Genomic DNA, 131,157 nt, shown 5'->3' with positions numbered 1-131,157 from the left:
CGTATGGTTTGCTAATTGTCTCTGGGTGTCCCTAGTTCAGATACAAGGTGGCACTGCCATTCCCAACCTCCTTGTAGTTGGATGGGGTCATGCAAGTTGTTCTGCCATGAGGACCAGCAATTTAAAATGGTAGCCACTCCATCCTGACTTCCTTGTAACAAGTATGGGGCCTGTTGACCTCTGATGGACATGAGTAAAAGGTGACGATTATTTCTAGTTGCTAAAATTTGTGGGCTATTTGTTACTTCAGCCATAACTTAGCCTCTGCTGATAGATACAAGGTCCAAGGCTCTTGGAAGATGACATAGATAGTTATACATCTTTCTAACTTTGAAACCCTCACAAATCGTTTTCAAATTTTTTTAGCATTCATGGACTTTCTAGCTCTCCCAAGTCCATGTTTCAAAAACCACACTCACATTTATCTAAGGTGTGGCATTTTCAAAACTTGTATTAAAGGGTTCTTGTAACACAGAAAGAGGCACTCATTTTCAATCCCAGAGATCCCTCATCCTCATTTTGCTTCCTGGGTCTTCTTTTGCTCCGGATCTTCTAAGGAAAGAAATCTGAGAATCCCCTTTGGGGCCAAAACCCACTCAAGTTCCACCAGCGGATGGAAAAACTCAGTATTTTCATTGTATATGTACCATACACCCAGGCGTCCCCTATATTAGTGGATATATGTAAATTATGTAAATTTCACAGCTGACCTCTCAGAGCTCACCGTCTTTTTGGGAAAAAGAAGAAACATAGATGTGAGACTTCCCTGGTCATCCAGTGGCTAAGAATCCACTTGCCAATGCAGGTTCAATCCATAGTTGGGGAACTAGATCCCACATACCTTGGAGCAACTAAGGCTGTGTGCCACAGCTACTGAGCCCGAGTGCCCTAGAGCTGTGCTCCACAGCAAGAGAAGCCACTGCAATGAGAAGCCTGTGCCCCGAAACTAGGGAGTAGCACCTGCTCGCCACAACTAGAGAAAGCAACTAGAGAAAGCAACTAAGCACAGCAACTAAGACCCAGCACCTTAATCAGTCAATCAGTAAGAGAAACATAAACATGGAAAACGAGTAAGACCAAAGCAAGGATGGGTTGATGAAGGCTGGTCCAGGGTCACGTGATGCAGCCTGCAGGCCTGGAAGGGCACCTCCAGGTTATAGTGATGGCAAAGTCGTGGCAACAGGAGAAACTGAGGCTCATAGTTCATATGCTGGCTTAACTTTTCTTGAGCATCTACTAGAGACACAGAATATGAAAGACAGAGGTGTTCTTGGGGATCATCCAAGCCCAACCTCACACTGCCCACAGGAGAAAATCAGTTCATTTATTTTTACCAGGGACTCTCAACTTTGGAAAAGGCGAGTCTTGGCCTAAATTAAGTACAGCAGAGCTCATCAGCATGGCTTGAATCTCATCACCAGTTTCTCTCTGACTCATTCATGGCACACTGGTTGAAGCTTTTCATCATGTTGTTCCCAATCTCCAAAACCCACTGTCTCTTTCTTGAGGAAGTCTCCACAGCTTGAAGTGAAACTGAGTGCCCTCCTTTTGCATATAATTACCTTATCCTGACTTTTGTAATGTTGGAATTGGAATCTTCCCATCTGAAGTCATCTTCACCAGGGTTGCGACCTAACCTGTCTTGTTCGTTTCACTCTTGCTTACAAACTGGGTCGCATTCCTTTTCCTTTCCATTGGCCTCTCCTGCCACCTGAAAGGCCTCCACCCATCTCCACCCAGAGTGATGGCCTCCACCCATCTCCACTCATTCTTGTCCTCAAGTGTCTACTCTGCTTTTGGAGCACCCACCAGGAACTAACGTGGCCCAGGTCCCCCTCTGCACCACCGAGATATGTGGTACACAAGATTGGCACCACTTCATCATTTAGGTTTTGGCTCAAATGTCATTTCAGAGAGGCATCCTCTGATTTGGTAGCCATTTATTTACCTAGCCAAGGTCATTCTGTCTTCTTGCCAAAAATCTAGACTTGATGACTCATCATTATTTTGAACCAACGATGACAATGCAAGTCCTCTTACTGATCACTGAATTAGATGTAGATGGATGGCCATTTGTATTCAATGAGGTTTAGTGGGAAGTCTGCTGGGGGATAAGGGAACTTCTAGGAAGGCTTTCTCCTGATAAAATGAGGGAGCTACACCAGGGGGAAAAATTTATCTTGCCCCTCTTCATCTCCCCTGTTCTCCCTTCTGCTTTTGGCAGCTGTAAGAGGATGTAACATCTGCAGCTATAGAAGTCATCTTGCAACTGCAAGGAAAATGTCAATGTATTGAAGATGGGGAAACAGATTGAAAAATTCTTGGTCCTTAATGATACCACTAACTTACTGAACCCACCCTGGGATCGATAACTTCTGGACTTTTTTTGATAAATAATTAGTGCTCCTAGGATTGATATGATCATAAGATTTTCTATTATATGTAGTCAGAGTAGCTTGACTGATACTCTAGTGCCCTCTCCAAAGTAGCACCCGTCATTATCTATGATATTCCATGTATTTTCTTCATACATATCACCACTGCAAATTATCATACTTATTGAAATATTATTGGTTGGTTTTCTTTCCTCACTAGAAAGTAAACACCATGGAGATAGAAACCTGTCCAATTTTATCACCGCTGTATTTTCAGCACATAGAACAGTAGCTGGTGTCTTGTAGGAGCTCGATAAATGTGTGTTATTCAAGTGATTGGATGAATAAATACCTCTGGTGACAACTCTTTGATACTTAACTATCTCTTATGGCAGATTGTGAGTTCCATTAGATGAGAGACCTAGATTTAATTATTTTTATCCCCCACCCCCAAACTAACAGACTGCTTGGCATACAGTAGGTAATTAATAAATAGTTGATGGATGGAGACATATGCTCTCTGGGCCCTTCCTTCAATAACCATGCCTCCATTTAGGACACAGCTCCTGAGAATCTCATATTGGACACCTTGGTGAAGGAATTCTGAACTGTCATCTCAGGACAGTTTCGCTTACAAGAGAATTTTATGAGAGTCTTAACCTGGCATAAAATCCTTGAGATTGGACTCACAGACCAAACTTCTGATGAAGTACTTCCAGTAATCAAGAGCTGATCCCATCAGAAGGCAGTGCTTACAATCCCATCGCAATTATGGGATATCGCAATTATCCCTGAGTGGACTCATATAGGTCTCTTTGTGACTGACAACGATTGCCTTGTCTTTGAAACCCTGAACACCTGCATGCAAGCAGCTGAACCTGGCAGGAATGAAATTACATATTTCACTGACTCTAAGATGCTATTGATTGAAAGATGTGGTGACTTTATGGATAGCTCGGAAATAACACAGGTAACTAAACTCTGAATCAGTGCCAGGAAACCATGGAACAGTACCAGAGGGTACTTCAATTTCAGAAGTGCATCTTAGAATTGGTAAAATACAAAATGTATTTGTCACTTTAGAGTAACATATGCAGAATTCCACAGCCCCTCCAGAGGTTGATCAATTTTTCTATGATTCCTCCTGAAACTTAATGATATATATTTGTTCTCTTCAAACCACAGAAGTAACTTCCCCCTAGTCCTCACATTACCAACCTCATCTCACATTTTAAAGAGAAAATAAAACCAGGAGATGAGACTCCATACGCCTCTCACCTGCAAACCCACAAGCCCACCGTCGCGCACCCCCAGCTGCTCTTCCTTGCCTCCTGTCCTGTTAGAGGAAGCCCCTGTCTTCCTGTCAACACTTGTCTCTTCCCAGGAGCTCTGTCCTGTCTCTTCAGCTCTTCTCCAGGGTGACATTCTGTTAGATTTCCTATTTCCTGCCTCATCAAGCTCTCCCTCTGTGATGGATCATCCCATTAACCTTCACATATAACAAGTCTCTTCTTTCCTAAAAAAACAAAAACTAGTTCCCATTCTCCTACTCATTCCGCCCCACCACTTCCTCCTCAGCCAAGCTTCTCCTGCGAACTTTCCACACTGGCTGTGTCTCCTTCCTCACACTCAGTTCTCTTTCAGTCCTGTTTGCTCCTTCAGGCCACTGCAGCCAGCTGTACACAAGCCACCAGTGTGTGCTCTCCACCTTTGTGAACCTGCGTGTTAACTCTCTGCTCTCTTCTCACTTGCTCTCTTGCTGCTGCTGCTGCTGCTAAGTCGCTTCAGTCGTGTCCAACTCTGTGCGACCCCATAGACGGTAGCCCACGAGGCTCCCCTGTCCCTGGGATTCTCCAGGCAAGAACACTGGAGTGGGTTGCCATTTCCTCCTCCAATGCATGAAAGTGAAAAGTCAAAGTGAAGTCACTCAGTCGTGTCCGACTCTTAGCGACCCCATGGACTGCAGCCTACCAGGCTCCTCCGTCCATGGGATTTTCCAGGCAAGAGTACTGGAGTGGGGTGCCATTGCCTTCTCCTGCTTGCTCTCTTGGTAGCTCTCAACTCAGGGGACCACTTCTCCCTTGATAGAAACACCATTATTTTTTCTCCTCTTTCTTTTTTATTTTTTAAATTTTGAAAGTATTTTAACACATTTACAAGAGACTTGGAAAACACAGAACAGATTTACATATAGTTCTACTATATTTTACACCTTTTTAAGCAAATAAATGAAGATTTTTAGTTGGAGTTTCAATATCAAACTCTCAAAAACCAATAGAATGAATATCAGAAAAGTAGAAGGAAATAGTCGACCTGAACAGTATCATGAACCAATTCAACATAATTAAGATTTACACAACTTTCACACAACAGTAGGGTACAAATTATATTCATGTTCCCATAGACTGTAAACTAGGAGACACTGGAAAATATCCAGGGACATAAAACAAGGCACAAAAATTTCATGATCTAAAGGTATTGAAATCATGTAGGGTGTGTTCTCTTATCACTGTAGAATTGTTTAGAAATCAAAATCAAAAAATATTTGAAAATAAGCCACATATTTTTAAGTGCAATGAAACACCATTATTTTTGTTTTGTAGCTAATCTTTATTTTATTTTATTTGAGTATAGTTGGCATAATGTGTTAGATTCTGGTGCACAGCCAAGTGATTCAGTTATTCATGTCTTTGACCATTCTCTCCAAATATGTCCCTTCATCCTTCCACCTACCAACCCTTTAATCTTAAATTGTTGCGCCTTTATTCTTTCTCATGGTTCATATGTTCCAGTGTATAATTATCTGCATGCATGCATGCTGTGTGCTCAGTCGTATTAGGTTCTTCGTGACCCCATAGACTGTAGCCTGCCAGGCTCCTCTGTCCATGGAATTTTCCAGGAATGAATACCGGTCTGGGTAGCCATTTCCTACTCCAGGGGATCTTCCCAACTCAAGGATTGAACTCACATCTCTTTCATCTTCTGGATTGGCAGGCAGATTCTTTACCTGCGTCACCTAGGAAGTCGCATAATTATCTACATATTTATTTAATTGGAAGTTGTTTGTCTTTCCCTCGTCCTCAGGAAAACCAGAGCTGGGCACACACAGTAAGTGTTTGGTTTTGAATACATTTGATAGCCACAGTTACTTCAACCATCCTTGAAAGTAGAGGGTTTCACATTCATATCAATCCCTGGTCAGCTTCCTCTCCCTTCTGGGGGTGGAGGGAGAGGGAAGAAGGAAGGGGGATAAGAGTTGCCACAGGACTGATACTTGAAGTAAAGCTTCTGAAATGTTTGATTTTTCAAAATGAAAAAAATTCAAGCATTACTAGATTCAAGATTCTTGGAAAGATAGAAATCTTGACAATTAACCCAATATAAAAAATGTAAAGGTAAATTGGTATGGAAAAGTGGCCTCATTTCTGATATGTTACAATAAAACTTTTGTTTCATAGCTTAGAGCAACATTTCACTTTTGACAAGTGCTCAAAACACCACTAGAAAAATCCATTGATCAAGCAACTCTAAGTTCATTATACCTTTTACACATAGTAAGAGCACACCACCGTGATGGCCCTCATAAGGTTCACAAGAAAGAAATCAGGGGAGAATATGTAAAGGGTTGTTAGGTGATTGAAAACACTGGGGAACTGGTGGGACTGGGCAGAGTTTGTGTCCAATGGCTTGGCTAGGTGTTTAAGACCAAGATCTTCAGTAAGTCTCAAAGAGCAAGAGGTTACTGTTGATAATAAGTTCTTTTACATAGTCCAGAGCTTTTTTTCTAAGTCACTTCAGTCGTGTCTGACTCTGTGTGACCCCATAGACAGCAGCCCACCAGGCTCCCCCGTCCCTGGGATTCTCCAGGCAAGAACACTGGAGTGGGTTGCCATTTCCTTCTCCAATGCATGAAAGAAAAAGTGAAAGTGAAGTTGCTCAGTCGTGTCCGACTTTTAGGGACCCCATGGACTGCAGCCCACCAGGCTCCTCCGTCCATGCAATTTTCCAGGCAAGAGTACTGGAGTGGGGTGCCATTGCCTTCTCCAAGTCCAGAGCTTATCTTCCAAGAATTAACATTTCCTGGAGACCAAGGTCTCAATCTATTTTTGCATATTTTCTGAGTTATTTCACACTGGGACAGGAAAGAATGCTCAGTTCCAGTATTGTTTAACACAGGAAAATACACTGAATTCTCAGCCATCATAAAATCTTAATTGTAAATTTCTAAAACCTAACCTCCCAGTTTTCACTGACAAGCCCTCTTCTTTGCCCACCCCTCATCTTTCCTCAACTCCATTATTTAAGTAGTCAATATTCTCATTTCCGATCTTAATCACTAAATAGGCCTTTAGGCTCAAATTTGATCGGCAGGCGACCTTGTTATCTTGCTCTTCCAGTGTTATTCACTATCCCAGAATTAGCCAGCTGGATAACTCTAAGAGTCTCATTGCTGGAACAGACTGTGATGTTGAATGTCTCCCGGGGGCAAAGTGTTTCCTTTTCACTGTATTCATCTATTTACCTCAAGCCACTTCCCTGCTTTCTATTTTGAAGGACTGGTCCTTTCAGCTGTGTTCCTGTCTTTGACAAAAATAATAAACAATCTATAATAGGAATAGAAAAGAATTTTATTTGAGCCAAACTGAAGACTATAGTCCAGGAGACACAGATTCAAGAGGCACTTGAATTGTGTTCCAAAAAAGGTAGCGATGGGAATAGGAGGTATGCATAGGCAAAAAACCCTCAAAGTTATATAAACAGTTTGTCAAGAATTAGGATTGGAGCCAGCTTGTTAAGTAAGGGTTGTTGATGTCCAGAATGGTTGCACAGTTACAAGAGAAGACCTTGAGACCATGAGGCTTCCCTGGTAACTCTGTTGGTAAAGAATCCGCCTGCAATGCAGGAGAGCCGGTTTGATTCCTGGGTTAGGAAAATCCACTGGAGAAGGGAGAGGCTACCCACTCCAGTATTCTTGGGCTTCCCTGGTGGTTCAGCTGGTAAAGAATCCACCTGCAAAGCGGGAGACCTAGGTTCGATCCCTGGGTTGGGAAGATACCCCAGAGAAGGGAACGGCTACCCACTCCGGTATTCTGGCCTGGAGAATTCCATGGACTGTATAGTCCATGGGGTTGTAAAGAGTCAGACACAACTGAGCAAGTTTCACTTTCACTTCACCTTGAGACCACAAGTTTGCAACTGCCAGCTGCCAGCAGACATTGTTTTGAGAACGGCTGATGGTGTCCTTGAGTCTGATACAGTTCAGAAAATTTAAGTTCTTGGCGACGCAGGAATGTGTCTGAAATCACATGCACAATGGCCATGCGGCTCCATTTTGCCTGAACCAGTTAGTCCGTTTTGAGTTTTCAATGTGTTCTCTTCTTGACTAGTTAAAGTTGATGTACAATGCGTATCTGACAGGCTGTGTGACAGGCTGTTCTACTTAACATAAAATTCAAGTCAAATCATGGCTGAGCCAGAGTGACTTCCGCATACCTCCATATGTGAATATTTCTTTCATCTTGTGTGGCTTAATATTTACTGGTCACTCCAATTCCATTTCCCTTCCAGATGCAGACCCCAGCACTCTTACTCAGTGTGATGCTGTTGTTCTGCTGGGGTTCTGTGGGTTTCCATCTCAGGTGAAAACCCCTAGACACACCTAATTCCTTGCTTTACAGGAGTCGGTGACCTTGCGGGTGGACACCATTGACTGTGGAAGTCTTCTCCAAGATTAGACAACAGTAACCCTCTAAAGAGGAGAAACCACCATCTGTTCATGTACATAGCACCAAGGACAGGAAGGGATAACACCAAACACACGTTAGAACAGCTCTTAAAATTCAAGTTCTTAATTTTTTGTTAAAAAAATAGATCCAAAGATGTGATGACATCTATTCAACTTCCTTGAGATGGAGAATGCAAGCCCAGATTAGACTCCAAATTTCAACTCCTATCTCTACATTCAAGAATGGGGGTGGGGGTGGGGTAGGGAGGAATTGGGGAGGAACTATTCAGTAGTGAATAAAAACACTGAAATGCAACTTTTCCTTTGCCCTTTGCTTTGCCTGTAGATGCTTGCTTGCAAAACTTTAACAAGAAAAAGAAGACAGTTCTTACTAAATTTTGTGCCATCGAAGCCCTCAGAAGGCTGTTTTTCTCATTCTTTGGGACCTTTGTTTCCATTAAGAATCATAATCACTAGTTCTTACTTGCTCAAAATAAGCCCTGAGCCTTTCCCAGCTGATACCAGCCCACGTGGAAGGCTTTGCTTCTCCCCAGAGTGCACTGTGGGGCTTCCCTGGAGGTTCAGTGGTAAATAATCTGCTTGCCAATTCAGGAGACGCAGGTTCGATCCCTGGGTGGGTAAGATCCCCTCAGTTCAGTTCAGTCGCTCAGTCGTGTCCAACTCTTTGCGACCCTAAGAATTGCAGCATTCCAGGCCTCCCTGTCCATCACCAACTCCCGGAGTCTACTCAAACTCATCGAGTTGGTGATGCCATCCAGCCATCTCATCCTCTGTTGTCCCCTTCTCTTCCTGCCCCCAATCCCTCCCAGCATCATAGTCTTTTCCAATGAGTCAACTCTTCGCATGAGGTGGCCAAAGTACTGGAGTTTCAGCTTCAGCATCATTCCCTCCAAAGAAATCCCAGGGCTGATCTCCTTCAGAATGGACTGGTTGGATCTCCTTGCAGTCCAAGGGACTCTCAAGAGTCTTCTCCAACACCACAGTTCAAAAGCAGCAATTTTTCGGCACTCAGCTTTCTTCACAGTCCAACTTTCACATCCATACATGACTACTGGAAAAACCATAGCCTTGACTAGATGGACCTATGTTGGTAAAGTAATATCTCTGCTTTTGAATATGCTATCTAGGTTGGTCATAACTTTCCTTTCAAGGAGTAAGTGTCTTTTAATTTCATGGCTGCAATCACCATCTGCAGTGATTTTGGAGCCCAAAAAATAAAGTCTGACACTGTTTCCACTGTTTCCCCATCTATTTCCCATGAAGTGATGGGACCAGATGCCATGATCTTCGTTTTCTAAATGTTGAGCTTTAAGCCAACTTTTTCACTCTCCTCTTTAACTTTCATCAAGAGGCTTTTTAGTTCTTCTTCACTTTCTGCCATACGGGTGGTGTCATCTGCATATCTGAGGTTATTGATATTTCTCCCGGCAATCTTGATTCCAGCTTGTGCTTCTTCCAGCCAAGCATTTCTCATGATGTACTCTGCATATAAGTTAAATAAGCAGGGTGACAATATACAGCCTTGACATACTCCTTTTCCTATTTGGAACCAGTCTGTTGTTCCATGTCCAGTTCTAACTGTTGCTTCCTGACCTGCATACAAATTTCTCAAGAGGCAGGTCAGGTGGTCTGGTATTCCCATCTCTTTCAGAATTTTCCACACTTTATTGTGAGCTACACAGTCAAAGGCTTTGGCATAGTCAATAAAGCAGAAATAGATGTTTTTCTGGAACTCTCTTGCTTTTTCGATGATCCACCGGATGTTGGCAATTTGATCTCTGGTTCCTCTGCCTTTTCTAAAACCAGCTTGAACATCTGGATGTTCACGGCTCACATACTGCTGAAGCCTGGCTTAGAGCATTTTGAGCATTCCTTTACTAGTGTGTGAGATGAGTGCAATTGTGTGGTAGTTTGAGCATTCTTTGGCATTGCCTTTGGGATTGGAATGAAAACTGACCTTTGCCAGTCCTGTGGCCACTGCTGAGTTTTCCAAATTTACTGGCATATTGAGTGCAGCACTTTCACAGCATCATCTTTCAGGCTTTGAAACAGCTCAACTGGAATTCCATCACCTCCACTAGCTTGGTTCGTAGTGGTGCTTTCTAAGGCCCACTTGACTTCACATTCCAGGATGTCTGGCTCTAGATGAGTGATCACACCATTGTGATTATCGTGGCTGTGAAGATCTTTTTTGTACAGTTCTTCTGTGTATTCTTGCCACCTCTTCTGAATATCTTCTGCTTCTGTTAGGTCCATACCATTTCTGTCCTTTATCGAGCCCATCTTTGCATGAAGAAATGGAAACTCACTCCAGTATTCTTGCCTGGAAATATCCCATGGACAGAGGAGCCTGGCAGGCTACAGTCTAGGATCACAAAGGGTTGGACACTAGTGAGCGTGCACACACACACAAAGTGCACTGCAGGGAGCCCGCCCTTGTGTGGCTGGTTGGTGGGAAGAGCTGTGTGATCTCCAGTTCCCTCCTCCTACAATGCGTGTTCCCCAGCTTCAAGTCCCTCGGATGATCATATTCTTTCTGGGGTAGCATGGTTCTCTGCTTTTGTGATCCTGTAGGCATGTCACCAATCACAAGGTGGACATTTTAACCCCCTTGTGGAGAGAAAAGTCATTTTCTGCTTAGAATTCGAGCAGAGTCTGGATTTGTCTTTTCAGGCATGGTTATGGCACCAAGGACTGCCCACTGACCACCTGCTCTAGAGTCAGACCCCAACTGTATGTGAATTGTACAAAACATTTGCAGAGAAGACAGGTGGCAAAATGAGAGATATTTATGAAGCCCACCACACAAGCTCACTACTGTGTGAGCTTGTTATTTACATAAGTGACCATGGAAGGATTTGATCTGGTTGATACAGGTACACGTTGCAGGGGAGAAAATGGAGCAATTCCCAGAGAACCGAGGCCAGGAAATGGCAAATCAGCTTCGATGAAGGGCCGAGGACACTGCAACCACCTGGGGTCAAAGGAATGACCAACAGACCAGAATGGTTTTGTTGCTGCTGTTGCGATGTGACTATTCTGAGAGCAGTATATGGAAGTATGAAGGGCCCTTTTCCTCGCTCTTCTCTGAGTAAATGATCACAGGGAAAGCCTTTTTTTTTTATTGAGAATTTTTGATTAGTTTCAGGTGTACGACATAGTGATTCAATATTTTTATAGATTATACTCCACTTAAAGTTATAAAATATAGGCTTTTTGTCCTATGCTGTACCATATATCCTCACAGCTTATTTTTTTTTAATTTAAGCTAATTTTTTAAATTTATTTAATTGAAGGATAACTGCTTTACAATATTGTGTTGGTTTCTGCCATATGTCAACATGAACCAGCCATATTTATATGTATATCCCCTCCTTCTTTATGTTTTTAAATATTTATTTACTTATTTAATTACTTCATCGGGTCTTAGTTGTGGCATGTGGGATTTTTTTGTTGCAGCACCCAGACTCAGTTGCTCTGTGGCATGTGGGATCTTAACTGAACCCACATCCCCTGCATTGCAAGGCAGATTCTTAACCACTGAACCACCAGGGAAGTCCCAAGGGAAAGGCTTTAAATTGTAGCAATGATTTTTTTTTCCCTAGATCTCTTTTGAATCAGGGAAGTGACAAGGTTTGAGCGACCTGCCAAGTTCACATGGCTACTACTTTTTAGAGCCAGTTTTCAAAGCCAGATCGATAGGATTCCAAAACCTCAACTCTTTGCAGTCGTCTCTCATGTGGAACTTAGCAAGGAGGAGGGCAGGCTAGGAGACTGTAGTGGCTGTGTCCTAGCTCTGGGGGAATTCAGTTGGTTGGAGAAGTCTGTAATATTTACAGTTTTCAGCTGTGTTTGTGGTTTTAAGCAAGGCGCCCTTGAGAAGCTGGGCTTTCTTTGACTGCCATCTAGTGGTCATTTAATCTCTGTAGGGAAGCTAAGCACTGCAGTTTTTGTTTTTCATGTCTTTGCTGAAAAGCCAATAAAATAATTTAAGTTTACAAAAATGTATATCTAGAAACAAAGAATGTTTCCCCAAATCTTAACTTACGTGAGACCATGTTACACGGAGAAATCTAAGCAGAATATGAGATCACTAAATATGGACTTTGTAAATAATTTTCTTACGGATAGGAAAATTTGATACTCAGAGAAATATAAAAGGTTACAAAGAATGTTCTTTACACAGTACTTAGAGTGAGCATATAATCAAGAGCACAGGCTTCAAAATTAGCTTGCCTAGTTTTAGCTCTATCCTTCTATGCCTTGGCCAAATTGCATAACCTCTCTGAGCCTGTTTCCTCAGATGTAAAAGTGTGACAGAAAACAACCTCATATGTGAAAGTGCAACAGAAGAGGTGGCAAGAATACACAGAAGAGCTATATAAAAAAGATCTTAATGACCCGGATAACCATGATGGTGTGATCACTCACCTACAGCCAGACATCCTGGAGTGCAAAGTCAACTGCGCCTTAGGAAGCATCACAATGAACAAGGCTAGTGGAGGTGATGGAATTCCAGCTGAGCTATTTAAAATCCTAAAAGATGATGCTGTTAAAAGTGCCACACTCAATATGCCAGCAAATTTGGAAAACAGCAGTGGCCACAGGACTGGAAAAGGTCACTTTTCATCCCGACCCCAAAGGGCAATGCCAAAGAATGCTCAAACTACCGCACAATTGCACTCATCTCACACGCTAGCAAGTAATCATCAAAACCCCTCAAGCCGGGCTTCAACAGTATGTGAACTGAGAACTTCCAGATATACAAGCTGGATTTAGAAAAAGTAGAGGAACTAGAGATTAAACTGCCGACATCCCCTGGATCATAGAAAAAGCAAGAGAATTCCAGAAAAAACATTTTCTGCTTCATTGACCATGCTAAAGCCTTTGACGATGTGGATCACAACAAACTGGGTAAATTCTTAAAGAAATGGGAATACCAGACCACCTTACCTGCCTCCTGAGAAACCTGTATGCAGGTCAAGCAACAGTTAGAACCGGACATGGAACAACAGAATGGTTCCAAATTGGGAAAGGAGTATTTCAAGGCTGTATATTGGCACCCTGTTTATTTAACTTATATGCAGAGTACATCATGTGAAATGCCGGGCTGGATGAAGAAGCATAAGCTGGAACCAAGACTGCCACAAGTATCAGTAATCTCAGATATGCAGATGACACCACCCTAATGGCAGAAAGCAAAGGGGAACTAAAGAGCCTCTTGATGAAAGTGAAAGAGGAGAGTGAAAAAGTTGGCTTAAAACTCAACATTCAAAAAACTAAGATCATGGCATATGATCCCATCACTTCATAGCAAATAAAGGGGAAGAAGTGGAAGCAGTGACAGACTTTATTTTTTGGACTCCAAAATCGCTGCAGATGGTGACTGCAGCCATGAAATTAAAACACGCTGGCTCCTTGGAAGAAAAGCTTTGACAAACCTAGACAGCATATTAAAAAGCAGAGACATTATTTTGCTGACAAAGGTTCATATAATTGAAGCTACGATTTTTCCATATCACATCCAGCTATGTATGGATGTGAGAGTTGGACCATGAAGAAGGCTGAGTGCTGAATTGATGCTTTTGAACTGTGGTGTTGGAGAAGACTCTTGAGAGTCCCTTGTACTGCAAGATCAAACCAGTCAATCCTAAAGGAAATCAACCCTGAATATTCATTGGAAGGACTGATGCTGAAGCTGAAGCTCCAATACTTTGGCCACCTGATGCAAAGAGCTGACTCATTGAAAAAGACCCTCATGCTGGAAAAGAGTGAAGTCAGGAGAAGGGGATGACAGAGAATGAAATGGTTGGATGCAATCACTGGACTCAATGGACATGAGTATGAGCAAACTCCAGGGGATACCTGGTGTGTTGCAGTCCATGCGGTTGCAGTCAGAAACCCTTCTAGCTCCAATCTTTGAACTCTGTTGCCTGTGCTTAATCATGTTGGCTTTGCACCTTTTCTAAGAGAATACTGCCTGTAGTCTGAATATACAGGATAGCCTATTCTCAAGGCTCTGACCTTTACACTTTTCCATTAAAAGTTGTAGAACAGAGAATAACATTTGTCTCGGAGGTTTATAGGCTGATTGCTCACCTTTGAATCGGCCTGTTATTAGCCAATTAGCAGAGAAGAGCAGCAGGAGATAACTGTACTTTTATACGTTTTCTAAAACACTCCATCATCAAACCTGCTGTCTTTCCTGGGAGCCCCTAGGTTTTCTGCCTTCAGTTAGTAGGGCCTACAGTGGTTGGCTGCTTTTTCAGTTTCAAGCCACTGCCATCTGGCCAGAGAGGATTCGCATCTAAGACCATCTGATGGTCATTTTGTTACAAATCTCAAAGCACTTGGGAGGTATTTTTACTATAAAATTGTCGTGGTTGTTTATTTGGGAAGGATGTTTTTACCTTAAGTCTCTTTCAATCTATGAAGTCGATTTTTCATTCATTCTTTTATTGTTTTTGGTCAGTTTCAAGGGAGAGGATAAGAGTGAAACATGTTTTTATTCTATCATGTCAGACTATATTTGCATCCTGTTAACATTTAGTAATATTTCTAAAAATACACAAGAAATATTAACAAGTGATTTCCCTTATTAAAGAACTAAGTTACTCAATGCACTTAAAATATAGCTTTACTTTTCCTAGCATTATTTACACAATTTTCTAGGAATTGACATATAGCTATTAAAAACCACTTATAAAATGATATGAAAAAATACCACCCAATAGCTGCAAAATGAAAAACCACACCTGTGATAAAAACTGACTCTATACGAAAAATATTGATACTTATTTCTAAATTTATTTTCCTTTTATGTAAGCATATTCACAATAAAGTTGTTAAGTGGTAAAAATAAAGGCAATAATTGTTAGGGTTCAGAAAAAAAATTTCACACTCCACCACCACCTAGTCTCTTAAACCTTGATTGGCAAATAAAGTCAAATAGACCCATTTGAGTTAAGCTGCTGCCAGCTTCTACTTCCTAAAATAGGGCTAAATTTGAAAACTTTTCCTTCAACCATCTGCACAGTTGTTAGACAATGTCTAATGTCCTTTCAAACATTGTAACTATAATCCAAAATTTTACCATCATTTCCACCTGCAGGGCTTAATTTATCCCGTGTTTATAAAGCCCAACAAAAAGCAAAAACTATCAAACTAAAAATTTTAAAATGACTTGCTACACTTATTTTCCATATTGCTTCATAGTAGTGTCTTAATCCTTTTCTGATTCAGATCTTTCGGATTTCCACAGTCTGGAGTCATAGATGTGCTCAGCAAGAGTAAATGGGCCTTCATGTCTTCTGGACAGTAGTGCCCCCTTATCTGTGGTTTTGCTCTGTAAAGTTTCAGTTACCTGCAGTCAATTGCAGTCCAAAAACCATGAAAATTTCCAGAAAGAATTCATAACCTTTAAAGTGCATGTTGTTTGGAATAGCATGACAAATCCTGCAACATCCTGGTCTGGACATTAGTCACTTCGGAGACACAGGGATGCAGTGCTTACATTAACTAACTCTTTGCTTTAATAATGTCCCCAGAGCCTAAGAGTAGTGATGCCGGCAATTTAGAAATGACAAACAGTGCTTCCTTTAAGTGAAACAATGACAGCTCTTGAGAAGGAAAAAAAAAAAAATCATCTGCTGATGCTGCCAAGATCTATGGCAAAAAAGAATCTTCTATCCATAAAACTGTGAAGAAAGCAAATTCCTGCTAGTTTTGCTGTCCCACTTCAAGCTGCAAAAGTTAGGCCCAGCCACGATGTGTGGTAAGTTCCTAGTTAAGATGAAAAAGGCATTGTATTTGTAAAGTATCATGAGAGAGAAACCATATTCATATGACTTTCATTAGACTATATTGTTATAATCGTTCCATTATTAGTTGTTAATCTCTTAACTGTGCCTCATTTATAAACTAAACTTCATCACAGGTGCGTATGTATAGGAGAAAACACAGTATAATGTAAGGTTCAACACTGTTTGTGGCTCTAGGCTGCCTCTGGGGGGGTCTTAGAACGTACCTGCTACGGATAAGGACACATGACTGTATTTTCTCTTATTTACCAGGACATCCAGTTCTAAGTTCAGAAACCCAAAAAGTTTATGTTCAAGTTTATACTTAAGCCACCAAGCAATGGGTGGGTAGTTGGGGCTTGGGAAAACTCTAGTCAGTTTTTAAAATCCTCCTGTATTCTATTCTCATATCTTTATATATACTCTACTTTGCTCTTTCAAATCAGCTTTTTCCAGATGACAGAAAAATTTAACTGTGGAGAGCTTCCATGCTGAGACTAGCTCTTTGTTTCAAATGTTTAAAATCTCAATCTCTGAGTCAATAAGAGACTTCAATTTGGGCAAAGCACTCTCAGCTCCATTTTGAACAGAAGACAAATGAAAGGCATATTTCCTCCGAGGAAAGGGATGCTGCATTCAAAAACAAGGGGAGAGGATGTCCGTGCCTTTTCATCTGCCTAACCCATATCATCTCCATCACTGCCAGATGTTTTTGAGAAGAGTAAATTAACCTCTCCTATTTTAAAAAATCTACCCCATGGCAAACACTCCATGAGGTACTTCATATAAATCATTTCAAATTCTCCCAGCACTATGAGGTAGGAATTATCTCACAGTTCCAACTGAAATAAAAGACTCACAAAGGTTCAGGAAACATCATACAAGCCTAGAACTTTTGATGCCTTTATATCTTCCTGCTTGCACTGCTGTATTTGGATCACAAAGAGCTGGACATGACTGAGCGACTAAAACTGTTTTAATTGGAAAACTCAAAGTAATATAAAATAATCTTCGTCATACTTTGCAATAAGCATAAGCTGAAGTTAATGAAAAAATAATAAAGACCAACACAACTGGCAATACTATTCTTTATTTTCTTTTTGAAGGAGAAGCATGCTTTTTTACAGCACCTGTAAACAAGTCAGTGAAGTATACTGTTCTGAGTTTCCCCATAAATATATATTATTATTTTTTTTTTTTGGAATGTTAGAATACCACAACACCAACTGCATTACATAATAGTTACTGAAGGCAAGTTAGGCTATAACAAGGGTAAAATTTTATGGCTAAAAATATTCATAGCAGCAACTTTTAAAAAGATGATTTTATTAAATCAAGTCATTGCACTTGGTCATTTTATTGCTACAGCAATACAAGGCCATTAAATTTTAACACTTCTCATTGCTGATTTGAACTGATTGTCTCATTCTATTCATACACTTCAAGTTTAAATGCAAGCGTAAAATGTTTACCAACATCGAGAGAGCACTTGGGTTGTTGTTGTTTTCTGTGATCACGGTAAGAAGCATAAAAAGAGAATCCTCTGTTACACCAGGCCCATTCTCTCTTCCTATCTTCAGACTTAGATTTTGTAGAGAGGTAACAGCTTTATAGAATGACCGAAGCCTAGTGGTCGCATACATACACACAGTACATCTAACATTAAAATATAACTCCCCAAATTAGTAATATGACGTGTTTCAGAGAATAGCAAACCTGAACAACACATTCACTAACAATTTGGCAATGACAGATGCCAAGCAGTTCACCTCCACTCTGTCATTTATACTCACTCATTATTAAAAAAAAGAGAAAAAGATTTATCCCCAAGTAAAAGCTATTATTATTACACAGCATCTTGTGATATGAACTTTACAGGAATTAATAAAATTCCTATTTCAAGAGCAAATACTGGTGAATTGCTAATCGTTTTTCCCTTTGAATTTGTTGGGTTTTCTTTACTATTTGGTCAAGGACAGGAAAACAGATATGCTACTTTATTATTTTTCAATTCTAACTGAGGCAAACACTTGATTAAATGCCTTTCTGCACTCATGACCATCTTGATCTTATGCACTGGTGAGAAAATGATCAACAAAAACTTTAAGAACAGCCTCAAATCCTCTGGAAACTTCCCCTACCCTATTATTAGAGTGGGGAAGAGTCCTTTCATAAGACTTTACAGTCATCAAGCTGAAGGATGATTTCCAGAATACACTGTTTTTATTTCTACCTAAGGACTTTCATATTAAAAGAAAATTAGATGCAATTTATTTAAGTAAAAAGAAATCATTCATTTGACAAGTCATTTAAAAACATTAGATGAGGAATAAACAATTTTGTTCAGTAGTGACCTCATCAGAAGAGCCCAAGGACTTTAAAAAGTTAAAATGTATTCACTCAACACACAATCAGATTTCCCCCAAAGCACTAACGTAGTGGATCTAACATCAAGTAATTATGTATTGAAGTGTCTATTATTTTCTATTTCACTCTTCTTTTATTAGAGACAACATGACAAAATTTCATTAACACAAGATTTCAGTATTTTAAGACTAAAACTTAAAGGAAAAATATCGGTTTGGGGGTTTAAACAATACATAACAGAAGCATGATAGATGGTACTTAAAATCTGGAAGTCATTTGCTATAATAAAGCTTAAAGTCTAATCTTTTTGCAAAAAAAAAAAAAATCAAATTTTTACTTTTAATATAAACTCACATATGTTGAGACATTATTATCTGTAGATAACATTTTAAAATGCACAAGTGTTCATAAGTGACTCTGAAGAATCTGCTCTTCATCCATTTTGTGAAAATGCATTTTGAAAATGGACAAGTATATTTGGTTTTAAATAAGCCTTATGATCTACTAGACACTCTTTTTAAAGTTGGTACCTAAACGATAGCCCCAAACATCTGCACCAGCTAGTTTAGTCCAGCAGGTGAATCACGCAAGGGAAAACCTGAGTATACACACAATGACAGCGCGTCCAAGTAGGAAACTGCACACTGAAGTTCTGAAACTTCCGGAGTTTCGTTTTCTACACTTCCGTTCTTAAAAATCAGAGGCAGGGGCACAAAGAATTAAATCACAAGATCATGAAATGAGTTAATATTTGAGCCCGTAAAATAAGCAGAGAAGTACAGCAATAAGGCTGGTGTCTGCATATTATATGTGCTGTTGTTTGTAGGCACAACAAGTTAAGGGTTAAATTGACATTTTTAGTTCCTTAGACCTCATATGAGCTTAAAAGATAGCTCACATTTTCCCCAATATATTTAACAATCTGATACATTTTAACTAAATTCCTTTTATGAATCCTATAGTGCAAGCAATATAAAATATTCCCAAAGTTGAAGAAGTTATTTTGATTATTTCATTAGTTATTACTATATGCATGGGTGAGTAATCTGGTTCATAGCTAGGAAACTATTTCATCACCCAGAGTACAAACAGCACTGCAAACAAACAGGCACAACAGTGTAATCCTGGGTTAAGAAGCTAAACATAAAAATATATATATATACAAAGTTTATATCCCTTATGTTTTATGGGAAAGGTAGTGGCTACAGTTACTATAAAGCTAAACTGTCCCTCTCAAATGATATATTTTACAGATTATTTGAAAAGATATCACCATATTTATAGTATAGATCTCTTTAAAAATAATACTACAATTTTGATAAAAAAAAAAAAAAACTATTGTGAACTTTCCTTTTTATACAGATTCAGTAGTATTTTAAAGCAAACTCAACAAAAAAGTTTGCAATCCCAGCACATAAGAAATAAGGCCTCTTTTTTTTTTCGTATTGGCAAAACAAAATATATAAAAAAAATTTACCCTCCCACCTACAACTTTTATATAGATATAGTATACTATATTCATATAGTATATGAGTTCATATACTCATACTCTTTATCACAACATCAGCGTTTGTTATTTCAGTTGAAGTCCATAGTGTTGCTTCTGCATCCCTGGAACACTGAGAACACTGGGTGCCCGTCACCTCAGGAAGACAGGAATGCTTTCTTCAGCTTCTCTATTTCCACCTAAAATACAAGACATAAATTGAGCAACAGATAAAAATCTTTACTTTAGTAAGGTGTGTTTATTTTCATCATAAGTCAAGAAGATCTGATCATAATTTCAAGCCTCCAGATTTTGGTTTCCAATCTAAAATCTAATTTCCAATGGTGTGATAAATACTTAAAAGGTTCAACAGAAGAAAATGCCACAATGCAAGTTCCTTAGTGGTAGGTAACAACAACAAAAAGAGCAGCTACAGCTGCTTTCGTAGAGAACAATGTTAAATAATGTCATTGAAGATCGGTAAGAAAATCTTTAGCCCTGCAAAGAACAAGAGCATCCTTGAAACCAAGTTAAGAAATATACTCATACCTATAATTACACAAAGTGGGCAGTTCAGAATATTTTTTCCCAAAAAGTAGGACCAATTTAGTTCTACGTTTTTTACTTACTGCTTAGATAATATTGGTAAATCACTTAACCTCACTTGGTCTCAACTTCCTCAAGTGTAAACTAGTATGTTCTAGATTAAGTTGCCTTTGAAGCCCAAGAATATATATAAAACTCAGTCAGTGGGTTATAAATATGTCCACCATTAGGTAGAAGACATTCTTCACTTAACAGAAATTCATGATTTAAGACACGAAGAAGAAAGTTAGAAAAATTCACAAAATTTTCACAGTAACTCTAGAGTTGTTTTTAATTTTGACATAATACAAATAACTAGGTTGAGGCTAAGAGATTCAATACCACACTTGTGACTCCATGCAGAACTTGTACTGGTAAAGTCTAAGGCTTTAAAAGCCACAGTTTTTGTACTCTCTTCCCAATTATATCCCTTTCATGGATCACAGCCTTGTCATGGAGAAGGGACTTTTATAACTCAATGAAGCTATGAGCCATGCCATGCAGGGACACCCAGGACAGACAGGTCACAGTGGAGACATTTTGATCATCTTTGACCATTCACTGCATGTAGAAACATTTAGAGTTTACCTTCTCCTTACAGCATCATCCTTCTCTCCCATCATCCCTTTCCCCAATAAGGCATAAAAATAATGCATGTTATGGCTAACTTCTGACAAACAGTTCATTACTAAACGATGAGCATTTTGCAACTGTCGGAAAGTATAATTTCAATAAGCTCACCATCTCCTAATGGATCCTAACCATTCAAGAACGGTTTGCTTATTCCAGGATATTTCCTGGTATTATTCTTTGACTAAGACCATCATGCACTGGAGAAGGAAATGGCAACCCACTCCAGTGTTCTTGCCTGGAGAATCCCAGGGATGGGGGAGCCTGGTGGGCCGCCATCTATGGGGTCGCACAGAGTCGGACATGACTGAAATGACTTAGCAGCAGCAGGAGCAAGACGATTATTAGCCAAACATGTTAGCAGAATTGGATTGAGACAAAATACCCTCAATCTTCAGCTAGAGTTTCTCTTTTACTATGTTTATGTCCATTGTTCATCACTAGCTTTTCGTATAACTCCACAGTATAATTTAATACTATCTGATGTTAATGTTAGGGCTTCCCTGGTAGCTCAGTGGTAAACAATCTGCCTGCCTATCTATGCAGGAGATGTGGGTTCAATCCTTGGGTCTGGAAGATCCCCTGGAGAAGGAAATGGCAACCCAGTCCAGTATTCTTGCCTGGGAAATCCCACCGAGAGAGGAGCCTGGCAGGCTACAGTCCATGGGGTCACAAAAAAATCAGACATAACTTAGCAACTGGACAACAACAACAAATGTTCATGCTACAGTAATTCAAAGTGTTATTTTTAATTTGGAGGAAAATATAGTTTCTCCTTTAAAACTATGATCCTAAAACTCTACTGCTTTATTAAGTACACTTTTGCAAATACAAGGGTCAAATTTTTCCCAATTAAAAAAATAACACAGGTCACTAAGAAGCTAAATAACAGCCGATTTTGCTGGGAAACAAAAATTAGATGAAATTCTTCAAAATAAGAGACAAATAATTCATTTGACTTTTCATAATTTTTATGACAAACTAAATCATATATACAAATTTAGCATTATTAGTTCCTCTTGCTAACATTAATACCTTATTTCCATGTATGAATATTGTTATGTATAAAAATATAAGGAACAACATTCAAGAAACATTAAAAAAAATTTTTTCAATGTCTACCATGCTTTACACTGGAATTTAACATACATTTAGAAGATGTTATGTATCTCCTACCATTTATTAGTGTGACAGAAATTTGTCAGCAATCTAATATGTATACAGCACTGTACTAAGAGCTATGGGCAAAGATGAAACAGAAAAAGATCCCACCTTCAACGTACAGAAGTGGGCAAAATAAGTATATAACGTAAATAGCGATGGTAGAAAATTATTACGTATTCATCTCCTATAAGACTAAACAACATGAATTTGAAATAAGAAAAACTGCCTTTAATCAGAAGTCTGGTGGCCAACTCAATGAATGTCATTGTTTGAGCAGGGCCTTGAGAATCTACAGAACTTGGGGATGAGAAGACGAGACAAAAGGGACACCCATGAAAATACAGTAGGAGCAAAAATTCAGACCAAGGACTTTCCTGGTAGTCCAGTGGTTAAGACTCTGCATTTCCACTGCAGAGAAGCAAGGGTTCAATCCCTGGTCAGGGAACTAAGATCCCACACACTGCACAGCACGGCCAACGATGACAATAATAATAATCCAGGCAAATCAACTGTAAGGGACAATTGGGGATAAGAAGCAAGTGAGCACAGAAAGATAAACTAGGATTAGGACATAAAAGACTTCATATACCACGTCAATAAGCTTGAACTTCATTCAGCAAGTAAAAAGAAGTTCTCAAAAACACTGAGTGAGGAAAGACAAGAATGAGAGAAACAAACTAAACAGAAGACAAGAGCATGAGAAATGGACAGAAATAGTGGGAATAAGGAAGACGTTTCGGGAGTAAAGCCAGACCTGAAAAGTGAGTGGAATTAGAAAAGATGGAAGTCCCACATCTGCATGACTAGAAGGGCAACAAACTTTCAACACAAACAGAAAATCCGAATCTGAATAGAAGGTATTAAGGGTAACAGGGGACATGCTAGGTGGAACATTCAGGAAGACTACTAGCTGGAAACACAAGAGAGAAGCTGGGAAAAGAAGAACTAGACTTCAGTGGAAGATGCACCACACTAATCGCCATACTCCTGGGCACAGGTGAGCACCGTGGATACAGAGAGGAGGGCTGAGGATGGCACTGCAGGAGCACCTCACTTAGGTGAGGAGGGACGAGAAGTCAGAAGAATGCAGGGTCACAGAACCCAGAACACACTTTGAAAAGTAGAAACGTGAAGCGCTGGAGAAACTGAAGAGACACAGGAGTTGCCTTCAGAAACCCAAGATGCAAAGGGTTAAGGACTGAATTAAAAGCGAAGAATCACTGACTACAAATATATGCTTTTCTTGTGCTTTTGCTGGTTTTGCAACAAATGAAAAGAGAAAACTACAGATCAAGAGGGTAGCAAGACCTCAGGGGGGCTTTTTATTTTTTTAATAAAGAGGAAAATTGAGTATTTTCAGGCAAAGAAAGGAGAGTACCAATAAAGGGTACATGTCAGATAAAAAGAGTAAAAATGGAGTTTTGATAATCTGCCAAATACCTTCACATATAGTATCTCAACAAGTAAAGCTAAACTAGGTAAGTGACTTCCTCATTAAAGCTATGTAATTTAATACCTAAGAGCAAAGGTTCTGAAGTCTGGCTGCTTCTGTTAAAAAATGTTAGCTCCACTGCTGACTTAATCATTCTAAACCCTAGTTTCCTCATTCTTAAAATAGGAACAATGATGCCTACAAGTTGTTATGTGTCCAATGAGACAATGTTCAGGAAGTGCTGAGTCTGACATATGCACAGTTCTGAACTGAAAGTCACAAGGCTACGTCAGAAGAGGAGCTCAAGTTTGTTTGTTTGTGTTTTTAAGAAGTTCCATGTTTGCTGTTCCACAGTGAGAACAAAAAGACACAGGGTAAATAAGAAGGTAAGGTAAAATAGGGAGGAGTATATCAGACTTAAATACAAAATGGGAAGAGCCTCTTAAGAAGAGGAAACACTGAGATATGCAGGAAAAAAAACACAAAAAAATACAAATGAAGACAGAAGTCAGTGAGGATGGAAAAAAAGGAAGATAAATAAGTGAAACTGTCAGTCATCAGCAGATTGAAGATGATGACATTAGCTATAAAGTAAAATTAATTCAGTGAGAAATAGAAGTCAGCAAATCTAAAACCATTTCATTGCCATTACCACTACCCCTGCCCCCAAGCAAAAAATGGAAAAAAAGTTTAACTGTGAAGAAAACTACAGGTCAAGAGAGAAACAGAGTGCAAAAGATCTCGAACTAGACACTTTTAAGAGACAAGAACGATGTCTGCTTTATTTAAGAGTGCATCCCGTGTGCCTCATGCCTACAAGAACGAACGCTCAAAAACATTTGCTGAATGAATGAATGGAATGTGGCAGGGAGTCAGCAAGAGATTAATTAAATGGTGACCCATGGTAGGGAGTGTCCAACCAAAGCAGGATAGCATAATTTGTGGTGGAACCAATTGCCCAGTTGGGTTGGAAAAAACATGTCTAGTTTATGCTGACTACAATCTCAATGCTGGAAGAAGTGAATTACCTCTAGATTACTTCTCATTTCCTTCTCTTCTTCCAAATCTTTTCGTAGTTTATCCAGTTCTTTCCTAAAAACAAAGTTATTTATTGCTGTTAAGTCTTTCAATTAATAAATGTATTTGAGTAAGGTGAACAAATCTGTTGGCTGATATCCCAGAACATTAGGAAAAATTTTACAAAGGAAACAACCACGTTGATTAGAAAAACTTCAAATTCTCTAGCTGAAACAATTCAAAATGACAGTTAAAAGCAAAGCAAAAGCAGGGCAAATCTGAAAGAATGAAATTTTTAAGTGAATACAGGTAATTTTCCATATTCAGTTATCATCCATTTCAAGGCAGGACACACAGCTCAAATAAGGTGATAAAATGAATGTGACAGTATGTCACAGGGCAAAACAAATTATAGTTTTTAATAGAATAAACTTGAACTTTACATATATCTTTCTCTCTCTTTTTTAAACTTAAATATTACATTAAACTCCAAAATCCAAACCAATAACAAAAAACTTCAGCCAGCAATTCTTCTCCTATAACTCATGTTTTCATTTTTCTAGGCTTCTTTCTATCTTTTTATATCGTCATTTTGCCTTCTATTTGATTTTCCAGGAGGAATTCAAGACTTTTAAAATAGTCTTTGGAAAGACTTCTAAAAGATCTGATACATATGCTTTAAAATATAGGTCATTAATATTTTTATTCATTCAACAGCTTATTTAAGAGCATCTACGGGTAATCTGTATATGTATTTCTTAGTTCTTAACAGCACACTTGGCATCAAAAATGTAAGATGTCCCAACCCATTTATTTTATAAATGCCCAACTCAACCCTAGCAAAAAGTGATTCAAATCCTCTGAGAAGAAAAACAAATATACATGCAGACATATCCCAGATCCAAAATAAGGTGAATCTTATTTGCCAGTACTTTTAAGACTAATTAACCCCTATGTTTGACATTTCTAGCCTCAAATTACATTTTTCAGGCCTATCTATGCTATAACAGGCATTACCAGCTCACTTCTTTTCTGGCTGTAGTCAGGCACTCCACGGTACGCATGCACCACACCTTGCTTCTCATTCATCAACTGATGGACATTTAGGTTGTCTGCACTTTTTGGCTGTTATGAAGAACACTACCTATGATTTTTGTACAAGTTTTTGTTTGAACATTTGTCTTCAATTCTCTTGGACAGCATTATACCTTGGAGAGGAATTGCTGGATCCTATGGGAACACGACAGTTAACTTTCTGAGTAACTGTCAGGCTGTTTTCCAGATTGGCTGTACCATTTTACATGCCCACTCTCTCAATGCATGAGGATTCCAATTTCTCACTTCCTTGCAAACACTTGTGATCGCTCAGTTTTTATTATAGCCATCTGAGTGGGCATGAAATAGTATCTCACTATTTTGATTTTGATTTGCGTGTGCTAATGACCAATGGTGCTGAACATCTTTTCATGTGGCTATTGGCCATTTTTCTATAATCAAACTGCTGGAACCTAGTCTATAATTGAGCTACTACTTTCTGTTTTCACTGATTTGCCTTTTTCATAATCAGGCTAGGTTTCCTTATTCAAGCTTTCCAATTCCTAATTGGAATAATCAGAATTAATAACTGAGTTTCTAATTATTCTGTTTTCTAATTCAAGCTTTTTGCCAAGAGGAGACACTATTAAAAAATTTCTTTGAAAACAAACTTGCTCATACTAGAAACGTCTTTACTTGATGTATGTAATTTGGAAGAACTCTTTACACATGTGTTAAGTAGTACTCAAAGAACACAAGGGCTACTTACCCATGGTCCTTTTTCAGTGCTTCCACAACACACAGCAATTCAACAATCTGAGCTTTAAGTTCATCCAAGGAATTTTCTGCTTCTACCTTAGCTTTGATTTCTAATGGAGTTAGAAAAGAAGCTGTATTTGGTTTAGAAGTACTTGAAGGTGTTGGAAGGTGCACAGGTGGCTGAAAACATAATAAACAAAATTTTTATTTTATTTGTATTTATATTTAATAAGTTCAAAGGATTTTTTTTTTACCACAAGGAGATAAAATAACTGAAGTAATACTTTCAAGATAAATGATAAACTTGAAAATCAAAAAAAGCAGCTTGATGTTCACAACTGGAAAAAAACCACTAAAAGACCAAAGAATAAACCTGTAATTACTAAGGGTTTTTCTTAGAAATGTCAAAGGTTTCATTTAAGAAAAAAATCCATTATATTTATCTTATGGCTGCCTATTGGACCATCTAGAAGCAAGAATATAAAAGCATTATTAAGGTACTACTTTGATCCTTCATATTAAATAGTTACTGTTTAGAATATCCAAAGAGCTCCAATGAAAAGCAACTATAAAGAATGCAGTAAGTCCAAAGAGGCATTAAAATGAATCCATGGCCTGATACCCTTTTCCTATTTCACTTGGGCACAGCAGGTATTGATAAAATTTCAACAGACTGCTGTCAGCTGAGAGAATCAGATTAAGTGTATCTGATAATCTGAATGGCAGTCAGATGCCCTGCAATGAATCTGAGGAGCAGGAATAATCTTCTCAAACATAAGATGTGTGTCAGTTGTTGTAATACTATCTTAAATTAAATGGCAAGGGTCTAGAAAAGGCCCTCAACACCATGTAACAGATGGAAGAATCGAAATCATTCCTGTGTGCATTCAGTGCTTATTATGGTGTCAAGCTCACTATGATGTAAGGAGTAAAGAACTGTTGGCTTCTGCAAAACAGCCCGTGTTTTAATGGGAAATGAAACAAATGTATAGATCTATGCCTTAAAAATTATGAAACAGGTAGCATTTGTGCTACTCATTTAAAATAATGTAACCCTCCTAAAAAGAGATCTACAGAGAATAATGCAACTTCAATTTAACAGTAATCATTTTATTTAGTTTTAGTAGGCATTATTTCTTGGCTTAAGAAATAATCCTTCCTGACAGACACTTTTAAACCTCGTAATTCTGATGTTCACAAAGAACGCTACAAATCATACAAATCTTAGACCATGATGCACCTCACCTTTGGAGAGTAGCATGAATCCTTCTTGTGTTCAAATGGCTTTAGGTTGGCACTGTCATCTTCTTTTGGTAACTTCAAGGTTTTTTCTGGGCTTTGAGTTGGCTAAATGATTTTATTTTTTAAATCAAGAAACAGAAAACACCAAAGAAAGAAAAGGTAGTAAGCATCTGGATAATAAACTAAGCAACTTTTATCACTGTTTTCAGCAGCTACTGTTCCAGATATCCCGTTGTTGTTAACAGCATATTACATAATTTCATGCAGTAAGCATGGAAAAACAGCTTGTCTATTAGCAACAAAAATTTTCTCTACTTACATTAACTTAAAAGCATAATAGTGCTTAAGAGGTAATATATTAATACTTCAAGTACTACCAGTATCCCAGGCGATGCACAGAAAGCATAAAAAGAAGTTATAAGGGGGTGGGGAATGCTCTCACTTTTTCCTGAAGTGAACAGGTACCACTCAATTCTAATTATTGTTGTTGGACAAGGAGATTACACAGGTCCCCTGTCTCCTTTCGACACTGTGCTCTATGGTTATGGTCTTGGGACAACTCCATTTCTGATTCTGTAATCTTCCATTCCACATTCTGCGGAAATGAACAGGTCTCTTTCCCCATGTCTCTTAAATACAACCCTTGGCCACTTATGTATAGCTGTCTTTCTGATTTTTTAAACTTCAGTGGAACTCTAAATCCGCCCCCCTTTCTTATCTTTGGAAGGACTCTGGCTTTGCTAAATGGTCTTGCTTCACAGCAGCAAATGTAACTCACAGAATGTGCACCATTGAAGCGGCCAGGCAGTCTTCTTCCAGGCATCTTCGGTCTATTTGCAGTGAGATGTAGTAAGTTTTCTGAGGAAGCGATGTCATCAAAATTTACAAGATCTGGAGAATAAAAATAAACATATCTATTAAGAGATAACTGCACATTTTAAAAGGTAAAAAAGAATGTCTCTGTATTTTCAACAAACTATAAAATTAGAAAGAGTACCACTAAGACTCACAAGTTGACCTGTGCTTTTCATATGCATTTGGAAAACAACACTCACCCTCAAACACTAACATTCTCTTTACCTGATACATTTTATATATCAACAATATAATGTTCATATCTTCAATAGAAACTTAGACCTCAACAAAGTTCTTATTGAAAAATATAAATCTGTATCATAAGCTGTGTGTGTGTTAGTTGCTCAGTCGTGTCTGACTCTTTGCGACCCTGTGGACTGCAGCCTGGCAGGCTCCTCAGTCCACGGAATTTTCCAGGCAAGAATACTGGAGAGGGTTGCCATTTCATACTCCAGGGGATCTTCCTGACCCAGGGGCTGAATCCAGGTCTCCTGCATTGCCAGCAGGTTCTTTACCGTCTGAACCACCAGGGAAACCAGTAGTATGAAAAAGCCAATCTTCCTAAGTTCTTACTTACAAAAAAAAAAAATCTGCTTCAACTCAGAATTAATTACAACATATCACAAAATTAACTCATGGAATGTGTATTAAAGTTCAAGTAATATCCTAATATTAAAATGTTAAAAACTCAATTTTTTATCTGGAACCCTGCTGCTTTCCAACCACATTTCTTAAGGTAAAGATGAAGTGTAATTTAATGTCTTTATACATGTATGTGCATAGTATACTGTAGCTGGGCCTGGACCTATTCATATACTTCACTGCACTTCTGTTCAGACAGCATCCATGTGTACGAATCAGATGACAGTCATAAATCTAAGGCAGGTTCAGACAGCAAGGGAAAATGCTACATACATCATCCATGTGCTTTCCCATCACCAAAGGCTGGTTGACCTTTCATTCAGTATCTTGAGTTTAAGAACAAATCTAGGTTAATTTGCATCTCTGAAACAATGGTATATAATACCTTCCCTTTTGCTAGATGGTCCAGAAAACCTTCCTGAAGGAGCTGATCTTTAATTTTGAAGCCCAGATATCTATAAGTGGTATAAGAACCCTATAATTCCAGACACTTCCACTATTATTAAAATCTCCCTCTGGCCCAGATTCCAAACAAAGAACATTAATCACAGCAAATATGCCATCACTCATTTCGGCAGCAAGGCATCTTTCGCCTTGTCTTCCAAGTATGGAATCATTCTTCACGCTGCCATTGCCTAGAAGTTTAAAATGCTTCCTGTCAAATATTTACATGCACAGATTCAAAGAACTGCTATTTCTTAAAAGAAGTCCAAAGACAGTTATCATTATTGCCTTTAAAACTTAATCAATTTTCATATTCTAAATAATTTAGAGAATTTTTTTTAAAGGGCTGGAAGACACAAAGGTAAAACAGGCAGAGGTTACTACTACTTGGCAATATGCACTCTGTAATAACTGTATTTGTTGACCTCTGTTGATTCTTTTCCATACTCATGTTCTGGGGTTGCTTTATTCTATCTTGGATCTAGTCACTAGGCTAATATATCACAACAGGCAATCTAATATGCTTGGTTTGATTTCTGTCTTGAATTGTTTGGTAAGTGTACACAAATAATTATAATATACACCAAAGCATAATAAGAAACACAGCGGCTTTAATGGAAAATGCATTATATAATGTGAGAGATCTTGAGTTTAAATATATATCTAAATATCTCATTTGTTAATTACTGCATAAATGAAGATAACAGTCTTTAAAAGGTGTTAAAAATATGCTATAGTTTGAAAGGTTAGAAACTGCTTTTTACACTGATACATACATACTGACAACCTACAAAAAAAATCTTGAAAAGCACAATCCAGTAATTTTTGCCTATGGAGATTATTTTCAAATGCATATTTAAGCAACATGCAAAAAGAAAAAGAAATAAAAACACAAGAAGAGATGAAGCTAAATGAAATTTAAAAGGTAAATGAAAGGAAGATTTACAAAATTATATATCATGCTCATGTAAAATGCCTTCTATATGTCCAGTTTTGGCCCACAACACCAAGACAAGTAATTTCACTATTCTAATACTCTCTCAGGTCCTCCATTTAAGTCACTGGGTTAGTAAAATGAAATAGTGCACGTTTCTGACTCATGATATGTTTGAATGTTTTTAATTTTACCTAAGAGTGGTATCAGTGAATCTATATTTTACACATGGCATGAAAGGCATGAGAGGCACTTAACTCTTGCCGTCACACAGCCACTCTGCTTGCCGTGTACACTGCTACACACTGCCGAATACGTGGGATTTTTAAAAATCAAAATGAAATATAAAATTTGGGGGAGAAAATAAACTGACTTTCATGGTTGTTAATTAAAAAAAAAACTTTTATCAAAAGAATATTTTAAACTAACTAATCAAGAAAAAATTTCCAATATGAATTTCATTTTATTTTAAAATGGAAAACCAAAAGGGTTAGAATAGACAGACAAACATGTACACTTTAGTAAAATCACAAAGAAAACTCAATGTGCACCACCTATTTATACTGAATATATTATTTTGATTTCTTTTATAAATTGTCATCTTACCAAAATGGAGAAAGGTAGGATAATTTCCTGACACGTAAGAAGGGAAACATGGCAAACAGGCTAGGAAACAAAATCTGGAAAGAAAAGTCAAGGATAGGAATGTCTAGAAAAGACTAAACCAAAAGAATTATTTTACAAAGCAGGAAAAAGGAACAGTCGTAAATGAATAGAACCATTTCATGTTTAGCAGATATTGCAGTTTATCTAAACTTACATTAAGATGTGTATTAGATTTTAGATTTATTCTTTTGTGTTTCATAAGGAAAAACTATGATTAGTATTAATTTCAACATACATTAAACTAGAAAGAAGCCTTTTTAAAAATTACTCACTTAACACCACGACAATTTCTAAAAGGATGCTTTAGTACTTACTGAAACTAGAGGTCAGAGTAATAAATCAACATATTAACAACTCATTGATATATTTGCAACTGAAATTAAACCACCTTATAGTCAAGTTTTAGTCCTCAGCAGATGATAGTAGTTACAATAAGACAGGCAATTTTAATTCTGGTATAATAGGAAAAAAAAAGTGCCAAATATTATTTTTAAGTATCTCACCATAAAAATACAACTCAATATAACACTTAAAATCTCCCACAGAAACAAATGAAAATTCAACTGTGCCTTATGTGAAACTCTCTATAATGATATTATCAAGCAAATTATTATTAGAAAATAAAAAAGTTTAATTACTGCCCTTATTTCCCAGGTAAATTCTATATTTTGGGGTACAGTGTTTTCTTTTGGTTTGAATCCTAGCTTAGATGCAAGTTCACTTTTTAAAGCGTCTACCACTCAACAGGCAGACATCATATTTGAAAAATCTCACCATAAGTTGAATAAATATTGAGAAATTAATTTAAACAAAACAGATCAATTATTAAATAGAACTGAAGAGAAAGAAAACCATTCTACTTAACAATGATGACTTTCAGATCAAATAATGTATATATTTCTACTATTTCTTTTAATGTAAGAAGAATTATCACAGAAAGATAATCAAACAGGATAAAATACTACACTCTATAAGAATACTTCATCAATTGTCCTTTCTCAATGAAATAGCTGTTTCCACTAAATTTTCTAGCTGGAGGTTTAAAACTACTTACAAACCAATTTTACTTTCTGGAAAACTTACTATTTTAGAAATATTTAGACTATGTGAACTTTATACTTAACCTGTAGTAGCAGTAAGGTTATCCTAAACCTATTTTTGATGAAGTGTTGGAAAAAGAGAAAAGAAAAGAAAAAAAAGAAAGCATGCTTTGACAGCTCTGCAATGTACAATGCTATCTTGTATCATACGAGAATATTTATGAAGAAACGTTTTAACAAACTGAAACAAATTAAGTATTCTAGGAATTTTTCTTATATGAACAAAAGTCAGACTCAATATTTATATACATATGTTTATATATGGCTTTATATATAAGGAAATCAAATCAGAGAGTAGGGAAAGGAATTTATATTCTTAACAGACAAGAGTAGGTACATCAGAGATTTAAGGGATCATTCAATTGTTAGATAAGTGAGAAAACTGAAGAAACACGTCAATTACCTACCAACTAATAATTTAAAACCCACATTTTTTAACAGCAAATTCTACTATATCATTTCACCTCAAATTATTATTTTACAAAATAAATTCTAAGGAGACTTTCATGTATGTTTTAAACTTTCTGGAATTTATGTTAAAGGGCTAGTTTCATGTTATTTAAAAAATTTTAAACCTCACACTGACCCATGTATGTAAATTAAATCATACCTCAACGCAAGGCCAAATTTGAGGCTGTATCTGGTAACAAGCACAGTTCTGTTTATTTTTTTAAGGTGCCAACATCTCGAAGAAGAGGTAAAACAAGTACCAGGTACATTTTATACTACAAGTACTAAGAACATAATATTCTAATTAAAAAAAAAAAAAAGGAAATAAAAAGCCTCTGATGTGAGGCTTGAAACACAAGCTACTTGCTGTCAGCAGCAATGTCTTTTATCTTAGCATCCTACTTGTGCCCAAAACACTACTGTGAATACACACCTGCTCAGTAAGTATTTGCTACTTAATATGAACTCAATTTCCAAAATCTATATTTTCTGAACTTCACAGTGAGTAACTGCAATACATCAAAGGCAGTGTGACAGTGGAAGATACAAAGACTGCAGCTTGGAAGTTAACTGTTAGTTTTTTGACCATGTATAGTCTTAGCACCTCTAAATTATTCATTTCAACAAAAAAGCTAACTAGAAATCAGAACATTTCAAACCCTGTTCCACAAAGCCTCTAATTTTTAATGAAGAATAAATGGTTATGGATATAAGACAAGAAATGGGACCAAGAAACAAAGGAAAAAAACAGAACTTTTCAATCACCAGTAGTCACACATGTCAAGGAAATAAAGCTTGCTAGTAATCATATATAGATGAGGTTTGGGGGGAAAAGTGAAAAATTTGTTTTAATCTACAAAAATTTTTGATAATTTCCAAGACTATGAGGAAACTAAATACAGCAAATGTTAAAGAATGATACAAGTAACAAAAAATACAGGCAGGGGAAAAAAAACCCAAAAAACTCTAAATATTACACTTTCAGCTACCAAAGAGACTTTTTAATCAAAATCCAGAACTTCTGTGATAAAAGACTGCAGAAAACTGTGGAAATTCAAAAGATAATACCAATGGATTTTTGATATCCAGAGTCTGTGTTTAATTTTTTCTTTACTATTGAAAACATATTTCTAGCTACATTTAAAATCAAACAGAAAATAGTAAGAACTAATAGAATTATATTTTTTACTACTAACCTCAATTTTTTTTAAATTAAAGGATTTTTTTTAAAAAACAGAAAGATGATTTTTGTTTTTATTTAACTACCAGTAAATAAGAACAATTTTTTACCAAAAATATACTGAATATATTTGAGTGAATGTCTCTAAAATACAATCAACCTCTCAATTTCCAGAAATTATTGATAAATATGACTTCATCCAGATCAGGCAGGATCTAAATATATGATGAAACACCTATAAAACATTCCAATTAAAAAACTATAGGCGGCTATGCTAAAGTCAGAGCTTTTGTACTCCCAAACTAAAAAGAAGGAAGAAAAATACAATCACCTTAAAAATAAGAAAGGAAGCACATTTTACAATAGTGATAAAAAAAATTTTAGTGTAACTGGCCTTCAAGTTTAACTGTAAAGAAATGTTAACTTGAAGCTAAAAAATACATTAAGACATTAAAAAAAAAAATTTTTTTTAGGAAATACCAGAGAACTTAAAGGGGATTTAAAGAGTTCTCTTCTGGTTTATGTGATCTTGAACATTTGCTGTAACTGTAACTTACTTTGTTTAGATGCAAAATAGGGAAAAATGGTCTCTGCCTCTTAAAGTCAGTGTTAACATAAGAATATGTATGAGAAAATGTGTTTAAAATGTTAAAAAACTAAAGAACAAATGCAAACTGCTAGAAAACAACCATTACCACAAAGTAAGGACTGTGTGATGCTTTTCCTAACAGGGAGACCTTTATCTAGACTTTATCTAGACTTCTCTGATGCAAAAAGAAAAAGGAAAATGACCTCTCAGTATTTCATTTTATAACCAAGAAGTATAAAACACCAGGAGACAAAGAAGATTAATGGGCTAAAAAATTAGTGATAAAACTGAAGGAATAATATTTAGCTAAAGATGTAAACCTTGCTATGTATATATACAGAGAGAGAGTCATGAAAAGTCTTATTTTTCAGAACTGGAAACAACAGTATTTGGAGATTTCAGTAGGAACAGAAAAATATTCTTCTTAAATATAATCTAGCATGGCACTGAAACTCCAGTTCATTCATATCTGCCCAAGTTAGGTGGTATGGTCGTTCCACTAGAGGGACAGAACGATAAATGGCTGATCTTTTAATATCCATCTCAGTTCTCTGACCAGTGACAAAGCTTATGTGAACCAGAAATATTTTGTCCATTTATATTCTTTCAGTTTCATTTTCTTTTTGGCTTGAGAGATTTTAAACAAGTTTTAATTAATTTCCATTATATCCACACACAAATCTTATTTTCAGTAGTTTCTGAAAACTGTATTTGCACTTTTATTTTTTATACACCATCTTTCCACATGTTAACTTACCTGTTTCTTTAGAGCTTCTAACTGTAAATGAATCTAGGTCTACTGATTTTGGTCTAAGTGGTAACTGTTCAGAATCTAGCTTTGGTTTTGATACTGGCTCAGCTTCAAATTTTGATGAGCTGGTAGAAACATCTCCATTAATCCTGAAATGAGAAAAATCAAACACATGCAAAAATCATTTGTATCTGAAGCATGACCATCTTTTTAACATTGTGATTTAATGACACTAAAGATGTTACAGTATAACACTGATTTTTCTTATTCGTCTATAAAATTATTTCCATAAACATAAATCTCTACCCTAAGACCTATCCTAATAAAATAAGAAATGTAAATAAAACAGTTTAAATAAGTGTATCTGCCTAGAGTGAACGTAAGATTAATAACATTTAACACAGATTACAGTCTATATGAAAAAGATGAAAAGCAAGGACTTTAAAAATAACTTTTACGATTAAAAAAACAGTCGAGCCAAAATTATGTCAAAACCAAGTAAATCAATAAACTAATTTAAAGTTAGATAAAACCTACTTGGCTACAGGAGGAGGTGGAGGAACCGGTTTTTCAGGGCGCTTTGGGTACACTGCTCCAGACCTCAATATATTATTGGCTTTGGTGGGTGGAACAGGCTTCTTGGGTGGGACTAGTGGAGCAGCTGGTTTAGAAGGTTTCTGTTCCAGCACTGATTTTTCATCTGATTTTTCTATTATTTAAAAATATTTAGAAAGTTACTAACAATCAGAACTATTTTTAAAGCTAATGTCAGACTAGAAAGGTGTGAAACAAAAAGAGACACTTCGTGTATGTGTACAATTTCATCTGTTTTAAAGTTATAATTTAACTTTAAATTATTTATGAAGTATTAGTCGCTCAGTCGTGTAGGACTCTTTGCGACCCCATGGACTGCCGTCCTCCAGGCTCCTCTGTCCATGGAATTCTGCAGGCAAGAATATGCAAGTGGGGAGCCATTCCCATCCCTTCTCCAGGGGATCTTCCCAATTCAAGGATCAAACCTGGGTAGCCTGCATTGCAGGCAGATTCTTTACTGTCTGAGCCACTTTAAACTTAACTATTATTTTAAAAAAACTCTACCCTGGTAGGAAGGGGGAGCACTGATAATCTTCTGATTAACAAATAATGCCTGCTTCTTACTGTCTTCCCACCATCCTTTGCTCTTAGGGTTGGTATTCTACTCCAATATAATCATGTATAATTTACTCTAAGCAGAAAACAACATTATCTAGACTTAAATCCAGTCCACTTTCTAAAACTGAAGTATAGGGAACTAAAAATGAGTACAAACTCTAGTGCCATTTAATTAATTTATTTAAAAATAATCATGATGACAAAAAATTTCTTTTGAAAAACTGAGGCTACATTGATTAGTTGCAGGTAAGAAAATGACAGGCTTATATTTATAATTTTTATCATTATACTAAGAATTTTATTAGTACCATTTCACTGAATAATTTTATGAGATAGTTAATAAAATATACTGGGGGAAAAAAAAATTAAGAACAGTACCATGTCATGTTAATAAAAATTTTGTCACCAAAAAGGCATAGTTATATACATAATGACATACTTGTAAGTTCTTGTTCCATATTTTATCAGTGGTCACTTGGAAATGCTTTAGAGAAAAACACAGTAACACAGTACTCTGCAAAAAATAGGAAGTATATCCTTAATTGATTCTACTTTCCTAACATTTTAGAAAAGTTTAGGGGGAAAAAAAAAAAAACCCCGTATTTATCCAGTCTGAAGTGACTCAAACTGGAATGTGATGTATTTTCAGAAATCTAAGTACAAAGTTCAAGGAGCTATCATCACAGAACACATCTGAGTAACCACTGCTCCAGCCAAGAACTAAGCCTTAACATTAATTCCTTCTCTTCATGCCTCTTTCCAATCACCACCTCAACGCACCAATCCAAAGGTGTCTTCTAACACGACAGATCACTTCTGAATATTTTAAGTTTACACCAATGAGATCATAATATGCTGCTGTGTGAAACTCTATTGTCTTCATTTGTGCTATGCTATATATTCTTGCCTGAAGAATCCCATGGACAGAGGAGCCTGGCAGGATACAGTTCAAGGGGTCGCAGAGTCAGACACAACTGAATGACTAATGCACACACATGCTATACTGTATCCTGGCACATGCATTACTTCAATTTATTTATCCATTCAACTACTGATAGACATTTTGTACTCTTTCCAACTGAGGGTCAATGTAAATGATGCTACGATAAACTTTGAGTCTTTTGGTGTACATATGGAACACACATTTCCTGTGAGTATATAATTAGAAATAAAAGTGCTGGGCAACAGGGTCAACTTTAGTTCTCAAGGGTAGACACAACGACTTACATTCCCACCTACAATGTATTAGGGTTTTGATAATCTGGATCCTCACCAACATTTAGTATTGGTGCTGCTGTTGCTAAGTCTATTGTAAAAAAATTCACTCATGTTGGTGAGAATCTTACTTTGGTTTAAATAAAATTACATTTCCTTGCTGAGTAATGAATTTGAGTAACTTTTTCCTACTCAGGTAGAGAATGAAGCAGGCTACTGAAAGGTATGTCCAGGAAAGTCTTCCCCCAAAGCAGGAGAAAAGCATGTGCTCCTAAGTGTTGGGATCATTACTATCCTGAGGGACAACACGTATGATGAGCACAGCACCTCTGAGACAACAGTGAGAATGATGCTGCAAAGCAGGTCTGAGACAACCCGTGCGGAGTCTTGGACAGGGAGGATTTAAGCTCCATTCTTATGATATGGGAAAGTGCCCCATGAAATATTGGGGAGTCACCTAAGAGTCAAAGGTAAGATGGTGATCTGTTTCATGTTTTCTAGTAGCTCCACTTTTATCCTTATCAATAAGGCAGGGTTTTTCAAAGGACATGCTCTGTGAAATGGCGATCAAGAGAGAGATAAAAGTAAGGAACACACACTGGAAGAATACATTGTATCTCCTGTCAGAAGGCTAAGGTTCCTCCAAGTGGACCTAGCCTAGCTATGGTTTGAAAAAGCTCTGTTGACTCTGGAACAAGAAAGAGAGATAAACTTATGTTTATTTTTTTAAAGAAATAATGTGATCCATGTCTATAATAATAGTCAGACCCTCTGAACTGATATTGGCTCTCCCTGAATGCTAGTTAATAGGCAAAGCACTGACATTCTTCTTATTTCTTGCACCAGATTAAAGTCATACCAGGTTGAGGAGAACATTTTCAAAATATTAAGAATTGCTTTCCTTGTTGTAATTGTCTTATTTCACTTATTTAAAAATTTCTTACATTTGTACACCTAAACTTTGAAATCAACACTTCATAGTAAGCTTGAAAATTTTTTCAAAGAAGAGTTTTGGTGGTTTTGGTAACATTTAGGGATAAGGGGGGAAAAGGTCTTTTTTATTCATTTACATAATTACCACTTCTGGCATTCTTCATTACTCTGTGTACATCCAAATGACAACACAGGATCATTTTCCTTCTGCCAAAAAGAACCTCTTTAAACCGTCCCTGTGTGGTACATACAGGTCTACTGGCAAAGTATTCTCTCAGATTTTATCTCCAAGTTTTAATTTTGCCTCCACTGCCTGAAAAGTAATTTTGCTAGGTAGAGAATTCAAGGTTGTCAGTTATTTTCTTTCAGGCCTTAGGTTTTTCTCTTTATCACTGCTTTTCACAGAACTTATTATGATGTGTCTTGAGGTGATATCCTTTCTGTTTTTTCTGCTTGGAGTTCACTGAGCAGCTTGGATTTGTGGGCTTCAAGTTTCTTTCAAATCTAAAGATTTTTCAACCATTATTTCTTCACATTTTTTTTTCCTGTCCCTTCTCTCTCTCATTTCCTCAGGGACTCCATTCACACATAAGTAAATCCATTTTCTTTCTGCTGCCTGAAAACTGCTTCTAGATAATAAGCTGGGGGTAACTTTAGGGTTTGCCTCATTGGTTTCAGTGATAACTTCTCTCAGTGATAACAGCCCTATGTTACCTGTTGTCCAATGTCTGAAACCACCGTTAAATGTATTTTACGCAGCTTCCTAGTCATCTAACTCAAGAGGGCAAATTCAGTCCCTGTCACTTCCTCATGAAAAGGATTTTGAAAAAATAAAAGTAATAAAAATGTGTTACCTCCCATTTTGTTTATAAGATCAACTGATTGATTTCAGGAAATATAGAAAGTCACTAACTTATTTTAACAAAACCCTTACCTACTTGATAAAGGGGACTACAAAAGAAATAAAATAATGAAAATAATTTAGTAACAAACTTCTTACATGTGTATGTATGTGTGTGTGTGTGTGTGTGTGTGTGTGTGTGTGTATATATGATTCTATATAACTTTGTATGGTGAGTTTTTCATGTAGGACAGATATTATAACCAAGTACCAAAATAAACTGATCCAAGATGTGGACCTAACAATAGGTATATCACAAGACTAATCAAGAAATATCTTTGCATCTAAATTTAAAAATCTCAAATGTAAAAAAAGGAGGAGGAGAGTTGAGGATATAAAAACTTTCCATGGTAAGCCCAGACCGTGAGAAAGAGATAAAGCTATGAAGGTGTATGACATTCAGAGTCAAGAGTGTGGTTGCTACATTTAGTGAATAAAGTAGAAGATAATACCAAAAATGTCATCTGGGATCATTTCCTAACAACACTAAATACAGACCAGGATGTGGAGCAACAGGAACTCTCATTCATTGTTGGTGGGAATGCAAAATGGTGCAGACGCCACGAAAGACAATTTAACAATTTCTTACAAAACTAAACATGCTCTTACCATATGAACAAGCAATTACACCCCATGGTATTTACCCAGGTGAACTGAAAACTTATGGACACACAAAAAGATGGCACAAGTTTTAAAGCAGCATTGTTCATAACTGCCAAAACCTGAAACCAACTTCAGTAGGTGAATGGATAAACTGTGGTACATCCAGACACTGGAATATTAATCAACACTGAAAAGAATTGAGCTATTAAGCCATGAAAGGACATCGATAAACCCTAAATGAATATTACAAAGTGAAGACAATGTGAAAAAGCTATGTAGTGTATGAGTCCAACTATATGACATTTTGAAAACCACAAAACTAGGGAGAAAATTAACAGATGGGCAGCCTCAGGGGTTGGAGGAAGGGAGGGACGAAAAGCACAGAACACAGGAATTTTCGAGAGGTGAGAGACTATTCTGTCTGACAGCACAGTTATACATTTGTCCAAACTCATAAGCTGTCCAATGCCAGAGGTGACCCCCCAGTGTAAACCATGGACTTTGGCCGATGCTGTGAGTGGAGGTGCACTGCCTGTAACAAGTGAACCACTGTGGGGTGCACTGATGGAGGGGAAGGCCGTGCATGCCTAGGGCAGGGAGGATGCGGGAACTCTGTGCTTTCTGCTCAACTCTGCTGTGGTTCTGAAACTTCTAAATAAATAAAAAAAAAAAAAAAAAAAAACTTTAAAAAATTAATCTGGTAACAATGTGAAATAGAAGCCAGACTAGGGACTGAAATAAGAGAAATCATTAAGAGAATACATTAACACTTTAAGCAAGAGACAAGAACAGGAAGGAGAATCAACACTGGCAGTAGATACAAAGTATTCTGCAACAGTGACAAGTCTTTGCAAGTGTCTATAACCTACTCTGCTAGATACACCACTGCAGATCTTGTGTACAAGAAGCAGGTATTAACAGTAACAAAACATGTGACGTTTTCAAACAAAATACATATTTTGGAATACCTTTCCAAGTTTACATGATAAATATACACAGTGAAAATCAAACAATACATAATAAATCACTTCCATGTTTTAGCTAAGACCTCACTCTTATACCTAAGAAAAAAAAATTTTTAATATATTTCAACTGGGACACTATGAAAATAATAAGTATAACTGTTTAATATTTGGTTTTCTCACACATTATTAGAAATAACTGATTAAATGCTATATCCTTACTGAAGTGATGGTATAACTTTCTCATGAATGTAAATTGGTATCAGTTTGAGTAAAATCTTAATTTCCTATTGATCTGCACAAACTCCTTCCAGAAAACTCCAAGAATTTCATAATACATAATGAACACTTGTTAAAAATCAGTGTCAGTGACTCAATGTGGAGATACATTTTTCTCTACACTGATAAATAATAATTATTTTTCTGATACTGGAAGAAATCACCTCACCTTTTTCCTCATGCTTTGTGGGAAAATACTTCTTCTCGGTACCTACCAGCTCAGGCTTTGAAACTAAAAGGGGGAATAAAGTTAATACTTTAAAAAAAAGATAGTTTTAGAGCACAAAGATAATTATACTACTAAAAGCAAAAGTTAAAAAAATAATGTAAGATGAAAACACGGTTTACCAGAATGAGCAGTACACTGCAATCACTCTGTATCTGACCCTGAACCTGCCACTGTCCCCTTGAGTAAGGGACAGCACTATGGCTGAGCTCCTACTCTATCAAGGGAAGGCGTTCACATCCTCTGCAACACCACTGCTCAGGAGAACTTCCTGTACTGATGGAAATACTCTGTTTTTGTATGGTCCAATACTGACCACTGACTGAGACCTGAAATGCTGCTACTGCAACTATGGAATTAACTTTTACATTTTATTTAATTTTAATTAATTTTAAAAGCCCAGTATGACTAGTGGTTAAAAACTCTCCAATGCCAGCTTCTATCGAAAATTACCTTTAAGGTATCCTTGCTCTGAGATAAGGTTAGCAAACACAAAGCTGAAATTATGGAGGAGGGAAGGACTTGTGTTACTCAAAAAAAAAGCAAATCTTTCAAGGAAAAAAAAACTGGACTGCACATCTTAAAAATCAGAAATTATGGGTTAGAATTTAAAAAAGTAGAGTCAGATTATAAAACATTAACTCTGGAAAACACTTCTAGGTACTCATCATTTATGCAACTGTTTAAAAAGGAAAAACAAAACTCTTCCAGATTGCTTAAGCATTATCACACTCTTTGAAGAATATATAAATAAATCAGTACTTGTTTGTGACACTGAAAAATGGATTGCATCTGAAAACTTATCAGCTAGGTAAATATTTAAGATTTAAGCTTAGTCAATTTTCTTAACTCAAAATGTCATAAAATATCCAAATTATTTTCAAAATCCCAATTTTATATGGTTTATACTTTTAAAAAATACTGACATATTAATACACATGAACACTCAATTTTCATAGATTTTAAAAAATTATATATAGTGTCATAGCATTTAATTTTTGCTACCAAAAATAAATGATTTACAGAAGATCCATTTTCATCATTTTAGAACTTAAAACTATAAAAAACAGAAAACTGAATAATCTGTTTCTTACTTACTTGGACCCTTAGCAGGTGGTGGTGGTTTCTTTGGTTTCTATTAAAATAATAATTGTGAAAACAGTAAAACACTTACATATTAAATATTTATAGTTAAATTCTGATCATAAATAATCTAAGTTACATAAATACCTCTCCTTACCCCATCCCTGCTAGAAATTATAAAATGGTAAGATTCAAGCAACTCCACAAAAGATTACAGACAAAAAATTTATCCTATTAGAACAAATGCCTCTTTGATCAAAATTCAAATATTTCAAAAATTATCACTGACTTAGATGAATTTAAAAAAGCTTAATGATGAGCAGAAACATTCTTCTTTCTCTCTCCTATTTTAAGATTCCTATGCACCATTTTACCTCTCTTTACCTGGCAGGGAAAGAAAGATACTTTATTTTAAAAGAAGAGGAATACCTAATAAATACAGAGAGCTTTCACTTTTGATTATTCAGGACTCTCAAAAAGAACAAAAAGGCAAAGGTCTATTTTTTAATTTATTAAAATTCTCTTGGGTTTAGAAGCATTCATTCATTTTTGCCTTAAAAAACTTGAAACACATTTCTAAGTTTGTGAATTTGGTTTTTCCAAATTAAAAATAACTGATAATCAATACTCCATGAACATCTAATAAAAGCCAAAAAAAGAAAATGAGCTCATTAACAAGAGTATAAAGTGTGTAAAAATAAAGCACACCTGAAGCCTGTTGAATTAATAATGAATGAAATTTAGCAAAGGAAGAATCTCAGACAGTGTAAGCTTTCATACATTATCCTTTTGTAATTTACTTTAAATAAAAGACTGCAAAGGTTAGAGATTTCTGCACTGGCTTAAATTAAATATGGCTTACTGCCTTGCTGGGGTTTGCCAGCTCTCTGTGTAAATCTTTTCCTCTTGTTTAAAAATTCATTAATCCCTCCATAGGCGAAAAAGAGGGATCAAACTGTATAAAACTAAAAGATCATTGACTCAGTCTCACATTATTCATTGTGAGAAGTGAGATCAATACATTAAATCCTGTAAGGAGGCTAAATAAAGCCTTCTCACTGTCCCAGAAATGCAGTGACAGAGTAACAGTAACCAACAGTACCTTAAAATAAAAATTTTCCACAAAATTAAATATAATGACTTACAGTCAAGTGCTAACTTGTCTGAATAGTACAGCCAGTCTTTTTTCTTTTAATCATAATAAAGTAATAAAGTCTAAGTTAATTTTTAGTCAAAGGAAAAGAAAAACAGGAACAAAACACAGACGTGATACACTGTTTTGTTTCACCATAATTCAAATAATTTTTACCTGATTATATAAATCTGAAATTCCTGGAAAACTACTCAGTAACTATGTAAAAACTTGTTTTTTTAAGAAACACTGGTAAAAGGTTTTTTAACTTATCATCATCACTAAAAAAGAAAAGCTTACAGGAAAGTCCTTATCCAGTTCATTTATCTGAACAGCAAAATTGTCTGGAAATACTCCTTCTTTACCATTCAGTTCACCCTTCCACCAGCCAGTTTCTCCAGTCTCCTAAACCGCAAAATGAAGAATAAAAATAATGGTTATGTCTACATAAGAAAAAAAGTTAGCAACAAAATAAGAAAACACTGAATTCCATTATTTTTATAAAGAAAAAATAAAGACCTAAAGCAGACTTTGAGATCCTACTAAAAAAATATATTTCCCCACAATATGAGGGTAAAAATAATTTCCAATACATCAGTTATAACAATAGACAATAAACATTTGCTTAAAAAAAACCTTTCTGCTCACTTACTATATGCCAGGTTCTCAGGTCACAACAAAAAATATGACAAAGTCCCAGGTCTTTCATAGTTTACCTTCTAGTGTGAATGCAAGACTACTGAAAAAATATTTCTATGAATACATTAAGTTACTCACTGAAAAACTTGCGAAGTGTCTTACCTTACTTATCAACTGTATTATCTCCCCCTCTTTAAAAGTCAGTTCATCTTCATTAGTACCTTCATAGGCAAATAGCGTTCTACAGTATTCCTTAGCTAAAATGAAAAACGTAAATAAAGTTTACATATAAATTACTTCTTTCAACAAATACTTATTAAGCCTCCATTTTGTCTTAAGAAATGAATACTAGAAGCTTTTAGAGATGGTTTCAATAATTTTAGCCAATTTACTTCATGCTGAATTAAATAACAAGTTTCATTAATCATTCATTCAAACAGTTACTATGTGCCTACCTGTTCCACGCACAGTTCTAACTGTACTGGATATATCAATGAATAAAACCTCCAAAAATCTCTGACCTCATGATGTTCACATCTAGGAGGATTTAATACTCTGATGAAGTAGTACAATGTAACAAGTGTCTTCAACAAATCTAATAATATATTTGAGCATGCTTCACTCAACATGAACATTTCATTAAAAAACTTACCTTTAAGTTTACCTTCAGTGTCTGTTTTTGTTATCTCCACACTCTGAGTTTTGGATCCTAGTGACGGTGTGATTAAAGGCTAGAATAGAAAGGACAGTATCGTCTACTTTAAGTTATAACAAAGCTAATAAGGTTAAACAAAATTTCCATTAACAATTATCTAGCTTTCCCTAACAGTACTTATAGCCAGATTAGTAATATAACTGAAAACTCTGCCATGAAAATGATAAATATCTGAAAAGCTATTTAAATGATAGTCTAGAACTTCTAGTTTTAAAATGCTGTCTTAAGGATAACAAACATACTCTGATACCCAAAATGCTATGATTTTAGAACCTCCAAAACAAATAAAAACAGCATTTGAAAATGTACCATGTACCAATCTCTAAGCTAATAAGCACTTTACACGCCTTGCAATTTAATCCTCAGAACAATCAGAATAAAGTAGGCACTATCAGTCACCCTTTTTATAAGTTAGAAAGCAGTTAAATAACTTGACTACAATAAAAATAATTTAGCAGTGCAGCCCAGATTTGAACCTTCAAAATTCAACTCCAGAAGGAGGGCTCTTAAACGACAGAACTGAACTTCCTTACCATCAGAGAAGAAAAGAAAGTCTTTATACTTACTTCAATGCTGCTATCAGAATGAAAACATTTAGGTAATGTTACAACCCTTGTAACTATATAGTCTAGTGGACAATTTTCCATTGTAATCAACTACAGTAAGCCTTTCATCATGTCTTAGTGTTTCCTTAAGTTCTCTCCTCAGAAGTAACACTACATTTGACCTTAGATTTCATTAGTTAAAAATCTGAGCATACTGCTAACTGGTAATATCATTGTACATTCTATTTATCTTTTAAAATACTCACTTTAATTTCTCCTAACTTTTCTCCATTATATCTTCCAATCTGGTGTTGCCTACAAACACACATGCGCTCCCTACTTTATCAATTCCTAGGTCAGTGATCAAATCAAGTCTTGGAAGGCCATCTTACATGGTAATCCTGAGAATACCCTCACTTACAACAACTCTTTACTGAACATTATCAATGGCAAAGGAGGGGCTTCCTTGGTGGTTCACTGTTGAAGAATTCGCCTGCCAATGCAGGGGATACGGGTTCAATCCCTGGTCCGGGAAGATCCCACATGCCATGGAGCAACTAAGCCCGTGCGCCACAACGACGGAGCCCACGTGTTCTAACTTCTGAAGCCTGCGCTCCTCAAGCCTGTGCTCTGCAACAAGAGAAGCCACTACAACGAGAAGCCTGTGCACCACAACTAGAGAGCAGCCCCTGTTCACCCCCAGTAGCAAAAAGCCCACACATCAATGAAGACCTAGCATAGCCAGAAATTTTTAAAAAATGGCAAAGAAAAGATTACCAGTGTAATCAATAATCAATCAATCAATAATCATCCTAGCATAGCCAGAAATTTTAAAAAAAAAGGCAAAGAAAAGATTACCAGTGTAATCAATAATCAATCAATAATCATCCTAGCATAGCCAGAAATTTAAAAAAAAAAAGGCAAAGAAAAGATTACCAGTGTAATCAACAATCAGATAAAGTTATTCAACATAACCATAAGCTTTAGAGTTAAAAAGGGACCCCAGATCATCTAGCCTAATATCCCTCATAATACAGACAGTGCTTCTAGACATTCCTAGCTGTTACAGGACTATATAGCACCATCCCAAAAAGAATTCTAATCTGTACCTTTAAAACCAAGAATGAATTAGGCCCATAATCCTAATGTCAGACAGTCACACAGCTAGGAGAGGGCAGAGGAGAAAGTGTAAGCTCTCTTTCCCGAACCTAACATTATTATATAGGAAAATATGTAACAGGCTGGGAAAGGAAGGAAAAAAAAAAGTTGAAACTAACCATTTTAGGAGAAAACTTCAGAATATATTTCACCAACCAAAACAGTCTTAATAGTGAAATGTAACTAAAAAAGACAAGTAAACACTAAAACATTTTCAAATATTATGAGTTAAATAAGACACAACAAAGGAGAACCAGAAGGGAAACAATACTTTAAAAGTCAAGGGACAAGCCTCCTGAAGTTAAGTACTTAAACTAATCTCCAAGGTGTTAACACCAGAAACAAGACCTGAAGTAAACATCCTAAAGACTGTAGCTATTTCCCCCCCAAAGTAAAAATTTAATGATTTATTTTAAAATCTCTTATTAGATGGTACATTCTCTTTATTTCACAATGCCAGTGAAATGCTAGTAAAAAATAAAGTTCTCCATACATCTAGGGCTAATGATTAGTAGATTTCACCACTATTAACAATCCAAAAAAAAAAAAAAACAATCCAGAGAAAAATTAAGCAAGGCCTAACTTAACTTAATATCTCACTGTGAATTCATTTTAAAATGGCCCATTTAAGGGCTACTTCAAACTGAAAGGCAAAACATAATTTTAGCTTTAAAAGGAAAACAAAAATGTATTTGCTTTTATATTTTTACATTATAATAACTAAAAACTTAAAAATTTCCACTAAGAAAAATTTGTGTTAAATTTACCCCCCATCCAATTTTATAAGAATCAAATGTAAACATTAAAGGAAGTCACTTAAGCTTAAAAAGTTTCTCACAGTTTCTCATTCATAACCTATCACCAGCAATCTCAAAAAAAAAAAAGGAAGCAGAATTGCAAACTAATTGTGACATTTTTAAAACTGCTTAATGAGAGAATGAAGGGGGTTAATCTAAGGAAAGCACATCACTACTACCTTCTCTGGTTTTTTCTCCTCTGTTTCACTACTGGATGTTCTTGTTCTCAGTTTCACAGAGCCTTCTTTAAAAATATCTCCAAATCCAATTCCTCGGATTTTCTTTGGCTGGGTAACTGATCCAGGTGCAGTTTCAGTCCCGTTCCCCAGAGAGAAGGGTAAAGGTGAGGTAGGCCCAGTCAGAGCAGTTTCTGAAAGGATAACTGGTTGTTAAAGAATGACACCTAAAATCACAAAAGCCTTGACATTCCACTTCCACAGGATTTATATCCTATACCTCCTAATAAAAAAATGGTAGAATAAAAATAAAATTGCTGAGTAGTAAAACTATCCTAATCACTTTATACTGATTTTTTTTTCCTATATTTAAGAACAATTTTAGGTATTTCTAATTCATAAAAGGCCAATCAGAAATGCAGGAAATCACAGTATATCAGTTTCTTAAGAAGAGTACGTCAAAATTTACAGCTCCTTTACAAAGATGACACAAGACACAAACGGTAAACGTGCACGATATGCTCAGTGAGCATTCAATGTACTGAACGAACAAATACATCAATGCTGACTTAGTTAAATAATAATGTTTATATTTAGAATTTCCCTTTACTCACTTCCATTTTTAAATTTCAGATTTGGGAATACACTGGATCCATGGGAAATGCCATCAAACCCATATACCACTGCTCGTATTTCTCACAGGGGTGAAAGTACATGAAAAGACAGTTTTACAGGCAAGGCAAAAGGACACTCTAAACAACAAAGGCTAAGAATATTCGACAAAATGAAAGGGCAGTCACTTTATTATAAAAACTGAAATATAACACTTCCCTAGAAAAGCAAAGCTTTTCCTGAAATTGACTACTAAAAAGATATTAATCTTGAGGTTTTTATATAGAAACCACTAAGTAATAGAATAGATTATAAATTTACCATGTTCCTATTAAAAAATATAAAAAGGGGCTTTCTTATACCTTTTATTCCACAGTTCTTCAATGAAAACAGAGGGCATGAAAATAAATTATTCATAAAAGCTCAGGTAATACTGTCTACCTACTGTCTAGAGTCAGAATTATCTTCTTAGCAGTAATAGCCAGAGTTTAACTGGTCAAACCACAACACATCCCATATACTTCATTCTATCTATTAAAAGAAGGAGTGTAAGAAGAAGCTATGTAAAATAAATGCAGTGCATATGGCATTCCAATACTACAAACAAAACAAAAAAAAACATATTTTATAATGTACAGTTGGTAATTCCTGTAACAGTTATCTGAAATAGATGCTATTTTACTGACTGAAGAAGACTGTCAAAACATCAGTTATCACAGAAGATGTTATATTTCATTCTCTAAGACCCAATGTGTAAGATACCAAATGCTTAAATTAAAACTCAAAGGACATCATGTCTTCAGTAAAGTTCTAAAGATCTTATAAAGTGCTCACTTCTTGGTACTTACATCAATATGCAAAATCTTTCTGCCTGAAAATTCGAGTTTTAAAAAAAGGGAAATTACAGTGTACTTCAACCACTGACTTCCCACCCCATAATCACAAAGCTCCACATTTAGAATGCACTGTTATTGTAAAGGGGTTAAGCAAGCAAGGAAGTACATTTTTAACAGATATGATTCTGCAAGGTTACTAAAATTCAAATAAGGCTGAATAGTGCAAGGAAATGCCCAAAGTATTATAATTATGAAGTAATGAACTACATCCAAATTTAAATTCGATTTTCTTTTGCTACTGATCCCTTATGGACTTTGAATTTCATACAATATTTTAAGGGCTCAGTTTATATGGCATCATAAAGACTATTTCACTACACACTTTAATTCACACTAAATTCTTTTTTTTTTTTTTCACACTAAATTCTAACATTAAAAATAAACATCAATAGATACAATATCTATGACACTTAATACCAATATGTGCCTGAAGTAATTCAGGGGACAGGGTGCAAAGTAGTAACTGTCCCTCCAACATTCCTATGTTGAAATCCTAGCTCCCCAAGTGAAGAGGTGGGCCTTCAGAGAGGTGATTAGGTCATGAGGGCAGAGCCCTCACAAATGCGATTAGTGCCTTACAAAGAGGCTCCAGACAGCTCCCCTGCCTCTTCCAACTTGTGAGGACAAAGTGAGAAGTCAGCAACTATGCACCAGAAAGGAGCCTCGATCTTGGACTTCCCAGTTTCCAGAACTGTGAAAAATAAATCTCTGTTGTTTTGAATGCTACCTAGATTGTGGTATTTTGTTACAGCAGCTCTAATGGACTAAAACAATAGTCTTCGTATCTTGACTCTACACTGTCTTTGAAATAAAAAAGCAATATCAACAACCTTAAGGTTGTATGTCTATACCTCATTTTTATGAATCTATGTAACCATTATAAAACTGCCAAATAACACGAATGTACAAGTGTGAATTCCTGAACATTTTCACTACATACTTTTCTATAAAGAAAAATATCTACTTATCCCTATGCCACCACTTATGAATTTAATATCTCTTAAAAAAAAAAAATCTCTCCTAAATCCCTCAGCAGTTCACAGATGCAATTCCAAGTTTGGGGATAAAGCTTTTTTGATTATACTTTTGAATGGTCTCTAAATGACAAGGTCACAAAATAATTAAATTACATTCTGGCTGCACATGGAAAACAAACTCTATTAAGTGATACAGAAGATCAGAGGAAGAGTCTTTTAAACTCATAATATTTCAGAAGTAGTCAGGCCGTTTGCAAACTCTGATCACAACTGTATATAAGTAGACCTTCAGTGGGAAGAAATCAGGTAACGTAAGCAGTATCGTTTCATAATAAGGGTAGTATAAGTTTACTTTGGGTTGAAGCAGACATCAGAAGGAAAAATAGTAAATTACCTAGAAGGGAATAGCTACCCACTTTTGCCTGGAGAACCCCATGGACAGAGGAGCCTGGCGGGTACAGTCCATGGGGTTGCAAAGAGTCAGACACGACTGAGCGACTAACATTTTCACTTTAAGTCCTTGTCATAAATTGCTTTTTTTAAAAGTAGATAAACTAAAGCTCATAGTTCAAAAAGACGAGAGACTAAAAATATACAAAATGAACACTAGTCATATACAAAATTTGTTTAAATCTATTCAAATTTTTAAAATAGTCTACCTGAATCTTCCTGGGCTTCATGAGTGTCATCATCTGTTACCTCTAATTCTTTCACAAAATTGGAGGGAAACAGTCCCAACTTGTTGTTCAGGGTTCCACTCCACCAGCCTTCTTCTACCTGAAAGAGTTCACAACTCAAAAATAATAATAGTTTCTCTTAAGTTTTCACTTCCCCCACAGAAAAATTGAGCTACAGAAATGAACAGGCACAAAGTTAGTGGTGCAAAATAATCCCTTTAAATCTATAAGAAAAAACAAAGGGGAAAAAAATTTTTAAGTAGATTAAATCTATGTGGATTGAATTACTCATACACGGATTAATCAATAGCACTCTGCAACCCTTCCACAATGAGATCTTATTAATAAATCACAGAACAGAAACATGCCATCCAATCTGAATTCTGGACACACATAACTAACAAACCTAACAAAACAGTGTTCTCTGCCACAAAATTTGGAATGCTGTGTCCTGCAGCAACAGGAGGTAAGCCAGTCCCTTATCTTGTATGAGTCCATCTCATTCGTAAAATGGGGATAAAAATTCCTATCTCCTTAGGTTGTTCAGAAACTTAAATGAAATAATAAGTTTGAAACACTCAGAATGGTGTGTCAGGCATAATATGAGCTTGATGAACACTGTTATTATTGCCACCTGGTAGCAATAAACCAGAACTGCCTTTTATAAACACATTGGAATTTAACAAAAACTAGCGATAAATTACACGTTATCAAACAAAATCAGCTGCGGTGGCAATACTTGATATCAAAATATATACTCTGAAAATGGCATCTTTAGCTGCTAAATAACACTTTGATATTCCTTTAATGATAAAAGCAGATATATGAAAAACTATTTTTGAAATATTTTAAAATCTTATTCTAAGATATTAAAATGAGGCAAAGTGTTTTGGGGTTAATATTTGAATGTGATAATTCAAACAAAACAAAGCTTTTACATTCTGCTTGCAAACATCTCTGCTGTGCAAAAGGTAAAAATCCTTCTGTTTTTATGGCTTGTGTCTAAAGTGAATTCAGAATCAAAGAAAGGTTTATATGCTCAGCTACTTAGATTACATCAATTTTAGCTTAAAAAAAAAAAAGAGCTTATTTTATTTTTAAAGTCAAAGATACAAATTCGGTACACAAATATTAGGCATACCAAGGATGAATAAAGCTTTATTTCTACAATTAAACAACCTTCCTTTAGGTCATTAAAGATCCACTTTAAAATCTGTATCTTAAAAAAAAAAAAACTGGCAAAATAAATTTTAAAAATTAGTATTCTTACAAAGCATTTTTCTAATACCCAGAGCATTAATTCTAATTGCTGCTTTATCTCTAACATGTGTTTTCCTTACCTCTTCACTAATATCAATAATATCTCCCACTTTAAGCTCCAGTTCATCCTCATTTTGTGGAATGTATTCAAAGAGAACTTTACACTGACGCTTCTTGGTCTCTAAAGGAAGTCACATAAAAAAATTAAGAAAGACCTTTAAAACAAACAGTAGCAGCTTTATTTACACACAGTGTTTACTGTCACAGGATTTGTATGTATGAATGAAAACCGAACACGGACGCATTCTCAACAGCACCGTTATCTGTGCCATCTAGGCTCCCCACCCTAGAAGCGCTTCCTTCTCCTAAAATGAATTCAAGCCAACTGCAAATAAGGTAGCTCTCAGAAATGAAATCAGATCCAACTGATTATACAAAAGTAAAATTTCCACTGCCAATTTGGAAACTAGAAACACAGACTTGAGACACTATTGGCATAACAAATTTATCACAGACACGTCCTTCGAACCAGTGATTTTCAGACTGCTTCTTGATCAAAATCTAGGAATACTTTAAGGCACTAAGTCAAGAGTATCTGTGTTTAAAAAAAAAAGATACAATGCACAAATCTAAAATGTATTTTATCTTATTTAATAATTTTTCTGACAAAAACACAAGTGAAGACAAAAATAATTTCACTGTAGCGTTTTAAACAAGCTTCATTTATTCAGAAAAGTAATGATTATATAATGTAGGACTTCAAAAGATGTAACTTGATTCTTTTTAATGAATATCAGTATCTTTTTAAATAATTTAAAGTTAATAAAGAGTATTAATTAGCTCCTCTGCCCCTAAGCATATGTCAATTAACTTCAAACAACCTAGTGATATTTTAATCAAAAGCTTTGTTTTTGTCTTGTCTTTCACACTAGCATAATTCTCCAGTTTTTTTTCCAAGATAGTATGCAAAATTATTTGCAAAGGAACTTCTCATTTTTAAAAGGAAAATCCACATTGGATAAAAATATCTAAATAGCCCCTACCATTGCCACAAAATGTGAGTCATTTATTTAAAAAAGAAAAATTTTTTTGTATGATTCTGTATTTTTATACAGCTTACTCTTCAGTTAGAATGACTGCCTATAATGAACTTTTCTATTAGTTGGCAACACAAGTTAAGCAATTTGGAGATTCTTCACATTTCAAATGGCACATACAATGTCTACCCATACATACTGGTCAATAAATATTTACTGAATTTCTAAAATGTATCAGAACCTTTGCTAAGCACAAAAGAAAAGAAATTAAAGAGTAAAACTGTCAATAAAAGGATGTGTAGCATTCAGTCGATTTTTTTAACTAGTATTTTCTTAACGTAAGTAACCTCCATACAGCTTTTTAGAACTACAGAGAAATTAATGATAAAGTATTTCTTTAAATCAGTATTTTATAAGTAAAGCTATTAATAAGCAAGCAAATAAAGAAGTGTAACAACAAAGGCAGTGACAAATTTTTATGTACCAATATTACTCCAAGTCCTTCATAAATACTTCCCACACAAAAGAGCATAAAAACTTGCTAAGACATATTTTATCAAGGAGAAACAGGAACTCCTTCCCACTGTATCAGGCTGCTTTCTTCACAGATTACAGTGCTTTACCATAACTCATGTACCCTAGTCACGTTGGATCCTTATTCTCTGAAAATACCATGGACCTGCTTATCTTTATGGGTCTTTCAAAGGCTGCAATTCTAACTGCAATGCCATACTCTCCAATTTTTATGTGAATGATATGTCCTACATAAAGAAGAGCTTAATGACACTTTATTTGATGACTTGGGTACAGAATTGCCCTTTCATTTGAATCTGAACTGCACATTATGTATGTTTCTAGTCATCAAGCAAAGAGCCAACTCATTGGAAAAGATCCTGATGCTGGGAAAGATTGAAAGCAAAAGGAGAAAAGGGCAGAAGAGGGTGGTTAGATGGCATCACCAACTCAATGGACATGAATCTAAACAAACTCTGGGAAAGAGTGAAAGATGGGGCAGCCTGGCGCGCTGCAGTTCATGGGGTGGCAAAGAGTCAGACGTGACTTAGTGACTGCACAACAACAAGTACGGTTCTTAATAGTATAAAATACTGCAATGACAAGTACAGACATTTACAGAGCATTTCTTATAATATTTACTTAACATGTTAATACTTTGAAAACCCTATAAGGTAATTATTACTATCATCCTTGTGTTAGAGTAACTTGGCATTTTCCTCTGTTAAATTGTGAGTTTTGAATCATTATCCATATCTAGTTTTTATTTGGCAGATTTGACTGTCCACATTAACACTGCTCTTATGGTCTTCATACCCACAGGTATTACAGTATTCATCACATGAATGTCAAATAATTTCAGAAAAACCTTTTCGAAATATTTTTTATTTTCAAATGTAAGTCATCACAAATGGGAAGTATTTCATGGTTCTTAAAAAAAAGATCTAAATATTTAGATCAAACAGAGTTCTTAAGTACTTCTTATATTATTTCTCATTTAAGAACACTTTTAATTTTTTCCATCAAATGCTAAAATGAAGAGCATATCATACTCAGAAGTTAGAAGCCTGAATGCCAAAATTTCAGCGATAGCAACAAAAAGATTTTTTTTTTATTTTATTTTTAAACTTTACATAATTGTATTAGTTTTGCCAAATATCAAAATGAATCCGCCACAGGTATACATGTGTTCCCCATCCTGAACCCTCCTCCCTCCTCCCTCCCCATACCATCCCTCTGGGTCGTCCCAGTGCACTAGCCCCTAGCATCCAGTATCGTGCATCGAACCTGGACTGGCAACTCGTTTCTTACATGATATTTTACATGTTCTGATCCACTTTTAGTTCCATTTAGTTCTGGAAAGTAAATCGTCAAACTTTATTACAGCATTTTCTAATGTAAAAAAAATTTTTTTATCAATTTCTTTCTCCAGTAAGCAAAGGCAGTCATCAAAAGTAAAGAAACATCAAGACTGAGCCATTTGCTACATGGCTGAATTTTTTTAATTTTTTTTTTATCCTCAGCAATAAAAAAATCATATTAAGCCAGTAAGTGAAAATTTTAAGCTACTCAAGATTCTACCTATACTGCTGAGATACACACTTAAGATCATCAAAATCTTAGAAAACATTATCATCATCACTAGCATGAAGAAAAAAACTCATGTACTTAGGGATGAAATATCATGTCTAACAACATATTTTCAACAGATATATAAAGCCAATATAACAAAGCAAGCTTAGGTGAAGAATATACCACATTTAGCACACAATTATTACTTCAACTTCTCTGTAAGACTAAATTTTTCAGAATAAAATAAAAAATCAAAACACCTTACCCCATTCATATGAAAGGTTGCAGCCAGGGAGCAGTCATTTGAATGAGGTTTTATTCCCCTTCTAAGTCAGAATATTTCAATGTCAAAGAGCAGAGCCTGAACTACTAATATGCCCCTTCCTTTTCACATGTATGCTGCAAAGATGTATCATCAGTGACCATACTTTGATGAGATTCAAAAATTTATCTTCTTCAGTACTGACTCAAAATTGGGAGGCATGTTACCAAATGTTATCTGAGAATCAAACACTATGTGGATTATATTCTAGTCAACCAACTTTTAATGTATCATCATTTCTTTCTATACAACTACCAATGATTTATCAATATTAATCTCAATGCATCTTTTGCATTCAAAATAACTAGATGGAAAAATCACTTCTGTAGCATGAATTCCCACTAATAAGGAATACAATATGCCATGAGTAGATTCATATCTGGTATCAAGGTTTTCCAAATATAAAGTGGAATATCCACTAATATTCCACACTGCACATTATATACAACTGTGATGCTCAAAGACATCAATTCTTTACTCCAAGTAAAAATATTCTACACCATTATATCTGTGCCCGATTTTACAAGGGTCTCAGCAGTGATTCCATTTGTACATGTTTTTGCTATAAAAGAGTAAATTGGTTCTATTCTATAATTTTAGCAACTTTTTACAATCAACTTTGTCCTGGAAAATTTTCTGTGCTCAATCTAAAAATAACTGTCTTACTAAAGAAGATGCTTAATTTACATGCAATAGCAAAAGTTTCAATGGTTTCGTGACCAGACTTTGCAGAAAAAAATATAAAGCCAACGTTTTTTGGCTTTGGAGAGAAAAACAGCTAACGATTCCAGTCTCCAGGTATCTATCATATTAACTATGTGAACTTTTCCTTGTGGTTGCTTAGTCAAAATTCAGCACACATGCAGATTCACTTGTCTTGGCAGAGATTTGAACTGAACCTTCACAATGCAGTGTTTATCATTATCAACCTTTACAATGGTTTGGGGTTTTTTTATATTAACAGTATTGATTAAAAGAGTATATACTACTATTTAACATTACAATGAACGACTTTGAATAACCGATCTATTTCATTAACCAAGGAAATGATGCAAACTAACGGTAACAAAAAAAATCTGATTAAAAAAAAATTAGCTGCTTTTCCTGGAAAAGTAATCTGAAAGCAAAAACAACCTGCATCCTGTTTTAAATGTTACTTAGCACACCAAGTGACTAATTTAGTCTTTGCAACACATGCACTTAAAAACAAGTTATGGAGGAACCTTAGGAAAAAGCCTAAGCCTCTTGGCACCAACTATATAATGGTTTCTCCTTCTTACAAGAAAAATGATGGACAGTGTTCTCAAAGAAGGTGAAGTTTAGTGTCCTTTCCTATTAGGAGACAAAATAAACTTGAAGTCCTTTGTCTAGCCTCCACTTAAGAAGTATGTTCCTTTATAGCTCAGTAGAGCTAAAGAAAGTAGTATATATATCTTACAACAGACAGAGATCATAAATAACTATTTTATGGGTCTAAAATTCTCCTTGTGCACAGAAATTCTAAGTAGAGATTCATGTATAGCTTGCGGAAATAACTCCGTTATCTATTCCTCAATCTCCAAACAGTTTCAGAGTCCAGGACAACCAGAACTACTAAACAGTCCACCTTCGGGCAGAAGACTGAAGGCAATGTGAGTGATATCTAAATATTGTCTGTACACTGCACTCACTGGGAGAAAAGAACAACAAGTAGTACCTTTTAACTGGTCTGTCTCTGTGTCATGAAACCTGTTCATTTTTATGAAAACCTATTTTTATTTTATGAAAATAATCAAGTGTGATATAATCTAGAAAGTAGAGATTTCCCCTAACTTCACAGACAGTAGCATAGAAAATAACAGGTTTAAGATATGAGACTATAAAAATCAAAAATAATCTTACATTTATGAAACATATATAAACAAAATTTCTTTATATTTTAGGCTACCTGGTACACAAGGTAGTAACCAGCATCAAACACAAGGGACCCCAATATCAAAGAGACTGGTGTGGGGAGTGGCGAGGGAGGGAGGGGAGGTGGGTTTAAAAAAAAAAGAATGATCGAAGATAATAGTGGATAAATACTCATTTATAACTTATTAAATCAAACTGAACATAGTATTCAATCTCTAATGGGGCCTCAGGTTTACTATGTTAAAACACTATCTGCTCCCAGGCTTGAAGTACTTCTTTGAGTAACAGTCTTTCCAAAGACTACGTTTTTGACAACAGCAATATTACTAGTCTTTTTATTTTTTTTAAGCCACTTTTTCACCAGCAGTAAAATAAAACTCAAGAGTCTAAATGATCTAAGGTCATAAGACAGATTCAAATAGTGTCTGATTTTAAATGTGGTACTCTCCCTCTATATTAAACTCGTCTTTGGTGTAAACATATTTACACCAAATACTTCAAAGGCACTCTGCTAGGCCAACCACCTTGGAAAACTGAATATCCATGTTCAGATGGCTAACCACTAAAGAAAATGTATTATCAAATGCTTGCATCTATACTGCTTAAGGATGAACAGACATTTTAGCATCCCATTTAATATTTAATAAATAATATTCAAGTAAATTTAAGGCAAAGGATTAACTATCCAACAGAGCCTGTAAGACCAACAAGAAAACAAAGCCTTGTATCTCAATTTACAATTCCTACAGAACAGCTCATGCTGGATTTCCAAATGAAGACTGACGACATGGGCCCATAACTAGTAACTGAAGAATAAGTAGGAAGTTTCTGTAGTCTGCTACAAAAGGTTGATTTTTCTTAATACAACTTATGAACAGTTAGTTATAAAACAAACGTCTATTCTGATTTAAATGAAGAAGAAAATATTATTTACATACTCTTCTTAATGGTTTTGGTTTGTGGAAGTGGCTGAATTCCTCCAGGCAGAAGTCCATAGGTGCTTATTCGTTGTACGAGATTTGCTACATTCCCGTGCCTTTCCCGCCTGATGGGCAAACTGTCATCCTTGGATTCTGTCTCTTTCTTAATTTCCTACAAAAGGGGAAATCAGCAAATAGGCAAATTAAGCTGTATTTCATTAAATTAAACCCTCAAATGCAAAATACCAAAACCAGGTATATTGATTATTATATAAAACAAAGTATCAACAGTTTGCAACCTTTTTCTCTGCCCATACATATCTAAAGAATATCACACTTTGGTTACAGCTCCAACAAAATGTTATTTATGGACACTAAAATTTCAATTTCATATAATTTTCACATGTGATTAAATACTGCTTCTCATTTCATTTTTTCCAACTATTTATATAACTCTTAGCTGGCATTCTCAGTTCAGTGACACTATAAAAACAGGTGGTATTTAGATTTGGCTCATGGGCTGTTGTCTGATAAACCCTGTTCTAAGTCACAGGTCTAAGAGAAGATAGGTAAATCTTCATGAAAAGAAGTATGAAGTTTTACTGGAAGACATAAAAGAAGACATAGGAAAGAGAAGTCATGCCATGTTCAGATGTTGAAAACTCATTATCATAAAGATAGCATTTTTCCCCTAAAATTGATACAATGCAATTGAATAAATATGTCACAGATTTCGGAGAGCAATTAAATAAACTAGTTCTAAATTTGTAGAGAAGAACAAATGACCAAGAACAGCCAAAATACTTCAATGAAAAGAAAGTGAGGGGATTTTTTTTGTTTTAACTAAGAAATAAAGAAAAACCATACGATACTACGAATCAGAGTGTATTGGCACAAAAACAGACACAGTGATAAATGAAACAAAATCCATAAACAGAAAAACGATTTACAACAGGCAAAAAGGGAGGGAAAATATTAATCTTAAAATAGATGATGCATGCACTGTTTCACATTTAGGTGGCAGGGAATCAAACTGGATTCCTGCCTCACACATTTAATATTAAAATTAACAGTTTCTGTTCATTAAAAGTAACCAACCACAAGAAAAAAGTAAATCCCTAACCAGAAGGTATTTTTCACAACAAAGAATCTATATCTCCAGGTGTTTATGTCTACTGCAATGTTAACGAGTTGTTACTCTAGCTGGTAGGATTTCAGATTATTATGTTTGATGCTTGCTTTTTTGTGTTTTTTTAACAAGGCATATCATTTTGCAAACAGAAAATTTTTTCATTTTGGAATATCTGTTAAATGATGAGAAACTGTGAAAACTATTAAAGTATAAATCATAGAAGACACACAAAATATTTCACACTGTAGTGACTGCTTCATTTTTACTAGTAATGTATGTAAGGAAAACAACTTCAATTTGCTACTAATAATAAATGACACACCATATGAAAACTTCAGTTTTCAGATCACAGTAAGTATTTTTCAAACTAATAAAAATATGAAATCTATGTAAAAACTAGTAGCTATAACCTCAACATGCCAAAGAGTACTAATTTTGGATTCTCCTGAACATCTCATGAGCTACCTACATTTTAAAAAGATAAATATCGTATCTCTGAAAGCTACTGTTGCCTCTCTGGTACAAGAGACCAAGAACCTGGCTTGATATTCAAATCTTATTCCTCTAGGAAAATAATTCCAGTTTGACCCAATGTGAGACAGGAGACAGATATCCGGGGTTTAAATCTTCATTCTATCCTGTTCATAGGCTAAATAGATATTTGTGTTATCTTTTAACAAAAATTAACCATATAAACAGGTATGATATACAGGACAATGACAATGTCTACCACTTCTAAAAATATAAATTTACAACATACTGCTCAAGATCTAGAAACATTTTGAGGACCTTCAATACTCACTGAGAAATCAAACCCATGAATATTAGATATAATATATCTTCTGAAGACAAAAGACACGAAGAGAGGAGGAAAGTAAAACAAAAAAAATATACAATCTACAGTAATATGGAAAACTCAGGTTTACAGCCTTCCACATACGCAGTGCCAACTAAGCCATTATCAAAAGTACCAAGTGACTTTAGGGTCTAAGCAAAATTACAAATAAGGTAAGGTCCACTTTAGGCTCCACCCTGCTCCATCTCTGGAACCTCTTCCTGTTACAAATTACTACCACCAGATACACACACACACTCTCTCTCTCTCTCTCTGTCTCTCTCCAATCTCTCTCCCCTTTCTCTCCCCCTTCTCTCTCCCTCTCTCTCTCTACTCTAGTCCCTCATTCCTGGACACATAGTGCCTCGAAATTATTCTTTGGCTATCATCTTAAATAGCAATTTTATAGAGCACCTATGAAGGGTCAGTAAGGCTTCTACTGTTTCTTCCTTCTGCCCTTTATTTTGATGCTGTGAAAAGCGCTGCACTCAACATGCCAGCAAATTTGGAAAACTCAGTAGTGGCCACAAGACTGGAAAAGGTCAGTTTTCATTCCAATCCCAAAGAAAGGCAATGTCAATGAATGCTCAAACTACTGTACAACTGCACTCATCTCACATGCTAGCAAAGTAATGCTCAAAATTCTCCAAGCCAGGCTTCAACAATACATGAACCGTGAACTTCCAGATGTTCAAGCTGGATTTAGAAAAGACAGAGGAACCAGAGATCAGATTACCAACATCCACTGGATCATCAAAAAAGCAAGACAGTTCCAGAAAAACATCTACTTCTGCTTTATTGACTATGCCAAAGCCTTTGACTGTGTGGATCACAACAAACTGTGGAAAATGCTTTAAGAGATGGGAATACCAGACCACCTTACCTGCCTCCTGAGAAATCTGTATGCCAGTCAAGAAGCAACAGTTAGAACTGGACATGGAACAACAGACTGGTTCAAAATCAGGAAAGGAATACGTCAAGGCTGTATATCATCACCCTGCTTATTTAACTTATATGCAGAGTACATCAGAGAAATGCTGGACTGGATGAAGCACAAGATGGAATCAAGATTGCCAGGAGAAATATTAGTAACCTCAGATATGCAGATGACACCATCCTTATGGCAGAAAGTGAAGAGGAGCTAAAGAGCCTCCTGATAAGCGTGAAAGATGAGAGTGAAAAAGCTAACTTAAAACTCAGCATTCAGAAAACTAAGATCATGGCATCTGGTCCCATCACTTCATGGTAAATAGATAGGGAAACAGTGGAAACAGTGACAGACTTTATTTTGGGGGGCTCCAAAATTATTGCAGATGGTGACTGCAGCCACAAAATTAAAAGACACTTGCTCCTTGAAAGAAAAGCTATGACAAACCTAGACAGCATATTGAAAAGCAGAGACATTACTTTGCCAACAAAGGTCTGTCTAGTCAAAGCTATGGTTTTTCCAGTAGTCATGTATGGATGTGAGAGTTGGACTGTGAAGAGGGCTGAGTGCCAAAGAATTGATGCTTTTGAACTGTGGTGTTGGAGAAGACTCTTGAGAGTCCCTTGGACTGCAAGGAGCTCCAACCAGTCAATCCTAAAGGAAATTAGTCCTGAATATTCACTGGAAGGACTGATGCTGAAGCTGAAACTCCAATACTTTGAGCACCTGATGCAAAGAACTGGCTCATTTGAAAAGACCCTGATGCTGGGAAAGATTGAAGGTGGGAGGAGAAGGGGACGACAGAGGATGAGGTGGTTGGATAGCATCACTGACTCAATGGACATGAGTGTGAGTAAACTCCAGGAATTGGTGATGGACAGGGAGGCCTGGTGTGCTGCAGTCCATGGGGTCGCAAAGAGTCGGACACGACTGAGCGACTGAACTGAGACTGAGAATCAGCCAGTAAATAAAATATTGACATATTAACACTGTGACATCTCTTTCCTACAAATTTCACTTCCTTTACTGACTTTGAAAATGACTCTAGGAGATGCAATGAAAGAATGAGCCCTCACTTAAAACAGTATCATGTACTGACAAAGCAAAGTCAGAAAACTAAACCTCACTGTACAAATAAGGGAAGTCTCCTACACAACAGGTAATGTCAATACAAAACCAGTCAAGAAAATACAGCGTGGATGATTGCTGTATAGATAAGAATGTACTACACATTGACTTGCTTGTTTTCGTAAGGATAAGAAAGTAGGGTAAGGAGTAGGAAGTAGTAAATTAAAGGAAAAGATGAAAAATATAAGCAAATAAGAAGCAGCTTTAAAAAGGTGGGAAGGATATAGTTACTCTTGATCTGAGGTAAAGAAGAATATTTAATTCCAATCACATTAATCAAAAAAGGTAACTTAAAAGGTTCATCAATAAAATTCATGAACCACTCCATCATGTTGAAATATACCTATTTTATAATTTGATTATCTAATCATGGCCAGTGAACGACCATGATCTGAAAATAGAAAGCAATTACCTCTAGAACATAGAAGCAAAGGTCACAAAGAATAATAAAAACCAGATTAGATGGCAGGAGCGTTCTTCTACTTCTCAGACGAAAGAGGCAGATAACTTAACCAACAAATCTCTAAACAGTTATAGTTCTGCTTATGCTAATTAAAATCTGAGACCCCCCAGTGGATGCTTGAAAACGCAGAGAACACTGAGTCTTACATATACTATGTTTCTTCCCATGTATATATACCTATGATAAAGTTTAATTTATAAATTCAACACAATAAGAGATTAACTGATAATAAAACAATTATAACAATACATTCTAATGAAAAGTTACATAAATGTGGTTTCTATCTTTCACAATAACTGAAGAGACATAATGCCTTCTGCATCCTAACCAAGCACTCACCGCCTCCTGTGGCAGGAACTTTTCCATCTGAGGTGAGACAGCAAAACTAGTGTGAACTCCTTTTTCTTCTTCACAATTTCACAGACAGAAGATTCATTCTTAATGTAGATCTTAGCAACCTCAGCACACAACTTCTTCTTGTTTATTAAGCTTTCACACCTTTTCACTCATATGATTTCTGGCATATCTGAATGGTCAGCATCACTACTCTTGCACTTTGGGGCCATTATTAAATAAAATAAGGGTTACTCGCCCACAAACACTGGGATACTGAGACAACTGATCTGATAATCAAGAGGGCTACTCCTAAGTGACTAATGGGTAGGAGACTCTGGACAAAGGGATGATTCACATTCCAGGCAGAAGGGTGCACAATTAAAACACGACTTATTTCTGGAATTTTCCCAAGGATAAGGAGGGGACTACACTCAATTACTTTTAACATTCAGGATTTCCAAAAGTGTTACCTAAAACTAGTACCTTCAACTTTATAGAAGTATAAATCAGAAGATATGGAAGTGATATTACTAAAGAAAAGAAAACTAAGCAAGATTACATGTTTATTTGACACACATCCACTGTTAAAGGTCACATAAAATCAAACTGTCATTTATTTCATTCAAATAATAATTCTTCCTATGGAAATAGTGGAATAAGATTTTAAAACTAAATCAGAATGTGATATTTTAAAAACAAACAAAAAATCACTGAAACTCTTTCAAAGTATCCATCTCATCATCATCTTATTTCCCATATTGCTAATTAACTTTTCTTTAAAAGCAGTTTTAAAAAGACATGAATAAAGATTTAATGTCTGCTTAGCCATTTAACTTATGAAATCTAGAAATAAAATGAAAACAAACATTTTTGAAGGCAAGATAAGTTGTCACACTACATATTATTTAAGAAAAAACCAGGTGCAATGATTTGAATATTTTTTTCTAAACCAGTAAAAAAAAATTTGTTCAGAAATTTAGGTCCAAACAAGAGTAAACAGCTGAATGATTTTTACTTACTTACCAGCTAAAGTGTGAATAACTTCTGTTTCCTTGTTCCTTATTATACCAGAAAGTCTAAAACATATTATTATCAAGCTCTGAGAACTCTTCAAAAGGGACCAAAATCCCACTTTAAATTAAAAAATATAAAGAACAGCAATTCACTTACCAGCTCTGAACCATCTTCTGTGGACATACTCATTTATTTTTTAAAGCACTAAAGTCAAAACTGTATTATTAACAGATCTTAGAATAACCTGTAGCACCTCCACGGAATAAGTATAGTGCTCACAGGAAAGGTGCTTCAAAGCTTGAACATTAGGATCTCCTACCACAAATACTGTCCTGCTAATACTCTTCAAGTCCAACTAATAAAAATAATTTCTTTTCACCTCTTTTATATCTTATTCCATTGGTATTTCTCTGTTTTCTCCGTACTGCCCTGTGCTTCAACACTGGTCAAACTTTCAAGTGTACCTTGAATAGTAATGCTCCTCCCACTCTCCAGCCCAACCTCCTCTGACTCACTCTCAGTGAATCAGACCATGGCCTCTACCATACCCGACACTCTTCAGTGAACAGAGTCCACTAACGTTAGTAAATGCATACAACTAGTCAGCTGCACTATTAGCTACTGTCATGGTTATCTTAACCTTCAGAAAAAGTCAAAATCGCTCAGTCGCGTCCAACTCTTTGTGACCCCATGAACTATACAGTTCATGGAATTCTCCAGGCCAGAATCCTGGAGAGGGTAGTCGCTGTTCCCTACTCCAGGGGATCTTCCCAAACCAGGGATAGAACGCAGGTCTCCTGCATTGCAGGTGGATTCTTTACCAGCTGAGCCACCAGGGAAGCCCTAACCTTCAGAAGCAAGGCATAACTTAGAGGGTATCAAATATGCTTATTACCTTTTTACTGAACACTAATCTATTCTTATGTTAAAGGTAACTAATACTACATTTTTCTGAACACCAGCTTTATAACCACAGCTTAAGGGAAAAACAGCTATTCCAACACCACTTCTAAAAGGAGAAACTTCTATATTGTGCAAGTTTTTAGACTGCTAAAAATCTCTATCAAAATGCATCACCATCTAGATTATCTTGTGGAGAGATGGAATACATATACTTTTCCCTACTTCTCTCACTAACCACAGTTTAAACTCTGAACATTACATAGACATAGAATACAGAATAAAAAATAAAATTTGATAGCATCAAATGTTAATGAGAACATTAAAGAAAAACACTCATTACATCACTGGTAGGAGTTTAAATTAGCATATTAGAAAATAGCTAAATACTCATAAACTATGCTTAAGACATAAACTGGAACACTATATGGCTATTACAAATTGAATCCTAAAGGAAACGAACCCTGAAGGAAATGAACCTGGAAGGACTGTTGCTAAAGCTGAAGTTTCAATACCTTGACCACGTGATGTAAAGAGCCAACTCATCGGAAAAGACCCTGATCCTGGGAAAGACTGAAGGCAAAAGGAGGTGACAGAGAATGAGGTGGTTAGACAGCATCACCAATTCAATGGACATGCACCTGAGCAAACTCTAGGAGACAGTAAGTGTGCTGTAATCCATGAGGTGGCAAAGAACTGGACACAACTTAGCGACTGAACAACAAAGGAACTTCTACTATAGACGCACTATATGATTATTCCTAAATACCTGACATTCGGGGCGAGGACAGGTGGGTTGGGTGGGGGGTGGGTGGGGAGTGGCGGGAGGAATCACACACTAAAAAACAATGATTCTGTGAAAACCTCTGAATCAAATACTAAAAATACCAATGATTATGCAAACAGTAGGACTTGGGGCAGACTACTCTAAACCTATGCATGCTCTGGAAACTGACCACTAAAAATGTAAACAAATAACATAATCAGAACCTCAAAAGATGAGCAATAACCTAAGATTACCCAAGGAGTTATGACAAATAGATTCTTCAGGAGTTATTAAAAATGCATAGAACAATAAAGTAGAAATGGTGGCTAGTGGATACTAAGATAATGCAGACAGAAGCAGACGGAAGCACCAGAAATTAAAAGCCCTTATCATGTTAGGACTGTGTAACTTTGAGGAAAATATCCAGTTATAGAGGATCAAATATAAAAAAAGAAAAAAAGAGGTTTTAAGAGCCAAAAGAATTCCTGTCTATGCAAGCAGGTAGGTGAGTTTTAACTTTTTACTGAAATTAAAACACTACACTCTATGACAGCTCACCTTGTCTAGAAAAACAAATACAACTTTGTCCCAACTTCATTCCTCTATTTATCAATCACTGATGAGTGATATAAAACACATTTTGGCAGATGTGACTATATTATGTATCCACATCAAAATCTCACGTTAAGTATTTTAAAAGCTGCAATCTGACAGTACTTATGTAAATGTATAAATCACACAAAACAGTCTTTATTTATGCATAGGTAAATACATATAAAACTATGTGTTAGAAGGATACACAGAGCTTCAGAACACAGGCAACTGGGAGAAAGAGAAATGAGAAGAGGGTAATAAAAAACTCAATGTTACTGTCATGCTGTCTTTATTATAAAGTTAACGCTCTGAAGCAAAAAACAAAGTGACAACATTCTTACATTAAGTTCACAGATCCTTGTCCTATGGTTTTTGTAAAATATTTTCTAAATCATATATAAAGATGAACTAACATTGCAAAGAGACACTGAAAACAGACACGTTAGCCACACAAAAAAAATTTACAGTATCTACAATGTTTCATAACAGGCTACAAAAATGATGTGACCTTTCTATCCATCTTCCAGCCCTATTTAAATGCTGCTTTTCAGTATAGTTATTCAAAACAATAACAGGAATTTTCTATAGGAAGCTTCGTTCTACCATCGACACCACAGTTCTGTGTTTACAAAGCACCATACTAGTGTCCCACTGAAAGCTTATTTTCCAGTAGACAAAAAAATTTATTTTTTTTTTATTATTTTTTTTTTTCCTTGAAACTTCTAATACGCATCTGAAATGATAAAAGTCAACTACCTTACTAAACTGTGGACTCTCCACTGTTGTTCATCACCTGTGGTTAACTTTTTGATAAAAATTCTGCTTTCAGCCCCTTCAATAAATGCTTCTGGGAAAACTGGACAACTACATGTAACGAATGAAATTAGAACACTTCCTAACACCATACACAAAGATAAATTCAAAATGGATTGAAGACTATAGGCAGAATGGTCAATGACATAAATCAAAGCAAGATCCTCTATGACCCACCTCCTAGAGTAATAGAAATAAAAACAAAAGTAAACAACTGGGACCTGATTAAACTTAAAAGCTTTTGCACAGCGAAGGAAACTATAAGCAAGGTAAAAAGACAGCCCTCAGAATGGGAGAAAATAATAGCAAATGAAACAACTGACAAAAGATTAATTTCCAAAATATACAAGCAACTCATACAACTCAATACCAGAGAAACAAACAACCCAACCAAAACAGACATTTCTCCAAAGAAGACATACAGATGGCTAACAAACACATGAAAACATGCTGTACATTGCTCATTATTAGAGAAACACAAATCAAAACTACAATGAGATATCACCTCACACCAGTCAGAATGGCCATCATCAAAAAGTCTACAAACAATAAATGCTGGAGAGGGTGTGGAGAAAAGGGAATGCTCTTACACTGTTAGTGGAAATGTAAATTGATACAGCCACTATGGACGACAGTATAGGGATTCCTTAAAAAACTAGGAATAAAACCATCATATGACCCAGCAATCCCACTCCTAGGCATATGCCCTGAGGAACCCAAAACTGAAAAAGACACATGTATCCCATTGTTCACTGCAGCACTATTTACAATAGCTAGAACATAGAAGCAACCTAGATGTCCATCAACAGATGAATGGATAAAGAAGTTGTGGTATATATACACCACGGAATATTACTCAGCCACAAAAAGGAACACATTTGAGTCAGTTCTGCTGAGGTAGATGAACCTAGAACCTATTATACAGAGTGAAGTGAGTCAGAAAGAGAAAGATAAATATTGTATTCTAATGCATAAATATGGAATCTAGAAAAATGGTACTGAAGAATTTATTTACAGGGCAGTTAAGTGAAGAAGAACTAAAGAGCCTCTTGATGAAAGTGAAAGAGGAGAGTGAAAAAGTTGGCTTAAAGCTCAACATTCAGAAAACGAAGATCATGGCATCCAGTCCCATCACTTCATGGCAAATAGATGGGGAAACAGTGGAAACAGTGGCTGACTTTATTTTTCTGGGCTCCAAAATCACTGAAGATGGTGATTGCAGCCATGAAATTAAAAGACGCTTACTCCTTGGAAGTAAAGTTATGACCAACCTAGATAGCATATTCAAATGCAGAGACATTACTTTGCCAACAAAGGTCCATCTAGTCAAGGCTATGGTTTTTCCAGTGGTCATGTATTGTGAGAGTTGGACTATAAAGAAAGCTGAGTGCTGAAGAATTGATGTTTTTGAACTGTGGTGTTGGAGAAGACTCTTGAGAGTCCCTTGGACAGCAAGGAGATCCAACCAGTCCATCCTAAAGGAAATCAGTCCTGGGTGTTCATTGGAAGGACCGATGTTGAAGCTGAAACCCCAATACTTTGGCCACCTGATGCAAAGAACTGACTCACTGGAAAAGACCCTGATGCTGGGAAAGATTGAGGGCAGGAGGAGAAGGGACGACAGAGGATGAGATGGCTGGATGGCATCAATGGACATGGGTTTGGGTGGACTCTGGGAGTTGGTGATGGACAGGGAGGCCTGGTGTGCTGTGGTTCATGGGGTCGTAAAGAGTCGGACACAACTGAGCGACTGAACTGAACTGAACTGAACTGAATAAACAGACATAGAGAATAGACTTATGGACATGGGGAGAGTGGAGGAGAGGGTGAGATGTATGGAAAGAGTAACATGGAAACTTACATTACCATATGTAAAATAGATAGCCAATGGGAATTTGCTGTATGGCTCAGGAAACTCAAACAAGGGCTCTGCATTAATCTAGAGGGGTGGGATGGGGAGGGAGATGGTAGGGACGTTCAAACAGAGGTGATATATGTATACCTATGGCTGATTCATGTTGAGGTTTGACAGAAAACAACATAATTCTATAAAGCAATTATCCTTTAATAAAAAATAAATTAATTAAAAATAAATAAAAGGCTAAAAGAAAATTTAAAAAAATTCTGATTTGTAATAATTTTATGTTTACAGTAGAGTTGCCAAGGTACCGCCCAGAGTTCCCATATATCTCCCATATATATGCCACAGTGATACCTGGCGTAACTGTATTACACTTGTCAAAACTAAGAAATTAAAATAGTACATTACTACTAACAGAACCACCAACTCTATAGAGATTTCACAGTTTTCCCACCAACATCCTTTTTCTATTCCAGAATCCAATCCAGGACACCACAATGCATTTGTCACTATGTCTCCTCAGTCTCTGCTCAACATCAGTTTCTTAGGCCTTCCTTGTTTTCTAATGACCTTGAAATTTTTGAAAAGTACTGATCAGATATTTGTAAAATGTTCCTTAATTTGGGTCAGTCTGATGTTTTTTTTCACAAATGGACTGCAATGATAGGTTTGGGAGAAGAATAAATACCGGAGGCTCAGCAGATACATGGTATCAACATGATTTATTACCGACGATGTTAGCCTTGATCACTTGGTAACGGCAGTAATTGCTAAGTTTCTCCACTGTACAGTTGCTGTTTTTCTCTTCCATCTATTCTTTAGTCCAACCTACACTTGAAGGATACTTGGGGGTGGGGACAGTATTTACAAATATTACTTGGAATAATTCTGTAAGATTTATCCTTTCTATTCCATTATTTACATAACAATCTATTTATATCAGCATTTATTTATTTAGACTCGTGCATATCTATCTGCTCTTCAAATACTAGGTTATTCTGATGCTCAACCAGCTTTCCAGTTGGCACCTATGTTGCCTTTTTCCAAATTCTTACTCTCGGCACTACTAGCTGCTCCAGCTCATCCTGTGAATACCGTGTTGCAGCCATAGGATCACTCCTCTCAGGAGCCTCCTTTTACTGGAAAATGATATTCTGAAACCAAGATCTGAGCAACGAGTGTACTCACTGGTACTGGTGTGTCACTGCTTCCAGGCCCTCAGTGGAAGAAATGAGGAATATATATACGCATGTGTAGTGACCGGAGTATAAACACACACATATAAAATTATTTCTGTATGTATCTGTACATATTTTAAATTAAACACGAGTTCATGTTGATGTCTCCCAACTCTAGTCCACCCTGTGGTTCATTTTAATCCCAGATTAAGCTTCCCTGCATCTCCGAGCAAACACAAACAGCATCCTCTACTAGCAGGCAGATTAAATTCAAGTTCTACAATTAGCTGTACTGTAACAGGATAGGAAAATGTATTTTAAGATGGGAGTGCCATGACAGGTCATCTCCACCAGTGTGACCACATGTCAGCACGGGGACTACCTATCAGCACACAATTTAAAACAGACCCATATTAATACTTCTTACTAAGTTCTTTTTTTTAACCACTGTTCTATTACTTCAATATATTTTTCCTGAAAAGCCACTTCCCCCACTCACCCCAAAAAAGAGACACAGAGAGAGAGAGATGAGAGGCCAATGTTGCAGCTTACTATATACAGACTACAGACTAAAGACAGGCCATTTTAAAAGGAAGAAAACAAAGACATTATGTGATTTTCCTTATATCATTCTACCAACAAAGGGAGACTTCATTTGACTGGGTTTAAATGTAGTTATTCTGCTTCAATTTTGACAGCATCTGCTTTACACTCCATTTTAGATTAGAAGAAAGTCAATTTGTAAAGAAAAAATAAACAAAGGAGCTCAATTCCTACTACAGCTTTTCTCAGGTCTTTTGAGAGGTAAAATGTAGTTAGTTCACCTTCTCTAAAACCAATTAACAAAGTATGTGTTCATACTTAGTAAAACCGCAGCTGAGCAAATATTTACAAAACATTCACACTGCACAGACATTCTAACAACTACTCTGCAAGTTGGACAAACCAAATGAGAGATAGACTCGAGCCTTCCCAGAAGAGCTCACAGCCACAAATTCATGAGAAGAGGGATGTGGCTGAATGTAAGAAAACTAATCCAGAAAATAAAGACAACTATAGTAGTGTTAGTTGCTCAGTCATGTACGACTCTTTGCAACCCCACCATCTGTCCGAAGAATTCTCTAGGCAAGAATACTGGCGTGGGTTGCCATTCCCTTCTCCAGGGGATCTTCCAAACCCAGCAATTGAACCGGGGTCTCCTGTGTTGCAGGCAGATTCTTTACTGTCTGAGCTACCAAGGAAGCTCTGGGTTAAGACTATTATAAATGGCATGTAAACACACAGATATCCTTTACTTTTTTTTTCCTCCTCTAAATTTCTGAGAACTTTTTTAGTTTGTAATATATTTAAAAATCTTGATTGTTTTCTGGCAGAAGTGACTAGAACATTATTTAAAAAGGAACGTCTGGTGGTAGTTGAAGAGTATTTGTTACTATCAAAGATAACTGCTGCAATGCTGAAACTTAAGAATACAAGATTCTCAAAGGGGCTAGAAAAGCAACAAAACCCAGTAAGTGTTTTTACTCACACTTGAGTAAAGAGGCAACTATCTCAGATTTCAGTTCAGATTCTGTTTTATTAGCTATCCAACCTTGGGTAAACACCATTTAACCTCTCAACCTACATGTCATTGATTTAAAATGGGGCTATCGTCTTCCCTACTTCCTCCACAAGATGTTTAGGCTTAAATGGAAATGTAGATAGCAAAAACTTTGCAAATTACAAAGTGCTACCTACATTACAGGTAGACAGGTACATGTACACACACACACACACACACACACACACACACACACACACACACACACACAGAGTTTTATAATCCCCCAGGACACCAGGCAACAATAACATTCATTACAGTGATACCTGAGTCTCCAGTTTTTTTAATTCCTCAGACAAAAAATTTATCTAAAATATTTTAGTGTTAAAAATATGTGTATGCATCTCTTCAAGATTAAATCCGATAGAGCAACAGCAAGGAATCTAACCGAGAATGCTCACCTTAACGAAATTATCAGGAAACATGCCTCGCCTCCCATTCAGCTCTCCTTCCAGCCATCCCTCCTCCTGCAGTTTCCTCACGTTCCTGATGACTTCCCCAACTCGGATTGTTAGCTCATCGTCATGTACAGCATCGTAGTCATACTCCACAATATAGTCAACTAAAAAAAAAGAAACAAACATCTAAAACTTAACTCATGAAATACTACTAACCATACTAATAAACTTAAAACTAAGGAACCTATTTAGCAATGATTAATACAATAAAGATACCATCGAAGCTTACCTCAGTTTTTAGTATTTGGCTACACCCGCAGATTTCTTTTTTGCCTAACTATAATGCACAGTACCAGTGTTACGGAGAAACCTCAACACAACGTACAATTTACCTCGTCAGTTATCCTGCCAGTCAGCTATACATGCTTTGTGACAACCTCTAAGGCGGCCCCCACGATTCCCATCTCTTGGTATTCAGGCCCTTGTGTACTTCTCTCTCCGTTAGTGTGAACGTGATCTATGACTGACTTCTAGTCACCAGAATGTGACAAAGATGATGGACTGTATGTGATGACATAAGGCTATAATACCCCTGCTAGGAAACTCTGTCACTTCCTGGCTTTGAAGACACAAGTTGTTTTGTTGAGCTGGCCTATGGAGAGGGCCACATGCAAGTAACTGAGGAAGTCTCTGGATGAGAGCCCACAAACAGCTGAGGCCCTCAGTCCAACTGCCCACAGGGAACTGAATGATGCCAACAGCCTCGTGAGCCTGGAAGCAGATCCTTCCCCAGCTGAGAAGCCAGCCATGATCAATACACTGATTGCAGCCCTTCAGAGGATGTAGCCATGCCCGGACTGAAGAAACCACAAAAACCGTGAGATAATAAATGTGTATTATTTTTATCTGCTAAGTTTGTGGCGATATTTCTCACAGAAGCATAGAAAATGAATACACCCTGAAATGAAGGCTGTTAAGGATTTTAAGGTTATAGGACAGCATATAAGCATACTATTAATATTTTAACTAGTCATACCTCCATTACCTTTTCTTCCTCCGAAAAGAATGATTAAGAAAAAAGAACACATATATACAACTATACCAAAAAAAAAAAAAAAGGGAAGGGAGTATGGGCAGACACTGTTGGCTACCAAACAAACAGCCACTCCCACACCGACTCCTCCTCCTCCTCCTTCCTTTCTCACTGAACCCTGATTCTGTTCAGGTATTTTGGAACCCTGTACTTTTACAAGTGAAGCTTCTCTCAGACTCAGAGGGTTAAACCCTGAGGATTAAACTATTTTAGACCAGTACTTCTCAAATACTAATGTACAATCAGGTCATCTTGTTGACTTTGGGAATCTTGCTTAAGCGCAGACTGAGTAGGTCCCAGGACACCTAACACTTCTGGTCACGGAGATAAATGTCTGAAGAGAACTGATTTACAGCAGGGGCTTCCTAGGTGGCTCAGTGGTAAAGGATCCACCTGCCAATACAGGAGATGCAGGGACACAGGGGATGCAGGTTCAATCCCTGGGTCAGGAAGATTCCCTGGAGAAGGAAAGAGCAATCCCCGTCAGTATTCTTCTCTGGGAAATCCCAACGATAGAGGAGCCTGGTGGGCTAAAGTCCACTGGGCTGCAAAGTATCGGACACGACTGAGCATGCACACAGATCACACACAGATTTATGATAATCTCATTCATATTCTCTATCTCACACACACACACAGACTGGTTTTCAAATACAGATATGATGAATCGACTCAGACCAATACAATGTAAGTAGGGGTTCTTGAAAGGTTTTATTTGACCTTATAAACAAAACACAAGGAAAGAGTGTCCTCCTACAGACTTTGGATATTCTTCATTGAGAATGTAATGGCCAAAACTGCTACAACTAGATTAGACAAGAAAAACAGCAGATATGCTTAGAATACAAGAAAAGAAAGATGAAAATGGCTTGGATCTTTACTAGACTGATTCAACTGCTAATCTAACCAGCCCTATAACTTTTAGATTTCTTGTTATAGAAGCAGTTTTTTCTTAACTTTTAAGTAAATTCTAGACGAGATTTGTATTTGCAGCTGAAAACATACCAATCTGAGATGGAAATTAGCAAGAAACTTAAAATTCCTGAAAATGGATCCATAACTGATAAAGCCAGAGCTCAGAAAACTTAAGGAAACTATTACTGAGACATCAAACTGCTCTGCAGAACCCCAGAAAGGCCAGAAATTAAGAAAAGGAACGCTCGTGGGAAACACAGAACTGAAAATAGGGAAATTAGCATCTCACGGAAGAGCTGAGACCCATTATTAACCACAACAGTTCTGAGACAACAATGCTACATAGGTAGGTATTTTTCTTCAAAGGTAAAATACTAAAGGGTTAATCTCAGAAACACACACACATACACACACACAATAGTCTGGGGGAACTAGTAAAGCTACTATGGATGAGTGATGGTTTCCTAGAAAAACGACTTCTGATACCCAGAATTTAGAGGTCTCCAGAGCAATGGGTGGTTTCCAACCTACCAACTCTAAAATAAAATTAAAAAGTTATACCCATATAAAGAGTTCCCAATCAGCTTTTTGCTTTTCATTTATTCATAAATATGAATAGTAGACAACAGTTAACCATGAAAGACGATGATAAACTGAAAAGCTCCTCCTGGATGAAGCACACACCAACCTCTCCCCTTCCAGAATAATTCAGTATTAAAGTCACTAGGCATACAAAAGCATAGTGGGGGGAAGGGAGACCAAGGAGGGGAAGGAGTCTGAGAAGGTGTGAGAAGACAGGGACCAAAGAGTAGAGAAGGTATCCAAAGCTAGGAGGGCAGGGGTGGCAGTGACGCTATCAGAGCCAAAGTAGGATGAGAAGCGTGTCTGTCTGTGGCGGTTCCCCAGTGCAGCCTATCACAACTCGAAGGCAGGGTGAGGAAGGCATCCATGTAGAGGCGACATGATATGGTATGCCAGTTCCCAGTCACAGTGGTGAGGGCATCCAAGCTGATGGGCAGCCTGGTGAGGAACAGAAGCCCCCTGTAGTGGGGTTAGGGCCAGATCACCATGCAGAGGAAAGGTAACCTAGACGGAGGGTGGAGGTCACCCAGAAAGGGGTGGAACAACCTGTGCCAGAGAGGAGGGTGTCCATACAAGGGTGGGGAATGACTGGCTACATCTAGGAGAGTTGATCAAATAAATTAAGGACAATGGAAGCCAAGTTTCTCTATGAAAGGAAGGGAATTACAAACATAATGGGAAAAGACTTCACTTAATCCTATGATATTAAGTGGGAATGAGAAGTATCACCGTGAACTCAGGGTTTTCAATACACAGACATTCACATACACATAAACACAAATGTACCACACGGGCATGCACGCTCTATCCACTGAAAGGGCCTGAAACCACAACCTATCAACGAGCAAACCTAATGCTGAGATCTTATAAAAACCACTTTCTACTGAAAGGAACCAGGAATCCTTGGGAAGATATGCAATTCCAGGGCTTAGGCAGGAAAAGTACAAGATAAACGTGGAACAGGGTGTTGTGCTAGAAAGCAAGGAAGTTCTCAAAGAAAGATAAGCTGATGTCCAAGGACACGGAGAAGTAACATCAGAACACATCCTACTGGCCAAGTCAAGACAATCTGAGCATCAAAATAAACGATGAAAAAACGAAAATAAATGACAGTGTAACAATATACCCCACTGAATAAAGCAAAAAAAACCATGAGTCCACACATATATAAATAAATGTTAATTTCTTACATTTTATAGAAGATCCTGATCTGTAGAAAACACTAAAATATTCAGGAGAAAAGCATCAGTCATGAAAAAATTCTTTGTATTGTACTTTAAACATTTCTACAACTTAATGTCTAAAAATTTTTAAAGATTTAAACTGTACAAATTTTTACCCTCAAGAGATGTAATAAAATCAGAACAGAATGTTATAAAAAAAAGAAGTATGAAAATAAAAAGCATTTGGAAATACATCTTCCAATGAGTCATGTTAATTTTTTTTTTTGCAAAGGTAGAGACAAACAAACCCAAGAAAACTTTATCAAAACAGGTAAAGAGACATAAAGAAAATATAAAAGAACAGACAAGACACAGATGGTCAATTCAAAATCCAAGTAACGGTTCTAGGGGGAGAAAAGAGAAAACAGAGAATAGGTAGTGAAATAATAGAAGAAAATATTCCAAAGCTATATGAAACAAATCTTCAAATAGAGAGGTCTATGAGAAGCCAGTACGATACAAAAATTTTAAAGTAACTACTTGGGCGGGGCAGGGGTGGTGAACTCAGAGATTGGAACTGACGTATACACACTGCCGATACTATATATAAAATAGATGACTAATGAAAACCTACCTACAGCTCAGGGAACCCTACTCAGTGCTCTCTGCTATGCTGTGTTTAGTTGCTCAGTCATGTCCGACTCTTTGCAAACCCATGGACTGTAGACCACCAGCTTCCTCTGTCCATGGAATTCTCCAAGCAAGAATACTGCAGCAGGTTGCCATGCCCTCCTTCATGGGATCTTCCCAACCCAGGGATCAACCCAATGCTCTATTGTAACATAAACAGAAGGAAATCCAAAAAAAGAGGAGATGTGTATGCATACACATACAACTGATTCATTTTGCTGTATGGCAGAAACTAACACAACATTGTGAAGTAACTATATTCCAATTAAAAATTAATTTAAAAAACATATCCTAGAAATTTATCTGATAAGAAATAAAAAGTTCATATACAAAAGAATGAAAATCATATTCATTAGGAGACTTCTCACTGGCAACACCAGATTCCAGAAAAAGAAAATAAAAAGGCAAAGCCACCTAAGTACTGAAGAAAAATGTATTCCATATTCAAGATATAACATTTTCAGACAGACAAGGACAAAGAAAATTAATTCCTACATATGCAATTTGGCCACCTGATGCAAAGAGCCGCCAACTCAATGGAAAAGACCAATGTTGAGAAAGACTTCTGAAGGCAAAAGGAGAACAGGGCAGCAGAGGATGAGATGGCTAGATAGCATCACTGACCTAATGGACATGAATCTGAGCAAACTCCAGCAGACAGTGGAGGACAGAGGAGACTGGCGGGCTCTAGACCACAGGGTCAAAAGGAGTCAGACACGACTCAGCGACTGAACAACAATAATACACAGGCGATTACACGATCTTATCTGACAGAGTAAGAACCAAAAGACAGGATACAAAATTCAAGAGCCAGTGAAGCCAGCCTTAGAGTAAGAAAAGTTCTAAGACAGTAATTGTGCTATAGATCTAAGGAACAGTCTAGATTAAGCAGGAGACAGAAAGTTGAGGAAGTATTTGGGGGCAAAAAAGAAGTGAGAGCCAGACTGTGAAATTGTATACTATCCTTAAGAATCTGGAATTCAAAGAGACAATAAAACTATAAGGAGAAGAAAAACTAAAGAGACTAGAAACTTCTGAAAAGGCAAAGAGCTATGCAGTGTTGAAAATATAATCATCATATACACTACTTGGCTGCAAACTAAAAAGTATTTACATGGTCATAATAACAGAGACTAGTTATTAATTTTAACACTGAAAACCAACCCATAACAAAACAAGACTATATTACGGTTACAGAACAAAATGTAAATATTAACAAGCCTTCACATTATAGGATAAAGTAAATACTGGAGAGGTTGATAAAGAGAAAGGTAAATCTTCATCATACAAACTTCGAAGTCCAGAAATAATGCGTTAGTTGCTGAAAAAGAAATAAAAGTGTAACTATAAAACTCAGAATTCAGAAAGGTATCCAAGAGAGAAATAAAACTGTATTGGGATAAACTTAGAACAGAAGTGAGATTACAAGTAAGCCAAATCTTTACCTATCATATCAGAAGGTTAAAAAACGCAAGTATCCAATCAGCAACAGCTACATAAACTTGTTATTTAGAAATACAAAAGCCAAAAAATCAAAACTGAAAGATTAGATAGTTCTAAGTTGCTTCCCTCTGGAGAATAAGAACAGAGGAAGAGAACAGTAAGGCAAAGAAATACCATTTTTTTCATTGTGGTTGTTCAGTCACTAAGTCATATCTAACTCTTGGTGACCCCATAAACCGTAGCACGCCAGGCTCCTCTGTTTTTATAGCATATGCAGGTATTACTTGTATAAGATTTTTTTAAGAAAGCACTAAGTATTAAAAGTGGCTTGTCCAATATTATTATAAAGATGTTTATAACTCATGATTCTGTTTCATAATTTAAAAGTTTACTGACTCAAAGATAATTTATTTCTTCTAAATAAAACACCATATGGTAAATAAGGTTAAATTCTTGCCCTTTTATTTTAATGTCTGGCCACACCATGCAGCAGCATGTGGGATCTCAGCTCCCCAACTAGGGGCTGAACCCATGGGTTCATTGGGAGCACAGAGTCTTAACCACTGGACTGCCAGGAAGTCCTTCTTGCCCTTTTAAACATTTTTAATTAGGCTTGCAATACCATTCTAAATAATAAAGGTTATAAAACAAAGGTACTGTAACAACTTATTTTTGTAAAAAGGGAAGAAACAAACATATGCACAGAAAAATATAAAGAGTTACATTCCAAAATGTTAACAGATGCCTGAAGGGATCTAAGATGCTGTTTGTTATCTCTTTTTGATATAATATTTCACCTTTAGTAAAGAATTAAAAGAGTGGGGGAGTACGTGCTTGGGATTGGCAGATTGGGATTCTGGGGTTGACACGTACTCATTGCTTTATTTAGAACAGATAATCAGTGAGGACCTACTGTGTAACAGCAGGAAACTGCTTGGTATTTATTCTGTAACAACTAAATGGGGGAAGAATCTGAAAAAGAATAGACACATGTAGATGTATAACTGAATCATCCTGCTGTTCACCTGAAACTAAAACAACATTGTTAATCATCTATACTCCAATTAAAAAAAAAATTAATCTCACCCAAAAGAGAGGACAGGACTTGGCCTCATCCTGATCTATGGGAAGAGTTTGTTTATTGAGGGATTCTGAAGTTCCTCAGGCACCTTTGTTACCTGAAGACTTTACCAAACAATGTCATTATGTTGGGACTTCAAACCCTGTTGCAGCTGTTCTACCTCTGGAAGCGCTAGACACTAAACAGGTCAGTTACCTGGGCAGTCAACTGTATCTTTTCAATAAAACTCTGGACACGAAGACTCAAGTGAGTTCCCCCAGTTGGCAATACTCTCCATGTTGTCACACATCCTCGCCAGGACTTAACGCCATCCGTGACTTTAGAGAGAGAGACTGACATCATGTCTCGTACCTTCCTGAAATCTGCCCCAGGCTTCTGTCCCCTTGGCCAACTTTAATCTGTGTCCTTTTACAACAGAATACCATCCCCAAGAGTATAACAGCTTTCAATGGGTTCTGCAAACTCTTCCAACCAACTGTCAAAGGTGAGGGCAGTTGTGGGAATCCCCAAAGTCTGCAGCTGTCATAAGTGAGGGCATTCTTAGAAACAGTAACCCATATTTCAGGATTTTTCTACAATAAACATACACCAGTTAGGTAAAAACAAGTTACTAGAAACACTGATGCTCACTAGACAGTATGTAACAATGATACTTGCAGAAAAGCTACAACAGTTTAAATAAAACTTCATTTAATTCACAAGTCTGCTATACCAAGAATCAGCATCCTCCATATCGTGGAAACTCAAAAAATTCATTATTTTAAATTTCAAATTAAACAAAACTCTTTCATCACTTAAAACAATTGTATTTTGACTGACTAAATTTATTTCTTCACTTTAAATGGTTGCTTAAAGTGAAGAAACACATGTTGACTAAAAACATTTGGAAAGAAAAAAATAAAAGGAAGAGAAAATGCACATCCTGAAAAACACTCTAGGACTATAAAAGGTATACAGACCCTGTCTATCACTGAGGGCTCTTCCCCCTGACCTACTCTCCTACAAAACCAATTGTTTCAGACGACACTTTCTGGTTGTGGATTATTCATTGTGCGTTTCAATTGTGACTGCCACTGAAAGAGAATGTTAAATTTAAATTACTTTGGCTATGTAACAGTTTCTTTTTAAAGTGTGAAGAAAGCTATCCAATTTAAGCAGATATGACATTTTAGCATTTATCTGATCAGTAGGGTAATAAAGATTTTAAAACATAGCAACAAAAGACTCAAAATAGAAGAACACTAGATAATCTGCACCAAATCTCACAAGATGAAATATAAAAACCATTGATGAAATATAAAAATCACTTTCTTAGGAAGATTAAACTACTAAAAATGTAGCAATTTTATCAGATGAAACTTAAGTGAGCACTAGAAATCTACACACAGTTTGAGATAGGACCTAAATATATGCACCCAAGCACTGTACCCCAGCTTAACGTTATGTGGATGACTCAGGAAACCTCACACCAAGACAAAAGAGAAGAAACCAGAACCTTCTCTGGGAGATGCCCTATTATGTCAAGAAATACTTTTTTAATTTACAATATCCAGAGACAAGGAAATACAACCTGGCATGTAAAGTGAAAAAAAAAAAAAAAAAAAGATTAAAATAAGTACCTAGGGAAACAAGAAATAACAGAAACACTTCAATGAATTCCAAATACTGAACTCATCACATACAGACTTTAAAATGATGGCATTTACCATGTTCAGAGATATAAACTACAGCTTGAAAAACTGACACAAAGCTAAATAGCACAGACAGTGAGAAAATAAACCTGAACCACAGAAGTATTCTAGAACTGAGAAAGACAATAACCAAAAGTAGGAACTCAAAGGATACGTTTTAAAGTATATTAGACAAGGCTGCAGAAAACTAGCTAAAAGGCAGACAGGTAAATAGAAACTAACCAAAATTAAGCCAAGAAGGACAAAAATACAGACAATAGAGATGAGAATGTAACAGAAACAGAAGATATAGTAAACCAATCTAACATATTTAATTGGCATCCCAGAGGAAGAAAATAAAAACTATCTGAAAAGTTAATAGCTATGAACTCACCAAACTGATAAAAGAGATCAAACCACAGAGTCAAGAAGTCTAAGCAATTCCAAATGGAATAGACAAAAAGAAACCTGCAACTCAACACGGTAAATCTGCCAAATAGCACAGAGGAAAAAGAAAGAAATCTCAGAAGAGACAAATTTTTAAACGGTTACCAAGGAAGCAACACTTAAAATGGGCTTCTGATGAGCGAAAATGGAAGCCAGAACGCAGCAGTTTCATATTTCCAAAATGCAGAAAGAAAATAATTGCAAACCATAAAATCTGAACCAGAGGGGGAAAATCCTTCAAAACACAAGAAGAGACAAGCAAAAACAGAGTTTGCCACCCTGAAAGAAACTCTGAAGGTGTTCTCTGAGGACATCAGGAAAAGAGGAACACAGCCAATACCTAGGGAGAGACTCAGTAGGTAAAGGCAAAGCGAGGTAAACACACAGGCAGGTAAACACCGAGTAAAATACAAAACCGACTCAGAATGGACTGAAGACTTAAAACCGGAAACCATGCAACCCCTCACAGAAAACACAGGCTGTGAGCTCCTTGTCATCAGTCCTGGGGATGGTTTTCTGGATATGACATCAAAAAGCAAAGGCAACAAAAAGAGAACTAAACAAGTGGAACTATATCAAACTAAAAGCTTCTGCACAGAAAGGAACATCAACAAAGCGAAAAGACAACCTACAGAATGGGAGAAAATATTTGTAAATCATGTGTATTAAAAGGGATTAATAAGAACTCATACAACTTAAAAGCAAAAACACAAAAACAAAAAGCTAACCAAAAAAATCTGACTTAAAAATGGACAGAGAATCAGAATAAACATTTTTCCAAAGAAGCCATACATATAGTCAACAGATACCAGAAAAGGTACTCAACATCAGTAATCATCAGAGAAATGAAAATTAAAACTTCCAACTATAAAATAAGTAAGTCCTGGGAATATAATGCACAGCATAGTGACTTTAATAAAACTATACTGCATATTTCAAAGTTGCTAAGAGAGTAAACCTTTTACAAGTTATCACAAGAAAAAAAATTTGTAACTATGTATGGTGACAGATTTTAGCTAGACTTACTCTGGTGATCATTTCTCAAAACATAAATATCAAATCATTATGTTGTACACCTGAAATACACTGTTATATGACAGTTATACCCAACAAAAAGCCTAAATAAGAAGCAGAAAAGGAGGAGGGAGGCTGATGAGGAAGTTTAAAATATAGGAAGATTAAAATAATAACAGCTATATAAATCAGGAGTTAAAGTAGCCTAAGACTCTTGGATGATACAAAAGGAGAGTAAAGGCAATAATTAACATTAGATATTTAAAAGATAAACATGCATGTGATAATCACTAAAATAATACAGTATAAAAATGCCAGATCCCCCCCCCACCGCCCCCCCCAAAAAAAAACAACTCAGCTTGCAATTTCAATTCCAACATGAAAGAAGTTTGGAGACTGTCACACTCACCCTTACCACGAGAAAAAATTTAAACAAGCTAAACAATCAATGACTTTCCTTGGACCCAGCAGAGAAGTGAGGACATGGGGCAAACCACCACCTCAAGATACAGAGACACAGGCACATCCAGAGTCACAGTTAAGATCTACTAGATCACTCCAAGCAGCAAACACCAGAGTCATCAACTGGTATGAATACTGTATTAGCTTCCCAGGGCTATCACAGAAACTATCACAAACTAGGTGACTGCAAACAATAAAACTTATAAAATTCTTTCATGGCTACATTTTTGATGGCCGGAATACAAAATCAAGGTATCATCAGGACTGCATCTTTCTGAAGACTGATAAAGAATTGCTCCATGCTTCTCTCTTGGCTTTTAGGGGCTGCCAGCAATCTCTGGCATTTCTTGGCTGACATAATTCCAATCTCTGTTTCCATGGCCCTCCCCTTCTGTGTCTCTATCTCAAATCTCCTTCTCCTTACTCTTAATAAGGATACCAGTCACTGGATTTATGGCCAACCCTAAATCTAGGATATCATCTTAAGATCCATAGTTACATTTACAAAAACTATACTTCCAAATAATATCACATTCATATGTGCCAGGACAGGACTTAGACATAACATTTTGGGGCCAAAAATCAATCTACTACAAAAATTTAAAACACAAACTTCGATGAATTTCTGGAGGCCGAGTGTGGAACAGCCTAAGAGTAGAAAACTCCTAGGGACAACAGTATCAGCAGGCCCCCACCTTTCGTGGGTTTTACTTCCAGGAACCCCATCAGGTTCTCACAGTCAAGAGTCTATAAAGATCTCCTTGAGGTTCTGGCAAGGAGGAAAGGGAAAGTACTCACTGTGAAATAACCACTAACCCAAACAAAGACCTGCTCTCCAGGAAAAAGACTTAACCAGGTCCTGATTCCACCACTGGAAAGGGTTATAACAGCATTTCTCTGATTCCAGTCCCCTCTTACCTTTCTGTCTCACATGCAGAAGTGGGGAGATAAGACATCACAGACCCAGGACAAAGACCCACCAAAAGTTTAAGGTTTAATTTTAAGATTATAGGATGCTTCCTCTTCCCAGCACCTTACAACTAGACTGATGGGGCTCCATTATAACAAGAGTTAATCACCATGAAAGAGTATACATGATGCAGATTCCACCTGAGAAGGAGTGCTTAGGGAAACCCAAGAGGGAGACAAACACAAGGCCACTAAAGGAATCTGATGCCTCTGGCAACTGCAGGTAGAACAATGTTAGAGAGTACACTCCTTGACAGGTTACTATCAAACCTCACACAAAAGACCTATTAATCTCAGCTCCTTTTATCTAATACAGCATGTCCAACTTTCAACAAAAAATTACACATCATTCACTCAGAAGGCAAGAAAAACACAAAGACAAACCCAGAGTCAAAGCCAGACTCAAATATAACAAATTTTTTGAAATCTGAGAATTTTAAATATATTAAGGGTGATAATGGAAAAAAAAAGAGGTAAGCAAAGATGAGTAAGGTAAGCAGATAAAGACCCTAAGATAAGCAATCAAAAGGAAATGCTAGAAATCAAAAAACACTGTAATAGAAATAAAGGATGCCAATGGCAGGTTCATCTACCAACTAGACACCACCAAGAACAGAGTCAAGATGCTTGAAGACAGATCGACAGAAACTTCTTGAACTAAATATAAAAATAATATTCTTTTACAAAACAGAACATCCAAGTTCTGTTTCATCCAACAATTTCAAAAGATATAACATATGTATAACTGGAATATAAGAAAAGGAAGAAAGAAGAAACAAAAGAAATAAATGAAGTAATAATGGTGGAGAAGTTTCCAAAATTAGTAACCTATACCAAAACCAAACCATACATCCAGGAAACTCAAAGGACAAAAAGAAAGAGGAAAAGCCTACACTTAAGTATACCATATTCAAATCAAAGACACAGAAAATCGTAAAAAAAGCCATAAGAAAAAAACACCTTAACGACAGAGGAACAAGGAAAAGCATCACAGTAGGCTTCTCTCAGCGACGCTGAAGCAAGAAAGGAGTGGAGTAAACTATTTAAACTGTTGAAAGAAAAAAATTACAAATTTAGAATTCTATATTCAGTGAAATTCTCTTTAAAAGAAAAGGATAAAGACTTTCTCACACAAACAAAAATAACAGACCTACAATGAAAATGTTAACAGAAGTTCTTCAAATAGAAGGAAAATTATACAGGTCAAAAACGTGAATCTATAATAAAGAGTAAAGGCAAAGGAATAAGTGAAGTAAAACAAAATCTTTAACTTTCCTTATTCTTAATTTATCTAAAAGATTAGTTTAAATTGGTAACAGTAACAATGTACTGGGTGACTTTTAGCATATAGATAAATGAATGACGGCAATATCATAAAAGACACAGGAATGGGGAATACTCTGGGATCTGCATTTGACATGAGGTGGGACAGTGCTATTTAAAGGTGAACTTAGATTAGTAATCAACATATACTGTAAACTCTAGGGCACCTACACTAAAAGAAAATTTTAAGTATAAAAGGACATAAATTTGAATAATATAAAATGTTCAACTGAAACCAGAGAAACAGAAAAATAGGGAAAAAACAATGAAATCAAAATTGGTTATTTGAAAAGGTCAATAAAATTGATAAATCTCTAAGAATGATCAAGGGAAAAAAAGAGAGAGAAGACCCAGTCTACCAATATTAAGAATTAAAAGGAGTATCACCAGAGACTTCACATTAATTTTTAAAATAATAAAAGAAAACTATAAACAAGACACTGCCGTCTATGGGGTCGTACAGAGTCAGACACGACAAGCTGCTTAGCAGCAGCAGCAGTATAAACAACACACTCATGCAGAATGCCACAAAGTTTTAGTAGTTTGAGAGAGTCTGAATAACTATTTTTAAATTGAGTCTGTAGTTAAAAGCCTTCCAAAAAAGAAATCCCAAGAGCCAGATGGCTTCCCTGGCAAAATTTAAAGAAGAAATCTCCCAATTCTACACCATGAGATACTACTACACACCTATTAAGAATGGCTAACAAAAAAAAAAAAGAGAGAGAAGGCAATGGCACCCCACTCCAGTACTCTTGCCTGGAGAATCCCATGGACAGAGAAGCCTGGTGGGCTGCCGTCTATGGGGTCGCACAGAGTCGGACATGATTGAAGCAACTTAGCAGCAGCAGCAGCAACATACGAATGAGCGTCTTCACTTTCACTTTTCACTTTCATGCATTGGAGAAGGAAATGGCAACCCACTCCAGTGTTCTTGCCTGGAGAATCCCAGGGATGGGGGAGCCTCATGGGCTGCAGTCTATGGGGTCACACAGAGTCGGACATGATTGAAGCAACTTAGCAGCAGCAGCAGCAACATAAAAAAAAAAAAAAAAAAACCACAAAGACATGAAGCAAGTGACACTTTAATATACTGTTGGTGCCAATGCAAAAAAAAAAAAAAAGGTATATACACTCAGGAAAAACTTGGAAGTTTCACATAAATAGACACTTACCATATGACTCCAAACTATACATACTCTGAAGAAGTAAAACTTATGTTGACCTAAAAACCTATACACAAATGTTTACAACAGCCCTGTTCTTAACTGCCTGCCACAAACTAGACAAATCCCAAATGCCCTTCAATAGACAAATGGACTAAAAAAAAAAAACTGGTACAGTCATCCAGTGAAATATCACTCTGCGATACAAAGTGCCTCTACTGATGCTGGAAATGCTCCCAAGAAACACAGAGAAGTTGTGACGCCAAAAAAAGCTGAATTATTTGATATGCACCAGATTGAGATCTGTAGCTACGACTGACCTCCATTTCAAGATAAATGAACCCAGGGTAAGGACTATTATTAAATTTAAAAAATAAAAGACAGGAAATTTGTGAAGCTGTCACTCACTGCAGCTGTCCCAGCATACAGTTGAAAACTTTGCACTTTTTACTCATATCGAAAATGCAACTTTTAATTCAGGATTGCTATAAGAAAGGCATACCAACAGACTCTAGTATGATTCAAGAAAAACAGCAAAATCATTGCATGAAAACTTAAAGCAAGAGGAAGATGAAGAATGTGAAGTTGGGAGAATTTAATGCCAGCAAAGGATAGTTTGATAATTTTAGAAAGAGGTTTGGCTTTACAAATGTCAAGATAATCGGTGAAACAGCTTCTGCTGTCCAAGAGACAGCAGCAGAGTTCTCAGATGCCATTAGAAAATTACTGAGGAGAAAGGATATCTGTCTGAAAAGGTTTTTACTGCAGACAAAGGTGCCCTATTCTGGGACGGGGCGGGGGGATTCACAAAGGATATTTATTAGTGTAAAAAAAAGAGAGAGAGAGGGGGAGGAAGAGAAGGAAGCAAACACCAGGATTTAAGAGAGGAAGAGACTGGCTAACGCCACTGTTTTGTGCAAATGCAGCTGGGTTTATGGTCCAGACTGCCCTCCTCTATAAAGCTACTAATTTTTGAGCCTTGAGGGAAAAGATAAACATCAGTTGCCAATCTTTTGGTTATAAAACAAGGACTGGATGAGAATCCAATCCAGAAAAAGGAATGGTTCCACTGACATATTCCCTAAGTCAGGAAGTATTTGGCCAGTGAAGAACTACTTTTTAAAGTTCTTCTGTTATTGGACAATGTCCCCTGGCCATTGTTATTGAACAACGACCCCATGAGTTCAATAATGAAGGCGTTAGTTACCTATTTGCCCTCATACACAATGTCTCTAATTCAGCCTCTAGATCAGGGGGTCAAAGGACCTTTAAGGCTCATCGTACATAAAGCTACAGAATAGGTTGGCAACACTCACAGAAGAGGACCCTGACAGAGATCATGAAGGTCTGGAAGGATTACACCACTGAAGATGCCACTGTTGTTAAGTTTTTAAAAAACCATGAAAGCCATCAATCCTGAAACAAAAAATTCCCAGTGGAGAAAACTATGTCCATATGTTGTAAATGACTTAACAGCATTTACAACAGAGCCAATCAAGGAAACCATGAAAGAGTATAGATACGGCAAAAAAAAAAAAAAAAAAGTGGAGGATGAAGGGTTTCAAGACAGGGATCTTGGAGAAATTCAAGAGCTAACAGACAATACGCAACAGGAATTAATAGGAATGCTTCCAAAGCAGACAATGAGAAAGATGACATAGAAACAGCAGTGCCAGAAAACAGACTGACACGAGATAATCTCCCAGAAGGGTGCTGATTATTCAAGACAGCTTTTGACTTCTTTTATGAGGTGGATCCTTCTATGATACAGGCAGTGAAACTAAACCAAGCTGTGAAAGAAGGATTGGTAACTACAGAAATGTTTTTAGAAAAATGAAAAAGCCAAAAAAGTCAGACAAAAATTTTATCTCCGTAATGTTACACCAAGCAGGCCTGCCTCTCAGTACAATGAATTCCTCATTAAATTACTCTTTATTTTTGTCATCTTGCAGAGTAACAGAGTTGACTTTCGTATATTTTAGCCACTTAAAACCTTTATTCCAAAGTCCAACTTTCAACAATCCATGTTTTTTCCAGTAAAATTAACTTAATTCATTAAAAATCAGTTTGTCAGAGCTACTTTCATGTACATGTTAAAGTAGCATTCTATTTTTAATTTTTCTCAGATAATCAAACTATATTAAAAAAACACCAGCATCTCATTTGTTAGAGCTAAGTGAACCAGATCTTTCTGAAGTCAGTAAACTTCAAAATAAATTCATCCTAGATATCTGGGTTTATTTTTTTGCCAATACATGAATAGCCCTTCTAACAGCCAATATTGAAAATATGTACATTTAACCGATGCACTCCACCAAGTGATCTCAAATGGCACTGGCACTGTTATGGCTAACCCATCCAGCAACCCATTTCCAAAGCATCTCAAAAGACTGAATACCTCAAAGAAGCCTATCAGGATGAGCAATGAAAAATAAACCGGAGCCACAAGAGATTACAGAACACACAAAGAGATCTGTCAATTCAACACTCTAAAAAGAGATGCTGCAGAGTTGGGTCAGACTCAGCAGTCCAGTGGGATGTGAGAACTTAATGAAACTAGGCTTGTTCTTGGATATGCCCTAAAGTTCCAAGCTTAAAAATCTCAATGAAATGGATAAATTTCTATTTTAAAGAAAAACTAGTTACTCAACAAATTTTTAGAAATCAACAGATCAATCCAGGAATAAAATCAGAAAGTGGTCTTAAAAAATGACCTCATAAAAAGTTACAAAAAAAAAAGCTTGTTTTAAAGACTTTTTCAAAACTTCTATAGAACACAAAATACATCTACAAAGCTTCACTATTTAAAAATAATCAGTATTTGAAATAATATGAATGTTATTCAGACCAAAGATTGCACCCAAAAATGTACTCGCTCAAATAGAAATGGTTCTAAACTATCAACAAAGGGAATTCAAATGCATAATTAGATAATTGGCTATTACAACTAAGCAAGGTCTATCATGGGATAGGTTTAATCTTGGAAAATCTAATTTGTCATATAAATAGATGTAATATGAAAAACCACATGATCCACAGATTCTAAAATAAGCATTCAATAAAAATTAGCCTTTGTGAACCTGATCCCCCTGGCCCCAGTAAAGAGTCCACAGTGTGAGGTCTTAACCTCAAGCTTTGCCCCAGAAAACGTAAGTTTGGGGCTAAAACAGCAAATCAGTGTCTCTCAGGACAACTATATTTAGAACATATAAATTCAAAACTAAGTTATATTAGGGTAATGGTTCTCAACCAAGATAATTCTGCCCCATAGGGGACACTTTGGAATGTCTGGAGACATTTTTGGTGGTTAAAACTCAGGCAATTCTATTGGCATCTACTGGGTAGAGGTTAGGGATGCTGCTAAGCACCCATCAAAACACAGGATAGACTCTTAGCAAGTAGTTTCTGGCACCAAATGTCAACACAAAACCGCCACAAAACTCTGTATAAGGGTAACATACTACATACAGATGTTCATCTCATACCATATCCCACAGTTCCAACTGAGTAAAAGAGAACTCTTCACACACACACACAAACAAAAGGAAGCAGACAGGCAGGAGAGAAGGAAATGGAAGCAAATATCAAAATTATAGAGAAAGAAGAAATTTCTAAACTAAAGCAAACAAACTGAAAACTGGGAAGACTAATAATTGAAAGTGTTTGTAAGAACCAAAAAGACAACTATGAAAACCCAGAATGAAAATGAAGTAAAAGAAAGTGAACTATTTAAAAAGTACACTAAACCACTCTAAGAATTAAATCCTCAAAAAAATTATTTTATGTAACAACTTGGTTGCAAGAAGAAATTGGGGGAGTAGTTCTGGTGGAATATGTTTTAAACACTTAATTTAAAAATATTGATCTTTTTAAAACAAAAATATCTGAAAACTTAAAACTCTTAAAAATCCCTAATTTTTTAAAAGATCATACACAAAAATATTTAAGATAATAACACTATAAAAGTTTTGACTGTTCTGCACTAATAATTCCATATTTTTTTGATAATGAAATATCATCTAATGAAGAAATAATAATTCACACAAATTCCAAGTAGGTTTAAGCAGTAAGAACATTCACTAGGGAATGTTTACTTTGGTTTGGATAAATACAATACAGATAAATAGCACAATGGCATCATCTAACTGGGTATGTCAAATTAACCTTATTCACATCATAACACCTATATAATTATAGGACCTAACTTTATTTATATTATAGCAACTTTTATAGTAATAACCTTTATTATAGAAAAGTCAAAATATAGAAAGTTACACAAAAATGAACAGAAACACACTTCCCTATAAGCTTTATTGCCAAAGAAGTAGCTGTATGATAAGAAACACTTTATAATGGTTCCACATCTTATTTCCTATTTATTTTTAGTATTTTTAGTTATTTTCAGGGTTAATTTTTTTTTTTTTTTTTTTACCATAAACCAAACATCTTTACCAGAAATTTATTTCCAGGACTATCTTCACCATAAATGGAGAAATGAAAAAACCACTGTCCTACTCTATGTGACGTCATAAACTGCAGCATGACAGGCTTCCCTGTCCTTCACTATCTCCCGGAGTTTGTTCAAACTCAAGCCCTTTGAATCAGTGATGCCATCCAACACCTCATCCTCTGTCGTCCTCTTCCCGTGCCCTCAATCTTTCCCAGTATCAGAGTCTTATCCAGTGAGTCAGCTCTTCGCATCAGGTGGCCAAAGTATTGGAGCTTCAGCTTCAGTATTAGTCCTTCCAATGAATATTCATCGTTCATTTCCTTTAGGATTGACTGGTTTGACTTCCTTGAAATCCAAGGGACTCTCAAGAGTCTTCTCATCAACACAATTCAAAAGCATCAATTTCTCAGCACTCAGCCTTCTTTATGGTCCAACTCTCACATCTGTACATCACTACTGGAAAAACCATAGATTTGACTATATGGACATGTGTCAGCAAAGTGATGTCTCTGCTTAATATGCTGTCTAGATTTGTCTTAGCTTCTTAGCTTTTCTTCCAAGGAGCAAACATCTTTTAATTTCATGGCTGCAATCACTGTCCACAGTGATTCTGGAGCCCAAGAAAGTAAAGTCTGTCACTGTTTCCATTGTTTCCCCATCTATTTGCCATGAAGTAATGGGATTGGATGCCATGATCTTAGTTTTCTGAATGCTGAGTTTTAAACCAGCTTTTTCACTCTCCTCTTTCACCCTCATCAAGAGCCTCTTAGTTCCTCTTCACTTTCTATCATCAGAGTGGTATCATCTGCATATCTGAGGTTGTTGATATCTCCTGGCAATCTTCATTCCACCTGTGATTCATCTAGTCTGGCATTTTGCAACCTTTTAGCTATATGCATAATATTAGAATTTCTATAATTTACTTCCTCAAGCTTGTTAAACACAGAACTGATAATCAGCATTTCTTAGAGCAGAGATAAATAAATGCAGTCATTCTTAAGATATCACACACAAAACCCACCTCTCCTTTCTGTATTTCACATAAGAGTGTGAAAAGTATGCAAAGTATCATATGCTTTTACCACACAGTAAAAGACAAGAAAATAAAATTTGGTATAAAGAAGCTTTTACATAGCATTGCATTCCTTTAAACATTACTAAATCAGATCAATAGGTGACAGACACCCAAAAACAACCTTAAGCAAAGTTTAAAAACAAAAAAGGATTTCAATCTCACAAAAATTAAGAATTAGCCCAAAACAAATTATGTGCATGTGATGTCTCCTCCCAAAATAATAAATCCTAAAAACAACAAATTTACAAAATCTTAAAAAGCAAATAAGTTGGAAAATTCAATTAAATATTCCTCAGATTTTTAATCCACTATTAACTCTGAAAAAACACTAGAAATTAATTTTAAGCACATTTGAAGCCAGATTTTTAAAAATACCAATAAATTTTTGTCAAATTTTATAGAACTCACCCCCTCAAAAAAAAAAAAATCCTATGATTCCCCTATTATTGACTGATAAATGAGTAAAAGAACAAGGTGTAATACAGTTAAAATGTAAGTCTTTTGAGAGAAAATAGTAACACAAATTCATGAACAATGTGTAAATTAATTCACAATTTTTAGGTAATAAATATTTAAATTTGTTCATTTTTAAACCATATTAGGGGGTTTCCATGAATGCTCAAACTACCGCACAATTGCACTCATCTCACACGCTAGTAAAGTAATGCTCAAAATTCTCCAAGCCAGGCTTCAGAAATACGTGAACCGTGAACTTCCTGATGTTCGAGCATGTTTTAGAAAAGGCAAAGGAACCAGAGATCAAATTGCCAACATCTGCTGGATCATGGAAAAAGCAAGAGAGTTCCAGAAAAACATCTATTTCTGCTTTACTGACTATGCCAAAGCCTATGACTGTGTGGATCACAATAAACTGTGGAAAATTCTGAAAGAGAGGGGAATACCAGACCACCTGACCTGCCTCTTGAGAAATCTGTATGCAGGTCAGGAAGCAACAGTTAGAACTGGACATGGAACAACAGACTGGTTCCAAACAGGAAAAGGAGTATGTCAAGGCTGTATATTATCACCCTGCTTATTTAACTTATATGCAGAGTACATCATGAGAAACGCTGGGCTGGAAGAAACAGAAGCTGGAATCAAGATTGCCGGGAGAAATATCAATAACCTCAGATATGTAGATGATACCACCCTTATGGCCGAAAGTGAAGAGGAACTCAAAAGCCTCTTGATGAAAGTGAAAGTGGAGAGTGAAAAAGTTGGCTTAAAGCTCAACATTCAGAAAATGAAGATCAGAGCATCTGGTCCCATCACTTCATGGAAAATAGATGGGGAAACAGTGTCAGACTTTATTTTGGGGGGCTCCAAAATCACTGCAGATGGTGACTGCAGTCATGAAATTAAAAGACGCTTACTCCTTGGAAGAAACGTTATGACCAACCTAGACAGCATATTCAAAAGCAGAGACATTACTTTGCCAACAAAGATCCATCTAGTCAAGGCTATGGTTTTTCCAGTGGTCATGTATGGATGTGAGAATTGGACTGTGAAGAAGGCTGAGCACTGAAGAATTGATGCTTTTGAACTGTGGTGTTGGAGAAGACTCTTGAGAGTCCCTTGGACTGCAAGGAGATCCAACCAGTCCATTCTGAAGGAGATAAGCCCTGGGATTTCTTTGGAGGGAATGATGCTGAAGCTGAAACTAAAGTACTTTGGCCACCTCATGCGAAGAGTTGACTCACTGGAAAAGAGTCTGATGCTGGGAGGGATTGGGGGCAGCAGGAGAAGGGGACGACAGAGGATGAGATGGCTGGATGGCATCACTGACTCGATGGACGTGAGTCTGAGCGAACTCCGGGAGTTGGTGCTGGACAGGGAGGCCTGGCCTGCTGTGATTCATGGGGTTGCAAAGAGTCGGACACGACTGAGCAACTGAACTGAACTGATGAGAATATACACTTGTTATTTAATCACAATAAATTATCAATAATTAAATATCTAATAAAAAACTAATTGGTAAAGGCCAAAAATGGTTTATTTACAGAAACCTATAATAGTTCAATTCCTTACATAACTATTTATAATTGCATAGTACTTATAAAATGTTTTCACATATACTCACTAGATTCACAAAAGCCTTTAAGATTTACATTCTAAAACTGCATCCTCTAGTCAGTAACCGCCACCCACAGGTAATATGAAGCACCTGAATCGTGGCTAGTCCAAACTGATTATAAATGTGTAATACATACTAGATTCCAAAGACAGAAAAAAAGTACACAAATTAATGACTATTATATTGAACATGTTAAAAAAAACATATCCAAAACATTTAATTTCACCTTTCCTGTATTTTTTAACACAGCTACTAGAAAATTTTTAATTATATATGTAATTTATCAATTTAGTATGCCTCAAAGAACGTATGTATAGCTGCTTCATAATACCCATTTAAGATGATATAATTTTATAGTTCAACAACATTGTTCAAGTTATTTTAAACAAACTTTTTAAAGCAAATTATGCCTAAATTTATTTAACAGAAGAATCATAAAGAAATGTCTCTCAATTGAAAAATAAGCAATTTCCCCTTTATTTAGTAGAAATATGTAACCTCATTCTAACATTCATGGAGTAGGCAAGCTGCAGATCCACCTGACAAGATGTTCAATATCCTTGATTACTGATTCTCTACTAAAGGGACTTAAAGAGTCTCAGTGAGTCATACAGGAAAGATTAAAGAGTTCACAGTTGACCTCTGAACAACATAGGGGTTAGGAGTGCCAATCTTCCTCACAGTTGAAAATTCAAATATAATTTATAGTCAGCTCTTTGGACCAACAGTTCTGCATTCACAAATTCAACCAACCGAAGACCCTATAGTACTGTGTTATTTACTACTGAAAAAATCTATATAAGTGGACCTGGGAAGTTCAAACCAACGGTCAACTGTTTTTTAAAAAGAAAGTGAGACCTCATCCACTCCAGTTACTCCAATTAAAACACTATTGAATCACAAACATGGTGAACACACAGCAAGCTCCCAATTTTCTGTGAGTTACTAAGAGTATTAAGTTTTTTTAATAGTATAAAATAAATTATGGGGTCTCTGGCATACATAAGTTCCAGGCAAGTAAGATTATTACATATAAAAGACAGTAATAATATAGGAATTTTTATTTAGGCTTTAAACTGTAAGGTTCTAATCATAAGTTCAGTTGGGTTGCATAGAATGTAAGAAATTTAGGCAATTTTTGTGGGAAAGAGGTTACCTAGAAATTTAATAGCCTTTACATTTGACATTTATTTAGGCTTTAAACTGTAAGGTTCTAATCATAAGTTCAGTTGGGTTACATAGAATGTAAGAAATTTAGGCAATTTTTGTGGGAAAGAGGTTACCTAGAAATTTAATAGCCTTTACATTTGACATTCATTCTGAAAATTCATCGACAGATTTGTTTTCATCATGTAAGGTAATTTTTTTAACTGCTTCAAAAAAGTGTGCTGGATAAAAATGGTCTAATTAAGAGGCAAGAAAAAATGGAGTCTTCATCTTAAACACCTTAAACACATGCACATGTGCACACACACGAACCCTCCAAAGCAGCAAGGCAAAATACGCATCAGGGCACCTTCTGCTGCAGTAGAACAGGAGTTTTAATTAAAGTCTAATTAAAAACAAAAAAACCCCTGATAGTAAAACACATTCTAACTATTAAGTCTAACAACAATTAGGAAAAAAACATAGAAGAGTATACATTTTCTTGAAAGTGTGTTAGTTGCTCAGTCGTGACCGACTCTGTGAACCCATGGACTGTAGTCTGCCAGGCTCCTCTGCCCATGGAATTCTCCAGCCAAGAATACTGGAGTGGGCTGCCACGCCCTCCTCAAGGGGATCTTCCTGACCCAGGGATTGAATCTGGGTCTCCTGAGATACTTTACTGTCTGAGCCACTAGGGAAGCCCATACATTTGAAAGACCAACTTTAAATATGTTTCCTAAAATCATTACACGCTGCTTCAGCCAAGACTAGATGATCTCAATTGTACAAATGTATGAAATTCTATATTTATAAACCAAAGCAAACAACTTGGCACTTGATTATTATAATAATCACGATAAATACATATACTGTAAGAATAGAACTCTGATAATTAACAAAGTCAGCCTAGATGTTAAGTAAATTCTGACCTCCTCAGTACCGGGGCACTGATAGACACTAAGAAGGTTAGTACGGTTTTAGTACTTCAGGTAAAAGGATCTTGAAGAAATCAGTTCAAATGAAGGTGTGCTTCACTCTAAAGGTTCAGTACCAGGAGGAGAGAAAAAAATATCCTGGCTACTGTCAAGGACTCATGACGTCACTGGTCAAATGAAGAGAAACGAACAAATCCTATTTGACTTCCAATGCAGGAATCTATATCCTAATCTTCCTTATACTTCTATTATATTTTGACATTTCTGACACTGATACTTTCTTAATGTACTAAATTCCCTTTCTAAATGGATTTCTGGTGATCCATGAGCTAAGTTTTATTCCTATTATGATGTCTTATTCCTTTCACAACATTCAGCCATCCCAACCCAGTGATGACACTCATCAACAACTGGAGTGAAGGAGACATGGGAGCATGTACATCAGAATCTCCTGTGTGAAATTTTTGAAATCCAAATGACTTTAATAACGTGCCCAACCTCTAACACTGCTGTAAACCACTGGATGTGTATGTGTCCTAATGTTCCTCGCACCGAACACACCATTAATCACATTCCTCACAGTAAGACAAATAATTCTGGATTTATCTCTCTCTCATTGAAAGCTCTTTTCTTTGACAAAAAGCTCTTTTCTCTGACCTTGGGACAGAACCTTTCTCTTCATGTTGGTGGTAACTGTTATTGTTACCACACTTAAAGTATTTTTCCACTGGGAACTCCTAGTGATTAGATGTCACAGTCACTCCCTAAGAATTACCTGGACACTGGATCATCAAAAAGAACCAGAGCTACATGGCACTAAAATAGTCACTGGAATTCAGGATCCTATGTTAGTCATCTCTGCTTTGAAACTTAGTTGAGAAGTAAAATGTGATCATGAAGGCAAGTGGAGTAAGTAAACAAAATTTTAAAGATTAAAAACACAAGTCTACTGGAGGCAATGGAAAGGAACGATATGGTATAATGAGATTCCAGGAAAGAGTCCATAAAACTGCCATATCTGACACTAGATCAACATTTTAAGCTAGGTATCATTTTAGAATAATGAATACTTAAACAGTAGAGTTACTTGTAAGAGTAAAAGCTCCTTTAAATACAAACAACCAGTAAACATGCTTTCAGTTGAAATAAAAGAATCAAAGAATAGAACATTCAGGCAACTGAGGTCTTCAGAAACTATCAAACAAAACCCAAGAAACAGAAAAGAGGTAATGTCATTTAGTCCAAAAGAAGAAACACTGAGACCCTAAAAAGAAAATACCTAACTCACCTGGGGCTAAAACCAAGTGATTATAACTGAAAAATGAAAGTATAGCACAGTCTTGGGTCAGAGAAGCCCTAGTAGATTATGAAGGGAACTCTAGACGCTTACTGCTGCTGCTAAGTCTCTTCAGTCATGTCCGACTCCATGCGACCCCACAGACGGCAGCCCACCAGGCTCCCCTGTCCCTGGGATTCTCCAGGCAAGAACACTGGAGTGAGTTGCCATTTCCTTCTCCAATGCATGAAAGTGAAAAGTGAAAGTGAAGTCGCTCAGTCGTGTCCGACTCTTAGCGACCCCATGGACTGCAGCCTACCAGGCTCCTCCATCCATGGGATTTTCCAGGCAAGAGTACTGGAGTGGCGTGCCATTGCCTTCTCCTATACGCTTACTAGTAGTGATAAAAGACTGTGAACTAGTCTGAACGTCTATCCAATATAAGCAAACCTAAAAGAAAGCTGTGGATAATATAGAGTGGGGGAGCATGAGGGAGGACTGAAAAGGGCAGATATACTCTACTAAAAAACAAAGCAAAACCAAGAAAGGTCGTTCTAATAACTAACCTAATACCACTTCAGTGAAATTGTTCAGGAACAATCAGTGGTACTTTCAAGTTTCTTATGGCTTACTCTATCATTTATTATTATATTGGCAGCTAAAACTACTTAAAACTGTTAAGGATTGTACACTTGTTTCTCAAACAGAAGGGTATACTGAAATTTTGTAATCTGCTTTGTCTTGGGTGAGAAAGGAGAGGAACAGGTGAAAAAAGCAGCCAAAAAAAAAGAGCATATGTATCAAATCCCTGCGACCAAGTAAACAGAGGAAGTGCTAAACTGTGAGCAAGAAATATCCTCAAGCACTGAGACAGAAAATCTCCTTTCATCCCAGTTACCCAGGACAACTTGTAACACACACACAGATTCAGCTACTGATGTAGTGCCAAGCAGAAAATAAGTAAGATCAACAGTTTAATAAGAGTTCAGTTACCTTGTCAATATTACTGCCTGGCTCACCCTAAACAATCCAATAACTAAGCTCACTTTTGTTCTCAGGAACAAATACCTTACCTTTTATCTCTCATAAGAAATGTGGACCTTGACTGGTTTTGTTTCTCCCCTGCTAGCTCTCTAAAGCCTACTGCTAAAACCCATTTCCTCCCTTTTCCAAGATACCAGTCTGAACCTCTCCAGGGTGCCTGCTGCTCACCACCATGCCAAGCTGGCCAACTTCACCTGTCTGTGCACTGGCTTTTGCTAGAATGTATTCTTCATGCTGAGAGGCTAACTACAGGCATACATGGACCTTCATCCAGATTTCTCAGGCCAGTGTTCTGGCCTCTCCATTGAAAAAGAACTAATTCCGCTTGAGGAACTATTGCCTAATAGCTGGATATCAAATTTCACAATTAACAAAGTCACAGATCCATCATAATGATTACCAATTTACCTAAATTTCAATCACGTCATATTAGGTTTTATTCCCCTTTCTTTTCTGAACACAAACTCCAACAGCTTTCAGATCTTTCACAACTTGCACCAGTTTACAGCTTCTGCAGCTGTCCTTCTCCCACCCAAATCAAGAATCTTCACCTCTTTCTTTGCCTATGTTCAACCTCTTGACATGACACCACTTTTAAAACACATTAAAAATGGTATCATACTTAAAAGGTATTTCATAGAGGGTATTCCATGACACAGAAGAGGAGGGAAAAAAAAAATCACAGATTGGATTACTTACAAATAAAAATTTGAAGGTATTTTTGATTGACAACATGGAATGAACCAAAAGCACTTTATGTCTTATCTTAAATGTCCTAAAATTTAGATCATCTTATTAAGTTAATAAGACATCATCTTACTTGGCTAACTCCTCATTTAGAGAGGTACATGGCAAACTTCAAGCTGGTTTTTATGGAAAAATATATTATGAACGTGTATTTTCACCCTAAATGTGATTTTATAGACTTATATCTATCCAAATTTGAAGCACTTAAGACAAATCTGATTACAAGTACTTACTAATTAAAGAATACAACTGATTATTTACTAGGATTCAACTTTGAAACAAAATTCCCTAATATTTCACTTTCGTGTTCTGGATTAGTTAATTGAAGTAAATCCTGAAATTAAAAGGTGAGCTACTAGCAGGCAATTTCTAGTTGCCCTTACTTATCTGGGTGAATCAAGATTTTCTCCAAACAATGAGCCAAAGAAATACATATCTGTATTATAGAATTGTACATATTATCTCTAAACCAACTGTGTGTTTCTGTCCATTAACTGCCTCATAATTTAAACATGTTGACTTGTTATATGTCATATGTTAAAAGTTCATAACCTTATTTAAAATTCAGAAATATCAAGTCCTTAAAATCCACTTATTTTTTCAAAAATCAGAAGTTACATATAGTAACACTTTGTGCCAATTGCTTTCTGTCTTATTCCACTCCAAAATGCAGATCTGTACTTTCCCAATAAGAAATATAAGTACTGTCTTTCCATCTCGCTAACACTCTCCCCAAATTCTTTCCCACAGAATGCCTCAAATTTCCTTATAAGCATTCTTCCACATTTAACCAAATGTCAAAACTAAAAACAGTGCTTAAAAGATAAACTTCAAGTAAGTCTCTACGAGCACTCATCCCACTTAGTTTTTCCTACTCTACTAACCTTACTACCAACGCTGGACTTTCTCACAGTATATACCAAATGTTGAAAGTTATCTATTTCTGCATTGGTACAAAAGCATTTCATCCCACTGGTCTTTAAAGATAATAAAGGTCAAACATTGAGCATTATTTTTTTCAAGCTGGTGCAAGAATTGGGGAAATTTATTTGAAAATTTTTATTTTTTTAATTTATTTTATTGATTTATTTTATTTCATCATTTGAAAATAACAGCAACCTACACTGGCACTGTTCTAAGCATTTTACAAGTATTAACTCATTCAATCCTCCTAATAACCTGAGGTTGATAGTTTTATCGCATTTATAGATTAAGAAACTAAAGCTCAGTCACAACAGCTCCTAGACAGAAGAGCCAGGATTTGACTTTAAACTGTCCCAGTTCAGAGTCCATGCTTTTAACTCTCGCTGTACCACCTAAATGTCAAGAACCATCACTTAATGGCTATCCAAGTTACTTCAAAGTGAAGAAATTAAAGATTTTTCATTTCGTGGTAAATTAGATAAAATATCATGTAAGTATTTTAAGCTATCATCTTTTATTTTTTTCTGGCCATGCTGCAGGGCTTGTGGGATTTTCATTCCCTGACCAGGAACTGAACCAGGGCCCTTGGCAGTGAGGCTCAGATCTCTACCCACTGGACCACCAGGGAATCCCTTAAGCTGTCATCTCAGAACACAAGAAAGAAAGACTTATGACAGTGAAATCAAGCACCTTAGACTTATATTAAAGAAAAAACTCCTTAAATGATTTTGACAGTTTTATTATGAATGCATGACCAATAAATTTAAAGTACACATTCGTCTGACAAATACCTTTCAAAAATTAACTGCACATGCCCCCAAGTAACCAAACTTTAAAATACATTCTGGACAGTCCAGTTGAGTACTCAAACATCACACTGTACTAAGATAATACGGCAGAACTCACCTAGGCAGAACACAGCAAAGTCACTGAGTGAAGGCCTCTGGACAACCAAAACAGACACTCCAAAGTGGCAAGGATGGACACTCGCTATTCTCAAAGAAGATCTCACACACCAAATAAGGGTCAACTCATTTTTTCCTTTGCAGAACTACAAATTTGATTTCCGCAGGAAAAAAATGCTGTAGAAAAACTGGTGATGAGAGGGTGAAGGGGGACACTGATCACAGTAACAAGCACATCCAACAGCAAAGCACGAAAAATACTTACTCCAAAATGCAAAGAAATCTGATCAGGAGTCCTATATACAATCCAACAGATAGATCCTCAACGAACCACAGTAACTGAAGGTCACAAATGATGACCCTAGGTCATCAAAAGATTTAATTATACTCACATCCTATTTAAAACAGAAAAGAATTACACATTTAATTTTAGTATGATCTGCACTCAAAGTGGTTTTATAATTTGAAGCTTAAAGGATAAACCCTCAATTACCCAGTAAGCTCAACTAATCAATTAGAAATTCACTGGAAAGTCCCAAGTAACAAAGGTTTTACTGTTTCTAAGTTTAAGAGCACTTTGTGCACAAAAGTTACCTGAAAGCAAAAGGGAGACAGATTATAAAACTGTAAAGTCTAGGAAAACACAGAAGAGCTACTGCGACTGTTTATAAACACTATGCTTAAAGCATTTCCCACAAGACAATGTGTGGGCAGTAGGTGCCACATCAGCAGTCCTGTGTTTGTCCTGCTTCTAAATCGTTTGTTAGTCTCATGAATTATTAATTTCAGTTAATAGTTTGTTGAGATGAAGCAGCACCAATTCTTTCCTGAACTGCAAAAAGTGAGAGCGTCCTTCTGATTACAGAACCAACAATGGGATTACTCTTACAAAGCATACATATGCCTTACGGTGACACAGTTTGATTTTTTTTAAAGTTCTCTTTTAAACTGCTTTTCATTTTCAAAGGTTTTAGAGAGATAGCGCCTAGCCCACATCGAACTTTTGTTATCAAAAGAATTGTTACACTACTCAACAAAACTCCCTTTCAAACCAGACTGCAACACATTCCTTCTCTAGCGCCAAACAAAACTTTAAAGCACACTGTAAATAACCTATAAGGCCTTGTACTTTTCTCCCCTTCTAGCGAGGAAGTCTAACTCCAAACAGGAAACTGCTTCTCAAAGGGTTCAACGCAGAAATCCTACTCAACTCCAATCCAGTTCTCAGGAAGAGATTTAATATTTAAGTGCCAACACACTTGCCTGGGTAGAAACGGAGCAAATATTCAAGCTTCCCTGCCCCTGAGATACCCCTTGAAAGTTTCAGGCTGGGGGGAAAAAAAGGCCTTTTCTAACAAACCAAAAAAAGTGCTTTAAAAGGCCAATCTCTAAAAAGGTTCGCAGAAGATATAGAAGTTGAAAGTGCTACGCGGTCAAGATTTTCGATCATCCTTCCCCCAACCCACTAGGATCTGGGACGATAAGCGCTGGCAAAGGAGGGAAGTTCGGTGCAGAGAGGAGCTGGGCGGGGGGCGAAGTGATCGGACCGCCCCTCGCCCATCCCCTCACCTTTCCCGAGACCAGGAAAAGAGGTGGCGAGAAAAGCACGAGACAGGAAAAGCAGCCTGGGGCCCCGCAACCAGCTTCTCCGCGAGATGAGCCAGGTGGGAGGCAGAGCGAGGAGGGGACACAGGGAGCGGGCCGTGTGGCATAGCAGGGACCGACGCCCACCCCCACCCCCTACCCCACCCCGCCGAGGTCGAGAAAGGGAACCGCCTCCCCGAATCCGGAAGGTCGGAGCGGGTGGCGAGGAGCGCGCTCGAGTCCCTTACCCATGCTGGGGGCTCCGGCGGGGAGCAGCCCGGCGCCCGCTGCTCCTCCTCCCGCTGCTCGCGCGGCCGCTCCGGCGGCAGGAGGCGGGCCCTCCGCTCGGCTCTAGCCCGGCTGAGCTCAGGCGGGACAAGGAGGCGCCTCCATTCGCCCGTGGCGCTCCCCGGCCAGTCCGGTCCCCACGGCCCGCAAGGAACAGGCGGCGGCTGCGGCTCCTCACTCGTGGCGGCCGGAGGGCCCTCCCCCGCCCGCCCAGCCGGCGGTTTTCCCACCCCCGGTCGCTCCTGCCACGGGGCGGGACCTGCCGGTTCGTCCTGGCCGTCGGCTCCAACGCAGAGCCCAGCCCCGCAGCCCGCCCCTGGCAGCTCCGTCAGCGCCCGCCGTCCTCGAACGCGACGCCAAAGAGTGAGGTGGAGACCCGGACAGAGGCCGGGAAGGTGCCGGGAGCAGGGCCGGGAGGAGGAAAATCTCGCGAGAATCCCCAGGCCGCCCTGCCCCGCCCCCGTGCGTTCCGGCTCACCGCTGCGCTGGGGCTGCTGCCAGGTGCGGTTACGTCACGGCCGGGACTCTCACGCCGCCCGCGTCCAGGTGCGCGGAGCGGATGAGGGAGACAAGCGGCGTAGCTGCGGTCACTTCTCTGCCTTGAGGTTCGAAGCAGCTGGGACGGGCGTTTTGTGTGGTTTGTCGCCTCCGATGGATTGACAGAGGTTTTGCTGATAGGCAAAGTGAGGCTGGGCTGCCCCACTTTGCACTGTTGTTTTTGTACGCCAGGCTTCGGGGGACCTGAAAGAGACCGCGAGAGAAACGTGCAAGAGTATAGAGAAAGAGAGAACCCACTTTCCTTCGACCTTTAGAGACCCAGCTGCAAACAGGACCTGCGGTTTACCTTGCAAAGTTCTGTATGAATTAGAAGCATTTCTTCATCGGAAAAAAAAAAAAAAAATCATAGGCACAAAATAAATTCTTTTACAGGATTCAATTAGTGGATTCCTTTAGTTTCTGTCTGCTGAAGGCAACTTTCTAAATACCCTTTTCTGTTTTGAAAATATAAATTGCTACCTGATGGGGAGCAGGGCCGGAGAGTCATAATCTGAAATACTGGCTGGTTTTTTTTTTTTTCCCTAGTCGCAATATGAAGAAGAACATAGGATTGTTGTAATCAGACGTTAAAACAGAGCACAACCCTATGGTCCTTGCCCCCCACCCCCATCCCGGAAACCATGTCCTCTGCCTACCTTTTGTCTGGGGAAAACTTTAGTCAAAGAATAAGTTTAATCAGAGAAGTGAGAAACGCAGAAACAGAAGAAAACAGCCAAAGGAGACTAAATAATAATAATGTAGTCACTAGGCATAGTCAGTTCAGTTAAGTTCAGTCGCTCAGTCGTGTCCGACTCTTTGCGACCCCATGAATCGCAGCATGCCAGGCCTCCCTGTCCATCACCAATTCCCGGAGTTCACTCAGACTCACCTCCATCGAGTCAGTGATGCCATCCAGCCATCTCATCCTCTGTCATCCTCCTCTCCTCCTGCCCTCAATCCCTCCCAGCATCAGAGTCTTTTCCAATGAGTCAACTCTTCGCATGAGGTGGCCAAAGTATTGGAGTTTCAGCTTTAGCATCATTCCTTCCAAAGAAATCCCAGGGCTGATGTCCTTCAGAATGGACTGGTTGGATCTCCTTGCAGTCCAATGGACTCTCAAGAGTCTTCTCCAACATCACAGTTCAAAAGCATCAATTCTTCGGCGCTCAGCCTTCTTCACAGTCCAACTCTCACATCCATACATGACCACAGGAAAAACAGCCTTGACTAGACGGGCTTTTGTTAGCAAAGTAATGTCTCTGCTTTTGAATATGCTATCTAGGTTGGTCATAACTTTCCTTCCAAGGAGTAAGCGTCTTTTAATTTCATGGCTGCAGTCACCACCTGCAGTGATTTTGGAGCCCAGAGAAATAAAGTCTGACGCTGTTTCCCCATCTATTTGCCGTGAAGTGTTGGGACCGGATGCCATGATCTGCGTTTTCTGAATGTTGAGCTTGAAGCCAACTTTTTCAGTCTCCACTTTCACTTTCATCAAGAGGCTTTTGAGTTCCTTTTCACTTTCTGCCATAAGGGTGGTGTCATCTGCATATCTGAGGTTATTGATATTTCTCCCGGCAATCTTGATTCCAGCTTGTGCTTCTTCCAATCCAGTGTTTCTCATGATGTACTCTGCATGGACCTTTAATTCTTCCTCAAGGGCTATAGATAATATTTTGAGCTATATTCTGTGAGCCATGTTATAGTTACTAGAACATCAGGCAGAGAAGTGAATTGCATGATGACCAGAATGTGTGTGTGTGTGTGTGTGTATACATATACAATCAGCCAACTTTTTTCTCCTACTGTTGAAGCAAACCCAATCCTCAGACAGCAACATTTGCTGAATGCCAGCTCTTGTCTAGTGACTTCTAAAGCAGTTGTGTTATTTTAAGTCTCACAATCAATCAGGCAAACCTGGATTTCTGAAACTCAGCGCAACCATTCATTTTGTATGGGACTTTGGATAAATTAACCTTGCTGGATTTCAGTTTCTTGAGTCTGTTGAAAGAAATCTTTACAGTGCAAAGCACAGTGTCTGGCTGATAGTGGCAACCTTGTAAATATCCATTTCTACTTATCTCCTATACGCCTGCATTTGACATCCTTTAATCTTTTACTTCTAAAAAGACTGCATAGCATACCTTTAGAACAAAAAGTGTCAGTTACAGTCAGAGACCAATAAGGAAAAAAGAAAAAAAATTAATATGCACACCTAAAAAAGATGTACATATTGGTTGTGTTGTATTGAAACCGTGTAACAATGTGACTTTCTTCAATCAACAAATATTTATTGAGTATTGTGTTCACCCTCCTTTGCAAACAAACAAATAAACCAAAAAACCTGAAGTCCAGCCCTTATCCTCAAAGATTTGCAGTGTAACCAGGAAGAGAGACGTGAACAGATAGTTGACAGTATGAGTTGTGTGTGTAGCTATGGGCAAGGCAAGCTTCCCAGGTGGCTCAGGGGTAAAGAATCTGCCTACAATGCAGGAGAGGTGTGTTCAGTCCATGGGTTGGGAAGATCCCCTGGAGAAGGAAATGGTAACCCAATCCAGTATTCTTGCCTGGGAAATCCCATTGACAGAGGAGCCTAGCAGGTTACAGATCATGGGGTCTGAAAAGAATCTAACACTAAATAACAATAATAAAGGCAAGCTTCAGGAGGAAGGTATAAATTGAGCTAAGGCTTGGAGAATGGCAGTAATTACAACCTGAAGGAGTCCTAGAAGTAAGGGGTGAAAGTGGAAATGCAAGGGAAATATCCTGAAATCTGTCTGATTCCTGCAAGCCATAAGAAGTTCAGTTCAATTCTGTCACTCAGTCATGTCCGACTCTTTGCGACCCCACAGACTGCAGCACGTCAGGCCTCCCTGTCCATCACCAACTCCCGGAGTTTACTCAAACTCATGTCCATTGAGTCAGTGATGCCATCCAACTATCTCATCCTCTGTGGTCCCCTTCTCCTCCTGCCTTCTATCTTTCCCAGCATCAGGGGCTTTTCCAGTGAGTCAGTTCTTCGCATCAGGTGGCCAAAGTATTGGAGTTTCAGTTTCAGCATCAGTCCATCCAATGAATATTCAGGACTGATTTCCTTTAGGATGGACTGGTTGAATCTCCTTGCAGTCCAAGGGACTCGAAAGAGTCTTCTCCAACACCACAGTTCAAAAGCATCAATACTTCAGCACTCAGCCTTCTTCACAGTCCAACTCTCACATCCATACATGACTGCTGGAAAAACCATAGCCTTGACTAGACGGACCTTTGTTGGCAAAGTAATGTCTCTGCTTTTGAATATGCTATCTAGGTTGGTCATAACTTTCCTTCCAAGGAGTAAGCGTCTTTTAATTTCATGGCTGCAATCACCATCTGCAGTGATTTTGGAGCCCCCCAAAATAAAGTCTGACACTGTTTCCACTGTTTCCCCATCTATTTGCCATAAAGTGATGGGACCAGATGCCATGATCTTAGTTTTCTGAATGTTGAGTTTTATGCAACCCATAAGAAACCAAACCATTTAAACTTTGAATGAATGAGGCTGATGAGAGGCAAAATAGGATTCATAGAAGGAAACAAAGAAAAATATAAGATATTATAGGAAGAGAACTGAATGTCTTAGTCTCCAGGATCTTAAATATTTTAAGAATAAAAACCAATGAATAGAAATGAAGAGAGGGTCAGGAAAACAGAAGGAGAGGAAAAAAGAACACTGGATTTGACAATAAGGTTACCTTTGAAACTGTAACTTAAGAATATACATAACAGAATATGTAATATATATAGCTGCATATATTCAGCATATATAGAACAGAAAAGTTAGAAGTCAGTTAAAGGTTTCAATGACTAAATAAGTGAAAAAGAAGTGAGGCCATAAGATGAACATATTCTTAACCAGAAGTCAGGTCGCATAATCTGAAAAGGTAAAAAAATCTACGATCAGTTCTACCCTAGAAATCTCAAGATCTGTAGTATTTTCATGAGAAACCACATATTTTAGAAGTTTGAAAATTGAAATAAGCAAAATCACTGTATAAATTCAGAAGGCAAAATCTGGTTGAGGTGATATTGACATAATGGATCATAAAAGAAATTGGAAAGATCAGGGAGTAGGACCATAAGGATGAGAAAACTGAAGTAAAGCAGAGAACCATCCCAGAGTTAATGCTGTCTTTTTTCTTTTTTAATAATATCCTGTTTTTCTCTGCTTGGCAGCTCTGGGTCTTTGCTTTGGCATACAGGATCTTTAGTTGCAGCATTCCAACTCTTAGTTGCAGTATGTGGGATCTAGTTTCCTGACCAGGGATTGAACCTGAGACCCCTGCATTGGGAGCTCAGGGTCTTAGCCACTGGACCACCAGGGAAGTCCCAACGCTGTCTTCAAGAGGAGAAGAAGCCAATGGAAATTCCAGAAGAAGAACAAAATTAGAAGTATATTTTTTAAACTTACAAAATGGTATGTGAAACTATGTTCTCAAGTTGTGAGTAATAATAAGCAAATGTTAGCTATTAATTACTACATGGAGCTCTTTTCATCTTATAAGTCTTATCACCACCCCCCAGGAGACTTTCAAAGTGTGGTACTTTATTTTATACATTTTTATACATCTAGCACGTTGCTCAGCTCAAAACAATGCTTTCCTCAACAGTAACTATTAGTCGGATGATAGAAAATATGATGAGATGATAATCTCATCATATATTTAGATTTAACCTCAAATACCTTTCAGCTAAGAACAAATTACCTTTTCTTTTTGCCCTTATTTCCTTTATCTTATAATGAGTTAGGTTTTATCTGACCTTACCCTTTTTTGCATTCCCAGACAAATGAACTAATACTATTCTAGTTATTCCTTTTTTTTTTCTGCTGAATATTGACCTGGTATGAAAGAGAATATTACAATTTCGGTGAGAATGACAATTTCAACCAGTCTAATTCATGCCAAACTGCTATCATTTCTTCCCAGTGTTTTCTTAGGAATTTATCAGAAGATATCTGTATTGAAAAACCCATCTATCTCCTTTCCTTCTGGTGTAAACTACTCTAACCAGGAAGATTATTCCGAAGAAAATTAAATTCTAACTTGATTGTGTTATTTTTAAAACACTCATTTAGCTCAGGTCTTAAAGGCAACAAATTTTTTGTTTCTTTATTCTTAGTTCCAAAGTACTAGATTTCCTGGCCAGCTTTTTTATTGTTATCTTGTTTTGCCTTAGCTAGTTTGTTGTATACTTAAGCACAAATTGCAACAATGTATAACCTCAATTTTTAAAAAATCATTCTTTAGAAAATAATTGTAGGAAATAATAATCTCAAACACAATGCCTATACTGTGAGGTCAGTGAAGCTGAAAAATGTCCCTGCTCAAACTGGTGACCCATCACCTTCCGACAAATCCTGCTACTCTGTTGGTACTTTGGGAGATGTACTTAAACACATGATGGCTCTAAGCACTTTTCATTATTACACATAAAGAAAAAGTTTAATTAAAAATATGATGAACCCATCCAAATGAATTATCACTTTGCAAGCTGAAAAGGACCTTTTTAGTAATGTTGTTTGAACTTTATTCAGATGGTGAAAGTGAAAGTGTGAAAGTGTTAATCCCTCAGCCCTGTCCGACTCTTTGCAACCCCATGGGCTGTAGCCCACCAGGCTCCTCTGTCCATTGAATTTCCCAGGCAAGAATACTGGAGTGGGTTGGCATTCCCTTCTCCAGGGGATCTTCCTGACCCAGGGATCAAAGCTGGGTCTCTTTCATTGGGTCTCTTGCATTATAGGCAGATTTTTCAACCATCTGAGCCACAAGGAAATAAGCTCAAAATAGGTCTTTTTGTCTCCTGATTGGGGAATTGAACCCCAGTCTCCTGTGTGACAGTCGGGGATACTCACCACTATACTAATGAGGAGAGCCTTGTCATAGATCCCCAATAATAATCTCTTTCAAGAAGCATTACTTTTTCAAAATGTTAAAGCTAGTCTCTTTTGAAGGATCAGATATTTTAAACAATCCCAAATGACAAATATTATACATTTCCATTTTTCAAATATCAGGCAATTCAATTATACACACAATATCCCATGAAGAATTTCTGGCTATGAGTACAGATTCATTCAACTCAACAGACATTTTTAGGGATCACCCATTATAGATCAGCACCTGCTCTGTCTTAAATATAGAGGTAGAAAATATAGTCTCTGCTCTTAAAAGTGCAAATGTTGGGGAGCTTTGGGGGGTACATTGGAGTTGCCCAATAAGGACAAGAAAGTATATTTGGACAGCCCGGACAAGAAGTAGGTAAACTATTGAAAGTCCAGGATAGCTTTTAGGGGGAGCCAGGCTGGGAGAAGGCAATGGAAACCCACTCCAGTGTTCTTGCCTGGAGAATCCCATGGACGGAGGAGCCTGGTGGGCTACAGTCAATGGGATCGAGAAGAGTGGGACATGACTGAGCAACTTCACTTTCACTTTTCACATTCATGCACTGGAGAAGGAAATGGCAACCCACTCCAGTGTTCTTGCCTGGAGAATCCCAGGGACAGAGGAGCCTGGTGGGCTGCCCTATATGGGGTTGCACAGAGTCAGACATGACTGAAGCGACTTAGCAGCAGCAGCAGCAGGCTGGGGAAACCATAGCCAAACACAGAGGGTTCATGTGTTATGGAGATGATCCTGAGGTCTTATCCTAGAAGTTACAGGTAGTTAATGATGAACTTGAAGTAGGTAATTGCTTTGCTCTTTCAGCCACAGAAAAAAATTCTCACGTTTTAAAAAATCAAGTATAAAATATTTGATTCTATAAGCATTGATTACACCCCACTAACCCTTGATCAATTAATAAATATGTTTTTCACTTATACTAAAAAAAAATTAATTAAACTAACATAATATACAAGGCACTGTGTATGCTGGGTGCCGTGAAAGATGCAGTGCAGCAAACATCAGCTCTGCCCTTAAGGAATGTGATTTCCGTGGATGGATCTAGAGATGGTCATACAGAGTAAAGTAAGTCAGACAGAGAAAGACAAATATCATCTGATATCACTTATATGTGGTATCTACAAAAAGGATACAAATGAACTTATCTATAAGTTACAAATGTAGAAAATAAACTTATGGTTCCCCGGGGATAAGGAGAGGTAGGGAGGGATAAATTGGAAGACTGAGATTGACATATACACACTACTATATATAAAATAAATAACTAATAAGGACCCACTGTATTGCAAAAGGAACGCTACTCAGTGTTCTGTAATGGCCTCTATGTATAAAAAAGAATGGGGATGTATGAATATGTATAACAGATTCATTATGCTGCATACCTGAAACTAACACAGCATTGTAAATCAACTATAACCCAATAAAAACTTCTTAAAAATGGAATTTGTAAAACAACTATACTCCAATAAAAATTTAAAAAAACAAACAAAGGAATGTGATTTCCAGCTCACACATCTATAAGATATGCTTAACTGCTGTGAACTTTACCTTTTTTCAGAGAATCTGCGTTTAGCATTATCACGGCAAAAACCAATAGACTGGGTACCTTCTCGTTTTAGTCATGAATTTAGTAATGAATTAGTATTCTTATTTAGATCTCTTTGCAAATTCTAAGCAATAAATGCAAGTGACCTGTTGACCCCCAACTCAGAAAATATCTATACATATCACAAGTTGCTGTATCACAAGTTTCAAAAAAGAGTAGATTTTTTGAAAACAAAAATATGAGTGATCTGTGCTTTCTTCACTTGTGAGCTTTTATAAATGACAAAGAAGGGATTTTTCTTTTTAATAAACTAAGAGAATTCTCAGCAGAGGATTCCATCTATAATCATCATCCCCTGGTCAATCCCATTTCTGTGTCTGCCTAATGTGATACTAAAAGGCACTCATCGAATTATCAAAGTGTTATATTTCTATGCTTCTGCTCATCTAACCAGGAATGGTTTCTAAAACAAGAAGTAGAAACCTTATTTCAAATCTCTACTTAACCTCCTAATGGCATAGATGACAACAAGGTTATGTCCCATCTGAGACTGGAGTGTTTAAACTGCTTGCTCTGATATTATTCTGATGTCTGGGGTTAAATGCCTGCTAAGGCAAAAGAAGCTCATGAACCAAGACATTCCTCTCTGCCTATTCCTGAGAATTCACATGCTGTTCTGCAGGTTTCTGAGCCACTCCCACAACTGAGGCAGATTCTATATGTGGCTCCTAAGCTGATCTCCTCCATCTCCTGTGGTCAGCCCACATCACCTCGCCCAGCGTTTGCCTTTCCTCATATCACATCAACCCCTCCAGTTTATAACCAGGGAACCTGAGTCATTCTAAATGATCTCCTGCACATCCTGCCTACCTCCGTCACTCTAGAACTGATGCTTTAACAGGACCCTGTCCCCCTATTTTCTCTCAACAGTCATATCACTGCTGGGGACTCTCATAATTTTATATTTGAGCTACTTTTTCTTCACCCTTAATTCCCTAGACTAAATACCCTCCTTTTTTGCATTGTTCCTTCCCCCCTCTTTCTATCTTACAACATATCTCTTCTAATTCCTTTACCTCCAATTGCCAATCCAGTCTGTCCGGTCTAGTCAACTTTACATACGAGGCCTCCCTGATCTCCTAATCCTCCCTGGTCACCAAATATTTTTTCACAGACTTATTGTTGCAGTTTTAAGGAAACAAAGTTTTTATGCATTAATAGCACATAATCTCAATGTATTCCTTAAAATAAATCAAGGAAATAATTTCTTGTTTTGCAATATTACTAACGAAGGCAACATTAATAACAACTGAGAGTGTCTCAGTTCAGTTCAGTTGCTCAGTCGTGTCCAACTCTTTGTGACCTCATGAACCGCAGCACACCAGGCCTCTCTGTCCATCACCAACTCCCAGGTCCACCAAAACCCATGTCCACTGAGTCAGGGATGCCATCCAACCATCTCATCCTCTGCCGTCCCCTTCTTGTCCTGCCCTCAATCTTTCCCAGCCTCTGGGTCTTTTCAAATGAGTCAGCTCTCCGCATCAGGTGGCCAAAGTACTGGAGTTTCAGCTTCAACATCAGTCCTTCCAAGGAACACCCAGGACTGATCTCCTTTAGGATAGACTGGTTGGATCTCCTTGCAGTCCAAGGGACTCTCCAGAGTCTTCTCCAACACCACAGTTCAAAAGCATCAATTCTTTGGCACTCAGCTTTCTTTATAGTCCAACTCTCACATCCATACATGACTACTGGAAAAGCCATAGCCTTGACCAGACGGACCTTTGTTGACAAAGAGTGTCTAACCATTTTTAAGTCTCGGGCGCTGACCCATACACCTTATACCCCTCATCTGATACAGTTCTTATTACATTGCTATGAATTATTGTATAATCATCCCCATTTTAAAGAGCTGGAAACTGAGACCAGTAATTCTCTTGCCTAAGATCACATAACTATTAATAGCAGTGCCTGTGCTTGCACACAGAGCTAATTTCACAGCTAATGTTTCAGTTGATCTCAATTTGACCCCTGAGTCGTGATTTTTTGTTTGTTTGTTTAAAGAGAAGGAGAATAAATAAATAGGAGGAGGAAGAGAGAGAGAAGGGAATAGGAGGAGGATCTTAAAGGAATCCTCCTTCCATACTTTTTTCTTTTTAATTGTAGTATAATTGCTTTCAAATATTTCAAATAGCACGTAATCCCAATGTATTCCTTAAAATAAATCAGGGAAATAATTTCTTGTTTTGCAATATTAGTAACGAAGGCAACATTAATAACAACTGAGAGTGTCTCAGTTCAATTCAGTCGCTCAGTCGTGTCTGACACTTTGTGACCCCATGAACCGCAGCACGCCAGGCCTCCCTGTCCATCACCAACTCCCAGGTCCACCAAAACCCATGTCCATTGAGTCAGTGATGTCATCCAACCATCATCCTCTGCCGTCCCCTTCTCGTCCTGCCCTCAATCTTTCCCAGCCTCTGGGTCTTTTCAAATGAGTCAGCTATCATATTTCAAATCCTGAAAGATGATGCTGTGAAAGTGCTGCACTCAATATGCCAGCAAATTTGGAAAACTCAGCAGTGGCCACAGGACTGGAAAAGGTCAGTTTTCATTCCAATCCCAAAGAAAGGCAATGCCAAAGAATGCTCAAACTACTGCACAATTGCACTCATCTCACATGCTAGTAAAGTAATGCTCAAAATTCTCCAAGCCAGGCTTCAGCAATACGTGAACCGTGAACTTCCTGATGTTCAAGCTGGTTTTAGAAAAGGCAGAGGAACCAGAGATCAAATTGCCAACATCCGCTGGATCATGGAAAAAGCAAAAAAGTTCCAGAAAAACATCTACGTCTGCTTTCTTGACTATGCCAAAGCCTTTGACTGTGTGGATCACAATAAACTGTGGAAAATTCTGAAAGAGATGGGAATACCAGACCACCTGACCTGCCTCTTGAGAAATCTGTATGCAGGTCAGGAAGCAACAGTTAGAACTGGACATGGAACAACAGACTGGTTCCAAACAGGAAAAGGAGTATGTCAAGGCTGTATATTGTCACCCTGCTTATTTAACTTATATGCAGAGTACATCATGAGAAATGCTTGGCTGGAAGAAGCACAAGCTGGAATCAAGATTGCCAGGAGAAATATCAATAACCTCAGATATGCAGATGACACCACCCTTATGGCAGAAAGTGAAGAGGAACTCAAAAGCCTCTTGATGAAAGTGAAAGTGGAGAGTGAAAAAGTTGGCCTAAAGCTCAACATTCAGAAAACAAAGATCATGGCATCCGGTCCCATCACTTCATGGGAAATAGATGGGGAAAGAGTGGAAACAGTGTCAGACTTTATTTTTGGGGGCTCCAAAATCACTACAGATGGTGACTGCAGCCATGAACTTAAAAGACACTTACTCCTTGGGAGGAAAGTTATGAGCAACCTAGATAGCATATTCAAAAGCAGAGACGTTACTTTGCCAACATAGGTCCATCTACTTAAGACTATGGTTTTTCCAGTGATCATGTATGGATGTGAGAGTTGGACTGTGAAGAAGGCTGAGCACTGAAAAATTGATGCTTTTGAACTGTGGTGTTGGAGAAGACTCTTGAAAGTCCCTTTGACTGCAAGGAGACCCAACCAGTCCATTCTGAAGGAGATTAGCCCTGGGATTTCTTTGGAAGGAATGATGCTAAAGCTGAAACTCCAGTACTTTGGCCACCTCATGCAAAGAGTTGACTCATCGGAAAAGACTCTGATGCTGGGAGGGATTGAGGGCAGGAGGAGAGGGGGACGACAGAGGATGAGATGGCTGGATGGCATCACTGACTCGATGGAGGTGAGTCTGAGTGAACTCCGGGAGTTGGTAGTAGACAGGGAGGCCTGATGTGGTGGGATTCATGGGGTCGCAAAGAGTCGGACACGACTGAGAGACTGAACTGAACTGATAATTGCTTTACAATGTTGCATTAGTTTCTGCTGTACAAAAACATGAATCAGCTATATGTATACATAAATTAGGGCTTCCCTCATAGCTCAGTTGGTAAAGAATCCTCCTGTGAAGCGGGTGACCTGGGTTCGATCCCTGGTCGGGAAGATCCCCTGGAGAAGGGAAAGGCCACCTGCTCCAGTATTCTGGCTGGAGAATTATGTGGACTGTATAGTCCATGAGGGTCACAAAGAGTCAGACACAACTGAACCAATTTCACTTTCAGTTCACTTTCATAGCTGTATTGCCTCCCTTTTAAGCCTCTCTCCCACCCACCCCCAATCCCACTGCTCTAAGTTATCAGGGAACTCAGAGCTGAGCTCCCTGTGCTGTATAGCAGCTTCCCACCAGCTATCTAATTTATGCATGGCTGTGTATGTACGGCAACGCTTCCCTCTCACCATCACACCCTCTCCTTCCCTTGCTGTGTCCACAAGTCCATTCTCCACGTCTGCCTCTCTGTTCTTGCCCCGGAAATAGATTGAAAGGATTCCTCCTTCAGGAGTCTGTTATACAGATCAACCAAGAAAGGGCCTGGGACAGAGTAGGCACTTAATGCTAATTTCTCTTCCCACTTTTACACCTTCTTTGAGGACCTACTCAGTGCCAGGAGGTGTACAAGGTGCTTGAGTAGATGGATGTAGAGAAGTGATAATGGAGAAGTGGACCCAACTCTCATGGAGCTTGCGGTCTAGGGGAAGAAGTTGCGGTCGGTTCCCAAGTGCACAGTATAAACCATCTCCACTATTTCTCACGTGCCACCTCCCACACCATCCCTGCTTTCTTAAATTATTCTCTCCTTCTCAGAAACAGTCTGCTCATGCCTCTCCTAGAACACATGGTGTATTTCCTTTTGTATACAGCTATTATCCTTCAATGTACATTTTCTGTTTTAGGGTAATGGTCTTGAGACTGGGTCTTTTTTCTTCCTATCTTTGCATTCTTGCCAGCCATTAAAAAAATAAAAAAGGCTTTGCTGTGTGGCATGTAGGCATGTGGGATCTTTGTTCTCCCCAACCAGGGCTTGAACCCGTTCCCCCTGCATTGGAAGTGTAGGGTCTTAACCACTGGATGGACAGCAAAGTCCCCCTTGCCTGCCATTAATGCAAAGAGGCCCTCAATAATTGTGTACTAAATTCAACAACAGAAAGATACTGTAAAATTATGTCTCTACCTCCTGAATGTTTCAAATCAAGGCATTATGCCTTCACTGATTCGGTCATATTCCTCTTACAAATGCTATCTTATCAGTGATTTATCTGCCACTCTGTGCCAAACTTTTCCTGGACGTGATTAATCAAGATGTCATTACTTAGGCACATGCGTGCCTAAGTGATCCCTTATCTTTTGCAGTAAAGACAGTTCCTTTTAAACAATTGTCATAAATTTCAGTTAATTTTTACATACTAGAATTTTGGTAGAAATAATACTTATAAAAAGAAATATCTTCAGAATATAATGCATTCTACTTATTACAAAGTCATAGTTCCTTTTCCCTAAGAGTTATGGGGAGGGAGGAAGGAGTGAAATAAATGCTGGCTGTGTGAGATACATGCTAGAAAAATCTTAACTACCCTGTGGCATGCATCAGAGCCGCCAGTCCTGCGGGTGAAGTCCCATTAGCCTCGCCTTTTCACAGAAGTATATTTGTGTTTACATGCATGCGGTAGTCACTTCTCAGCAGGGGACCATCACTTTCTTCTTCCAGGCTTACCTATAACCTCTAAAAAGAATACAAAGAATGAAGAAATCCAAGCTATTACGTCACTACAAGACTGTGTTCGAAAAGTTAGTCATGCCCTGCTGATTAAGAAATGAGTCACCTCCCCAGTGCAATGTCGTCTCAGATCCGGAGGAAACGAGAACCCAGGAGTAGGAGAGGTGCTCAGTTTCTGAATCTGATTAAACAATTCAATAAACATTTTACAAAACAGAAAGATGTTGCGATCACCACACAGTAGAGTTTTGTTAAAAGACCACCAGTTCTCAAGGACCCAGGAAAATGATATGCCATGAAAAAGAACTTTAGAGGAATTCCCATTTCTGGTTAAGTTCACCTAAGGATCTCTCTTCCCAAATGAAAGTGTTAGAGGATCTATTTGAATATTACTTAAACTAAAATGAAACGGAAAGGAAATTCATGACAGACATCTTGTAGACATAGGAATTGAAAGCCCAAGAGGACATTTTCATTTGTAGGAAAAGGACCCTGAGAAAGAGGAACTCTCTAAACAAATTTATTGAGAGAGACAGACAGAGACAGAAATACCGGGCAACAAAAGGCCTGAAGAGAAAATCTCTCTTAATTACTCATTTCTTCATTCATCTGTTCATTTTTAGAGGAGAATGCTTTAATCATGATTCACGAATTCTTAATGTGATCGATTTAATGTGACAAAGTGAAGTCAAATTTATCCAGTGTAAATAAAGACTTGGCCTATTCTTAAATCCATATATTAATTACTTCCACATTTTTATGCTTCTCTTCTGTTATGTAAAGAATGCTTGTTGTACAAAATTCAAAAATAAAAAGAAATATGTAAAGTAAAAGGTGAGGCCTGGCGTGCTGCAATGCATGGGGTCGCAAAGAGTCGGACACGACTGACTGACTGAACTGAAAAGTTAAAAGTCCCCAAAAATCCCATGTTTCAGAACAACTACTCTTAACAGTTTATATTAACCACATTTGTATTCATGTTCTAACATGCAAATTGCTTGTAATTCTTACATGTAAATTGCTTATAATTTACTACAATGTAGTATAGTATAATCAGAGAAGGCAATGGCACCCCACTCCAGTACTCTTGCCTGGAAAATCCCGTGGATGGAGGAGCCTGGTGGGCTGCAGTCCATGGGGTCGCTGAGGGTCGGACAGGACTGAGCGACTTCACTTTCACTTTTCACTTTCATGCATTGGAGAAGGAAATGGCAACCCACTCCAGTGTTCTTTCCTGGAGAATTCCAGGGGCGGCGGAGCCTGGTGGGCTGCCGTCTATGGGTCGCACCGAGTCGGACACGACTGAAGCGACTTAGCAGCAGCAGCAGTACAGTATAATAATATATAGCGTAGTGTACTATACTGCACGATACTATAGTGTAGTGTAGTATAACTCACTATACATTGCTTGCAACTGTAATTTTTCCACCTAATCTCACTGCATTTATTCCCAAACAAGTCATCGCTTCAAATGGTACATTCTATTGTTTTATTGAATCGTGACCAATCTTACATTAATGAACATTTGAAGCACTTCCAGAATTTTGTATTTTGGGATGCCATAAATCTGCCTCAGTGAACATCTTTGTATGTAAATTTTTGCACACTCATGTGAAATTTTTCATAGAAGTGCAGTTGCTAGATCAAAACTCATCCAAAAATATCATGCCATTCACATTTCTTCAACAATTTATATTGTCACCAAAGCTGAGTATTTAATGATCTTTTGCGTTTAGTCCATATGGTAGGAGAAATGTTAAAACTCGTTGTTTGAATTTACATTAAGGAGGCTGAGAATCTTTGTAGATTGACTATTTTTATTTCTTTGTTTAAAATTGCCCACCTCCAGCCCATATCTTTGACTCATCTTCATGTTTTTATTTATTATTTTCTCATGGCTTTCTAAGAACTCTTTATTCTAGAGATCTTCGTCACTTTTCTCAGTATCCAGGTATCCATTTGCCCTTAGATCTAGTTATCTTTCTCCCCTATGAGTGTGTGTTTGTGGGGAGGGTGCTGATCTCTGCATAGCACTTCCCCAGTCAGCTGTTTCCCAGTTGAGGATAGACGGTTGGAAGGTGTGGAAGGAAGAACAATACCCTTCAAAGATGTCTCAGTTCCCAAGACTTTCTTGGTCCAATGGCTAAGATTCTGCACACTCAGTGCCAGAGGCCTGGATTTGATCCCTGGTCAGGGAGCTAGGGGTTTCCCTGGTGGCTCAGATGGTAAAGAATCTGTCTGCAATACGGGAGACTGGGTTCCAACCCTGGGTTGGGGAGATCCCCTGAAGAGGGCATGGCAACCCACTCCATATTCTGGCCTGGAGAATCCCCGTGGACAGAGGAACCTGGTGGGGCTAGAGTCCATGGTGTCACTAAGAGTCAGACACAACTGAGTGACTAAGCATGCACAGTACAGGGAACTAGATCTGCAGACCGAAACTTAACTAAGACCCAGTGCGGCCAAATAAATAATTTTTTTTTCTAAAAAATAATTTGGAAAAAATGCCTAGGTCCTAACCCCTGGAAACTGTGAACATGTTATGTTATTTCAATTCAGTTCAGTTGCTCAGTCATGTCCAACTCTTTGCGACCCCATGGACTGCAGCACGCTAGGCTTCCCTATCCATCGCCAACTCCCGGAGATTTTTCAAACTCAAGTCCATTGAGTTGGTGATGCCATCATCCTCTGTCATCCCCTTCTCCCACCTTCAATCTTTCCCAGCATCAGGGTCTTTTCCAACGAGTCAGTTCTTCGCATCAGGTGGCCAAAATATTGAAGTTTCAGCTTCAGCATCAGTTCTTCCAATGAACACCCAGGACTGATCTCCTTTAGGATGGACTGGTTGGATCTCCTTGCAGTCCAAGGGACTCTCAAGAGTCTTCTCCAACACCACAGTTCAAAAGCATCAATTCTTTGGTGCTCAGCTTTCTTTATAGCCCAACTCTCACATCCATACGTGACTACTGGAAAACCATAGCTTTGACTAGACAGACCTTTGTTGGCAAAGTAATGCCTCTGCTTTTGAATATGCTATCTAGGTTGGTCATAACTTTTCTTCCAAGGAGCAAGCGTCTTTTAATTCTATGGCTACAGTCACCATCTGCAGTGATTTTGGAGCCCAAGAAAGTAAAGTCTGTCACTGTTTCCATTGTTTCCCCATCTATTTGCCATGAAGTGATAGGACCGGATGCCATAATCTTAGTTTTCTGAATGTTGAGTTTTAAGCCTACTTTTTCACTTTCCTCTTTTCACTTTCATCAAGAGGCTCTTCAGTTCTTCTTCACTTTCTGCCATAAGGGTGGTGTCATCTGCATATCTGAGGTTGTTGATATTTCTCCCAGCAATCTTGATTCCAGCTTGTGCTTCAAGTTATGTTACTTGGCAAAAGGCAATTGAGTTGCAGCGTTATGTTTGGGAAATCAGTTGACCTTAAAAGAAGGAGAGCATGCCGCATCATCCAGGTGGGTTTAAGGATCCTGAAAAATGGAAGAGAGAGTCAGGAGACCTGGAGAGATGGTCATATGAAGAGGACATGAGTAGTCATTGCTGGCTTCAAGGACAGGGACAGGGACATAACCCAAGGCTGGTAGCCTCTAGGAGCTGGAAAAGCCAAGGAAACACATTCTCCTCGAGAGCCTCCAGAAAAAGATGCAGCTCTGCTGATGCAGCCTGTTTCAGACTTCTGAACACCAGAACTGTAAAATTAAGAGTGCATGAAAGGCACTCAGTTGTGTCCGACTCTTTGTGACCCCATGGACTGTAGCCTACCAGGCTCCTCTGTCCATGGAATTCTCCAGGCCAGAATACTGGAGTGGGTAGCTGTTCCCTTCTCCAGATGATCTTCCCAACCCAGGGATTGAACCTTGGTCTCCCACATCGCAGGCCGATTCTTTACCATCTGAGTCAACAGGGAAGCCCTGTAAAAGTTTGTGTAATTTTAAAAAACATTTTTACTTTATTTATTTAGACTGTGCTGGGTCTTCGTTGTAGTGTATACGCTTCTCTAGTTGCAGTGTGAAGGCGGCATGTGGGATCTAGTTCCCTGACCAGGAATTGAATCTGGACCCCCTGCATTGGGAGCACAGAGTCTTAGCCAATGGACCACCAGGGAAGCCCCTAAGTTTGTGTAATTCTAAGCCACATAATTTGCAGTGATTTGTTACAGTGGCAGTAGGAAACTATACAGAGGGCCAGGGAAAGAGATAAACCACCCCTATCCCCTACTTCAAACAGCATCTCCAGCACCCACTACTGTCCTCTGGAATGATCTTGGCTTTAGCTAGCTTCAAGAACTCTGGTTATAACAGAGTCTGGAAGCTTTTATTTTTAGCTTTCTAGCCTCTGTAACACAGGAAGGATTTCTAGTAGGAGGCTGAGAATGGATATTAAAGAAATTAAGCAATCTATCTGCTAGAAACACACACGGTATGTTTCTGGAAGGAAATAAAAGAAACTAGTGCAGTATTTGCAACTGGGGAGCTGAACTGAACAGCTGAAGGATGGGAAGAGAAGGGCAGTTTATTGTCATTGCATAATCCTTTGTAACTATTGTGTGTTTTATTTGTTTGTTGTTGTTGTTTTGGCTACATTGAGCAGCATGTGGGATCTTAGTTCTCCAATTATAGTGGAAGCATGGAGTCTTAACAAATGGACCACCTGCAAAGGCCTAGTTTGTAAACAACTTAAATTGATACTTTGCACATGTAAAACTAAATAATGTTTTAAATAGGATAAGGCAATAGAATAGGTTTAAATATAATAAAGTTTAAGTAGAATAAGGCAATAGAATAAGTTTAAATAGAATAAAACAAAACCAAGTAAACTAAAATCAATATAAAAAGATCTCCGATGATTCTGATAGAGCTGATCCACAGACCAAGATAACCACATCAATTAATACTCGTTGAAATAAATGTGTTTTCTATTTGGTCTAGCTGAGGAAGAACATAGGTGAAACAGTAGTTGATAATTGCTGGGATTTAGTTTTATACTACTTTTATTATTTTTGACTTATTTGACATATTTCACTTCTGTGTTAAAAAATATTTCCTGTTACTTAGATATTGTCTTAATATTGCATTTTGCACTCATTTGCTACTTTCCCATTGCCCAGTGTGACTGCTGCTACTGCTGCTGCTAAGTCACTTCAGTCGTGTCCGACCCTGTTCGACCCCATAGACCGCAGCCCACCAGGCTCCCCCGTCCATAGGATTTTCCAGGCAAGAGTACTGGAATGGGGTGCCATTGCCTTCTCCTAGTTATATCTAATATATACACAGAAGCAGAGAAGGCAATGGCACCCCACTCCAGTACTCTTGCCTAGAAAATCCCATGGACGGCTGAGCCTGGTAGGCGGCAGTCCATGGGGTCACTAGGATTCGGACATGACTGAGCGACTTCCCTTTCACTTTTCACTTTCACGCATTGGAGAAGGAAATGGCAACCCACTCCAGTGTTCTTGCCTGGAGAATCCCAGCAAAGGGGGAGCCTGGTGGGCTGCCGTCTATGGGGTCACACAGGGTCGGACACAACTGAAGCGACTTAGCAGCAGCAGCAACAGTAGCATACACAGAAGACTGACTTTCAATTATCCATCACTTGGGTCAGGCTGATCAGTTAGCCCCAATTCCATAGCCAGAACCACAATTACGTGTTAGCACCTGTAAATTGCAAGCATGATTCCAAAAAGAGAACAGTTTTGTAGGGTTCAGTTCAGTTCAGTCACTCAGTTGTATCCAACTCTTTGCGATGCCCATGGACTGCAGCATGCTAGGCCTCCCGGTCTATCACCAACTCCCAGAGTTTACTCAAACTCATGTCCACTGAGTCGGTGATGCCATCCAACCATCTCATCCTCTGTCTTTTCCACCTTCAATCTTTCCCAGTATCAGGATCTTTTCCAGTTCTTCACATCAGGTGGCCAAAGTATTGAAGTTTCAGCTTTAGCATCAGTCCTTTCAATGAACACCCAGGACTGATCTCCTTTAGGATGGACTGGTTGGATCTCCTTGCAGTCCAAGGGTCTCTCAAGAGTCTTCTCTAACACCACAGTTCAAAAGCATCAATTCTTCAGCGCTCAGCTTTCTTTATAGTCCAACTCTCTCAACCATACATGACTACTGGAAAAATCATAGCCTTGACTAGACAGACCTTTGTTGGAAAAGTAATGTCTCTGCTTTTCAATATGCTATCTAGGTTGGTCATAACTTTTCTTCCAAGAAGCAAGCGTTTTTTAATTCCATGGCTGCAGTCACCATCTGCAGTGATTCTGGAGCCCCCCAAAATAAAGTCTGTCATTGTTTCCATTGTTTCTGTAGGGTAGTCTTGCAAAAATCAAACCTATTAAGCTATGAAAATATTTTGATTAGTAAATTAAATATAATGCTGAGCTCGAGAGACCAGAAAAAGGAATTGTGTAAAGAAATGGGGACATAAATGTGGAATCCAGAGGAAGTGGTATTTTGACTGGGGAAGATAAGTTGGTTTACAAAGCATGTGGGTCACTAGTCGGACAAGTCCTTTCAAACAGCAGAAACTGAGCAATCAGTTGAAATGAGGAACCAAAATTTATGAGGAGGCAAGTCTGCTGAATACACGCATTTAAAAATCATCAAACATATAAAACCTTGATTATAAATACAGGTCTTGACAAAACATGCTTTGGTTGGTTGGTTGGTTAGTCACTAAGTCGTGTCTGACTCTTCTGTGACCCCATGGACTGTAGCCCGCCAGTCTCCTCTGCCCAAGGGATTCTCCAGGCAAGAATACAGGAGGGGGTTGCCATTTCCTTTACCACAAGCTTAAGACATAAGGTTTCCAATGTACACAGTGAATGAGTCTCAATCTTAGTAATATAAAAAGAAACCTGCTAGCAGGAATTGAATAGAAGTGGTAATCCAAGGCTTTCTCACTGAGAAATGTGTATACAGCTCTCACTACAATCAGGTTGCTGATTTCTCTGGGCATGTCACTGAACTGGCTTGTGGATTCCCAGAGGTTAAAGAACTTAAGTGGAAACAGTTTAGTCAAACATGAAGAAGTGAAGTGAAAATTGCTCAGTCATGTCTTGACACTTTGTGACCCCATGGACTATATAGTCCATGGAATTCTCCAGGCCAGAATACTGGAGTGGGTAGCCATTCCCTTCTCCAGGGGATCTTCCCAACCCAGGGATCAAACCCAGGTCTCCCGCTTTGCAGGCCGATTCTTTACCAGCTGAGCCACAAGGAAAGCCCCTAGTCAACCATAGGGGACCACAGTAGTGATCTGGGAGAAAGCAAGCTGATTTCGCTTCTATAGCAATTGAGAAATTCCTGAGAGAAAAGGACTTTATTCCCCACCCCTACTCGCCCCCAACACACACACTCAGGTTTGCTGCTGCTGCTAAGTCACTTCAGTCGTGTCCGACTCTGTGTGACCCCATAGACGGCAGCCCACGAAGCTCCCCTGTCCCTGGGATTCTCCAGGCAAGAACACTGGAGTGGGTTGCCATTTCCTTCTCCAATGCATGAAAGTGAAAAGTGAAAGTGAAGTCGCTCAGTCGTGTCTGACTCTCAGCGACCCCATGGACTTCAGCCTACCAGGCTCCTCCATCCATGGGATTTTCCAGGCAAGAGTACTGGAGTGGGGTCCCATTGCCTTCTCCACACTCAGGTTTAGGGAGATATAATTAGTGTACAAAAAACTGGACCATAACCTATGAATAATACTTGGTGATTTGGGGACTTATGTATAAGACCTTGTTACCATCTCTGCAGTTCAGGTAATAAAGATACCGATCACCTCCCAAAGCTTCTTTACATACCCTCCAACCCTTCTTCTCCTGTAGTCACATGAGATTTACCTTCTCAACAATTTTTAAAATTTAATTTTTAAATTAATTTTTATTTAAGTATAGTTGCTTTACAATGTTGTGTTCGTTTCCACTGTACAGCAAAGCGAATCAGCTATGTGTACACAGATCTCCCCTCTTTCTTGGATTTCCTTCTCATTTAGGTCACTATCAACCAATAACCCACCTGCAATGCAAGGTTCGATCCTTGGGTTGGAAAGATCCCTTGGAAATTGAAGTGGAAACCCACTCCAGTATTCTTCCCTGAAGAATCTTATGGTCGGGGGAGCCTGATGGACTACAGTCCCTGGAGTCGCAAAGAGTTGGATACGACTGAATCAACTGAGCACACAGACATGTAGGCACAAAATTACACAGCACATCTCTGGAACATAGTCATATTAACTACAACAGGCTCCACAAAAGTCACAACCCTTTGGAATTGGGCTAGGGCTTGATCAGGAAAAGCGGCATGTAACTTGGTGTGGAATCGCTTTAAACAGGTGCTCCATGTCACTCACACAAACTAGCTATAGAAGAATTGCGTTCAAAAGTTAATCACTAACTAGAACCAAGAAGAGCATTCCCGGCTGCTCTCAATACTAACAAGGGCCTGCAGAAATTGCCATAAAGCCACATAATTCCCTGGGGAATTCACTGGGCGTGGAGGAAGAAACTGCTTCAAGCAGTGATCTGACCCATGACCAGAAATCTGACTTCATTGAAGGACAACATTGACCGACACTTGGTTAGATGCAATCTCAGCCATTTAGCAGGACGAACTCAGGGAGGCCGGAGAGCCAACCGCCTGGGGCTAAGGGAGGCGTCCAGACCCCCAGAGGTTTCAGGCCTTTGCTGAGGGGAACTGTAAGAAAGCTGCATGGCTGGTTACTTTCCTGTTCTGGTCATGCCCAGCAGAAATGGTCTTGCCCGTTCTTTGTCAAGAATGTTTGAGGCCAAGATACCGGGAAGTGTGGCTGCTGGCACCCACTATCTGGCGCAGTGGTAAAGACTCTGCCTGCCAATGCAGGAAACGCAGGAGATGCGGGTTGGATCCCCGGATTGGGAAGATCCCTTGGAGGAGGAAATGGCAACCCACTCCAGTATTCTTGCTTGGAGCATTCCATGGACAGAGGAGCCTTGCGGGCTACAGTCCATGGGATCGCAAAGAGTCGGACACGACTGAGCCTGCTCACACACATCAAATAGAATAATTCTGGGAATGCCCTGGTGGTCCAGTGGTTAGGACTTGGTGCTCTCACTACTGGGACTGAGTTCAGGCCCTGGTTGGGGAACTAAGATCCTGCATGCTCTGTGATGTGGCAATTTAAAAAAATAAAAGAACAATCCTGTTGTCAAGACGTTCACCTCTGCAGTGTAATTTCACCTTGCTGAGAGGCTCAAAGTATCTGCTCAAAATTACTATCTGGATCTCCTCTGGAAGTCCTTTGATCACAGAGGTGTTCTGCCCATTTTGTGAGTCCTTAAGTGCTTTCTTATCCAGAAAGAGGTGGACGGGATGTGTCCCATGATGGGCAGGGGAGGGAAGGAAAGCCAGAAAGTGACTAGAGCATTGGGTCCATTTATTATTATTTTAAGCAACAGACTCTCCTTTATTTTCCCAAATGAAGTTTTATGCACAACCCTGACCTAGAAAAGGAGACTTTTGGGATTTGAGGCTAGATGGTTGGGATTTAGGTCCTTCCTGCCGGACAATCCCCACCACCACCACCATTTGACCCTTCTAAATTTTGAAAATTATTACAACTGAGATGAATTCCTTTAACATAGTGAGTATTCTCTTTGGAGCTGTCAAAACCCATGCAGTGATGACTAGGTTAAGCCATAATCTGATTTAATAATCCTTGGTATGAATTAGTGTAAATCAGATTTCTGTTTTTTCCTAGAAACTGGCTAAAACAAATACACCAGAGAATGCTAATTTTAATAAAATAGAGGGAAAATGAGTTTTCAAGCATTTGGCTAATATGAGGTGGGGTAATCCCAGGAATGGGGGAGCCTGGTGGGCTGCCATCTATGGGGTCGCACAGAGTCGGACACAACTGAAGTGACTTAGCAGCAGCAGCAGCAGACATGATGGAATCCCTCAGGGGGGACTCGGCACTGGATTTGGTTAGAAGCGACAAAAGGTAGGATATAGTGTCTGTGAGGAGTGACCTACAGCCACCTTATGTGTCACTTAAGCCATTTACTGACTGTATGACCCTGGGCAAGTTACTTGACCTCTCCGTGCCCTGGGTTCTTCATTTATAACATAGCCATGATAGTAGCACATATCTTGCAGTGTTGTTTTGAGATCAAACGAGTTGATATTTTTTAAGCCTTAGAACACTGTCTGAAGCACAGAGAGCACTCTTCCTATTTTTTTGGCCACACCACGTGGCTTGTGGGATCTTAGTCTCCTGACTGGAGTACTATGCCAGTGATTGAGAAATTGGTCTAAGATTTAGAGATACTGTGTAAACTCACTACTTCTGATTATCATGATTATGTTGGCTACTACTCTCGTTTTAACTCTCCCGGTGATTCTGTAGGAGAAAAGTGGAAGTACAGCGTCATACTACGCAATGAGGCCGTAAAACACATTGAGTCCAACCACTTGTCTGGTCCTGAGGGTATCCTTGCCAAATAGAATTCAGTCTATGATTCAACCTTACATTTTTTTTTGGCGGGGGGAATCTTTTTAAATTGAGGGATAATTGCTTTAGAATGTGTTGGTTCCTGCCATATAATAACATGAATCAGCCATAAGCATACAGTGAAATGAGAAAAAGATATGTTACAGAAGAAGGAACAAGGTAAAAACCTATAAGACCAAATAAATGAAGAGGAAATAAGCAACCTATCTGAAAAAGAATTTAGAGTAATGACAATAAAGAGCCTTATCTTTTCAACTGAGAATCAGCTACTAAAAGGTAACTGACATAGTACACCAGAAAAAAGATGGAGTAAACCTGTTCTGAATGTCGAGGTCTTGACTTTGTGTGTGTGCTAAGTTGCTTCAGTCATGTCGGACTCTGCAACCGTATGAACCATAGCCTGCCAGGCTTCTCTGTTCATGGGATCCTCCAGGCAAAAATACTGACACAGGGATCAAACCCTCATCTCTTGCATCTCCTGCATTGGCAGGCAGGTTCTTTACCACAAATGCCACCTGGGAAGCCTTGAATACAGTCTCAATGAAACTGAAAGACATCATGGGACAGTCAGGTATCCCAGGCAACTGATGAGACTTAAATGTTCCCTAAGTCTGAGCTTCTCTAACTATGCCGTATACCCACATCATGTGGGGGTGTTATTGAAAATGCAGATTCCATAGCTGGGGAGGGGGCAGCTGAGATTTTAGACTTCTAATAAGTTTCCAGGTGATACTGATGCTGCTTGTCGAGCCACAAGGGACCCCAATACCCTCCACAGAGGTGGCAGGAGAATGCTAAATAACAATGTTACTAAACTTTGTCCAATGAGGTAAAGAATATGGGAAAACTATCAAGCCCCAAACACAAGCCACATACTATATTAGTAGAATCTCTCTGCCTTCTTATCTCATTTCAATTTCTGGACTGTGCATTTACCTGGCAAACATAAAATACCATGGTCATCAACAACAAAGACTTGTGTTTATCCCTGATCCATCTGTCTCCTATCTAAAAACACACTCCCCACTGAAACATCTTTTGAGCTTTGGGAAGCCGTGAAAGGTGTGGTTATATATAAACAAACACCAAAGAGGAAAGATGGGAACACAAATAGCAGGTGGTAAGGAAAAGCTGGCAGAAAAGAACCAGAGAACATTTGCTAACCAAAATAAACATCTATATAATAAATATTAATACTATTTACCTTTGAGTTCAGACTGGGATACTCAGCTCAGAAAGTGATCATATATTTTCTACATTTGTGAATGAGAGATCATATATTTGCATGAAAAGATGAAATGAATAAATGAATTAAATATACTATAAACTATCCCTTATGTCAGGGCAGGAATGGGGGTTAGAGTAGGTAATGGATATAAACCATTATTGAATACCTGCTGTATAAAAACTGCTTTAGGGACTTTCCTGGATGTCCAGTGGTTAATCTTTGCCTTCCAATGCAGGGGGTGTGGGTTCAATCCCTGGTTGGGGGGTTAAGATACCACATGCTTTGTGGCCAAAAATCCAAAACATAAAACAGAAGCAGGAGCAGGATTGTAAAAACTGCTTTACATGGATATCATTTAGTTTTCACTCAACCTCAAGAAACAGGTACAGGGTTAAGGTGCCCATTTCATGGTTGAAGAATCTGAGACTCGGAGAGTTTATACAACTCACCTAAATTTACATACTGGCAGAACCAGACTTTATAATCCATGTTTCTATCATGAAACTTCATAGTATCAGTCCAATACACTAAAAACTGTAGATAGATTTCTGTTTCTAGGTGGGTTTGGTATTTTGAGAACCTAGAAGAACTATAACCACTAGCAAGTGAGGAGCATATAGGAAAGTCCATATTAAAGGCAAGTGCTTTTCAAGTTAAATTTTTCTTTTTAGCTGTACTGTGTGGCATGTGGGGTCTTAGTTCCCCAACCAGGGATTGAACCCTTGTCCCCTGCAGTGGAAGCTTGGGATCTTAACCAATGGAACATCAGGGAAGTCCCTCAAGTTAATTTTTAAAAATAAAAGATAATATGAACATAGAACATTCAAACAGGATACAAATTTTACAAAGTGAAAAGTAAAATCTCTTTTGTTTCCCTTCTAGAAATGGAATTGTTGGGTCAGTGATTCAGAATCTTTAAGGATGGACCCCCAGCCATAGGATGTTGTAAGGACCCTCCCAGTGAGCTGGAAGCACAAAGAGCTTGACAACTCCACCTGAGAGCCTCTAAAACTAAATCCCACACACTGAAGCTGCTGCCACACAACCGATTTGATTTTAAGGTTCCTTTCCTTTCCTTTTTCAAAGTGATCTTAAATCTACAAAGATTTACTGAAAAAGAAAGCAAGTGGCACCATTTTCCACCAGCTCGTGGGTAATATATCTGAAATCCCAGTACAGAGTTGGTGAATAGATCAGGAGTGTATCCACTTGTCTGTGTTCCTAGCAGAAGCATCATGTGTCTGTGAATCACAAGACCTGGCTGGCTGCTTCTGGCATGTTCACTGAATCTCAAATCTGTAGCTGATAGGGAGGCTGCAAATGAAGCACTATGTTTTTTAAAATTTGTTTTCCTTTGTTTTGTTAATATTTTATTTTTTTTAATGATCCTGGATGGAAATTTTATTTGATGCACTATTTCCTAGAATCTGTGGGCGAGTTTGTGCATTTTCAGGGATTTCTAAAGGCTTCCTGTTGCTTGCCAAAGTGACACCGAAACTGTTGTAGTCTTGGTTAACGTCTTAGTGGTCAGTGATTGGAAATGACAGTGGGGTTTTGAGCAGACAATGACACCCCAAGAAAACAAATGGAAATACACAGCACTTTGTCAAAGTCTCCTTGCTAGCCTAAAACTGAAGATAACCTCTTCGCCACATAATTAAACATGGCAATTATTCACTGATAATAGTTCTTCAAATAGCAAAGATCAGAGAGTTTTCTTCTGCCAGTCACAGTTGGTAAAACTTGGTTAAGAGGATTAAGTTCACCTTGTTATGTGAACACTGAGAGTGAAGGGAAAAGTTATGGCTGCATTGGCTGCCAAGTGGCACAATTTTTAGTCCTTACTGGCAACACTTAAAAAGCAGGACACATTCTTTTTATTCAGTCTTGTCTTCAAAACTCCGTGAAAAAAGTAGCACTAGACTCACAAAATGAGGGAAAGAAAGCTGAACTGGGGTCAGTGGAGCATGAATATTGTTGAATGAAACTTAAATGCATTTTCCTTTTCAGTCTTTGAGCAAGTAGGTAACATTTTTTTAAAAGAATTTTTTTTGTTTCTGGTATAAAGAAAGAAGGCATAGAGTATATTTATGTACAAAATCAACTGGAGCATCAGGGAATACTTGGCTAACTTCAAAGATTGGTGTTCTGAATACTGAAGTTTTTTTTGAATATTGGGAATTTTAAATCTAGGAGGCAGAAATTCTGGACTGCAATTCTAGACTATTCATATCCAATTTCTAGACTACGGTTTCTAGAAAAAATATGAGTGGTCAATATAGTTGTCAGGTAAATTGACACTGAAAACATGATGCTGTTGCTGCTGCTAAGTCGCTTCAGTCGTGTCCGACTCTGTGTGACCCCAAAGACGGCAGCCCACCAGGCCCCGCTGTCCCTGGGATTCTCCAGGCGAGAACACTGGAGTAGGTTGCCATTTCCTTCTCCAATGCATGAAAGTGAAAAATCAAAGTGAAGTCGCTCAGTTGTGTCTGACTCTTAGTGACCCCATGGACTGAAGCCCACCAGGCTCCTCTGTCCAGGGGATTTTCCAGGCAAGAGTGTTGGAGTGGGGTGCCATTGCCTTCTCCAAAAACATGATAATTTTCCCCTAATTATAATGAGGGGAATGTCATACATTTGGATATAATATCAATTGTACTTTAAGGTAACAAGCAGTTTAAACCCCCAAACAATTCAAAGTTTGAAATCATGAGAACAAAGACAATGACGAAAAAGAGCTAACCATGAGAAAAATGTGTGTGCATAGTCGCTCAGTTGTGTCCAACTCTTTGCAACCCTGTGGACTGTAGTCTGCCAGGCTCCTCTGTCCATGGGGATTCTCCAGGCAAGAACACTGGAGTGAGTT

At 37.8% G+C, this 131,157-nt stretch overlaps 1 protein-coding gene across 1 annotated transcript; it reads right to left on the bottom strand.

The window, feature by feature from the left end:
• Positions 1–16,994: 16,994 nt before the first annotated feature.
• Positions 16,995–103,267, bottom strand: CD2AP (CD2 associated protein). Its single transcript, XM_070778079.1, has 18 exons — positions 102,813–103,267; positions 72,393–72,553; positions 58,462–58,615; positions 52,267–52,367; positions 50,909–51,026; positions 47,768–47,958; positions 45,026–45,104; positions 44,536–44,630; positions 44,035–44,139; positions 42,618–42,654; positions 41,463–41,525; positions 35,786–35,957; positions 35,255–35,397; positions 28,416–28,528; positions 27,641–27,742; positions 26,406–26,575; positions 24,613–24,676; positions 16,995–19,973 (listed from the first exon to the last, which is right to left on the bottom strand). The coding sequence occupies exons 1-18, from the start codon at positions 102,814–102,816 to the stop codon at positions 19,932–19,934; spliced, it is 1,914 nt and encodes a 637-aa protein (XP_070634180.1). The 5' UTR covers positions 102,817–103,267; the 3' UTR covers positions 16,995–19,931.
• Positions 103,268–131,157: the final 27,890 nt, after the last annotated feature.

Source organism: Bos indicus, chromosome 23, assembly GCF_029378745.1.
Source record: "Bos indicus isolate NIAB-ARS_2022 breed Sahiwal x Tharparkar chromosome 23, NIAB-ARS_B.indTharparkar_mat_pri_1.0, whole genome shotgun sequence".
Taxonomy (NCBI): Eukaryota; Metazoa; Chordata; class Mammalia; order Artiodactyla; family Bovidae; genus Bos; species Bos indicus.
Note: the sequence above shows the minus strand (reverse complement) of the source record. Positions and strands in the feature narration are given on the sequence as shown.

What these genes read in the sequence shown, in the direction of transcription:
- CD2AP (XM_070778079.1), bottom strand. An exon ending in GCTTCAATGGTGCACATTCT is followed by an intron (nt 27,743 to 28,415) that starts GTGAGTTACATT and finishes AAAATCATTTAG; the next exon opens with CCAACTCAAAGCCCAGAAAA. An exon ending in AAATGAGAAGTAATCTAGAG is followed by an intron (nt 19,974 to 24,612) that starts GTAATTCACTTC and finishes CTTGTATTTTAG; the next exon opens with GTGGAAATAGAGAAGCTGAA.